The sequence below is a fragment of the Pyrus communis genome, chromosome 1 (assembly GCF_041283825.1).
Source record: "Pyrus communis isolate YQ-2024b chromosome 1, ASM4128382v1, whole genome shotgun sequence".
Lineage (NCBI taxonomy): Eukaryota > Viridiplantae > Streptophyta > Magnoliopsida > Rosales > Rosaceae > Pyrus > Pyrus communis.
In genome coordinates this window covers 6,297,316-6,438,091 of record NC_142565.1, presented here as the reverse complement: position 1 = coordinate 6,438,091, position 140,776 = coordinate 6,297,316, and the positions used below count along the sequence as shown (strand labels likewise).

At 37.5% G+C, this 140,776-nt stretch overlaps 15 protein-coding genes, 3 long non-coding RNA genes, 1 other non-coding gene and 3 pseudogenes across 24 annotated transcripts; 14 read left to right on the top strand and 8 right to left on the bottom strand.

Moving 5' to 3' along the window:
• The first annotated feature begins 14,984 nt into the window (after positions 1 to 14,984).
• On the top strand, positions 14,985 to 17,019 carry OBP3 (OBF-binding protein 3). The gene is made up of 2 exons (XM_068460602.2): positions 14,985 to 15,401; positions 15,577 to 17,019. The coding sequence occupies exons 1-2, from the start codon at positions 15,348 to 15,350 to the stop codon at positions 16,609 to 16,611; spliced, it is 1,089 nt and encodes a 362-aa protein (XP_068316703.2). The 5' UTR covers positions 14,985 to 15,347; the 3' UTR covers positions 16,612 to 17,019.
• A 6,114-nt stretch (positions 17,020 to 23,133) lies between these two features.
• On the top strand, positions 23,134 to 24,320 carry LOC137720020 (CASP-like protein 4D1). The gene is made up of 3 exons (XM_068459011.2): positions 23,134 to 23,340; positions 23,745 to 23,865; positions 24,079 to 24,320. The coding sequence occupies exons 1-3, from the start codon at positions 23,162 to 23,164 to the stop codon at positions 24,289 to 24,291; spliced, it is 513 nt and encodes a 170-aa protein (XP_068315112.2). The 5' UTR covers positions 23,134 to 23,161; the 3' UTR covers positions 24,292 to 24,320.
• Positions 24,321 to 26,840: 2,520 nt separating this feature from the next.
• LOC137719705 (heat shock cognate 70 kDa protein-like) lies at positions 26,841 to 28,108 on the top strand (annotated as a pseudogene).
• Positions 28,109 to 30,241: 2,133 nt separating this feature from the next.
• LOC137744116 (uncharacterized) lies at positions 30,242 to 32,488 on the bottom strand. Of its 2 annotated transcripts, XR_015963070.1 has the most exons (6): positions 32,246 to 32,488; positions 32,057 to 32,165; positions 31,887 to 31,955; positions 31,197 to 31,259; positions 30,447 to 30,516; positions 30,242 to 30,304 (listed from the first exon to the last, which is right to left on the bottom strand). It is a non-coding gene; the product is annotated as an uncharacterized LOC137744116 (long non-coding RNA). The 2 variants fall into 2 exon arrangements; XR_015963068.1 differs by lacking the exon at positions 30,242 to 30,304 and having other exon boundaries at positions 30,319 to 30,516; positions 32,246 to 32,487.
• Positions 32,489 to 36,254: 3,766 nt separating this feature from the next.
• On the bottom strand, positions 36,255 to 38,508 carry LOC137723767 (uncharacterized). Of its 2 annotated transcripts, XR_015963065.1 has the most exons (6): positions 38,266 to 38,508; positions 38,077 to 38,185; positions 37,907 to 37,975; positions 37,217 to 37,279; positions 36,467 to 36,536; positions 36,255 to 36,324 (listed from the first exon to the last, which is right to left on the bottom strand). It is a non-coding gene; the product is annotated as an uncharacterized LOC137723767 (long non-coding RNA). The 2 variants fall into 2 exon arrangements; XR_011066959.2 differs by lacking the exon at positions 36,255 to 36,324 and having other exon boundaries at positions 36,339 to 36,536; positions 38,266 to 38,506.
• Positions 38,509 to 41,011: 2,503 nt separating this feature from the next.
• On the top strand, positions 41,012 to 43,132 carry LOC137719703 (heat shock cognate 70 kDa protein-like). 2 transcript variants are annotated; one of them, XM_068458745.2, is made up of 2 exons: positions 41,012 to 41,365; positions 41,684 to 43,132. In XM_068458745.2, exon 2 carries the CDS (start codon positions 42,197 to 42,199, stop codon positions 43,049 to 43,051), a length of 855 nt encoding a protein of 284 aa, XP_068314846.2. In that variant the 5' UTR covers positions 41,012 to 41,365; positions 41,684 to 42,196; the 3' UTR covers positions 43,052 to 43,132. The 2 variants fall into 2 exon arrangements, with proteins under 2 accessions (XP_068314846.2, XP_088550986.1); XM_088694860.1 differs by having other exon boundaries at positions 41,046 to 41,365.
• Positions 43,133 to 50,241: 7,109 nt separating this feature from the next.
• Positions 50,242 to 52,513, top strand: LOC137719701 (heat shock cognate 70 kDa protein-like). The gene is made up of 2 exons (XM_068458743.2): positions 50,242 to 50,620; positions 50,939 to 52,513. Exons 1-2 carry the CDS (start codon positions 50,287 to 50,289, stop codon positions 52,312 to 52,314), a joined length of 1,710 nt encoding a protein of 569 aa, XP_068314844.2. The 5' UTR covers positions 50,242 to 50,286; the 3' UTR covers positions 52,315 to 52,513.
• Positions 52,514 to 57,812: 5,299 nt separating this feature from the next.
• LOC137720073 (heat shock cognate 70 kDa protein-like) lies at positions 57,813 to 60,504 on the top strand. The gene is made up of 2 exons (XM_068459082.2): positions 57,813 to 58,710; positions 59,018 to 60,504. The coding sequence occupies exons 1-2, from the start codon at positions 58,491 to 58,493 to the stop codon at positions 60,373 to 60,375; spliced, it is 1,578 nt and encodes a 525-aa protein (XP_068315183.2). The 5' UTR covers positions 57,813 to 58,490; the 3' UTR covers positions 60,376 to 60,504.
• A 1,497-nt stretch (positions 60,505 to 62,001) lies between these two features.
• LOC148699050 (uncharacterized) lies at positions 62,002 to 63,783 on the bottom strand. The gene is made up of 3 exons (XR_015963067.1): positions 63,438 to 63,783; positions 62,926 to 62,987; positions 62,002 to 62,206 (listed from the first exon to the last, which is right to left on the bottom strand). It is a non-coding gene; the product is annotated as an uncharacterized LOC148699050 (long non-coding RNA).
• A 2,257-nt stretch (positions 63,784 to 66,040) lies between these two features.
• On the bottom strand, positions 66,041 to 68,897 carry LOC137728452 (uncharacterized; annotated as a pseudogene).
• A 3,115-nt stretch (positions 68,898 to 72,012) lies between these two features.
• Positions 72,013 to 74,240, top strand: LOC148699049 (heat shock cognate 70 kDa protein-like). Its single transcript, XM_088694845.1, has 2 exons — positions 72,013 to 72,477; positions 72,740 to 74,240. The coding sequence occupies exons 1-2, from the start codon at positions 72,267 to 72,269 to the stop codon at positions 74,113 to 74,115; spliced, it is 1,587 nt and encodes a 528-aa protein (XP_088550971.1). The 5' UTR covers positions 72,013 to 72,266; the 3' UTR covers positions 74,116 to 74,240.
• A 2,591-nt stretch (positions 74,241 to 76,831) lies between these two features.
• Positions 76,832 to 78,761, top strand: LOC137720074 (heat shock 70 kDa protein 4-like; annotated as a pseudogene).
• Positions 78,762 to 79,569: 808 nt separating this feature from the next.
• Positions 79,570 to 81,689, top strand: LOC137720077 (heat shock cognate 70 kDa protein). The gene is made up of 2 exons (XM_068459086.2): positions 79,570 to 79,895; positions 80,197 to 81,689. The coding sequence occupies exons 1-2, from the start codon at positions 79,676 to 79,678 to the stop codon at positions 81,555 to 81,557; spliced, it is 1,581 nt and encodes a 526-aa protein (XP_068315187.2). The 5' UTR covers positions 79,570 to 79,675; the 3' UTR covers positions 81,558 to 81,689.
• Positions 81,690 to 86,751: 5,062 nt separating this feature from the next.
• LOC137721163 (heat shock cognate 70 kDa protein-like) lies at positions 86,752 to 89,103 on the top strand. Its single transcript, XM_088694838.1, has 2 exons — positions 86,752 to 87,185; positions 87,501 to 89,103. The coding sequence occupies exons 1-2, from the start codon at positions 86,975 to 86,977 to the stop codon at positions 88,877 to 88,879; spliced, it is 1,590 nt and encodes a 529-aa protein (XP_088550964.1). The 5' UTR covers positions 86,752 to 86,974; the 3' UTR covers positions 88,880 to 89,103.
• A 1,971-nt stretch (positions 89,104 to 91,074) lies between these two features.
• Positions 91,075 to 92,629, top strand: LOC137720423 (DNA/RNA-binding protein Kin17, conserved region). The gene has a single exon (XM_068459492.2). The coding sequence runs from the start codon at positions 91,218 to 91,220 to the stop codon at positions 92,400 to 92,402; it is 1,185 nt and encodes a 394-aa protein (XP_068315593.2). The 5' UTR covers positions 91,075 to 91,217; the 3' UTR covers positions 92,403 to 92,629.
• A 3,170-nt stretch (positions 92,630 to 95,799) lies between these two features.
• Positions 95,800 to 98,911, top strand: LOC137720169 (very-long-chain enoyl-CoA reductase). The gene is made up of 4 exons (XM_068459184.2): positions 95,800 to 96,204; positions 96,478 to 96,517; positions 97,424 to 98,178; positions 98,615 to 98,911. Exons 1-4 carry the CDS (start codon positions 96,136 to 96,138, stop codon positions 98,681 to 98,683), a joined length of 933 nt encoding a protein of 310 aa, XP_068315285.2. The 5' UTR covers positions 95,800 to 96,135; the 3' UTR covers positions 98,684 to 98,911.
• A 2,784-nt stretch (positions 98,912 to 101,695) lies between these two features.
• Positions 101,696 to 104,666, top strand: LOC137719983 (actin-1). Its single transcript, XM_068458970.2, has 5 exons — positions 101,696 to 101,915; positions 102,990 to 103,059; positions 103,198 to 103,591; positions 103,753 to 104,366; positions 104,459 to 104,666. Exons 2-5 carry the CDS (start codon positions 103,000 to 103,002, stop codon positions 104,522 to 104,524), a joined length of 1,134 nt encoding a protein of 377 aa, XP_068315071.1. The 5' UTR covers positions 101,696 to 101,915; positions 102,990 to 102,999; the 3' UTR covers positions 104,525 to 104,666.
• Positions 104,667 to 104,806: 140 nt separating this feature from the next.
• LOC137719699 (epsin-3-like) lies at positions 104,807 to 106,388 on the bottom strand. Its single transcript, XM_068458742.2, has 4 exons — positions 106,136 to 106,388; positions 105,870 to 105,992; positions 105,413 to 105,574; positions 104,807 to 105,311 (listed from the first exon to the last, which is right to left on the bottom strand). Exons 1-4 carry the CDS (start codon positions 106,240 to 106,242, stop codon positions 104,894 to 104,896), a joined length of 810 nt encoding a protein of 269 aa, XP_068314843.2. The 5' UTR covers positions 106,243 to 106,388; the 3' UTR covers positions 104,807 to 104,893.
• A 1,542-nt stretch (positions 106,389 to 107,930) lies between these two features.
• LOC137720812 (uncharacterized) lies at positions 107,931 to 111,497 on the bottom strand. 3 transcript variants are annotated; one of them, XM_068459920.2, is made up of 11 exons: positions 111,060 to 111,497; positions 110,910 to 110,958; positions 110,601 to 110,707; positions 110,404 to 110,449; positions 109,999 to 110,133; positions 109,786 to 109,875; positions 109,545 to 109,673; positions 109,366 to 109,449; positions 109,128 to 109,192; positions 108,898 to 108,967; positions 107,931 to 108,459 (listed from the first exon to the last, which is right to left on the bottom strand). In XM_068459920.2, the coding sequence occupies exons 1-10, from the start codon at positions 111,317 to 111,319 to the stop codon at positions 108,907 to 108,909; spliced, it is 1,026 nt and encodes a 341-aa protein (XP_068316021.2). In that variant the 5' UTR covers positions 111,320 to 111,497; the 3' UTR covers positions 107,931 to 108,459; positions 108,898 to 108,906. The 3 variants fall into 3 exon arrangements, with proteins under 3 accessions (XP_068316021.2, XP_068316022.2, XP_068316020.2); XM_068459921.2 differs by having other exon boundaries at positions 108,898 to 108,951; XM_068459919.2 differs by lacking the exon at positions 108,898 to 108,967.
• TRNAK-CUU (transfer RNA lysine (anticodon CUU)) lies at positions 111,349 to 111,421 on the top strand. Its single transcript has one exon. It is a non-coding gene; the product is annotated as a tRNA-Lys (tRNA).
• A 2,957-nt stretch (positions 111,498 to 114,454) lies between the features above and the next one.
• Positions 114,455 to 115,613, bottom strand: LOC137719391 (uncharacterized). The gene has a single exon (XM_068458432.2). The coding sequence runs from the start codon at positions 115,388 to 115,390 to the stop codon at positions 114,710 to 114,712; it is 681 nt and encodes a 226-aa protein (XP_068314533.1). The 5' UTR covers positions 115,391 to 115,613; the 3' UTR covers positions 114,455 to 114,709.
• A 5,400-nt stretch (positions 115,614 to 121,013) lies between these two features.
• Positions 121,014 to 123,306, bottom strand: LOC137719486 (glucan endo-1,3-beta-glucosidase-like). The gene is made up of 2 exons (XM_068458526.2): positions 122,140 to 123,306; positions 121,014 to 121,620 (listed from the first exon to the last, which is right to left on the bottom strand). Exons 1-2 carry the CDS (start codon positions 123,175 to 123,177, stop codon positions 121,219 to 121,221), a joined length of 1,440 nt encoding a protein of 479 aa, XP_068314627.2. The 5' UTR covers positions 123,178 to 123,306; the 3' UTR covers positions 121,014 to 121,218.
• Positions 123,307 to 140,776: the final 17,470 nt, after the last annotated feature.

Genomic DNA, 140,776 nt, shown 5'->3' with positions numbered 1-140,776 from the left:
AATTTAAATATTTCTATCATTTCGCTAAGAGGCATAGATCCTTGTATGTGATGGTCGTAAAATATTTGTCTCCCACATTAATTGATCATGCATTACTTGCACAATAAAACGATTGAGAGGGGAATGCACATACATTCCAAACAAAGACATCTCTCATTAAGGGGTTATTATGTTCATCATGATTCTTAAAACAAAAAGGCACTCAACGCCAAATGATTTTTTCCTTCCCATTTTGTTATAGTGGATGGAGGGAATTGAATCCCTGGCCAAGTTTGTTAATGACTAATAACATACCAAACCCGTTTCCTTTTCATCTTTACTCCCACTGTTATATGTTGAGATCAAGATCGTAGATTGTTGTTGTGTCATTGTTCAACTGTGTTGATAAGTCATGATTATGACATTGTTTTTTGTTATTCGTGTTGTTTCGTGTAGTTATCTTACGCACTAGAGAAATGCTAAAGAAACTCTTAAAATCACGACTTTTTATGAATCATCTATCATCTTACAATTTAAGGTCAATTCCCATGCAAAAAACATGAGATGAAAGAAAATTCGTAGAAAGTCTCACTTTTGAAAAAATCTTCTTAATATTTCTCTACACACTACATTACGTTTCAGCACATCCAACACCAACGAAAGTTTCTTATTGGACTTTAAAGCTAATGGGCCGTTTCAAGGTATGAGCCTATGAACAGAGCAGTTATCTGCTAGGCTTGTTGAAAAACCCCTAGTTCCTCAAGTAGCTCTTGTAAGACCAGATGGTGCCCCAAATTTGTGGCCCTAAAACTATGCAAATACATTCATTTGCACCACGCCACATTCACTTTTGACAAAGCAGAAATACTAAGAGAAACTCTTGTTTTCTAAATTTTTTTGAATGAAAAGATAAACCAAAATACAACCTTTAGGACACTTAAATAGTTTCACAAAACCCTAACAACAAAAAGAAATAAACAAGAAATAACTTAATATCCGAAAATAACAAAACAACTAGAAATGAATTAACATTTCTTTTGACCCTCCAAACATCCCCAAATGCCGGAAATCCATCACACATCATGACAATGTGATGAGTTTGAATCGTCTCATTGTTCTGTTTTTAAAAATGTATCGTTGGGCCAAATTGGACACCAAAAACTTAAAAAAAAAAACTCTTCACGCTGGATTACTGTTCATGTTGGGATTTGCTGCGTCTAATCTTACGTCAACTTTAATCAAAATTAGGAAGCCATGTAGATTGCAATGCAGAATATATTGGACCACTATCTTTAAGCCGAAAAAGCTAAGGCACGTTAGCAGATCAAGGTTGGGGTTTGTCTGCTTATTAATCTCAGATTTACTGGTGCTCAAATCCCTCTCATTCTGACAAAACCCATATTATATAATTTGTATAAAAATAAGGACATGATAAGCATAATTATTATACAAATTAAAATACGAAATTACAAAACCCCATGTAATTTTAATGGGTAAATGTGGGAGGAAGAGGTGACAGCAAGTGAACAAGTAATGGAGGCAAAAGCTGCAACGCTATAAGCTTTCCTTTGCATAACTGTTACAGTGAGTACCACCTGCTTTTTCTGCATGATATGATTTAAAGAAATATTCTGCAAAGATTGATTAGATAGGGGAACTAGATTCCTACACCACCACCAACCTTAAAATTGTACTAATTTCCTATTTCTGTCACATGCTCTCGTGCAAGAGATGGATGATAAATAAAAGTCAATGAGATCTGATCCATATATAATATAATTGGAATGTTGCATGCATAAAAGAAAAATACAAAACTAAAATAAACAGAATTTAAAAAAATAAAGCAGGTACTCTTGAACTTTTTTCTGCATATACAGTCTGGAATTTGCTGCGAATTTGAAGTGAGGCGCGGGCGATCGTTTTAACATAAGGGTTAAATTCAGGGTATTTGGAGACGCATTCAAATTGTCGTTGTCACAATCCATCAACAAGTTTCAGCAGTTAAAGCTTGATTTGTGACTGGTTTGGGGCTGTAAATTGTGGTTTAAGTAGTTAAAAATATTAACCTATGTATGCATTCAAACATCTACCAAAGTTTAGTTAAGCTTGAACGGTGACTAGCTAAGGCTAAAAATTGCAGTTTAGGTGCTTAAACTTATGCATTGAGTTTTTGTATTCGCTCAGCCTTTTTTTGGTTAACAGTGCAATTAAAATAGAAAACCTAATTTATGACTTGATGAATATGACAATTCCATATGTGGATGAATTTGTGACAGAGCTTAGACAATGAACGTAGGTTTGAAAGGCATATCTTTCAGGGGTCAATTTTTGTAGCCGTGTAAACAAAGGAAAAGAAGCTGTTATATCTTAAGTGTTCTTTCCATGTTACTCTAATCTGCGATACCCCATTTTCCACAACATTCTATTTAGACTAAAATTAAAGTAATTAGTACTTGGCATGCATGTCCCCTTTTAACCTTTAGCAAAAGTAACACTTTATATTGAGCTCCAATTAGCAAAGCCCTAATGACTAGCTAGAGACTAGGTTGTTAAGCCTGTGGGTGCAAGAAAAGGATGCTCATGTGCTCATACATATATACATATATATGTGTATAATACACTCTACATGTTTCAAACTTACAACATTCATCTCTCGCTCATCTTAGTACACTTGTTCTGATACTATGTTAAGTTCATGAGAATAACTTATTCTTACAACATTGGCTTACATTTCTCCAAACCATGTACCTTAGGGGAAAGGGTGCCCATATTGCAAAGGAACCAAGGTACCGCCATGTGGAACTATGGAGTGAGGGTTGTGCAAGAATCTAGCTAGCCTTGAAAGCCCTAGGTAAGAACAGTAATGAGAGTGAATGAGAACAATGATGAGTACTCTATAAACTTGTTGCCCTAAATATTATGACTGAAAAATTAAGAATATGTATAAGCGGAATGTCAAGATCGATCGCTAGTAATCACAGAGGTGGTGGGCACCTTCTGCCCTTCTTGCCCTAGCTAGCAGATAATATCATTAAAAAAAATGGAAATCCCAGAGAGAAAAGAGAGATAAAATGTGTCAACATCATGCTTTAATTTCACAAACAATAAGTTCGAGTCTGGCTAGGGTGAGGAACCAAATTATATTAATTAAAGTGCTTAACAATATTTTCATGTTCACATACAATATCTGACCACTACTGAAATTTATGGAGGTCCCAAAATCAGTAAGTTTAATTTCTTAAGATTGAATTGAAAATATGGGTTTGAGACTGATGAACATTGCTAAAAAGCTAAGAAAGCAAACTGCCCCATGCCCTGATCCTTTTCATAAGAGCACATGACTTGGGGTCCATTGTGCAGCCTGAGAACATAAGATGCTGCACCTTAATCATGTAATGCAGGAAAACCATGAATACATGTGTACATATGGATTTCCAGCATATAGTCAGTAGGCCTGTAGCTTGTATATATAAGACCCCAGCTAATTTTTGTAATTAAGGATGCAAATTAGTTCACTCATAATTCGTATCCCATCACACATAGATATCAATGGCTATAATGCTAGATGGTGAACCACGACATCTGAGATTAATACTAAGTTCATGTGTGACATTGACGGTTTTATGCGAGGAATTTGTTGAGAGTATGAAATTCATATCGGGGATATAGATCTTGTATGTGCTTATAAGTAATTGAGATATTCCTCATATTGCCAATTGATTTTATGGTGAAACCTCAACTTCTTTCATAATATTAGAGCAGATTGTTCCACGTGTGAAGCCCAATGAATACACGCGCTCCACGTAACCTGATTTGTGTTATTCGCATATTAGGCTTGAAAATTTGCCACACATGAGGGGGCTTGTTGAGAGTATGAATCCCACAACGGGAAAATGAGAGACCTTGCATGTGCTTATAAGTAATTGAGTTACTTTCCATATTGCCAATTGGCTTCATGTGAGATTAATACTAATTTCATGTGTGACATTGACGGTTTTATGTGTGGAATTGACGGTAAGGACTAAAGTGAGACTCGAGTATCTTGACCATTACTACAATAAGCTCTAACTAGGAATATGGTTTATTGACTATACTTTTCTTTTTCTTGGTATTATATAATTGAAATTTTGATTAACCGTATGCACTTATGCCTTATATATATGCAAAGAGATCCCTATTTTTTGAAAAAAAAAATGGAGATTACGTGTGGCCCCACTTCACATCGAACTTCAACGATTCAAATTATCTATTTTGTAAGTCTCGATTCATAGATCATCATTGCAAAAATTCAATCCAATCTGAAATTATTTGCCTATTTAATTATCAAAATAAAATTTCTTTGTTTTTTATACAATAAAGTATTCGTTAATTTCTTTGAACCTAATCAGATGTCTTAAATATTTTTTATTTGACTAATATTTTGTAAGGATGATCTATGAGGTGCAACTTGAAAAATAGAATGTTTGAATCATTAAAATTCGATATGGTATGGACCCCACAACTAATCTTCATTTTAATAAAAAAATAAGGATCCCTTTCCTCTTCAAGTTGATGTTGCAGTTGTTGTTTGGACCATATGAGCTATGTAGCTTCTTTGTCAATCAAAGAAACTGGGACAGCATTGTCTCATTTTCAGACTTATCATGATATACATGTATCCATAAATGTAACAATTAATTAATAAATCAATTTTTTTTTTCCCAAAAATGTGTGTGTGAGAGAGTGCTATTTTTTTTCTATATTTGAAGTTAACACATGGCCCAAGTCGATGTTTTTAAAATGAGAACACATACCCCAGCTAGCTAGTCCATCAACTTAACCACGTCTCTTGCATCTCAGCCGACATATATAAAATAGAAGAGAGATTTTATTATGGAATTTACACATATATGTTTAATAATTTTATTGCACTTAATTTTGATGTGGTAGCTAGGGTTGTGATTATTAATTATTAATTATTAATTTAATAATAAAATGGATTCGAAAAATCTTATTTCTGTTTGGAAGATGACGAGAACTTGGTGGTGGAGACAAATTTGGGACACCTTTAAGATTAGGGAAGAAAATTTTCATTAATTAGATGATTAATAGCTAATTGAGGGCATTAAAGTGAGCAAAACTATTTGATTAAATTGTAAAAGAAAAGTCTGATAACTATTATCTAAACTACATATTAATAGAATCATCTTTGTCAACCAAAATAGAGTGAAAAGACTATTTAGTCTTCTATCACACCAAAAAAATGATGGGCAAAATTGTAATTTCATAAATCCAAAATTTAATTTAAATTTTATGAAATCCTCATCTACAAGTGATGTTAAGATATATTTAATGTTAAAAAAAAAAAAAAAAAAATCTCCCATTTTTCTTTTTAAAAAAGTATTCTTACACACAAAGTGTGTAGGCAAATACTAGTAAAAAATTAATTGAGCCACTAGACCCACCCAATTAATGAAAAAACCCCGTAGTTCTAATTGATTTTAGTTGTGAATCGTTCTCCCATCATCTGGTTTACCTTTTTTTATTTTTATTTTTATTTTTATTAAAAAGTATTGCGTTTAAAGTGTTTTATCTTTTGGTGTAATTTTAAGTGTGATATATATAGTGAGAATATTACCGTTTGTGTAAACGCGTAATTAAGTGATAGGTAAATATTGTTAGAGTGCATCTGAATCCTTCATTTTTAATGGAAATCAAATTATCAAGTGTCTCTTTCTTTCCATAATTATGCACGTGTTCCATCTCATGATCACCATCAGTTCAGTCGCCATTGATACTGATGGGTTTAGCTGAGCGTATCAGCATTGCTAGCTAGCTAGCCAGGTGACTTGATTTATATATTTAAGAGTCCTGATTAATGATAATGTGTTTCTGTCACTCCAGCTGTTCCACGTTTCCTCGTCAATTCTCTTTTCCTTGTCCTCATATTTATGTTCTCGATTAAATCTTGGCCACCCCTTCCTGGTTCCTACTTGTATCGGTTGTGGATGAAATTATTAATTAGAGATGTGATTGTGTAAACTTAAAAGTAGAATCTTAATAGAATTTGGAGATCAAATCCTAATAGGTTTGTATTACTTGCAAGGAAAGAAAATCCATCATGAATAATATAATATAAATAAAGATACAATAACGTGTTAAGAGTATACAACTAATTCTATACACTAGAAAAGAAATGATATAAAATTGAATGAACAAAGAATGGATCCTACATCGGGAGGACTCGAAGATGCCGATGCGGAAGTGCCTTGACGCAGGGATTGTACACCTCGATTCTAAGTCCTGAAGAGGCGCAAAACAAACATGAGTGTACCAAGTTGATATGCATATATATATATATATAATATTGAAACATTTATCAACATACTAACCCTCAAAGTTGTATGAAAACTCAATAGCATAATATATAATAGGTTTTCCGAAAGCTCTAGCATGCCATAAAACCTTCATAAAACATATCTCATGTATAGTGTGCTAACTAGTGGTATCCTAGTCACCCGTGGTGTTCAATAATTATATCTCCCGGTCCGCAGCCAACAACTATGTCTCTCGGCCCGAAGCTAGAGATTATTACTCCCGGTCATTCGCCAACAACTATGTCTCTCGGCCCGAAGCCAGAGATTATTTCTCCCGGCCTGAAGCCAACAACTATGTCTCTCGCCCGTAGGCAGAACAGTGACCACTAGATAAGCACAAAACATTGAATATACTCTTTCCAAACATAGGTACATATATCTCAAAAACATCTTCATAGCATATAGTCATCCATCATATATACTATAACAAAGTATGTAAAAACATGTTCATAAATAGTATATAGTCATCCATCATATATACTACAAAGAACATAAGTTCGGTAAAATATGGTATTCCAAAATATTCGCAGTAAAGCATGATATAACATAAGTGTAAATCTAATTTACTCATAAAATGTTTCATAAAACGTAACCATTAAATTATGCTTTTCATGTATGCATTTCTACTATTAAACATGCATTTTAGAAGGGGTCTACTCACATATACTTTGCTGCCGAAGAACCACGCAAACTAGCGAAGATGAAAACACCATAAATAATTGCCCCTAATCACACAAAGGGTTCAATTAAGAAAACTCTACTAAAACGATTGAATTTGGGAAAACAGACGTAAAAAACGGATTCAAGACGTCGAATTACCCTAAGAAGGGTCTCAGGTAAATTTCGAAAAAGTCAACAAAAAGTCAACATGAGAATATTCCACCGGGTTGGGCTCGACAAACTGGGCTTAAGGGTTTGGGTATTTGGTAAACGGGCCTAAGGCCTGATGCACGACCCGAGGGCTTGGTTAAACTAGGGTTTTGGGTTTGCCAAATGGGCTTGTTCTATGGTCCAAAGGCCCGAGTTAGGGTTTTTGGATTAAATGGACACGAGTTTGGGCCTGGGTAAATAGGGTTTGGGTTTAAGTTAAAATGGCCGAGGGCCCTAGTTGATGCAACATAAGGGCCTAGGCTCAAAGGGACTTGGGCTTGTGGTTAAGTAGGTTGGGTTGGCCCAACTCAACTCATGGGTTGCAGGACCCACCAAAGGAGAAGGTTGGGTTTCGGCTGGAATTTCTTGAGCTTCGACAGAGCTCAAAACTCAACTAAAAATCAACATATAAAATACCAAAATGAAGCCCGTGAAGCAAGGAATCGAACCATACCTATCTCGCTGCCTGTCACCTCTGGATTGGCGGAAAAAAGGTAGGCAAGTCTCAGGTTCCCTCGCCGGAAATTGAGGAATTCTTCCCGAGTAGTTTTTTGTTATAAACGTCCCCAAAACACACTCATTCTCTTTAAAAACAATCCAAAACATTGAAAGAAGGAAGGTTCGAGAAGAATAGAGCCTCACCTAGTCGGCAAAGTAGGATCTTGCCGGGGTGTGGGTGTGCTTAACCCATTTAAGTGGTCTCTGTGCTTCATAGAGAGGGAGGGAGGTAGGAAAGCCCAACGACGGTGATAGATGATAATGTTCTTCGAAGGGAGATGAGTGTATGCGTGGGTGTATGATGCTCGAGGGAAGATGGAGGTTGCAACGAAGGAAAGAGAGCAAGAGAGAGAACTGGCAGTAAGTTGGGAGAGAAGAGAAGGATCCGAGAGTTTAAGGGATGCCACGTGGCAACCACAGACAAGATGGGAGGGAACCGGGGAACAAAAAGAGAAAATGGGTCCCACTTGGCTCACCCTTTAAGGCCCAAAAACAAAGCCAACAATAAAAAGATCCCACCCAAAGTGAAATTACAAAGTTCCCCTTTTTCGATTCATCAAAACCGGGACGGATTGTTATATACAAGGTCAAGATGGAGGACATAATTCTTATACGCCTGAGTCATCTTTCTGCCGTCCCCTATCCGTTTACCCACTTTTATAATTAGTTTCACAACACGTTATAGCACGACAAGTCTCTGCAAGAAGGAGAAGATCCTGAAGGAAACCCTTCGAAATCTTTTTCACCATCTTCATCAACATCCAAGTAATCCTAAACCTAATATATTTGATTTCAATTTAATTCATGCCATGGTTACTATTTATGATTATTGTTCTATGTGTATGCAAGTTATATTTTGATGAATATGTGATGGTACATCGAGAAAGAAAGAAAAAAACGAAAAGATTTTAAAATACTAAATCGCAGAAATTGTGCCTGGAGTTGCGCCTGCATTTCGAGTTGAGCCACACGAGCACTAAAGCGCTTCACTCCCTAGCCCAAATCCAGATGACATATCATTGACATGTATTCTTCTTTCCAACTTGGTCACTGCCTCATTGCCTTGTGTAGTCATGAGGATTGCGATCTTAGGCCACAACTGATGACTTTTGTCGTCGTTAATCATGATGATGTCTATCTCTTACACATGTAGTCGTTGAGGTTTTGATGGGGGATCACCCTGATGACGGAATCAAGAAGATTCCTCAAGAATCTTGTCGAAACCTCCGATCCAACTTCTATCCAACCACTAACCTCGTCTGTCATAGATGATGACAACATCGCGGATAGGTTTATAGACCCTAAAAAGGTAGACCATGGACTACTTTAGGGCTAGGTTTGGTTCGAAACGGTTCGGTTTTTTGCCAAAACCAAAATCGAACCAAAATTTCAATTTAGTTCAAATTTTTTTTTGGTTCGGTTTCGGTCCGGTTGGTTTTTTTATGCATTTTTTAATTATTTTTATTTTTTTATATTTGGAGCTTGAAGCACATGCTTCCCTACCTTGAGCATCCTCATTCCTTAATGAGAAATCAACCTGCAACATGCCTTAATCAACATGTTTGAACATTAACTGAGAAGTTAACTCATGCTTTTCAATTTTCATCTTTGCATTACACAATATTATACAAAAGCTTAATACTTACCAAATTAAAATCAACCAAAATGAAAAAAATCAACCAAAACAATTTCATAAACCAACAGTAGTAAACATGGTTGGAGCATTTGAGCTGAAACAAGAAAAACCCAACAGTAGAAAAACTAATTTAGAAACCAAAAATAGAAAACTCAACCTAATTTACCAAATTAAAATCAACCAATATGTAAAAAATCAATCTTTTAAAATTAAAAAAAATTAATAGTTAAAATAAGGAAGAGATCGAACTCGCTTTGCGCTAGTGCCAGGCCATTACAGGGCCAAGTTGAAGTCATTGAACTCCCTCCACCTTCCTCCTCTGCTTCCGATTCGAAAGGGGCGAGGGAAAATTATGGTTTGGAAGAAAGAATCCGTGAGGAGGACAAGAGAAGACTAAAGAGAGAGTGACTTGGAGAAATAGAGGAATATGACAGAGAGAGACTGAGGAAGCAGAGAGAGGAAGAAAGCAGCGGAGGGGAGAGAGAGTGTTTGAGAAAACATGAAAATTGAAATGGGAGTGAGTGACGACTAGGGTTTGTAAACTTAAGAAATTTTATAAAGCATTAAATATTAGAAACCTATAAATATTTTACTGATACAACAATAACAACACAAAGCCTATAGTCAAGTTGGCTTGATGCATTTATCACCAACATGGAGGAAAAGGGTTCAAACCCTCACTCACGCCAACATGTTTTTGAGAATTTATATATGATTTTTTTTTTCAGTTCGATTCGGTCCAGTTTGGTTTCCGGACTTCAAAAACATAAACTGAACCAGCCAGATTTGGTTCGGTTTTTTATTTTTTTTTATTTTTGGTTTTTTGAACCCACCCCTAGACTACTTGTTACCCTAGAAACCCCAAAACTTGTACCTGACCTGGAAACCGCGTCACTCGATATAATTGAGGTTGATGGTAAGGTCTAGAGCCTCTGACTCGACCCCAGAAACCCTAGACGATGCATAGAATGACCGACCTGGTTATTCCAGCAAAATAGAGGTTATCCCAAAGATTTGGCTGAAAGGTACCTACGATATAAATTTTTTTGTGGCAGAAGTTAACTGAATGACCACTGACAACTTCGGCTGTGATTTACAAAATGACTTACTGTGCTAGGGATATACCGATCAAATTGCTTGAATTCAGTATAGTCTTCCGAATCACACGCCTAACTTTCAACATAAGGGTACTGAACAAATCCCTCACCGTTTCGGCAATTTCCAAACTCGTCTTTAGGTATGTACCCTCTTTCTTTTGTTTTGGAATGATCTTAAAGTCCACTCATACCCGTGTTCCGATACCTGGGCAGTGGGCATGAGTCTCATACATACCTAACGATAAGTCTGAAAGACTCCCCACGTATAAGAGTTTGAAATTGTTTAGTTTATGTGCTTTCATATGCTATTGCAATGTTATATATGTTTATGTTACATATTTATATGTGTGTGTTCGTGTATGGTTGTTATAAATACATGTGCAGTGACCCTGAAGCTCATTCCAATCTCGAACCGAAAGTTTAGAGCATGCCATCAAAAAAACTGAAGGTTTTCCTAAAGAAGCACACCAACCATGTTGAGAACTTTTGTTCTCCATGATGTAAATTTGTTAAACCAAACTATGTCCCAGGAAATTATGGTTCTAGCTATGATGCTTGTGAATTTTATTCAAAGCAATAATTCACGTTTTGGTCATGTACAGAATGTCGAATGTCGCTAAGATTGATTTTGCTGCTTCGGAGGTATCTGGAATAAACTATCTCAAGGGAAATCAAGACGTGAAACTCCACCTCACTGCAAAAGGGTATTAGTGTGAAGTCTTAGGTTCAACTTTTGAAGGGCGAACTCAGACCACGTTATTATGGTTGACCAATTGTGTGGTGTAGACTATATCTCCCGCCTTTAAGTGTAAATGATAATGTTGTATGGTTTGAAAAAAACTACTTTTTAAGACTGCTTTATAATATTACAAAGCGACCCTCCTTCATCTTGTATGCTTCAAAACTTAAAGACCCTTAAATCGTAAGTTTAGCTGCCCAAAGAGAATCTAATTTTGTTCTTCTCATTTAAACATTAAAGGACAGAGCAAGTAGTCTCAATGGGGCAACTAGCCATACAAGGATTTATGTACCGTCACTGATGCATGTAATAAGACCAATCGCAAAATATCCACTAATGAGCATCTTCTACAAGATTGACCTACCTGGAAGAGTAGCAAAGTTGGCAGTTTTGTTAGACCTTATATATTTAATAAACAACTAAAAACACTAACTTGAAAGAATTCATAAATTATGCTTAATTGATAAAGCACTCGAAGTCAACATGGCATGTAGGAAAGATGAACCCTCTTTGACAGAACTATGCGAAATATGCTCAACCATGGACTTCTCCTTCAGTGGAAATCGTATTGGAATCCTGTGGAATGATATGTTAGTTGACCAAAGTCTTCTGCACACCCAACACTCCTTTATACTCGAACTAATGGGGCATTCATAAGAGTTTTTGTGTAATGTGAGCAGGGACCTTAGCCTTGTATTTATATGGACTTAACCCTAATGAATCTTCACATAATAATGTCATTAGGATTCCTTGCAGTCCAAGGATAATTGATACACCAAATCTCATTCTAAATAGGATAGAATCAGGAGCCTTAATTCCCCAAGGAAATTCGAAATATATTAACTTTACTTGAGGGGTACAAGCAATCCTTAAACTAACTGTGTAGACCTATTAACTGTTGGATTATGGTCCAATGTCTAACAAGTTCAGCTAGGCGAGTTTGTCATTCAATACGAACTCCAAACAACAGAAAAAGGTCAAACACTAGCCAGCTTCTTAGTAGATTTCCCTGTAAAATCAAATATTTGGGGTGACTATTCCATAGGTGACGAGTCTACCTCTATGTCCAGGCAAAAGGAACAAGGATCGTTTGTTACACGACTTATTGATTTAACCGGCTAGCCTTGTGAACGATTTCATTTGGTTGTTATCTCCTGCTCTTGAAGGATTGGATTCGGTGGAATATCTGGGTTTAAATTTTTTGTTGTTCTTGGCTGTTTCAATCTTTCTTTTTTGGTCGAGAGCAAACTACCTTTCATAACCTTACTTCCCCGGCTTTCCGGAAAGGATTTCATCTCTTCCTTAGCTTTCACATTAAACAACTAAACCTATTCCTAAAGTGGAAGTATTCGATCCATCTCCGAAAGATAATTTCTATTGTATTTTTATGCCATAATTTATTTTTAGCGCGAGATGATGTATATCTTGAGTTAATAGAGCCAACCAAAGCTTACTTAGTGTGTAAAGATACATCTTCGTATGATATCGGGCACCTGTAAAAGTGTCTGCACTCTCCTCATTCTACTAAGAAAGAGCTCCAATTCCTATTGGTTTTGTCAGAGGCAAGAAAGAAAGAAGCTAGGCTTCAATAAAAGACGAGATTGTTTAGTCGTATATATGTATATTAACATTCTTATAATGAACTGTCCATTAATTTTTTTGATACATATAAAAGACTAATAACACCATTTGATTGAACTTAAAAAAAAAAAAAAAAGTCGGTTATAGCATTTTATAGAGTTAAAAATACATCAACTAAATTAAATGGACAACACAATTTGCACAACAAATACACATATGATCCTCTTTATTTTGCAAACTAAATGATGCGTCACTAATAGAAATAAGCATGTTAATTGTTACTTAATTAATAATCCAATCATCAACAGCCACATAATTTGGTTTACACAATTTCGTTTAGAAATTTGATCTCCTTAACATTACCCTTAAGCAAAAGAAAAGAAAAAAATAAATTAAAATCACCATCAAGACATAAATATCACGCAAATCGTCAAGAATCTGCATTCATATCTAAAAATAGATCCGTACCTAATTAGGGCCAAATGTATACACGGTCACCAATAGTATTGGTTGGGTACATTCAACAAATTAGTGCCGATCGGACGGTCATAATCTAGTTCTCAAGATGAAGATTTGATACTCATTACATGATCAATAATATTTATTGGTTACGTGAAAATCAACCGGTGGGGACTCTAAAAATTATATGATGAGCTTGCTTTTCTAGCGACCCAGCCGATGGAGAAAAGAAAACTCTAGAGAATTAGACAACAAGGTGGGTATGGGACCCACTGATATCTGACGTGGCAAATTGGTAATATAAAGTAAGAATCCTCCGACCGTGAGCATCTGACGAAGACCAGACTATATCCACCCCACAAACGCGGCTAGCTAGGCCACCCCCATGGCACCAACCCTAGTCTTTGTTGATTTACTTAGGGATAGGGTAATGCTAACGAGGTTAAAATTTTAAATTAAATTTGTAAATTAAATGATGTGTCATCAATATAAAATAAATATGTTAATCAACAGATAAGTGATAATCTAATTAGCAACCTTCACAATACTTTTGTTAATGAGGAGGTGAAATTCAAAATGGAATTGTTTTTTCAGTTGAAAAAAATGTTTATTCGAAGAAATACATTTACAAGGGAAATATAATTATATTGTTAAAAATTTCCCGCAAAACTCTTTTCATTTTATAAAATTTATTTTTATTCTTGCAAACACCAGTGCATCAATTTCATTCATCAAATAATATGTCAGATTGCCATTTATTTAAATCTAAGTTCTAGTTTGTTTTTAATAAACCTGTGAAACAAGTTTGCCTCTAGTCTCAAAGTTACCTGGTTAATGATTAATCATACAGAAAATTTCAAAAGAGCCTTATTAGTACATTATTTTCATAAAATAGTTGGCACAACTCATATGAATTTAAAGCCATAAAATTACGTCAAATTAATTAGATTGATGAAGAATCTACAGCTAGAATAGTACTAATTTCTGATAAATAATTTTGAACAGAATTAAATATCCTAAAGGTTTCCACAAGCATATTGAATTTTGGCAAGTTTTGTACACTTCCCATCAATTTCACTTCAAGCTTTTGGTATATGAAACATTGTGAAGAGCAAGAAGGGAAGCATATATATTGAATTGAATCTATATTAATTAGTACTGTTTGTATTTATACACTCATTTTTACCTTTGACACATCATTGTTAAATTTTGCTATGGATCTTCTTTAAATATTCATTTGATCCAATGGCCAAAAATTAGAAAAATGTTAAAAAAAATAAGTATGTGGATGCCACTACCTGCAATAATACTTCAAACTCTTTTTCACACATTTGGCAAGACGCTGTTTCTATGCAGGCATAAGCTTTTCTTTTCTTTTTATTTATTTGTGGGATAGGCATAAGCTTGTAGCATCCCGTATATCTTGAAGAGTTTACTTTGGACGAGTAATTAGTAATACGATGCAAATTTCAAAACCCTAATTAATTATAATAATCATCCAATAAAAAAGGTTTATACAGAAGGATACATTGATTCTTTCTTTTATAATAATCTACGTAAAGGTACCCAGAGAAAAAATGATAATAATATAGTAGTATACTATACATTTCCATGCAAAAATAAAAACGCTGCAACTGCAAGGAACGGATAGGAGAAACAAAGGTACATTCGATGGTGATGCTTCCACCCAAGACACCCCAACAATCACCCACCTTTTCATTATTAATTCCATATCAATATTATATAACTGTGTACTCAATATTATATTCATATTATTAAAGTTCTACTAATTAGGGTTTCTCTCTCTCTGCATGGCCATTGGTCACTAATCTTTTTTGGTTAAGCAGCGTCAAAAAGAAGCTTAAAGACTAAGAAAAATGGTTCCTCACCTTCGAACCCTAAAAATTTAATAAAACAAAAAGCAAAAGAAGTAGTGGGCGGATCGATGGGATGAGAGGAAAAAAGAACAAAATAAATAAACACCCACCTCTTTATCTTTCCATCTCCAATTCTGATCTTTTTTTCCTCCCTTTCTCTCTGCAACAGCAACTATCTCTTGTGGATGTGATTCTCCAATAATATTACATCCTCTAAAAACGCACATCAAACTTTTACAAAGGAGAAAGCTAGCCATGGTTTTCTCATCCGTTCCCGTCTATCTGGATCCACCCAACTGGCAACAACAGGTAAGGGTTTAATTTCTTCAAACTTGTATTTTGTTCCTTCCATAGCTAGCTTCTTCACCAAAAAAGTTGATTTAAAGATAAATATATTCCTACCCTTTTTCAATCTATATCTCTTCTCTTGAATATACCAGTTATTGATTTATTTTAACTTTTTTTTTTCCTTATGATTTCATAGCAAACAAATCATCATCAACAAGGAGGTGGATGTGATCAGAATAATCCTCAGCTTCCGCAGCAGCCGTCTTCAGAACCTAGGTGTACTTCAAGAGATGGCAGCGGCAGTTTGGGCTCGATCAAACCTGGGTCCATGTCTGATCAAGCCCGGCTGGCCAAGATACCACAGCCAGAGACGGCACTGAAATGCCCTCGATGTGAATCCACAAACACAAAGTTTTGCTACTTCAACAATTACAGCCTTTCCCAGCCTCGCCACTTTTGCAAAACGTGCCGGCGCTACTGGACCAGAGGAGGAGCCTTGAGAAGCGTGCCGGTGGGAGGAGGCTGCCGGCGAAACAAAAGAAGCAAAGGGGGCAACAGCAGCAGGTCAAAATCACCAGGCGCAGCTGGTAATTCAAGCTCAAGTACGGTCAATTCTTCCAACAGCTGCAGCACTAGTGATAATATCATAGGCCGTTTGACACATCCACCACCACCACCACCACCACATCAATTGCCCTTTTTGCCCTCCTTACACCATCTTACTGATTATGGTTCCGGGGACATGATAGGGTTGAATAATTTTGGGGGTATTAATCAACCCGGTGATGTTGAATTCCAACACGATCAGTATGGTTCGGATCGGTTGAGTGCCAGACCAAATATTTTAGGCATGAATAATATGGGTATTTCTGAGCATTGGAGATCATCACTACTTCAGCAACAATTTCCTAATTTCTTGGCTAATTTGGAACCACCACCTAGTACTACTCATGGGATGTACCAATTTGACGGTGGAGATCATCAAAATGTTGGCCAGCTTCCGATATCTAAGCCTTTAGATCATTCGGTGGGTAACGGAGTTACTACTACTCAGATGGTTAATGTGAAAATGGAACACAGTCATCAAGCACTGAATTTGTCAAGGAATTTTTTGGGAAGTCTGGGAAATGATCACCAATACTGGGGTATTAGTACTGCTGGTACTGGTGGCAATGCTTGGACCGATCTTTCTGGTTTCACATCTTCTTCTTCTACGACCCATCTCTTGTGATATTTGATCATTGTCACTTGTGTTTCATTGAATTATTACAGGTTCAAGAGAGAAATGATCAAGTACTCTCGAAGGTAATAAAATTTCAACCAATCGATCGACCAATGCTGACTTCTCAAGGGTTTTGAAGGTTCAAGTCCAAAAGTATGTGTGAGATGAAATGGGAAGGTGGAACAATCTCATCATATTTTGTCAAAAGAAGCTTAATTAGATGAAATGGTAGGATTTTAGTTTGGAATCGTTTGTTGTTTTTTATTGCTTTAGTTTTTGGGAGAGTTTATGTAGCTTAGCTATATGCTTAATTATGTTTCATGGAGACTTGGAGTCGTTTTGTATCTGACATTTTGAAGGGCCTAATTGTTATCATTCTTCAACTGAATGCTATGTGTACCAAGTTTCCTTCACTAATTTTATAAGTTTTGTTCAATCTTTACTCTTACTCATTATTAATTAATTCCAGTGAAAAGGTTGGAAAGTTATATTAGAAGATTAGTTGTCAGCTCCAACACTCTCTGTATGAAACTAAGATTTAGTCTCAGAGTGATGTTACTGTCCAATACATGCTTGCCACATGTGCTCAAAAAGTATACTATCAATCTGATAGAAGATTGTCACGTGATGAATTGGTAACAAGAGTTAGACTATCATGTACTAGAGTTGAACGGAAGAAGCAATACTATCATTTCAATTCTAGGCAATATTGCAAGCAGACATTCTTGTGTCTTGTTATCATATTATCTCAATTGTTGGGTCATTGTTGTTTGATATTTCAGGACAGGAAAGAATGTTCACCATATCTCCCCACTATCAACTTGATCAAGTTTCTTTTATTCATAGCATTAACTGCATATATTTGGACAGCATACTTTTGGGGATCTTTACCTCTTGCTAGTTATTGCCCTAAAGCTAGTTCATGGCCTTGTTTTAAATTTTGACCAACATATATGTAGAGAGAGAGAAATAGAGAAGGAGAGAGAGAGAGAGAGAGAGAGAGAGAGAGAGAGAGAGAGAGAGAGAGAGAGAGAGAGAGAGAGAGAGAGAGAGAGAGAGAGAGAGAGAGAGATAGAAGGGTTTAGTGTAATCAGAAGATCGACGTACTTACTTGTATCTAGTGCGATGACTAAAATGATTATGCACAACGGCGGAGTTCGAACTGGCTTAAGAAAATTTTCACAAGGTGAGCCAAGAACTTTTGTTATTCAAACAAATTCAAACTTGTACATGTACAAGAAGCGATGAGAAAAAAGATGTGAGAAAAAGAGATAGTTTGTGAACTGTATTATATAATTAAACCAAAAGAATTCGAATCAGTGACTAAATATATGATGAACTACATTCGAAAATTAATAAAAATTACATGTAAAATTTTGTTTCCTACTGAAAGCTACCTGTGCTACAGCCCAGGGTAGCCCTTAATGTGGCTCCGCCTGTGATTATGCAATTATAAGAAATTGTCCAAAACGAGACGTACTATTTTGTTGGATGCGGTTACAAAGAAAATAAGAGAAACGCCAAATTCCCACTCAAAACCATGCATGTATAAAAGAGAGCAATGAGTCCTTGGAATTTTGTTGGAAAATGCTAACCTAAAGAGGCTCTAGGACCATACTATTATACTCATATCACTTAAAAGCATACGAAGGAACCAAAAAAGATGAAAAATTGGAGAGCCTCTTTAACACTTTGTATCAGTATCAGTTCGTCCCTTTACCAAAACAAAGTAAAACAAATAGTGATTACTATTTTTAAGAGAGTGCAATTAGCTGGGTTTGGGATTTACTTTTGCACTAACCAAGGTGAAGCAAATAAACTCCTAAAAAAAGCTACTCCATCTGTCTTTCTCACTAGAGTGCAACAGTCAAGATTGTATTTTTGGTCGGCAGGACAGTGATGTTTGAATTTTATTTGGAAAACTAACAGGTAACTTAATTTTCAAATTATTTTCAAGCTTTAGTTTAGAACTTGTCTTGTTCTAATTTCTCATTCAATTGGTTACTTGTTGTCCATTAATTGACAGTCATTAGGCTATACACTCATTCTAGATATTATTGATGGAAGTTGGGAGATTCAAACTAAAGACTTCGGGTGCAAGAAAAAAAACTCTTAAACAACCGATGAAAATTATATCCTAGGTCTCATGCATATTAGTTATTAGTTATTAATGGATAGGGTATACTGTAACAACTAACAAGCTAACAAGCTAGGAAAGGAGTATCCTCATTGTTTATAATCGATCGGAGTAAGAAGGAGACGAGAGCAGAAGAAGAAGAAAGAGAAAGGGAGAAAGACGGGTGCGTGGCTCGGAAATCCAAGCTATTACTATGTAAAAATGGTGATGGCCACATCACATGTGATACAGTGATAGGCGTGAAGATGTTCTCTCTGTTTCCATGGCAGCCTTCCCTTTTTTTACGCCCTTTTCCTCTCTCTCTCTCTCTCTTATACGGACCGACGCCTAGGCAGAAACTCAGACTCCAATCCATATATGCTTCCTAAAATTCTTGGATACAATACAAACCTTAAAATTCTTGGATACAATACAAACCTCACGTTCTCCCACATGTGCTCAATCATATATATGTGTTAGATTCCTGTTCAGTTCTAGATAGAATCTCAATAGTAAATATATTACACAATTTGCATGGATCGAACAAACATTATTCTTAGTCCTATAAAATAAGTATTAGTGTTAGATCATCCTTCAAGATGTTTCTTCTTTAAATTTCTGTTATATTATATGTTGAATTTGGTTCGTCAAGTACATCATACACGTATGCACGTTACTGCAGATTTTTTATATGGCATTTAATGTATGTCTATAATACATAACACACTTATTAGAAGTTATCAGTGACACTATTAGATATTCTTAGAGATGGGTCACTCACCTACTCCTATCCATATCAATATTGTCTCAACTTAATCACTTATTGCTAGATATTGAGTTTTATCACAAAAAATCTCGTTGTTATTAAGAGTGAAACCATACATTTATATTGCATTTTATTTTCTCAAACCTAATGTAAAACTTATATTCATACACATCTCTTGGTGGGGATGGTATCATCGTCTTTGGTAAAGAAAAAAAAAACAAAATCCAATCTTATAGCTGCTGTGGAGCCAAAAATAATCAAGAAAATTATGGAGCTGATATGTGGACTTTTGGGTGAAAAAGACAAAATTGCCCTCGAGGCAAACCATGATTCCTACGCGCATGCAACAAACGATAACAGCTCAATCAAGGAAGAGTCAAAGGTGATCAAAATGGTATTTATTCAAAACCCTCTCATCACTCCTCATCAAATCCTCACCCACAAGGTAACTCCCAATTATTCTATTTAAATTGGGATTGATTACCAAGTTAGTTGCAAGATATTATGTCACATAATATTTTGCAATTAACCTCATAAAACCACCATAAGTGGTCAGTCCCTATTCTCCAAATCGGGCTAGCCACACCCCTACATATAGTCCCATTTTTTCTCCAAAAGCTAAGTTCATTATCTCCCTAAAAATCCCTAAACACTTTCTCTAAAATTCTAACTCTGGCATCGAAGATTCTTAGGCCAAAGCCCCCCATTCATCGTGGGCGCGTGAGGCTTGTGGGCGCGTGAGACTCTTGGTCTTAATATTAGGTGTTATTATTTTAAAAGTACATTTTCGTCAAAGAAGAAGAAGGCAGAAACTTACATCCACAGCTACGCTTTGTAAAAAAATTCAGCTTTTGAAATCTTGATATAATGTAAATGACTCTAAAGTTTATTGCAAGTATTATTGGATTCATGATTGATAATAGAGAGAAATAAAGGATTTGGAAAACACGCAAATAACCTTGTTGATAAGGTAATCCTAAGAGAAGTTCGAGAGCAGTTTCTTTTGCCAATTATCATGAGTCAAGAGGAATGAACCAATGTGCAGGATGACACAGAGCACAATTATTTTGTTAGTAAATTGGTGATTGATTGATTGATGTCTTACTCCTTGCATTTTACTTTGATCATTACATCATCTATACAATAGAAATTTAATAAAATAAAAAAAAACTTTTAATGTAGTTTACCAATGCTCTTTGAAACCTTATTGATTTTTAATTTTTTATCGAAGAATTTGATATTAATGTATTTGCATGTCAATTATTATATTTTTAACTTAAAATTTAAAATTTCTAGTTGCCTATGTTAATGATTTTAAATAAATTCATTATTGTCGGATTGAAAAGATTAAAAGAGAAATTATACTCCTCAGCTCGTTAATAAAAATTCAAAATTGATAGAAAATCATGTTTTTCCATAAAAATAAATACATATATATAAACATATTTTATACATACATGCATGCATGCATACATACATACATACATACATATAAACGTGGGCACATACATCAATATTAATTAAAAATATTATTGTACATCAATATTAATTAAAATTATTAATTGTACCATAAAACATTTTGTAGATTCTTCATACTCAAAACATGGGTTTAGTCTTCTAAACCACACAACAAAAAATTAATAATCTAAGCTTAATAACATTAGTAAAGTTTTTCGAATGCACCTGATATGGATACATTCTCAAATCAATGAAAAAAAAATGTACACCTATAAGTTTAAAAGATGGATTATAAAAGAATTGAATGAATTTTACATAAAAAAATGGATACACTTTACACTTAAAAACAATTGGTATATGTTGGAACCAAATTCGAGCATACCAGCAGATGGAGGTAAAACTTGGTCGGAATTCTCCATGATCTATGGCAAGGGGAGAATGGGGTTGATTGGCGGGTCTGTTTGAATCCGGATAGGTTTGCCTACATATCTCCAGGAGAGAATTAAACCACTGGTGTAGTTATAAGAAAGAGTGGTGTGATGTGCAATACATTGTGAATCATTTGTGACGATTAGTCTATGACAGGGCGTAAAGGCGATGGGTTCTCTATGAACACGTGTCTATATATGCATAGACGGTGGCGTGTATGCATGATGAGTCTCTGTTAGGCGTAGAGAGAATAGGTGTGTAGTAGTCTTGTAGAGAAGATAATGAATCTCAAGGTAAATTACATCACACTGTTTAGGTTTAAGCTCAATGAATCTATTCTAACGTGATTTTCATACTTCTGTTTTTTCCTTCTACACTTTTTTTGTTTGTTTTTGTTTTCTTTAACTTATTCAATCCAATGATTAAGAAATTAAAATGAGATGAGTGCATAGAGAGACAAGAAATTACGAAATGACTTCACTGGTTATTGATATTATTACGTATAGCAAACAATAAACATTTTGTCCTATTGATATCATAGTTAGTAAATTCTGTATTATACACGCATGTACATATTTTTTAAAAATACTTTGGTTATCCTAGTTCGGTCAAAAACGGGTTGGATTTCAGTGTAAAGGCATTGGATATGAAGCTTGATGCTCTGGTTCGGGGAAGGAGGGGGAAGAGGGAGGATATTGAAGAGGACGGGGGAAGAGGGTGCCGGAAAGAGGGAGGGGGAGGACAAAATAATTTTTATTAATTTTTAATTTTTAAATATTTTATTGGCCCATATTGACACGTGACTCTTACTCATTGTTCACGGCTTATTGTTCACGTGGGTGTCACATCATCATTTAACAGAGGTTTTGACGGAAAATTTAACGAGTGTATAAAAGTGTTCCCAAATTATAACCTTAGATACCAAACTAGGACGAAAAAAACATTAATGTATAAAATATTGAAAACTAAAAAACTTTAGAGTAGTAAATTGAACCCTAAAAAATACGTCCATCGACAGTGCATTAAGTTTTTCTTAATTAGAGATTCTTTTGTAGGTGCCGTCCTTCCTCACTGTGGGTTAATGTTTTCTCCAACGGTTCGATTTGGTACGTGGAGCCCATTAGAAACCACGTGAGTCCACTTGATTGAGAATGAAAATAGCCGTTCTCCAAGTGTTGCATGCATGGATTTGAAAAGCTGTCGTGAGCCAAAAGACACTGGTAGTAGAAATTAATTACTTAAAACAACACTCCAACTTTTGGATTTTGCAACCTAATTAATTTCAATGTGTAGTTTATATATAATTTACACGACTCAGCTGAAACGTCACGCATGGATCATACCATAACCACCAATCAGTAGCTGCCACCATGTGATAATTTACCAGAAATACTGTAAATATTCAACAAGTTATGTTAAAATACTAGGCAGTCCACATCCACAACAGATGGCAAAACTTTGTTCGAGTCACCCCCACAAGAAGGTTAATTAAACTAATGACGCAGGAAGATTACAGTTCTATCTTTTCTGCTGTCATTTTACTTTTGTCCGACGCTAGCTACCATGAAACTCAGGTGAATCAATACGGTAATGCCGAAAAAAAAGAAACAAAACCAAATATTATTTTGATTTACTTTGACATTGACGAAATGAAAAGGACAATATGGGCATGCAGGCTTGAGTTGTTAAGTAGCTGACTATAAAAGGCCAGCACCGGTAGAGATTAACTAAGATACTAATTAAATTACTTTACTAATTATAGTTGTGCTTGCTTTAGTAGCAAATTAAAGATGGAATCACAAACACCAGCGCCAGCACTCCTTTCTGTCAGAGCTTCCCAGTTTGTCATTCTTGGGCTGAGGGTCCTCACCTCCATTTTTCTAGTTGTGTCACTCGCCATCCTCCTCTCCAATGTTTTGTCTGGAGATCGAGATCACAAAGTACACTTTTATGATTTCGTGCCATACCGGTATGCATGCATTTCTATTAATTAATTTAGTTCATAGTCCAATGTATGATACAAGTTGGTATATTTTAGGGCCAGTTTGAGAATGTTTTTGTAGGAAGCAATTCTGTTCATAGGCGTTTTCGTTGAAAGTGTTTTTTGAAGATAGTTGTTTTCCCATAAAACACTGGAAAATGCTTGCTATTGATAACCACTTTTAAATTTTTTTCTCCCAAATTGTCAAAACCGGTTTACGTTATCAGAAAGCCCTTTTAGCCCTTCTGAAAAGGACAGGGATTAGTAACTACTATTGAAAATCCCATTTTGAGTCTTTGACAACTTCTGTAAATTTCTCTCTCTTTATATTAGTATTTAGTTTTCAAACTAATCGTACTTTTTCTTCTCATTTGTTCTGTGATTAATTGCAGATACATGGCTGCAGCAATTGTTATTGGAATTGCATATTCACTCTTCCAAACAGCAGTTACAGTTATCCGCATGAGAAGAGAAAATCATAGGAGCATCTTACTGGACTTCTACGGTGACAAGGTACATATAACGGAAAACGCGCACGGAAATTCCAATTTAGTTGTATTGGCGCCCTTGACGATCAAATTTTTTATACTTTCGTATAAAAAGTATTAATTTGTTCAACCTTTTGAAATTGTTCTGTCCTTGTATATAAATCATTAATTGCTGCTACTAATAGTGAATGGAAGCTCTTTGAATGTGATAAAAAATAAATCAAACTAACTTGTGCAGGTTATATCAAATGTAGTAGCGACTGGAGCTGTTGCAGGATTTGTTATGACCGCACAAGTACAGAAAGACTGGAGCGAGTTAGTAGGTATTGACGCTTACGACAAATATATCAAAAGGTCACATGCAGCAGATGGACTTGTCTTGCTTGCCTTCGTCTGCACTTTCATGTTATCCATCCTCTCTTCCTATGCACTCCCGAAGAAGGTTTACTAGAATTAGATTTTGCAGCACCATCATCAACAGCTGTCCAATATTACAAACCGTATAATTTAATAATTTAATATATAATCAAAATTATAACATTATAATTAATTATAGTATGGTTATAAATTTGCTATTTTTAAGTCTTGCCTTTTATTTTATGTTCTCCCACTTGTATGTGTAAATCATGATCCAGCTAATTAATTAAAAGTGATGTTAGTTTCTCAAAGAGTTAGCTTTCATCACATGAAAAATTTGAAGGGATAGGTGGTTCGGGACAGGATCCCGAACCGAAAAGCACAAATTGATTCCCAAACTGACTTCTTTCAGAACAAGATTCTAAAAACCAAAACCGAGCCGAAATATCGGTATATTCCCGAAAAATTTTCGGTATTTCGGTACGTTTTGGGATCCCAAATCAAAGCAAAACAAAGATAGATCCCCAAATCCCCAATTTGTAAATCCCTAATTCGAGCCCTAATTCAAAAACAAGATACCCTTAGTCCTTAAGCTTCCTCCAAATCCCCAGTCTGCAGCAGTTGCACCACAAATTCCAACTCTTTAAGGGAATAGAATATGACTTACTTTTTAAATTGTTAGAACAATTGGGAACTGGAAGGCATGAGAGAACCTGCATAAAGCATTACCATGTGGCTGAAAGGAGAGTCGAGAGAGAGGTGAGTGAAAGGAGAGGAGAGAGGTGGTGAGTCGAGTGTTGGTGGCGGAACGACCAAGAGAAAGAGAGAGAGTGTGAGAGAAAAGATGCAACTGAGTGAAAACTGAAATCGAGAAGAGGGAGATGAAATATCATAAATGGAAATATGGTTAGCGGGTAAGGTTAATGAAAAATGTTAAGTGTGAGTAACTAATAGTTATTAAGTGTGAGTAACTAAATGTGAGGATTGGTAAGTTATATATATATCTTTATTTTGTGGTACTACTATATTTATTAATGGATAATACTAGAGATTTAAATTTGTAAACCAAATGATATGTTATCAGCATGAAATAAAAACATTAACCAACACTGTCATATAAGGGTAATGCTGAGGAAACCAAATGGTTTAAAAATTTGGTCTCCTTAACATTTTGTTTAAAATTTTGGCCCCCCTATTATTTGGTTTACAAAATATAATTTAAAAATTTAATCACTCTAACATTACCTTTTATTAATTTGTAAGTCACCAATTAACTTAATCCAAAAGACAAGGACCGAAGAACTTTGACATTCTTTTGTATTATTTCTAATTTTGAATTAATCTAAATGGATATTTTATTGGCACTTTAAAAAAAAAATTGTTGTGCACTCTCTGTGTTATACAAAAGGGAAGTGATTTTCGACTAATTCTATTTTCTCTGTGTGCACTTCTAAATAAATGAGAATTAAAAGACAAAAGAAAGAGAATACGAGTGCAGGAAAAAAAAAAAAAAAAAAAAAAAAAAAAAAAAAAACAAGAGCCTAAAAATCACTACCCTTATATAAACACAAAGAAGAAAAAAAAAAGTTGAAAGTCTTGGGTCCGCTAATATGGTAGATGAGTAGCAGCTCCTAATTCTTTATGCTATATTGGGGAACAAATTAAACCCATGATTTCTTTTAAAACAGAAACGATTGCAATGCAGACACAGGGGCCTAATCAATCTGTCTTGTTTCTAAAAATTAAAAGTGTATTTCATCTATGGCCAAGAAATCGGAACAAACTTTGGTTCCAAAGGCCAGGACCCGGCACGCAGGCACAGAGACCTTGATGGTGCTGAGGGAGCAACGATGGGAACATTAATGCTTTCCTCCAAAACTGCCCGGATTATTACTCTTGTATTCAGGGTCCTGACCCTTGTCATACTGGTTACGTCCTTCGTGCTCCTAGCCACCATTACTCAGGAAGTATACAAGCTCAACATTCACAGAGAGGTTCAGGGAACTTGGACGATGCGCTGTTATCATGTAGTTCCTTATCGGTATGTTTGGAGTACTCTTTTATTCAATCACCTTTATCTTTCATGATGAGCAACTTATAATATCATGCATACATTATTCTTAACGGGAAGCCATTTTTGCACATTATTCTTCACATTCTGCACACCTCTCTTAATTCTGAACGTTGATTCTCTTTAAATTTGTTCAATTTAATAGCTAAAAAAAATGAAGAAGTATGCGGAGATCATATCCCTTCTTAATTTCATAGACAAAACTAATCAGTTTTAATTTATTAATTGCAGACACGCGGGTGCAACGGTTGTAATTGCAGACAAAACTAGAGGCCAATTATAATAAGCTCAGTAGGTTAGATGGAAGCGACGTAGCATTTTATTAGATGTTTATGCTGCACACGCATAACTTCTTAGTCCTGCAGCTCGTGCTCTACTCCGTCTTGTTCAAATACTGGGGAGGAAAGTATAGACAATTACATTTTTTTCAATATAGAATGTGTAACCTATCTCATCGTTTTTCGGTAGCATACAGTATTTGATATGATGACGAGTTTATGCTGCCCTAACATAGGACCTATGATATGTGTTTTCTAATTCCGCATCAATTTTCAGATACAAAATATTTAATAGAACGGATATATAGTGATCCTTCTGTTCAGAATTATATGAAGCTGTGGCCATTCAAGGTCACTGAAGGTCCTGCTGAGAAGCTCATGTTTGTGGTTACACATGAAGGTCAACAAGAAACAGTTTCTTCCTGAAGAAATATCATCCATGGTTATGGGAAAGATGCGGGAGATTGCTGAGGTCTCGACTCAAATGTGAAGAATGCTGTGATCAAAGTTTCTGCTTACTTCACTGACTCGCAGCGTCAGGCTACAAAAGATGCTGATACCACGGTTGGCCTAAATGTCATCCGATCATCAAAGAACCAACTGTTTGGACATGACAAGAAGGCCGGCTGGTATAGCAAGAGAAACGTCATGATATTTGATTGGGGTGGTGGTACTTTAGATATGTCTCTACTTCCTATAGGGAATGGGGTGTTTGAAGTGAAGGCCACCGCTGAAGACACTCACCCTTGGAGGTGAAGACATTGATAATATAATGGTGATTTACTCTGTTGAGGAGTTTACGAGGAAACATGGTTTGGCATCAGTGGAAACTCGAGAGCACTTGAGAGGTTAAAAAATTCTTGTGAGAAGGCAAAGAGGAGACTCATTTACGTCTTTTGTAGAAGATGAAATTGATTGTTTGTATCAAGCTACGGATTTCTATATAAATATCACCCGTGCCAAATTTTAACGACTGAACATGGATATCTTGAAGAGTACAGATCCTGTGGAGAAGTGTTTGAGGGATGCTAAAATGGACATAACCAGTGTCCATGACGTTGTTGTTTCTGGTGGCTCTTCTAGAATTCCCAAATGCAGCAGCTTTTACAGGAGGTTTTCAAGGGAAAGGAGCTTTGCAAGGGCATCAATCCAGATGAAGCGGTGGCCTATGGTGCCGGTGTTCTTGCCGCTGTCTTGTGTGGGAATGGAACTGGGAAGCTTCAAGACTTCACTCTATTGGATGCCACCCCTTTAACATTTGGGGTGGAGACTTTAGGAAAACATGTCATGGGAGTTGTTATTCCAAGAAGCACGAGAGTTCCCATGGAGAAGAAGACGACTTTAGTTACTATCTGTGATAACCAACGTACCATCACCTTCCCCATTTATGAGGGCGAGAGCAAAACAACTTTGATAATAACTACTTGGATGAATTTAAACTCCATGACATTCCTCCAGCCCCCAAGGATGTTCCTAAACTTGACGTTTGCTTTGAAATTGATGCAAATGGTGTCCTGGCTGTTTCTGCTTTGGACACGCCCACTGGCCAAAAAAGAAACTAAGGGATTACAATCAATAGTGACAGAAGAACTTTTGAAGGAATTGAGAAGCTGAGGTAAGAAATGATAACTTGTGTTATACTAGGGCGGAAGTATCAGATAGTTTCTAACCAATTTGAAAGTTACTAATGCCAGGTGAGCCGAAGCCTCCATCATCCGCAGGTTGTATTGCTTTGAGCTGAATCAAAATTGGGGGAAGGAGGCCGTTGATAGGAAAATGTTTGCTAGCTGGTCGTGCTTTATGACATTGATATGATATGCTGGTTATTTTGACAGAGATAAAATTGTTCTTTCTGTCCTGTTTGCTCCAACTCATGAAAATGCTCGTTCCTTTATAAGATCTGCATTACTCTTTTTTAATATGTTGTAATTCAAACTCCATGTTGTAATTCTTCTGAGCCATGGCAATGCCCTTGGCCAGTGTGCAGAGGAACCCCTTGGCGTGGCTCAAATCTAAGGTGACATTGACGGCTGAGTGTAAGGGATTGATTGGAGGAACGGCTTTGTGGAGGATGAACATGATTCAGAGAGAGAGCGAGAGAGAGATGCATAGTTTTCGGTAATGACACTTGTGCACAATTAGAAAAGGTGTAATACACTTTAGCCACTGTGCTAGAGTGACTGAAAGGTGTATAGTGACAGAATTCGGAATAGTTACAAGTTACAACACCATTTCCTTGTTACATTTCCTTATCGGTCTTTTTTTTCAAATCTTCCATCAATACTCTTCAGATGCGAAAAAGTTAATTAGTACGAGTTTCAGGGATGAATGTGTTCAAAATGATATGAAGCATTGGCAATTCAAGGTCTCCTTCTGATAAGCCAATAGCTGTTGTCAACCACAACGGTGTAGAGAAACAATTTGTTGCTGAAGAAAATTTATCTACGGTTCTTGTAAAAATGCAGGATATTGCTGAGGCCTACCTTGGTTCAACTTTGAAAAACTCAGTTATAACAGCGACAGGCTACAAAAAAGGCAGGTGCCTCTGCTGGCCTAAATGTAATGCGTAATCATCAATGAGCCGACTGCTGCAGCGATTGCTTATGGACTTGGCAAGAAGTCTGGCTGGTATATATAGGAAAAGAAATGTGATGATATTTGAATTGGGTTGTGGTACTTTGGCCGTTTCACTACTAACCATAGCGTATAGCTTTTGTGAAGTAAAGGTCACTGCTGGAGATATACTCATCTCCGATGTGAAGGCTTTGATAAGAAAATAGTGAATAATTGTGCTGAACAAACAAAAGGAAACATAAAGTCGACATTCGTGGAAAATGCATGTGAGAAGGCAAAGAGGAGGCTTTGATATATGCTGGAGACTGACATTGACATTGTTGGAGGGGAAGGAGCTGTGCAAGGGCATTTATCCAGATGAAGCTGTGGCATATGGTTCAGCTGTTCAAGCCACCATCTTGAGTGAGAATAATGAAAATGGGAAGCTTCAAGACTTGGCACTCTTGGATGTCATCCCTCTATTACTTGGGGTGGAGACAACTCAGACAAGGTGGGAAAGCGGTTCTGACGACAAACATTTCATGCTAGTTGTAACGCTACTTTGTTTACTTTGGTTGACAACCAAGCTGTGGCCAGATTTTCAATTTATGAGGGCGAGAGTTCATCAACCTTAATAACTTTTTGGGTGGATTTCGCATCCATGACATTCCTCCTGCTCCTGCCAGAGCTGCTAAATTCAAACTTTGCTTTGATATTGATGAAAATGGTATCCTGAGTGTCTCTGCGGAGGACATGTCCACCGGCCAAAAGAAGGTGATTACATTCAACTGTGACAGAAGAAACGTTCATTTGACTGCTGTAAGAAACGTTCATTTCTAATTTCTTCGGACTGAAATATCTTGTACTAATCTGGGTTTGTTATATTTTTATGTTTTGCTCAAGTCCTGATACCCTCACCCGAATCATGGGTTGCACAGATATGATGAATAGACATTGGATTACAGGGGAAGCGTATTTTCTATGGTCGAGCTTCTCACTCATGCTCTGGTGATCTCATCCAATCTCTCTGTTATTCCGTTATGATAGAGTCGTTGGAACAATAACAGAAAGTATAAGAATAATAAAATAATGAGTAAATTGTAGCAATGATGACACGCCTCGACCCTGATATTCCCCAAATACCAAGGTAGGCACGTGCTGGCCGACACCCGAGGGTGACGAAAGCCATTTATTGAGTGCAAATGCTGAAAACAAGGGATAAATAAGGTTTATAAATATAAAAGAATAATGAATATGCAAATAAGGACCGTGTTCAGAGCACACCTCTAATCTAGAACACTAAAGAAAATAATATAAAATTGAATGAAACCAAGGAGTGGGTCCTACACCGAGAGGACTCGAAGATGCCGATGCGGAAGTGCCTGGACGTCGGGATTGTATGCCTCGATTCTAAGTCCTGAAGGGGGCGCAAAACAAACATGAGTGGACCAATTTGATATATATAATAAAACAGTTATCAACATACTAACCCCCAGGTTTTATGAAACACATATATAATGATAAACATAGGTTTTCCGAAACCTAGCATGTCGTGCAATGTCTCAAATCATCGTTCGCATAAAACAATAATCACTAGTGAATGTCCAATATAACACTTCAGGCCCCATGCCGGCTCCCCGTCTCTGAGCACACAGTCAGAGGAAAATGCACTTCAGGCCCCTTGCCGGCTCCCCGTCTCTGAGCAGACAGTCAGAGGAAAACACACTCCAGGCCCTATGCCAACACCAAACCGTCGCCCGGGACGGACCGGATCTATCCCTACGTCCCGTAGCGGAAAGGACCACTAGATAAGTATAAAACCAGTGAACATACATATATTGAAAATCAACTTCATAGTATAAAGTCATCCATCATCTATACTATAAAGAAGTGTTCTAAACATGTTCTAAATATCATATCGTCATCCATCAGATATTCTATAAGAACATGGGTTATAGGAAAAATAGTAATAATTCAAACTAGCCTCAGTAAGCATGTTATCTCGTAAAACGTTCATAAAACATAATCATCAAATCATGCTTTTCATGTATGCATTTATACTATCAAAACATGCATTTTTAGAAGGGGTCCACTCACAGTACTTCGCCGTCGAAAAGCCACGCCATCTAGCGAAGAAGGAAATGCCACAGATAATCGCCCCTAAGCACATAAATGGTACATTTAGTCAAACTCTACTCAGACGACTGAATTTGGAAAAACGGACATCGGAAACGAGTTTAGAACGTCGAAATTAGCCTAGGAGAGTTCCCGCACGAAAACTCAAAAAGTCAACGGTCAAAGTCAACGTTGACCGTTAACCGATCAAAGTCAAAGTCAACGATGACCGCTGACCGGGTCAACGGGTCACGGGTCACGGCTTTAGGGTTTTGGGCTAGGGTTTTGGGTTAGGTGTTAGGTGTTAGGTGGGTTGGGTTTTAGGTTAGAAACCATACGGCCCAAAGGCCTAAATAAAAGGGTAATGGGTTTGGGCTGCAACCAAGGCCCTAAGGCCTTTTGGGTTTTTAAAATGAAACAAAAATAAAAACAAAAACAGAAAGGGTTAGGGTTTTAGGCCAAATACCAAAACAGGCCTAAGGCCCGTGGGGGAAGGAAACGGCCTGAAGGCCTGGGTGGTTTTTTGGGCTGGGTTTCCCGCCGGAGAAGAAGGCCGGAATTCGGCCGGAAATTAGACAAACTTCGAACGTCCATAACTTTGTTAATACTCAACGAAATCAAGTGATTCAAAAATGAAAATCGTAGCTCTCGAAGAGACGAAGAGAATGGTACCTCACACGACGTCTAACTCGCCGTGGTTTGGCTGGAAAACACCTCGAAAGTCACTGAGGTCGCCGGAAACTGGGTAAGATTCAAATGAGTATAACTTCTTCAATACTCAATGAAATTGGGTGAAACAAAAAGGAAAGTTCTAGTACTCAGCGAGACGAAGAGATTGATACCTCGCACGCCGGCAAACTCGCCGTGGTTTGGCCGGAAATTGCCTCGAAAGGGGCGGTGCTCGCCGGAAAATTGGGTGTGCACTCACCCGTGCCAAAAACACTCCAAAACCTTGGAAATCAAGAACCCAAACTCAATTACCACCTCTAGGCAAAGTCTAACATAAGAAAAGAAGAAGAAAAAGGGCTTACCCAACCGGAAAACAACCAAAACTCGCCGAAGGTGTTCGTGTCCTCCCGGCGCCGCGAGCAAGGGAAAGAAAGAGAGAGAGAGAGAAGCAGTTCAACGGCGATGATGGTGATGATTTCCTCGAGTAGGTGTAGCTGTGGGTGTGTGTGTGTGTGTGTGTGTGTGTTGTCACGGGGAAGAAGAAGAGAGGAATGAGAGAGTTTTCGAAAAGAAAGGAAAAAGGTGCAGACAACAAAAGAAAAGAAGGAAAAGAAGAAGAAAGAAAAAGAAGAAAGAAGAAAAAAGGGACACGGCAGGGGGAATAAAACAGGGGGTGGGCCCCTTGGGCTCACCAATTAAGGTTTAAAAACAAATTTAAAAATGAAGGTATCCCCCAAACTTAGTGAAAATACAAAAATACCCATTTTCTTACGTAAATCCCGGGACGGGTTTTTACAATCTACCCCCCTTAAAAGAATTTCGTCCCGAAATTTAAAATCACAACTTAAACCAAAATGCTCGAAAATAGGAAGAAGAATATATGTATAAAGAGAATTCAAGTCAGAGTGGGTGCATCAAAGAGAATATGCCACACTGTCGCGAGCGGGTTGCCAAATCCTCTATCATGCCTCCAAGCTCTTACTTTCTTCCCCATCAGTGTAAAAGTAGAAACATACTTTAATATGATATAAAGTTAAAAACATATATAGACTTAAGTTCAAAAATAAGTACGCAAAATACTATAGCGTCAAAATAGTCAAAATAGATATGTACTAACATATAGGTCGAAAACTCGCGCTTAACTTAAAACTGAAAACGTAAATACTTCCCCCAAAACATTTGTAACGTCGAAAACAAATAATTAAAGAAAAGGAAGTTAAAATACTTATACTAAAAATCAAAACTGAAACTCAAAGCTGAAAAAAAAAGAGTGGGTCTCGCCTAAGCATACGAACGTCACGTACTCCGAGAAAAGATGCGTCTCTAGGTCAAGTCCTAACAATAGCAAATCCGTACCAACTGCTGAAGACGAATCTTCCTGCCCACTTGCTCAACGAATCCAACGAATAAGTTTTCAATACCACAGTCGGCCGCCCGTGATATCGATCACACATTTGTTGTCTCGATAAGCAAGCAATAATATGTTGAGGGTGCACAATTTCACGCGTCGTAAATTCCATCTTTCGAATACCAGTTCACAATACTCCTCAGCTAACCAGTATTGCCAGTAGAAAACTCTCGTACCATGTCACAAAAATGGTGTACTCAAATCGAACAAGATAGAAAGTGTCGTCATAAAACTCTATCCAGTATCAAGCATCTTATCCTCCTCAATTCTTCCAAACGTGACCAACTACTCCAGTGTTTTGCCAACAAATAACCCATTTGAAAACTGTACCTTGGGATTCAAGGGAAGTGGGTATCATGTTAATAGTAGACTCCAAAGCTCGAGCCAAGCAAGCAGAAACGAAAAGTCGTATTCCTCAACAAGCAGTATCTCTTGGAAATCATTGTAGTGCTCAAACCACCTTTCCAATTTTGCTTAGTTGCAGATTTCTAGTAAAACAAGGTTAAAGTTGATAAAAAGAATGACTCTCAAGTGATCAACCTAAAAACAAAAGAGAGTACACACCTTTCAAGAGAAGTGTAAAGATTTTCCGATTCTCACCTCGACCGCGCTAGGGTGCCAACCCAGAGTGCACTAAACAGATCTGCTAGAAGTGTTTCAATCGCCACGTACTCACAACAAAAGAGTCTTGGAGTGAGATAGTGAAAAGATGAGTTGAGACGGCACATAACATTGGAAAAGAACCGATGTGATGCCTATGAATTATAGTAAGATGATTATACAATCCGCTGACCTCCTGTACTCAAACCTTCATCCAACTCTTACTAAAAGATCGCACAAACATCACGCTCACGTGCTCACAAACCGAAGGATCTTAGTGCCAAGTAATGGAAAGCTGCGTTGAGGCGAACACATCACTTCATCGAAAAGGTCTACCAAGGTACGATATGATGGTTATGAATTGTAGTAAGATAATGAGTGGTGACCATTCAATTCAGCGTGAAGATAATGATGCAATCTGCTGCTCACCTGCACCACAATCTTCACCAACCTCCTACCACAAGATGACTCCAACCTCACACCCACGTGGAACTCTTTCTGGTAAGTAGGGTAAGCTTGTGAAAAGATTATGCTCCCAACCTTTCTGTCTGAAAAGATAAGAATTGGGCGCATACTTCCGCCGAATTAATCGATCGTGAATTCTTCACTGATTGAGCGAGAAACCATGTAGAGCAGGCTAAAAGAGCACTCAAGAATTTGAGGATCACAACAAGTTTATTAAAACTAAAGTACAAGATATCTGGATGAGTGAGAAATCATGCCAAGAACAAACAAGCGAAGGAAGGTAAAGATGCAGAAATAGAAATCACTGTTTATGATTATTTGGTTAATCAACACGGTAAGGTTGACTGGTTCCTTAGCCCAAAAGGAAATAGGTATAAGCTCAAGAATAGTCAAGAACTGTTAATAAAATTAGACGAGGCCAAAGACATTTCGAAATTCACAATACTTTGTGAAAGCTGTTTCAAAGTTCAAAAATTAAACATAAAACCTCTGAACCAACAGAATGACGAAGAAGAAAGATACAAAGCAGTCTGCATAAGCATGCAGTGACACGATTGGCTAACTTAAAGTGATGCCCTTGAGCAAACCAAAGTTCAACGAGTCCAGAGAAGTTCAAAGTAAAGCTCGATCTTCGTACAATGATGAATATGGTAGTCTCATGCCATTACACTGAAAAGTTACAAGGCTGAACAGTTAGTGGATAAGAGCACTGGTCAGTTGGTTTACAAGCAAAAGGCTAAGTTCACCTCCACCGAAAGTATGTGGACAAGGTGCTAGGACTTACCGTCTAGTGCCAAATCCAGGTGAAGTTCAAGAAGTTTGTTTATCCAAACAAGTATGGATCTTCATCAACCAAAACCAACTACAACAACAAAAAGAATTGCAACTCCTTTTGGAAAATTGGTGGGAATAGCGTCTGTTACCGAAGAGTCACTTAAGAAATTATCTAATTTAAATGAAGTCAAAGCCCGAAGAATTTGGTGTAGAGCTAACGATCAAAGGTTAAGGAACTTGACTTCGCCGTTGAGGTAAGCAAGGAGGTTACTGATAGAACAATCATCGAAGATTCATTCTACCGATTCACACGAGTTTCTTTAGTGGTAATGAGTCTGAGAACATTGATTTGCTCCCGCCAACTACCACTTACTAATCGTCGTCACCACTAGCACTATCTTGCTTTCTCAAACACACTTCGAATATTTCAAGTAGTTACCACTGCAATATGACTCTGCCCGCCATTCCTAGGGAACGCATGTCGCAGAGTGATGTCATCGTTTCAGGGATCTAGTTGATCTCAACCAGCTCGTACCATCAAGATTTTTCCGCTTCTCGAGATTTCGATGTAGAGCCGACTCTGCCCGCAATTCCTAGGGAACGCATGTCGCAGAGTGGCATCGCCATTTCGTATCTACAGCTGATCTCGACCAGACTCCCTTAAACTAAGATTTCTAGAATACGTCGCTTCCAACTAACACTCACTGTGCCCGCCATTCCCTGAGAATGCACGTCGTAGAGTACAAAACCGCTTCATATCTTCCAAATTCAACTCACTTAGGGTTTTTCCATTTCCCAACGCTCCTAGGTAAATCCAATTATGTCCGAAATTCCCAGGGAATGCACGATGTAGAGTATCGATCCGATGTCGAAAGTCATCCAACAATCCACTTCATCACTATTAAGGCACAATCTCGACACGAATTCCTGTATTTCAACCAGAAGGTGAAAATTCAAACAAAGAAAGGTTTGCACAACTTCGCCGAATGACACCAAATCCGGAAGTCATGACATCCAAATGATGTCATGACAGACACACTACTACAATAACAGAAAGTCCTAAGTATGCTCTGAACAAAACCACGATCTGATACCAATCTGACACGCCTCGACCCTGATATTCCCCAAATACCAAGGTAGGCACGTGCTGGCCGACACCCGAGGGTGACGAAAGCCATTTATTGAGTGCAAATGCTGAAAACAAGGGATAAATAAGGTTTATAAATATAAAAGAATAATGAATATGCAAATAAGGACCGTGTTCAGAGCACACCTCTAATCTAGAACACTAAAGAAAATAATATAAAATTGAATGAAACCAAGGAGTGGGTCCTACACCGAGAGGACTCGAAGATGCCGATGCGGAAGTGCCTGGACGTCGGGATTGTATGCCTCGATTCTAAGTCCTGAAGGGGGCGCGAAACAAACATGAGTGGACCAATTTGATATATATAATAAAACAGTTATCAACATACTAACCCCCAGGTTTTATGAAACACATATATAATGATAAACATAGGTTTTCCGAAACCTAGCATGTCGTGCAATGTCTCAAATCATCGTTCGCATAAAACAATAATCACTAGTGAATGTCCAATATAACACTTCAGGCCCCATGCCGGCTCCCCGTCTCTGAGCACACAGTCAGAGGAAAATGCACTTCAGGCCCCTTGCCGGCTCCCCGTCTCTGAGCAGACAGTCAGAGGAAAACACACTCCAGGCCCTATGCCAACACCAAACCGTCGCCCGGGACGGACCGGATCTATCCCTACGTCCCGTAGCGGAAAGGACCACTAGATAAGTATAAAACCAGTGAACATACATATATTGAAAATCAACTTCATAGTATAAAGTCATCCATCATCTATACTATAAAGAAGTGTTCTAAACATGTTCTAAATATCATATCGTCATCCATCAGATATTCTATAAGAACATGGGTTATAGGAAAAATAGTAATAATTCAAACTAGCCTCAGTAAGCATGTTATCTCGTAAAACGTTCATAAAACATAATCATCAAATCATGCTTTTCATGTATGCATTTATACTATCAAAACATGCATTTTTAGAAGGGGTCCACTCACAGTACTTCGCCGTCGAAAAGCCACGCCATCTAGCGAAGAAGGAAATGCCACAGATAATCGCCCCTAAGCACATAAATGGTACATTTAGTCAAACTCTACTCAGACGACTGAATTTGGAAAAACGGACATCGGAAACGAGTTTAGAACGTCGAAATTAGCCTAGGAGAGTTCCCGCACGAAAACTCAAAAAGTCAACGGTCAAAGTCAACGTTGACCGTTAACCGATCAAAGTCAAAGTCAACGATGACCGCTGACCGGGTCAACGGGTCACGGGTCACGGCTTTAGGGTTTTGGGCTAGGGTTTTGGGTTAGGTGTTAGGTGTTAGGTGGGTTGGGTTTTAGGTTAGAAACCATACGGCCCAAAGGCCTAAATAAAAGGGTAATGGGTTTGGGCTGCAACCAAGGCCCTAAGGCCTTTTGGGTTTTTAAAATGAAACAAAAATAAAAACAAAAACAGAAAGGGTTAGGGTTTTAGGCCAAATACCAAAACAGGCCTAAGGCCCGTGGGGGAAGGAAACGGCCTGAAGGCCTGGGTGGTTTTTTGGGCTGGGTTTCCCGCCGGAGAAGAAGGCCGGAATTCGGCCGGAAATTAGACAAACTTCGAACGTCCATAACTTTGTTAATACTCAACGAAATCAAGTGATTCAAAAATGAAAATCGTAGCTCTCGAAGAGACGAAGAGAATGGTACCTCACACGACGTCTAACTCGCCGTGGTTTGGCTGGAAAACACCTCGAAAGTCACTGAGGTCGCCGGAAACTGGGTAAGATTCAAATGAGTATAACTTCTTCAATACTCAATGAAATTGGGTGAAACAAAAAGGAAAGTTCTAGTACTCAGCGAGACGAAGAGATTGATACCTCGCACGCCGGCAAACTCGCCGTGGTTTGGCCGGAAATTGCCTCGAAAGGGGCGGTGCTCGCCGGAAAATTGGGTGTGCACTCACCCGTGCCAAAAACACTCCAAAACCTTGGAAATCAAGAACCCAAACTCAATTACCACCTCTAGGCAAAGTCTAACATAAGAAAAGAAGAAGAAAAAGGGCTTACCCAACCGGAAAACAACCAAAACTCGCCGAAGGTGTTCGTGTCCTCCCGGCGCCGCGAGCAAGGGAAAGAAAGAGAGAGAGAGAGAAGCAGTTCAACGGCGATGATGGTGATGATTTCCTCGAGTAGGTGTAGCTGTGGGTGTGTGTGTGTGTGTGTGTGTGTGTTGTCACGGGGAAGAAGAAGAGAGGAATGAGAGAGTTTTCGAAAAGAAAGGAAAAAGGTGCAGACAACAAAAGAAAAGAAGGAAAAGAAGAAGAAAGAAAAAGAAGAAAGAAGAAAAAAGGGACAGGCAGGGGGAATAAAACAGGGGGTGGGCCCCTTGGGCTCACCAATTAAGGTTTAAAAACAAATTTAAAAAGGAAGGTATCCCCCAAACTTAGTGAAAATACAAAAATACCCATTTTCTTACGTAAATCCTGGGACGGGTTTTTACAAATGATCACTCAACTTTAATCAACTTGGAGCAATGATCCCTCAATTAAAAATCTATTACTATTAATCCTTCAACTCATCAAAATGTGTAGCTATAGTCATTTTCGTCAACTTCATCAAAATTTTGTCAAAATGAGTTATGTTGGAAGAACCATTGCTACAATTGGGATCCCTCAAATCATCAAAACGTGAAGTTATGGTCATTTTCGTTAACTTCGTCATAATTTTGTCAAAATGAGTTATGTTGAAAGGACCATTGCTACAATTGGGTTAAAGTTGAGAGATCATTGCTCCAATTGAGTTAAGGTTGAAAGACTATTCTCCAGTTGGATTAAAGTTGAGGGGGTAATGGATTTTTGGTTGACGGATTATAGTTGCATGTTTTGATGAGTTGAGAGACCAATGGTAATGGATTTTTAATTGAGGGACCATTACTCCAATTCAGTTAAAATTAAGAGACAATTTCTACAATTTACTCTAAAATAATTCTAATAATGATAATCATAAAGAAATCACAATGCTAATTGTCTACAAGATTAATGTAAACAACTAAAGAGAAAGTAAGAATGACTACAAACTTGAAGATTGAGGCTTGTACAAATACAATTTCCTAAAGACAAAATTTCGCTCGTGCTTGTAGTTCGGTAGACGTCCAGCCCCTAGAATTCAATAATCTATAGTACGAAGTTGAAGCACTGCAATTTTCGGACTCTCAAGGCACGACTGGAATTTTACAAAGAAAGAATGAGAAAAACAGAATCGGGAAGCTCCTTCTCTTGATGCATATCTCACTGCTATACCGACTTGGGTTTATATAAAACCTAAGACACTGGTTGACGAAGAGATCAAAACATACATCTATTAGACGACACCATTTTCCAAGGAAATGCACTGATCTGTGTAGAGTAACCTTTTCAATTTGAAAAGGTCCATACACAATGTACTGCCACCTTGTATAAGATGGCACCAATTGGAAATTGCAACTTCATGCTATAGTGTTTAACATATGAACTAGTAAATATATATGTGATTGGGCATAAAACCACAGTTGTTCTATCACTTCTCAGCTGGTAGGTGATAATGTTCCTCTGCACGCTCCGATAAAGCTTATTTTTCTGTCTACCAATTTAACAAAGCTGCTTTAAAAAGTCATCGAATCAGAAGAATTCTCGGAAGAGTACGTAGCTACTGAGATCTGTGCTAGGTTTCTATGTGCAACACTGCAAGTCCACTTCGACTTTCTGTATGTGTAACTAATTTGCCGTTTTGTTTTCTGTTCATAGTTCAGTAAACAAGTAAGTGTTAAACTCAGTATACTAGCTATCATTTGTCGCAGTTTTGTAGAACTAAATAAAGTTGTAAAGTTTTCTCATATAAAAAAGAAGGTAAAGTTGGAAATATAGTAAAGATAAAGTGACGTAACACGAAGTTGAATAATTACAAGTGTAATTCTTTGAAGAATCAAAACCCTGGAATCCACCAGATTTGAGAGATATCCTAAAGGTTGTGTTTGATTAATTGATTGAAAGATGCTTACAATGGAAGTAGCCAATGGCTTAAATAATCTAATTACAGCTCCTAGGACAACTCAAGGTCTTAGATAATTAAAAAAAAGTCAAATGACCATAATTAGACGACAAACGAAAAGTCCAATTTTTATTACAAAACTTATAACTCAAATTTGAACTATGACGTTCTTTTCTTTCCAAAAAGGTATCATGCGCCCAAATTGGAGCTCAGATGACAAAACTGCAAATTCCTGCTATGTCTCTTTGTCTTCCGTCGATCCATTTTTTCTTCAATCCACTCGACCATTTGTTCTACATCATAAAGTTATAAGGTAGTAAAGAAGGTAAAGGTAGTAAGAGTAATGCTACACTTATATATTTGTACCATCTTTCTAATAGAGGAAAGGGTCACCTATCTATTAGAGAGATGATAAATGTGGTATGAATAAGAGTCATTATATATGCGGAGACACTTGAAAAATAAAATGTCTCTCCACATATATGATGATATGTGGTGTACACCCTGTATTTCGGGCACACTGAAATATTTCCCATTAATTTGGCATAAACAGCCAACAGAAAATAAAATTTGGGGACATATTGGATTCCAAGGTTTTTTGCACAACAAGTTAGACAAGCAAAACATAAATGATTGTTCGTTCCCAAGCAGAACATAAATGAAGAAGATTACTTAATGAAGAAGATTACAACTTACTATTCATTGCTTCTTTATATTTGGAACTTAATGAACAAAAAGTGTCCAAAAGAAAAAGGATAATGAACAAAAAGTGTCCAAAAGAAAAAGGATAACCTCTCAGACCGCTCTATGTTCCCCATAGTATCTTCTACTTTCAAGCATATATATTATCTTGATCTTCTTTCTCTGCTTCCATTCATTTCTCTTCTTAGTACTATTCTTCTTCCAGTTTCTCAACTTAGAATGGCGGGAAAAGACGAAGCTGCAGGTCATGCAATCGGGATCGACCTGGGGACAACCTACTCGTGTGTGGCGGTGTGGCGGTATGATCATGTAGAAATCATAGTGAACGATCAGGGTAACAGGACCACTCCATCTTATGTTGCTTTCACCAATACTGAGCGATTGATAGGTGATGGTGCATTCAACCAGGTCATAAAAAACCCAACCAACACCATCTTCGGTATGTTCATCTCTTCCTGTATGTATCCATCTACATATATACCATTTTCCCATTAATTTATTTTTCAAATTAGTTTTTCTTTTTCTCTGAATATTTATAACAGTATTTGAAGTTATAAAATGTGGGGTGTTGATGATAAGTTATAATTTAGATAATGATTTTGATGATAATTAAAAAGGTGTAGTACATTTACGGTAGAGTGAAAGAATTTGGGATGGTTACAACACCGTTTGTTTAACAATATGCTTTTATTTCAATCATATGACCTATTTCTTTGTTAGTTTTGGTTGTGTTTCTAATTCTGTCCTCAATTTGCAGACGCGAAAAGGATAATCGGTAGGAGGTTCACAGATGAATGTGTTCAAAACGATATAAAGCATTGGCCTTTTAAGGTCATTGGAGGTCCTTCTGACAAGCCAACGATTGTCGTCGCATACAAGGGTGTAGAGAAACAATTTGCTGCTGAAGAAATCTCATCTATGATTCTTGTGAAAATGCGGGAGATTGCTGAGGCTTACCTTGGTTCAACTGTGAAAAATTCAGTTATCACTGTCCCTGCTTACTTTACCGACTCACAGCGACAGGCTACGAAAGAGGCAGGTGCTAGTGCTGGCCTAAATGTGATGCGCATCATGAATGAGCCAACTGCTGCAGCCATTGCTTATGGGCTTGACTGGAAGGCCGGTTGGTATAGCAAGAGAAATGTGATGATATTTGATTTGGGGGGGGGGAACCTTGGATGTTTCGCTACTTACCATAGCTGACAGTGTCTTTGAAGTGAAGGCCACCGCTGGAGATACTCATCTTGGAGGTGAAGATTTCGATAACAGAATGGTCAACCACTGTGCTGAGCAATTCAAGAGGAAGCATAACGTGGACGTTGGTGGAAACTTCAAGGCTCTTAGGAGGTTAAAAAATGCATGTGAGAAGGCAAAGAGGAGGCTTTCATTTATGTCTGAGACGGACATTGACATTGATTGTTTGCATCACGGTGTTGATTTTTGTTTAACTATTACCCGTGCTAAATTTGAGCAACTCAACATGGATTTCTTCGACAAGTGCATAGAGCCTGTGAAGAAGTGCCTGGAAGATGCTAAAATGGACATAAGCAGCGTACATGATGTTGTTCTTGCGGGTGGCTCTTCTAGAATTCCCAAGGTGCAGCAGCTTTTGCAGGAGGTTTTCAAGGGAAAGGAGCTTTGCAAGGGCATTAATCCGGATGAGGCGGTGGCCTACGGTGCCGCTGTTCAAGCTACTGTCTTGAGTGGTGACAATCTAACTGGAAAGCTTCGGGAGTTCGCACTAGTGGATGTCACCCCTCTCTCACTTGGGGTGGAGGCTCGTGAAGAATATATCATGTCGGTTGTGATTCCAAGAAACACTAGAATACCGGTCAAAATAACAGTCAAAGATTTTACTACGCTCTATGACAACGTACGTAATGTTAAATTTTCCATTTATGAGGGTGAGAATAGAATGGCAAGAGATAATAACTATTTGGGAGGATTTGTACTCAATGACATTCCTCCAGCTCCCAGGGGTGTTCCGAAGTTCCAAGTTTGCTTTGATATTGATGAAAATGGCATCCTGCACGTCTCCGCTGAGGACATGTCCACCGGCCAAAAGAAGGAGCTCACATTCAATTGTGACAGAAGAACTTATGAAGGAATTGAGACATTGATTTAAAGTCAGTTGACTGATGCAAGAATCATTAATTTCTCGCATGCTATAGACTGAAATATATTGTAATATCTTTTATTAACCAAATTTCCTCTCTCACTGAGTTTGCCATATTATTATGTTTGCTTGAGTCCTAATCTTGACTTCAATCCAAAGTTTTTTTTTATTGTCTTTCAAAAAGACGTTCTTTACTTGAATATTTATGGTCCACACAGACATGAATGGCACATTGGTTTCCGGGGGAAACATGATTTCTTAGCAATCGTGTTTTTACTATACATGACACACCCCGACCCCGATATTCCCTGAATACCAGGATAGGCACGTGCTGGCCGACACCCGCGGGTGACGAAAGCCATTTATTGATTGTAAATACTGAAAACAAAGGATAAATAAGGCTTATAAATATAAAAGAATAATGAATATGCAAATAAGGACCGTGTTCAGAGCACACCACTATTCTAGAACACTAAAAGAAAATAATATAAAATTGAATGAAACCAAGGAGTGGTTCCTACACCAAGAGGACTCGAAGATGCCGATGCGGAAGTGCCTGGACGTCGGGATTGTATACTTCGATTCTAAGTCCTGAAGGGGGCGCAAAACAAACATGAGCGGACCAAGTTGATATATATATATAAATATATATAATAAAACAGTTATCAATGTACTAACCCCCAGGTTTTATGAAAACACAAATATAATGATAAACATAGGTTTTCCGAAACCTAGCATGTCGTGCAATATCTCAAATCATAACTTGTATATATAATAATCACTAGTGACAACCCGATACAACTCTTCAGGCCCCATGCCGGCTCCCCGTCTTTGAGCAGACAGTCAGAGGAAAATACACTTCAGGCCTCATGCCGGCTCTCCGTCTTTGAGCAGACAGTCAGAGGAAAACACACTTCAGGCCCTATGCCAACACCAACCCGTCACCCGGGACGGACCGGATCTATCCCTACGTTCCGTAGCGGAAAACACCACTAGGTAAGTACAAAATCAGTTAACATACATATATTGAAAATCAACTTCATAGTATAAAGTCATGCATCATCTATACTATAAAGAGGTGTTCTAAACATGTTCTAAATATCATATTGTCATCCATCAGATATTCTATAAGAACATGGGTTATAGGAAAAATAGTAATAATTCAAACGAGCCTCAGTAAGCATGTTATCTCGTAAAACGTTTCATAAAACATAATCATCAAATCATGCCTTTCATGTATGCATTTCTACTATCAAAACATGCATTTTTAGAAGGGATCCACTCATAGTACTTCACCGTCGAAAAGCCACGCCATCTAGCGAAGAAGGAAACGTCACAGATAAACGCACCTAAGCACATAAATGGTACATTTAGTCAAACTCTACTCAAACGATTGAATTTGGGGAAACGGACATCGGAAACGAGTTCAGAACGTCGAAATTAGCCTAGAAGGGGTCCTGCACGAAAACCCAAAAAGTCAACGGTCAAAGTCAGCGTTGACCGTTGACCGGTCAAAGTCAAAGTCAACGCTGACCGTTGACCGGGTCCGGGTTCGGGTCTGGGCCAAACGGGTCTGAGCTTGGATCCGGGTTAGGTTAAAGGGTTTGGACTTGGGTTGGATCCAGGTTTGGCCCTAAGGGTTTGGGTCTAATGGGTTTAGGGTTAATGGGCCGAAGGCCCTAAAGGAAACGGCCCAAAAGCCTTTAAATTAACAAAACCAAAATAAATAAAAAAAAAAAGAAAAAGAAAAGGGAAAGGGAAAAGAACCGGGAACAAAACAGGGGGTGGGCCCCTTGGGCTCACCAATTAAGACTCAAAAACAATTTAAAAAAAAAAGAAGTATCCCCCAAACTTAGTGAAAGTATAAAAATACCCATTTTCTTACGTAAATCTCGGGACGGGTTGCTACAATACATGGCAGTTGATATAGTAAAGACGCGATTACAAAACATAATTAACAGAATATTTACTTCATACGTGTACTTATGTGCAAGTAGGGATAAAAACATTTAAAAATACTTATAAGAGCACAAGGTTATCGTAGTATACCAGCTCAAGCAATGTCGTTTTTCTCAGGGATTGAATGAATAATTTGTATTTAAACTAATCCTTAGCTAATTATTTGAAACAAAATTTCAAAAAAGTTCATTTTGGAATCTAAAATAACAAAAACGAATTTTAAATAATTCAACAAAGTAGGGTAAGCAAAAGAAAACGGTTTTGGAAAACAATTTAAACACTAAGGTTTTGCCGTTACCACTAACAATCCTATACAACTTTACCAATTACTTATAAATTTCCACATACATGGTTTGAAGGTTAGGTTTTCCTAATGCATATTTTCCTTGTGATGTTAAAGTGAAAACGTATATCTAACATGCAACATGTCTTTGATATTCAAATCAAATATAAACATGCAAGACTCATTAAGCTTTGTGAAAACCTTTTGAAAAACCATACAACCCTTAAGAGCGTGATGTCTGCCTTAAGTGAACTTACAATTACTAATCACAAGAAGCCCTCCTCAATTTCGGGAACTTTAACGAAAAGCTTTTGGTACTGTTCACTTTAACAAAAAACCACATTTTCACACTAAAAAGTCAATCATGGTACTATTCACTTTACCCTTTATTTTGTCTTTATTGTTAAAACTCAAAGTTTTCAAACTTTTTTTATTAGTTTTCCTCTCAATTTTAGGGTGATGTTTCAATAGAAATTGCATCAAATTACTTGTCTAAATACCCTAATAGTCGTGAATCACTAAGACAATTAGATAATTTAATCGCGATAATTAATAATTGAAAACAAACATGCATCCATTTAAACTAAAATATAATATAATTATAAAAGTGAAAATGATTAACAAAACCAAAGAAAAAGAAAGATACTAGCTGGGCTTGAAAGTGAAGCTGTTGCACGGCTGGACCAGGAGCAAATGTGGCCTAAATTTGAGCCTGAGATGACTGTGGGCCATGTTGTGGCTTATTCTAGCAAAAGATGAAACAACCCATTTGATTACCAAGGCCGAATCCAAAACGTCCCAGCCAGCTTGTTTAAGCTTAATTGGATGCTCATTTATCTATTTAGAATTCAATAATGTTATTCTTACTATCTTATTATACCACATTTAGTATACCACATGATGTTGGAAGTTTAAGTGTCAATTCAGGTGGAATTTTTGTTTATTTTATTTTTGCTAAAACCCTACCCGTTCAACTTCTCTGTTAGATACGTTTCACAAGTGTATTTTTCTTTCTAATTATAGAAAATTTGGAGTGTCAAATGAGATTTTTGGAGTGCTAATAATAATTTCCTAAAATTATGGTATATTTAGATGGTAAGAATAGCATTACTCATTTAGAATTACCCTAGCGCCGTGCTCCCATTTCTCATTTCTCTCTCTAGCTGCTTCAAAGAGCTTCTCTCTCTAGATTCTTCTTAAGAAAACTAACGAAAAGTCCTCAAAACTTTAGGTTTAATCAAAATGATAAAATAAAAGTGTAAATGAATAGTACCAAAAATGAATCTTTAGACTAAAAATGTTGTTAATGTTAAAAATAAATAATACCTCCCATTCTTCTTTTCTCATCCTCGAGCCCAGAGCCATTTCTCTCTCAAAAACCAAACCCATACCTTAGAGCCGCACTATACCCCCAAACTTAGGGGTGTATTCAATTGGGAATTTGAGAGATTTTTATAGAGTTTAACTGATTTGTAGAGATTTCATGTAAAATTTTGATTCAATTCCTTCGAAATCTCATGGGAATATGTGAGATTTGTAGATACTTAAAATACACTACAAAATCTCTCTAATTCCCTCTAATTCCCTCTAATTCCTCAAAGAGAGAGCGAGAGAGAGATGCATGGTTTTCGGTAATGACACTTGTGCACAATTAGAAAAGGTGTAATACACTTGAGCCACTGTGCTAGAGTGACTGAAAGGTGTATAGTGACAGAATTCGGAATAGTTACAAGTTACAACACCATTTCCTTGTTACATTTCCTTATCGGTCTTTTTTTTTTCAAATCTTGCATCAATATTCTTCAGATGCGAAAAAGTTAATTAGTACGAGTTTCAGGGATGAATGTGTTCAAAATGATATGAAGCATTGGCAATTCAAGGTCTCCTTCTGATAAGCCAATAGCCGTTGTCAACCACAACGGTGTAGAGAAACAATTTCTTGCTGAAGAAAATTTATCTACGGTTCTTGTAAAAATGCAGGATATTGCTGAGGCCTACCTTGGTTCAACTGTGAAAAACTCAGTTATAACAGCGACAGGCTACAAAAAAGGCAGGTGCCTCTGCTGGCCTAAATGTAATGCGTAATCATCAGTGAGCCGACTGCTGCAGCGATTGCTTATGGACTTGGCAAGAAGTCTGGCTGGTATATATAGGAAAAGAAATGTGATGATATTTGAATTGGGTTGTGGTACATTGGCCGTTTCACTACTAACCATAGCGTATAGCTTTTGTGAAGTAAAGGTCACTGCTGGAGAAATACTCATCTCCGATGTGAAGGCTTTGATAAGAAAATAGTGAATAATTGTGCTGAACAAACAAAAGGAAACATAAAGTCGACATTCGTGGAAAATGCATGTGAGAAGGCAAAGAGGAGGCTTTGATATATGCTTGTGACTGACATTGACATTGTTGGAGGGGAAGGAGCTGTGCAACGGCATTTATCCAGATGAAGCTGTGGCATATGGTTCAGCTGTTCAAGCTGCCATGTTGAGCGAGAAAAATGAAAATGGGAAGCTTCAAGACTTCGCACTCTTGGATGTCATCCCTCTATTACTTGGGGTGGAGACAACTCAGACAAGGTGGGAAAGTGGTTCTGACGATAAACATTTCATGCTAGTTGTGATCCCAAGAAACACCAGAGTTCCGATAAAAGAGAACGTTACTTTGTTTACTTCGGTTGACAACCAAGCTGTGGCCAGATTTTCAATTTATGAGAGGCGAGAGTTCATCAACCTTAAATAATAACTTTTTGGGTGGATTTCACATCCATGACATTCCTCCTGCTCCTGCCAGAGCTGCTAAATTCAAACTTTGCTTTGATATTGATGAAAATGGTGTCCCTGAGTGTCTCTGCGGAGGACATGTCCACCGACCAAAAGAAGGTGATTACTTTCAACCGTGACAGAAGAACTTGTGAGGGAATTGAGACATTGATATAAATGTCGGTTGACTGCTGTAAGAAACGTTCATTTCTAATTTCCCCAGCATGCTTCAGACTGAATAGACATTGGATTACAGGGGAAGCGTATTTTCTTTGGTCGAGCTTAGCACTTATGCTCTGGTGATCTCATCCAACCTCTCTGTTATTCCGTTATGATAGAGCCGTTGGAACAATAACAGAAAGTATGAGAATAATAAAATAATTTTAATGATGATAATCATGATGAAATCACAATGCTAATTGTGTACAAGATTAATGTAAACAACTAGAGAGAAAGTAAGAATGACTATAAACTTGGAGATTGAGGCTTGCACAAATGCAATGTCTTAAAGACAAAATTTTGCCCGTGCTTGTAGTTCAGTAGGCTTCCAGCTCCTAGAATTCAAGAATCTATAATACGAGTCGAAGCACTGCAATTTTCGGACTCTCAAGACACGACTGGAATTTGACAAAGAAAGAATGAGAAAAACAGAATCGGGAAACTCCTTCTCTTGATGCATATCTCACTGCTATACTGACTTGGGTTAAGAATTTTTCATTCTAACAAGAGCTTCTCATCCATCCTCCTGATTTCAACTTGGGAATTGCAACTTCATGCTATGTTGTTTGTGTAACATATGAACTAGTAAATATACATGTGACTGGGCATAAAAACACAGTTGTTCTATCATTTCTCAACTGGTAGGTTATAATGTTCCTCTGCACGCTCCGGTAAAGCTTATTTTTCTGTCTACCAATTTTCCAAAGCTGCTTTAAACAGTCATCGAATAAGAAGAATTCTCGGAGGAGTACGTAGCTACTGAGATCTGTGCTAGGTTTCTATGTGCAACACTGCAAGTCCACTTCCACTTTCTGTATGTGTAACTAATTTGCCGTTTTGTTTTCTGTTCATAGTTCAGCACACAAATAAATGTTAAACTCTGTATACTAGCTCTATTTGTCGCAGTTTTGTAGAACTATATAAAGTTTTCTCATATAAAAAAGAAGGTAAAGTTATAAGGTAGTAAAGGTAGTAAAGGAGGTAAAGTTGGAAATGTAGTAAATTGAAGAATTACGAGTGTACTTGTAATTCTTTGAAGAATCAATAGGCTGGAATCCATCAGATTTGAGGGAAATCCTGAAGGTTGTGTTTGATTAGTTGATTTAAAGATGATTACAATGGAAGCAGCTAATGGCTTAAATAATCTAATTACCACTCCTAGGACAACTCAAGGAATTAGGTAATTAAACGAAAGTCAAACGACCTTAATTGACGACAAATGAAAAGTCCAATTTTTATTACAGAACTTAAAACGTAATTTTGAACTACGACGTTCTTTTCTTTCCAAAAAGGTATCATGCACCCAAATTGGAGCTCATATGCCAACATTGCAAATTCCCGCTACGTCTCTTTGTCTTCCATCGGTCCATTTTCTCTTCAATCCACTCGATCATTTGTTCTACATCATAAAGCTATAAGGTAGTAAAGAAAGAAAGAAGGTAAAGGTAGTAAGAGTAATGCTACACTTACATATTTGTGCCATCTTCCTAATAGAGGAAGGGATCACCTATCTATTAGAGAGATGATACAAATGTGGTATGAAAAATATGATAAAAGTAACATCATTTACATAGTAAAGGTAGTAAAGTTGGAAAGGCATTGCACGCCAAAAGGTTTCAAAATTTGTGCTTTGGTTGATATACTTTAACTTTTTAATGTGCTTGTAATACGGGGTGGTACACCACATGTCATTATTTATGTGGAAACACTAAAAATAAAATGTCTTTCCACATATATGATGATATGTGGTGTATCACCCTGTATTTCGGGCACACTAAAAGTTAATTTGGCATAAACAGCCAACAGAAAATAAAATTTGGGGACATATTGGATTCCAAGGTTTTTTGCACAAGAAGTTAGACAAGCAAAACATAAATGATTGTTCGTTCCCAAGCAGAGCATAAATGAAGAAGATTACTTAATGAAGAAGATTACAACTTACTATTCATTGCTTCTCTATATTTGGAACTTAATGAACAAAAAGTGTCCAAAAGAAAAAGGATAACCTCTCAGACCGCTCTATGTTCCCCATAGTATCTTCTACTTTCAAGCATATATATTATCTTGATCTTCTTTCTCTGCTTCCATTCATTTCTCTTCTTAGAACTATTCTTCTTCCTGTTTCTCAATTTAGAATGGCGGGAAAAGACGAAGCTGCAGGTCATGCAATTGGGATCGACCTGGGGACAACCTACTCGTGTGTGGCGGTGTGGCGGTATGATCATGTAGAAATCATAGTGAACGATCAGGGCAACAGGACCACTCCATCTTATGTTGCTTTCACCAATACTGAGCGATTGATAGGTGATGGTGCATTCAACCAGGTCATAAAAAACCCAACCAACACCATCTTCGGTATGTTCATCTCTTCCTGTATGTATCCATCTACATATATACCATTTTCCCATTAATTTATTTTTCAAATTAGTTTTTCTTTTTCTCTGAATATTTATAACAGTATTTGAAGTTATAAAATGTGGGGTGTTGATGATAAGTTATAATTTAGATAATGATTTTGATGATAATTAAAAAGGTGTAGTACATTTACGGTAGAGTGAAAGAATTTGGGATGGTTACAACACCGTTTGTTTAACAATATGCTTTTATTTCAATCATATGACCTATTTCTTTGTTAGTTTTGGTTGTGTTTCTAATTCTGTCCTCAATTTGCAGACGCGAAAAGGATAATCGGTAGGAGGTTCACAGATGAATGTGTTCAAAACGATATAAAGCATTGGCCTTTTAAGGTCATTGGAGGTCCTTCTGACAAGCCAATGATTGTCGTCGCATACAAGGGTGTAGAGAAACAATTTGCTGCTGAAGAAATCTCATCTATGATTCTTGTGAAAATGCGGGAGATTGCTGAGGCTTACCTTGGTTCAACTGTGAAAAATTCAGTTATCACTGTCCCTGCTTACTTTACCGATTCACAGCGACAGGCTACGAAAGAGGCAGGTGCTAGTGCTGGCCTAAATGTGATGCGCATCATCAATGAACCGACTGCTGCAGCCATTGCTTATGGGCTTGACTGGAAAGCCGGTTGGTATAGCAAGAGAAATGTGATGATATTTGATTTGGGCGGGGGAACCTTGGATGTTTCGCTACTTACCATAGCTGACAGTGTCTTTGAAGTGAAGGCCACCGCTGGAGACACTCATCTTGGAGGTGAAGATTTCGATAACAGAATGGTCAACCACTGTGCTGAGCAATTCAAGAGGAAGTATAACGTGGACGTTGGTGGAAACTTCAAGGCTCTTAGGAGGTTAAAAAATGCATGTGAGAAGGCAAAGAGGAGGCTTTCATTTATGTCCGAGACTGACATTGACATTGACTGTTTGCATCAGGGTGTTGATTTTTGTTTAACTATTACCCGTGCTAAATTTGAGCAACTCAACATGGATTTCTTCAGCAAGTGCATGGAGCCTGTGAAGAAGTGTCTGGAAGATGCTAACATGGACATAAGCAGCGTCCATGATGTTGTTCTTGCTGGTGGCTCTTCTAGAATTCCCAAGGTGCAGCAGCTTTTGCAGGAGGTTTTCAAGGGAAAGGAGCTTTGCAAGGGCATCAATCCGGATGAGGCAGTGGCCTATGGTGCCGCTGTTCAAGCTACTGTCTTGAGTGGTGGCAATCTAACTGGAAAGCTTGGGGACTTCGCACTGGTGGATGTTACCCCTCTCTCACTTGGGGTGGAGGCTTGTGAAGAACTTCAAGAACATATCATGTCAGTTGTGATTCCAAGAAACACTAGAATACCGGTCAAAATAATCAAAAAAGGTTTTACTACTTACCATGACAACCAACGGAATGTTAGGGTTGCCGTTTATGAGGGTGAGAGTAGAAAGGCAAGAGATAATAACTATTTGGGAGAATTTGAACTCAATGACATTCCTCCAGCTCCCAGGCATGTTCCTAAATTTGATGTTTGCTTTGAGATTGATGAAAATGGCATCCTGCATGTCTCTGCTGAGGATACGTCCACCGGCCAAAAGAAGGGTCTCAGATTCAACTGTGACAGAAGAACTTGTCAAGGAATCGAGGCAGTGATTTAAAAGTCAGTTGACTGATGTAAGAAACATTAATTTCTCGCATGCTATAGACCGAAATATCTTGTATTAAGTCCTAATCTTGACTTTTCATTCTGAGAGTTTTTATTACTCTGTCTTTAATTAGGACTGGTCTTTACTTGAATTATGGCTAAATCAGACATGAATAGAACATTGGATTCCAGGGGAAACATAATTTCTTTGACGATGTTCTCTATTTACTCCATACGCGCACTCACATTGATCTCTGTTAATGCGTTATTTCTCATCATCATTCATCCTCCTGACTCTTACATATAAAACTGGATGAACCTTTAACAAACAATGAACCAATAAATCTCGACACTGATTGCATTCCGCCGGGGGATATCCAACTGCTAAAAATAAACATTTTAAAGCCTACCTGCATTCCGATCGGTTGTTCTTCTTTGAGTTTTCACGCTGAGAATGTCAAGAAGAAGAAGAATTCTCCCAATCTTCCAAAGCTGCCTTACGAAGTCATCTAAGCTGAAGAATTCTCGGACGAGTACTTTATTTAGCTACCGAGATCTGTGCTAGGTTTCTATGTGCAAGTCCATTTCCACTCTCAATACGTGCAACTAATTTGCCGTTTTGTTTCCTGTTCATAGCTCAGTACACAGATAAATGCTGAGTTTAATTTAAATATAAAGTTGTAAAGTTATCCCAGAAAAAATATAACAAAGAAGGAAAAGTTAAAAGGTAGTAAAGGTCAAGTTAAAAAGTAATAAACGTGAATTAATTGTAACGGTTTAAATATGATATAAAAAATTTGTATTATTTATAAATGTTTGTTAATTATAAATTCAAAATTAGGATATAAAAAATAATAATAATAAATTTTAAAAAACGTATAAGAAAAGATTAAAATTTCCCCTTTTTTACCTTTTGTTGACCGGTATCGCCATTCTCTTTTTTACCTTTGCGAAGCCACAATTTCTATCCCAATATGCAGCTTGAACAACCTGCACACACCCGGGCCTCGCAGAAAGTGGTGGGCAACGTCAACTTATCAATCGAAGGGACCTCCGATGTCTGTAACGGCGCGGCGAGACGGACAGGGGTTCAGGCGGTCGAAAGAGAATCGTACGGAATGGGTGGAGGGGGCGACGTTGAGGCGCCCGAGGAGGAGCGAAGGCGGAATCCGGCCGGTTACGCCGTTGATGGCGAAGTCTGAAGATTGAAGGTGTGAATCGATATCGAATAGGTCGCCTGCAAAAAAAATTCTGTGTTTTTTTTCTTTCCATTTTTTTTTTCCTTGGGGGAGAGGAGTAGAGCGGAGAACTACTCGTGTGAGGGAGTGGGTTGTGGTTTTGGTGGTGAAGGGAGGGGGGACGGCCGGAGGGCTGAAGGAGGGTGATGATGAATCGAACTGGAGAACTCATTGCCGCCCCTTTTATTCTGGGTTTTTTCTCTTTCAAAATTTTATTTTCTTCTCGGGAGAGAGTAGGAGAGTAGATAACCACCCGTGTGGGGGAGTGGGTTGTGGTTTTGGTGGTGAAGGGAGGGGGGGACAGACGGAGGGCCGAAGGAGGTAGGGGATGAATTGCAGAAATTGCTCAACAAAGCAGATGAAGTTCTACGATTTTTTTTGTTTTTATTTTTTTTAAGTTCTAAAATAAAAATATTTTTAATTACTTAAATGGATTTTTTCAACTTTTTGTTTTGTGGGTTTTATAACTGTTATATCAACATTTAATAGAAAAATTAATGGAAAAGTTGACGAAAGTTTGACATTGCAAATTAATTGTAAGTTAATGTATGGCATTGTAATAATTAAAAAAAATGAGATATGTGATTGTGATGCGATCCATAATTGAGATAATTTTTTGTAATTCATCTTATTTCTAATTTTGAATGAATCTAAACCAAAATTTTGTTGGCACTCTATAAAAAAAAAAAAATTATCGTGTATGCGGAAGGAAAGTGATTTTTGACTAGTTTTATTTTCTTCATGGGCACTCCTAAATCAAATGAGAATCAAGAGACAAAAGTATAAGAATATGAGTGCAGGAAAAAACAAAAAAAAAAAAAAAAAAAAAAAAAATCAAAACAAGAGCCTAAAAATCACTACCCTTATATAAACACCAAAAAAAAGAGTTGAAAGTCATGGGTCCGCTAATATGGTACATGAGTAGCAGCTCCTAATTCTTTATGCTATTTTGGGGAACAAATTAAACTCATGATTTCTCTTAAAACAGAAACGATGGCAATGCAGACACAGGGTCCTAATCAATCTGTCTTGTTTCTAAAAATTAAAAGTGTATTTCATCTATGGACAAGAAATCGGAACAAACTTTGGTTCCAAAGGCCAGGACCCGGCACGCAGACACAGAGACCTTGATGGTGCTGAGGAAGCAAAGATGGGAACATTAATGCTTCCTCCAAAACTGCCCGGATTATTACTATTGTATTGAGGGTCCTGATCCTTGTCATACTGGTTACGTCTTTCGTGCTCCTTGCCACCATTACTCAGGAAGTAAACAAGCTCAGGCTACAAAAAAGGCAGGTGCCTCTGCTGGCCTAAATGTAATGCGTAATCATCAGTGAGCCGACTGCTGCAGCGATTGCTTATGGACTTGGCAAGAAGTCTGGCTGGTATATATAGGAAAAGAAATGTGATGATATTTGAATTGGGTTGTGGTACTTTGGCCGTTTCACTACTAACCATAGCGTATAGCGTTTGTGAAGTAAAGGTCACTGCTGGAGATATACTCATCTCCGATGTGAAGGCTTTGATAAGAAAATAGTGAATAATTGTGCTGAACAAACAAAAGGAAACATAAAGTCGACATTCATGGAAAATGCATGTGGGAAGGCAAAGAGGAGGCTTTGATATATGCTTGAGACTGACATTGACATTGTTGGAGGGGAAGGAGCTGTGCAAGGGCATTTATCCAGATTAAGCTGTGGCATATGGTTCAGCTGTTCAAGCTGCCATGTTGAGTGAGAAAAATGAAAATGGGAAGCTTCAAGACTTGGCACTCTTGGATGTCATCCCTCTATTACTTGGGGTGGAGACAACTCAGACAAGGTGGGAAAGTGGTTCTGACGATAAACATTTCATGCTAGTTGTGATCCCAAGAAACACCAGAGTTCCGATAAAAGAGAACGTTACTTTGTTTACTTCGGTTGACAACCAAGCTGTGGCCAGATTTTCAATTTATGAGGGCGAGAGTTCATCAACCTTAAATAATTACTTTTTTGGGTGGATTTCACATCCATGACATTCCTCCTGCTCCTGCCAGAGCTGCCAAATTCAAACTTTGCTTTGATAGATGAAAATGGTGTCCCTGAGTGTCTCTGCGGAGGACATGTCCACCGGCCAAAAGAAGGTGATTACATTCAACTGTGACAGAATAACTTGTGTAAGAAAAGTTCCTTTCTAATTTTTTGTATGGTCGAGCTTCTTACTCATGCTCTGGTGATCTCATCCAACCTCTCTGTTACTCCGTTATGACAGAGCCGTTGGAACAATAACAGAAAGTATGAGAATAATAAAATAATTCTAATGATGATAATCATAAAGAAATCACAATGCTAATTGCGTACAAGATTAATGTAAACAACTAGAGAGAGTAAGAATGACTACAAACTTGGAGATTGAGGCTTGCACAAATGTGATGCCCTAAAGACAAAATTTTGCTCTTGTGCTTGTAGTTTGGTAGGCGTCCGTCTCCTAGGATTCAAGAATCTATAATACGAAGTCGAAGCACTGCAATTTTCAGACTCTCAAGACATGATTGGAATTTGGCAAAGAAAGAATGAGAAAAACAGAATCCGGAAACTCCTCTTGATGCATATCTCACAGCTATACCGACTTGGGTTTATATAAAACCTAAGACGCTGATTGACGAAGAGATGAAAACATACATCTATTAGACGACACCATTTACTAAGGAAATGCACTGATCTGTGTAGAGTAATTTTTTCAATTTGAAAAGGTCCGTACACAATGTATTGCCACTTTGTATAAGATGGCACCAATTGGATAACATATCCATTTGATACAAACGGTTAAGAATTTTTCATTCTAACAAGAGCTTCTCATCCATCCTCCTGATTTCAACTTTGAAATTGCAACTTCATGCTATGCTGTTTGTGTAACAAATGAACTAGTAAATATATATGTGACTGGGCATAAAACCAGAGTTGTTCTACCATTTCTCAGCTGGCAGGTGATAATGTTCCTCTGCTGGCTTCGATAAAGCTTATTTTTCTGTCTACCAATTTTCCAAAGCTGCTTTAAAAAGTCATCGAATCAGAAGAATTCTCGGAGGAGTACGTAGCTACTGAGGGCTGTGCTAGGTTTCTATGTGCAACAGTGCAAGTCCACTTCCGCTTTCTGTATGTGTAACTAATTTGCCGTTTTGTTTTCTGTTCATAGTTCAGTACACAAATAAATGTTAAACTCTGGATACTAGCTATCATTTGTCGCAGTTTTGTAGAACTAAATAAAGTTGTAAAGTTTTCTCATATGAAAAGAAGGTAAAGTTATAAGGTAGCAAAGGTAGTAAAGAAGGTAAAGTTGTAAATGTAGTAAAGACAAAGTGACGTAACACGAAGTTGAAGAAATACAAGTGTAATTCTTTGAAGAATCAATAGTCTGGAATCCACCAAATTGAAGAGAAATATTAAGGGCCTGTTTGGTATTCTACTTGAATCTAACTTTTTTAACTCAAAAACAATTTTCAAGTTTTAGGTCTTAAAAACTTGTTTGGTATAACTATTTAAAAAAACTGAATTCAAGACTAACTTAAAAATATAATCTATTATCTAAAAACATAAAAAATGAGTTTTTAGAATTTTTAAATTTAAACTTACTCCTTTCTTTTCACTCCCTCCTCCTCTCATTCCAAATCTATCTGTCTCGTTTCTTTTTTTCTCCTCTTTTTTTTTTTTCACCTTTTTTGTCTCTCTTCCAATCTGCTATTTTCATTCTCTCAGTTCTTTCTCCCACTCTTCTTTCTCTTTATCTCATCTGATCCTCTCTCTTCTTTCCCTTTCCTTCAATCATCTCTTACTTTCTTTCCTCCTCTCTCATCTTTCTCCCTCTCATAATACTCCCTCTTTTTAGATTTCTTTTATCTAGTTTAAGTCGTAAGATTTTTAATGTGCTTGTATTACGGGGGTGGTACACCACGTCATTATATATGTGGAGACATTTGAAAAATAATATGTCTCTCCACATATATGATGACATGTAGTGTATCACCCTGCATTTCGGATACATTGAAATGTTTCCCATTAATTTGGCATAAACAGCCAACAGAAAATAAAATTTGGGAACATATTGGATTCCAAGGTTTTTTGCACAAGAAGTTAGACAAGCATAACATAAATGATCGTTCGTTCCCAAGCATAACATAAATGAAGAAGATTACTTAATGAAGAAGATTACAAGATTACTTAATGAAGAAGGTTACAACTTACTATACATGGCTTCTTTATATTTGGAACTTAATGAACCAAAAGTGTCCAAAGAAAAAGAATAACCTCTCAGGCCGCTCTATGTTCCCCATAATATCTTCTACCTTCAAGCACATAGATTATCTTGATCTTCTTACTCTGCTGCCTAAGAGAAGGGGGTGGACTAAGCCGCACAATGAGCTAACAATAATGTGGTTCAAATTCACTTTTGATGAGAATCAAACCCAAAACCTCTCACGCCAAATTTGCATTAAGCACTTCAAATTCAAATTTTGTGCTTTGGCATTGATGAACCTTAATTTGGCATAAAACGAACTAAATATAAATTGTTGCTCCCTGCACAACTATTTAGACAGAAAAAAGATAAATGATTCCACATTTCCCAAGTATAAATTAATTCCCCAGCCAAATTCATCTCCCTATTACTCTCTCTGCGACAGTTTTTCTTCTGCTTTATACTTACTGTACATTGCTTCTTTAAATTTGGAACTTAATAAAGAAGATTACTTCATGAAGAAGATTACAACTTACTGTACATTGCTTCTTAATTTAAATTTGGAAATTAATGAACCCAAAGTGTACCCAAAAGAAAGAGAATAAAGAATCAAAAGTGTCCTATGTTCCCCATAATATCTTCTATTTTCAAGCACATAATATTCTCTTTTATCTTCTTTCTCTGCTACCATTCAATTCTCTTCTTTAGTACCATTCTTCTTCCAGTTTCTTAGCTTAGAATGGCGGGAAAAGACAAAGCTGAAGGTCATGCAATCGGGATCGACCTGGGGACAACCTACTCGTGTGTGGCCGTGTGGCAGTATGACCATGTAGAAATCATAGTGAACGATCAGGGTTACAGGACAACTCCATCTCACGTTGCCTTCACTGATGCCGAAATACTGGTTGGTGATGCTGCATTTAACCAACTCATCAGAAACCCTTCCAACTCCATCTTTGGTAAGGTTCTTCCCACTCGTACTTTCCAAATTGATAATCAGCTTTTCTAAAATCGATAATTACACATATTGTGTTATTTTAATAAAAGAGGCTGCAAGATTTGTCTTAATTTTGTTATGGTGATCTTAATGGGAGGCTTAAGATTGATGCTTAAGAAGTCATAGTCGAACTACAATGATAGTATTAATGTTTGCACCAGTTTTCTGATTCAAATTATTGTTATTCTATACAATTTTTTTTCACAATTTTTTATTATTATTTTAATTTGTTAGATTAATTGTTTTCTAATTGTGGCACCAATTTTTAGATGCAAAGCGGTTAATTGGTAGAAGATTTAGTGACGCATGTGTTCAAGATGATATTAAGTTGTGGCCTTTCAAGGTCATTGAAGGTCCTCATGATAAGCCTACGATTGTGGTCACTCACAAGGGCCAAGAGAAGCAGTTTTCTGCTGAAGAAATCTCATCCATGCTTTTGGGAAAGATGCGAGAGATTGCTGAGGCCTTCCTCGGCTCAACTCTTAAGAATGCGGTCATCACAGTCCCTGCTTACTTCAGTGACTCACAGCGTCAGGCTACAAAAAATGCAGCTATCAGTGCCGGCCTAAAGGTGTCGCGTATCATCAATGAACCAACTGCTGCAGCGATTGCTTATGGCCTTGACAAGAAGGCTGGCTGGTACAGCAAGAGAAATGTTATGATGTTTGATTTCGGTGGCGGTACTTTAGATGTGTCACTAGTTACCATTAGTTGCGGCGTGTTTGATGTGAAAGCCACTGCTGGGGATACTCACCTTGGAGGTGAAGACCTAGATAACAGAATGGTGAAGTACTGTGTCGAGCAATTCAAGAGGAAGGATAATTTAGACGTGACTGGAAACTCCAAAGCACTAAGGAGGTTAAAAAATAGTTGTGAGAAAGCAAAGAGGAGACTTTCATTTACGTCTTCAACAGACATTGAAATTGACTGTTTGCATGAAGGTAGTGATTTTTATACAACTATTACTCGGGCAAAATTTGAAGAACTCAATAGGGATTTCTTTATCAAGTGTATGGAACCGGTGAACAAGTGTTTGGAGGATGCTAAAATGGACGTAAGCAGCATCCACGATGTTGTTCTTGTTGGTGGCTCTTCGAGAATTCCTAAGGTGCAAGAACTCTTACAAAATGTCTTCAAGGGTAAGGAGCTTTGCAAAGGCATTAATCCGGATGAGGCAGTGGCTTACGGTGCTGCTGCTCAGGCTGCAGTCCTGAATGGGAAGGGAAATGAAAAGATTCAAGACCTCACTTTGTTGGATGTCACGCCGCTATCACTCGGGGTGGAGACTGGGCGTGAACGGGACATGACTGTTGTGATACCAAGAAACACTAAAATGCCCGTCAAGAGGAATTATACTGTTACCACTCGGCATGACAACCAAGCAGTTGTTAGATTTGCGGTTTATGAGGGCGAGAGTACAACAACAGTGAATAATTACTTTCTGGGTGATTTTAGGCTCAAAGACATTCCTCCAGCTCCGAGGGGCGTTCCTAAATTCAATATTGTCTTTGATATTGATTCCAATGGGATTCTGAACGTATCAGCTGAAGACGTGTTGACCGGCCAGAAGAAGGGGATAACTCTCACCAATGACATAACTTGTAAGGGAATTGAAAGAATAATTTAAGAATCTTATGTCATGCTACAGACTGAAACAGAAATTGTTTTACTTATGTGTGCCTACTGTGTAATTTATATTGATAAAATGGTTCTAATGTTTCAACCATTATGTTAATTTTGAATTCGTGCTTTCACACGTTTACCCTTTATTTATATACCTATAACAATTAGGGTTTTAATCTTCCAAAATAAAAAATTAATAATTTGGGTTTTTGAAACAATGACCTAATCCTTCATCTAACAAACAATGCACAAAACCAGTACAATTATTTACCAAGATTCTAAAAGACGTTAGGCGCTTGTCGGGCGGTAGGCTGGGGCCTATTGCTAGGTAGCTAGGTGGGGTCTAGGCAGGCGCCTAGACAGACTAGGCGGATTTAAGTAAATCCATTATATTTCGTGTAAATAAGTGTCAATTTATACTTAAAATATATATAATTTCATCATAAACTACAAAATAGAATGACATATATTATGAAGTTTTAATTTCATCATAAACTACAAAATAAAATGACATATATTATGAAGTATTGGAACATAATAAAAACAAGGGAACAAGCATATAACATGTGCTCATTTTAAGAGTAATGCCAGGGAGACTAAATTTATATACTAAAATTGCAAATTAAATGATGTGTTATCAATAAGAAATGAGCATGTTTATCAACGTTTAAGTAATAATCCAATCATCAACTTCCATGTCATTTAGTTTGTTGATGCACAAAATCGGCGAGGACTTTGGTACAACAGAAAGTGTGAAGTTTATGACCTTCGCTAGGTTGCTCTGGTCATCAGTGTGGATAAGTATGTAAATGAATAGAGACAGGGAAGCAAATAACACAAGATGTACGTGGTTCACCCAGATTGGCTACGTCTACGGAGTTGAGGAGTTCTCATTAGTTGTGAAGGGTTTAGACAAATACATAGGTTCAAGCTCTCTTTTAGTGAGTTCTAGTGAATAGTTTAGTACAAATGACATTAGAGATTATTGTGGGAGAATGATCCATTTTTATAGAAGAGAGTTTCTAGCTTTGTTCTGACATTGACACGTGTCGTGTTGTGATTGGTCTCTGATATCGACACGTGTTGCGCTATGATTGGCCTCTGATACCGACATGTGTCGTGTTGTGATTGGCCTCCTGGTTGGAGGAAAAGTCTTGTGGGTCCTTGACGGTATGTTGTTGACCGGTGCTTAGTAGTTTCGGGATTGGTTAAGTATGGTACAAATAATGCTCCCCTAAGTTCCCGAGTGAGGGAAGCTCCTCGGTTGGGGACTTGCAAGATCCAAGCCATTGAGTAATCACGAAACTTCCAAGTACTGAAGTATGGTGTCACCTTCACTTGCCTTCTCTGTCTTGTAAGTAGATGTGGCATCTTCTTTTGGAAGTACTTTTACTTTATCTAGGAGTGGTATCTTTGGTTGGCGTTGACGCACAAGGTAATGTATCATTTTCATTTGAAGCTTACTTGTAGTTTCGGGTTTGGTCAAGTGCGATACAAACCATATAGTAGAAGTCCCCCAAGTCTCTATGACACGCCCCGACCCCGATATTCCCCGAATACCAGGATAGGCACGTGCTGGCCGACACCCGAGGGTGAAGAAAGCCATTTATTGAGTGCAAATGCTGAAAACAAGGGATAAATAAGGTTTATAAATATAAAAGAATAATGAATGTGCAAATAAGGACCGTGTTCAGAGCACACCTCTAATCTAGAACACTAAAAGAAAATAATATAAAATTGAATGAAACAAAGGAGTGGGTCCTACACCGAGAGAACTCGAAGATGCCGATGCGGAAGTGCCTGGACGTCGGGATTGTATGCCTCGATTCTAAGTCCTGAAGGGGGCGCAAAACAAACATGAGTGGACCAAGTTAATATATATATATATATATATATATATATATATATATATATATATAATAAAACAGTTATCAACATACTAACCCCCAGGTTTTATGAAAACACAAATATAATGATAAACATAGGTTTTCCGAAACCTAGCATGTCGTGCAATGTCTCAAATCATCATTCTCATAAACAATAATAATCACTAGTGAATGTCCAATATAACACTTCAGGCCCCATGCCGGCTCCCCGTCTCTGAGCACACAGTCAGAGGAAAATGCACTTCAGGCCCCTTGCCGGCTCCCCGTCTCTGAGCAGACAGTCAGAGGAAAACACACTTCAGGCCCTATGCCAACACCAAACCGTCGCCCGGGACGGACCGGATCTATCCCTACGTCCCGTAGCGGAAAGGACCACTAGGTAAGTACAAAACCAGTGAACATACATATATTGAAAATCAACTTCATAGTATAAAGTCATCCATCATCTATACTATAAAGAAGGGTTCTAAACATGTTCTAAATATCATATCGTCATCCATCAGATATTCTATAAGAACATGGGTTATAGGAAAAATAGTAATAATTCAAACTAGCCTCAGTAAGCATGTTATCTCAAAACGTTTCATAAAACATAATCATAAAGTCATGCTTTTCTGTGTATGCAATTCTACCATTAAAACATGCATTTTTAGAAGGGGTCCACTCACAGTACTTCGCCGTCGAAAAGCCATGCCACTAGCAAAGACGGAAACGCCACAATTAAACGCCCCTAAGCACATAAAGGGTACATTTGGTCAAACTCTACTCAAACGATTGAATTTGGGAAAACGGACATCGGAAACGGGTTCAGAACGTCGAAATTAGCCTAGGAGGGGTCCCGCACGAAAACCCAAAAAGTCAACGGGTCAGGGTTACGGGTCAACGGGTCACGGGTCATGGCTTTAGGGTTTTGGGTTAGGTGGGTTGGGTTTTAGGTTAGAAACCATACGGCCCAAAGGCCTAAATAAAAGGGTAATGGGTTTGGGCTTGCAACCAGGGTTTTGGGCTTGGCAGGAAAGGCCCAAAGGCCTTGGGTTTGGAGTTCGCCGGATTTCCAAGGAGGGAGAAGGCCGGACTTCGGCCGGAGATTTCCCAAGCTCCGTTGGAGCTCAAACCTCAACCAAAACATGTCATTCAATATACCAAATTGAAGCCCCGAAGGTAAGGAATCGAAATATACCCTTGGTTCCCGTCATCGTGGCCGGAGTTTGCCGGAAAACAGCCTGAAAGCCACGGGTGTCCGCCGGAAACTGGGTAAGATTCAAATGAGAATAACTTCTTCGATACTCAATGAAATTGGGTGAAACAAAAAGGAAAGTTGTAGTACTCAGCGAGACGAAGAGATTGATACCTTTCACGCCGGCCAAATCGCCGTGATTTGGCCGGAAAACACCTCGAAAGTCACTGAGGTCGCCGGAAACTGGGTAAGATTCAAATGAGTATAACTTCTTCAATACTCAATGAAATTGGGTGAAACAAAAAGGAAAGTTGTAGTACTCAGCGAGAAGAAGAGATTGATACCTTCCATGCCGGCCAACTAGCCGTGGTTTGGCCGGAAATTGCCTCGAAAGCGGCGGTGATCGCCGGAAAACTGGGAAAAGTCTCCGAGGTGGTTTCTTCATGGTTTGACGTCCAAAACACAACCACGGGGTTAGAAAAGAGCTATAGGTGTGGGCATGGGGGTGTGTGTGTGTGTGTGTGGGTGTTCTTGTCGGAGGAAGGAGCACCGAGAGGGGAAGGGAAAGAGAGAGCATGGAGGAAGAAAGAGAGAAGAGAGAAGAGAAGACTTTTCAGAAAAAAATAAAAAATAAAAAGAAAAGGGAAAGAACCAGGGAACAAAAACAGGGGGTGGGCCCCTTGGGCTCACCAATTAAGGCTCAAAAACAATTTTAAAATGGAAAGTATCCCCCAAACTTAGTGAAAATACAAAAATACCAATTTTCTTACGTAAATCCCAGGACGGGTTGTTACACTCTAAGCGAGAAGATCTGTCGAATGAGGTGACAGACAAGGTAAGCAATCAAGGTTCCAAGCAATCAGTCTCAGATCAGTAGGTTGATCTTGGGTTCCGGCTGATTGTACTCATTCTCCCTGTCTCTCATTCAGCAATAAGGATAAAGCGAAGAAACATGGAGAAGAGATGATATGAGGTACTCTTGTTTTTGGAGAAGATGGACGAATCGGCACTTGCTTTGTTGTACTTGACTTTCCACAGGTGTATTCTTGAACTGGGCTGGAGGGTTTTCTGGTTTCCTCCAAATGAGCGAGTCGACTCCAGAATTTAAGGGTCAAAACAAGTCCATCAGACTTGGAGTATGTTCGATCCTGATGATATGGGATACTTTTGTTGTTTGACAAAGTAGTAGATGTAGTATGGCGAAGCTTTGTTCTTCGACAACGGTGCTAGCAAAAGGCTGTTGAGGCTTCTCGATCTCTTCAATTAGAGCAATGATGCCGAGCTTGGATTTGACTTAGACTTTTCCGTCTGGATTGTGCAGTTCCACAAGAAAGGCGTCGTGCTGTAATGATCTGTTCTAGCTCGCCGTTGAACCTTCTGCTTCAATCTTTTGTATAGCAGAAATGGTGCACAACCTTTGCATTTAAATGGTCCTTCAGAGCACCATTTCTCAGTGACTCATCCATGCTTGGCAGCTTTAGTGTAAAGAGCCAATATCGTACCAACTGTTCTGAGGTATTTGCCGAAGGAATTCATGACCTTGACAACAGTTGAGGATGAGTACTCAAGAGTAATGCTAGGCAAACGACCATGCAAAGGTTTTGGGCAATCAATTCTAGATCGGAAGTTTGATTTCAGGTTCTGACTGATTGCATTTTTTCTCCTTGTTCTGCAGGTAAGAGCAAAGGCAAAGGAAAAGATAGTGAAAAAGCATGATATGGGATACTCTTGCTTTCAACCCTGATGATATAAGATGTTCTTGCTCTGATGTGGCTGGTTGGCATGGCTGCCACCTTGCCAGTAAGGCTCTGGATGTCTTTTGAGGTTACTGGTTCTTTCATGTCCATGATTGCTTTGATCTTCTCGGGGTTAGCTTCAATGCCTCGTTGGCTAATCATGAAGCCCAAGAATTTTCCAGAGCCCACACCGAAAGTGCATTTGTTGGGGTTCAACCTCATTCGATACTTCTTCAGGATGGAGAAGGTTTCAGACAAGTTGGCAATGTGTTGGTCAGCATGTTTGATTTTGACTAACATATCATCAACATAAACTTCCATGCTTTTCCTAATCTGTTCAGCGAACATTGAATTGACTAATCTTTGATAAGTCGCCCCTGCATTCTTTAGGCTGAATGGCATGACTTTATAGCAATATAGTCCTCTATTAGTGGTGAAGGTCATGTGTTCTTGGTCCGAAGGGTTCATGAGGATTTGATTGTACCCTGAGTAAGCATCCATGAAGCTTAAGAGTTCACACCCTACTGTAGAGTCTATAAGTCTATCAATGAGAGGAAGGGGAAAGCTATCATTCGGGCATCCTTTATTTAAGTCGGTGCAGTCGACACACATTCTCCACAAGATCTTTTGAAGCAAGAGACTTTCCTTGGTCGGATGTTTCTTAACAAGGACCACATTTGCTACCCACGTTGGATAATTGACTTCACGGATGAAGCCTATGCTTTTAAGTTTTTCAACTTCTGCCTTCATTGCTTCATATCGTTCAGCATCATAAGATCTTCGCTTCTGTCTCATCGGCTTGGTCTTGGGATCAATACTCAAGCGATGACAGATGATATCGGGAGAAATGCCTGGCATGTCTTCGTATGACTAGGCGAAGACTTCAGTGTTCTCTTGCAAAAAAAAGATCAATGCCAACCGAATGGGTGGTGACAAAGTGGTGCCAATCTTCATTATGCGATCTGGATAATCTTTTGAGATAGAGACCTTCTCCAACTCTTCAGCAGGTTGTGCTTGCTGGGTGAAAGAGTCATCTCGAGGATCGTCAGGTTGATTATTACCACCGTGAATATTCAAGTTGGCTTTGTTCGAGCTGGTCTTGATAACTTGGTCATGTATAGAAAATGTTTCTTTGGGTACATGTAAGTGTTTTTGCTTGACTGAAGTGTTGTAACATGACCGTGCACTAAGTTGATCTCCTCTGATGTAACCATTGCCATAGTGGGTTGGAAATTTCATCAACAACATATGTGTGGATACCATGGCATTGAGATCATTAATGCATGTGCGCCCAAAGATGACATTGTATGTCGTTGGACAGTCAACCACCAAGAAGTTAGTGGTGATAGTGGTTGTGTACGGGCATGTACCGATGGTGAAGGGTAAATGTATGCTCCCTAAAGGTTGCACGACATCACCAGATAAGCTTATCAGAGGAGAAACCGAGTGATCGAGCAAGTGTTCAGCTACATTAAGTGTTTTGAAAGCTTCAGCAAACATGATATTGACCGACGCCCCCGTGTCTACCAGGATTCGTCGTACATCAAAGTTGGCTATGTGAGCCTCCACAATCAGTGGGTCGTTGTGAGGATAGATGATACCTCTTTCTTCATCAGGGTAGAAACATATTGGATCCCAGTTAGGCTTTTGATACTTGCCTCCCCTGATGTCTTCCACATGAAACACTTGGTGGCCAGGCTTCAACGTTCGTTCATTGTTTTTCATGGCCCTGTTGGAAGATTTAGATATGGGTGTGCCACCGCTTATGGAATATATCACATTCACTTGGCATTGATTGCGGTTATCCCTTGGAGGGTAAAGAAGGAACTGGTCAATTTTTACTTCACGTGCCTGAGCTTCAATATGATCACGGAGGGTGATACATTTCTCGCCGTCATGGCCATTATACTCGTGGCAACCATAAAACATGCCTGTGTTCTTCGTGCACTTGAAATCTGGCTCCCTTGGCCTTGGCTTTGGTATCAAGTGAGCTATATTGGGGTAAATGGTCGTGCATGTGACGTTCAAAGGTGTGTATGTCTTATACCTCGGGGTAGGACCATTCTTGACACATGTTTGGCCCACTGCATTGACTGCCTGGGGACGGGTATTATCGTGGTGATGCCTTTGGTTATCGCGATAATGCCCTTTACTCTTTTTATTAAAATGAGACTGGTGAGGATGGAAGTCTTTCCTCTTGCCCTGAGAATGATACGCCTGTTGACTTGGCGAGGTATTAGGTAGGGTAGGGGGAAGCGTCGCTACTGTTTGGAAGGTTAAGGTCTTCTCATTCGGTTGGATTTGGTTTCCACTCCCCATTTGCTGATAAGGGATGGCTGTAGGGAGTTTCCCTTGATATGTCCTTGCCTCGACGGAGGCATGGTTATAAGCCTGTGCCATTACCTCAGAGTAAGTCTTCCAAGTGTTAGGATCATGTACTTGAAGAAACAGTCACGTAGGCCTGCCGTGAAGGCTTTAAGGGCGGTCTTGTCATCTGCCTCAGCGCAGCGAGAATACTCATGGCTGAAACGGCCGGTATACTTTCGTAATGACTCATCCGGCTTCTAGCAAATAGTGTACAAGTCATCTGCGGAATGCAAGTGATCTGTCTGGAAGATGTGTTGAGAAACAAATAGTTTCCTCAGTTCCTCAAATGAGTCTATTGTCTCAGGTGGAAGACGGCAATACCAATTCAGAGCTCCGCCAGAGAGGGTAGAGGGGAATAGAAGACATCGTTCTTCGTCAGTGTGCATCCGGTATGCCATGATGGACTCAAAGAGGTTAAGGTGTTCAATTGGGTCCTCCCTTCCAGTGTAGAGTTGTAAGCCAAGCTTCTGCTTTGTCTTTGCTTAGAGGGGGGTGTCGATGATCCTCCTTGTAAGAGGGCCATGCCTAGGTTGGTTCCAATCAGGTATTTCGGCCTGATGTTCGGCCTTCAACTTGTTTACTTCCTCAAGGAGTTGTAGGACAAGGGGGTCCTGAGTGGAGTTAAGTACTGCTGGATTCTTCTTCCGTAAGTCTCCATCTCCTCTTGGAAGTAGGAAAGCTTGATCAAGGGCATGGAATTTTTCTTTAGACTCACTGTACTGACTTTCAGGGTGAGCCTGTTGAAACGCCCCCGAGTCCCCCGTACCTTTATATTCCTCTAGGACATGTCGCTCATTCCCTAGATTGGCAATTGGCTTGGGGCATGGGAGAGGACCGAACCTTTCAGAAACCCTTGGATCATTGACCTTCGAGTTTATGTGGATGGGGTTCTCTCGACGTTGCCTCAAGAAGTCCCGACAGTCGCGATAAACGGCTTTTGATCCTTCTACTCCTTCTGCAAGAAGGTGTCTTCCTTTACTTCTCCTGCTTCGGGTCGAAACAGCTGGGTCGAGAGAGGTCTTATGTTGATCAACACCTTGATGAGTAACTCGCTCCCCATTAGGGATATCCATGTTGAAGGCAGGTGATCCCCCGTGTTGGGGGGCACCCAGGTGGTGGTTGACTTCTCTGGGGGTGATGAGTTCGTGTGTTTGAGTATGCTTAGCTTCATAGAGCATTCCGAAGAGCTTCTCATACTGCTCCTGGAGGATCTCATTCTTTATCGCCATCTTGTTGTTCTGAGCTTCTAGCTCATCGACTTTAGCCTGAAGAGCAAACCTCTTTCGTTCCTTCTTTCGTTGCTTTGCACTAAGTGCGAGGGGGTGTCGTTCTGTGTGTTGTGGCTCCTTTCACTCCCCATGTTAGAGAGGGGTGCCTAGTCGAAAGAAAGTGTGCGAATGGTGGAAATCAGCTTGACAAAGCTGGAGAGAGTAGGAATAAGTGCGACTTCTCACAGACGGCGCCAAATGTTGATGCACAAAATCGGTGATGACTTTGCTACAACAGAAAGTGTGAAGTTTATGACCTTCGATAGGTCGCTCTGGTCATCAGTGTGGATAAGTATGTAAATGAATAGAGATAGGGAAGCAAATAACACAAGATGTACATGGTTTACCCAGATTGGCTACGTCCACGGAGTAGAGGAGTTCTCATTAGTTGTGAAGGGTTTACATAAATACATAGGTTCAAGCTCTCTTTTAGTGAGTTCTAGTGAATAGTTTAGTATAAAAGACATTAGGGATTATTGTGGGAAAATGATCCCCTTTTATAGAAAAGAGTTTCTAGCTTTGTTCTGACATTGACACGTGTCGTGTTGTGATTGGCCTCTGATATCGACACGTGTTGCGCTGTGATTGGCCTCTGATACCGACATGTGTCGTGTTGTGATTGGCCACTTGGTTGGAGGAAAAGTCTTGTGGGTCCTTGACGGTATGCTATTGACCGGTGCTTAGTAGTTTCAGGATTGGTCAAGTATGGTACAAACATAGTTTACAAAACTTAGTCTCCCTAGTATTACTCTTTAAGTATTCAACAAATCTCTTACAATTTATTTATAATAAAAAATGCAAAATGAAAGTTATCTATTTTCTGTCTAAGTAAGTTGCAACCTAGGCGGGTGCCTAGGAGGGTTTGGGCGGGCTAGGCTGGTGCCTAGGCGGTCTAGGCGGCATTTCTTAATTTTCAAACACCTAGGCATTAATCAGGGCAGTGACCAACCGCCTAGCACCTAGGTGGCACTAGGTGAGGATTTTTAGAACAATGTTATTTACACACTCTAATAGAGATGCATCCTATTGGGGATGGAACTAGGATCTAAAAACGGGAGGGCCGAAAGAATGAATCTATAAGTAAAACATACAAATTTCAACAAATATATAAACCCTTGGAAAAGTTGTGGGAGTCCATGGCCACTGCAAGCTCAACATTAGGAGAATTTTTTTATTATGACAAGGAATATGGGTGGTATACCACGTATGTAACATCCCACATAGCCCAAGGGAGTGGATCCTGTAAGCCTTATATGTATATTCCCATCTCTACCTAGCACGATGCCTTTTGAGAACTTACTGGCTTTGGGTTCCATGGGAACTCCGAAGTTAAGCGCGTAGCGCGTGAGGGCACTCCCATAATGGGTGATCCACTGGGAAGTTTTCATGTGAGTTCCCAGAAACAAAACCGTGAGGGCATAGTCGGGGCCCAAAAAGGACAACATCGTGCTACGGTGATTGAGCGAGCCCGAGATGTGACAATTTGGTATCAGAGCCTAACCCTGACCACGTGTGTGCCGACGAGGACGTCAGGCCCCTAAGGGGGGTGGATTGTAACATCCCACATCACCCAGGGGAGTGGATCCTATAAGCCTTATATGTATATTCCCATCTTTACCTAGCATGAAGCATTTTGGGAGCTCACTGGTTTTGGGTTCCATGGGAACTCCGAAGTTAAGCGAGTAGCGCGCGAGAGTAATACCAGAATGGGTGACCCACTAGGAAGTTCTCGTGTGAGTTCCTAGAAACAAAATCGTAAGGGCGTAATCGAGGCCCAAAACGGAAAAAATCGTGTTATGGTAGTGGAGCGGGCCCGGGATGTGGTGGACTCGGGGTCGGGATGTGACAACGTATTTTTATATAAGTGATGAGAAATTTTATATTTTAAGTTATTAACTTTTTAACACACATATCCCACCATTTGTATAGTGGCATGTGGTGTACCACCCCATGTATCAGTCATATTGAAAAATCTCTCCAAAATCAATCCACCCTACATCCTATCAATATATGTCAAATTCACTTGTATATATGAATGTATGTTGACAAGTGTATCGATTTTATGCATTCAAAGACAACAACAAATTAACATTTTACCAAAATTTATACAACCAACATGTTTTGGGACCTAGATGACGCCAATATGAGATTCATATTCCTATCTCCACTCGGTTTGTCAAGGGACAAGTTAGTCCTTTCCTGCAGTGTGGCATTAGGACCATGCTGGACTTCAATTTGATATTATAAGGCCCTTACATGTTTTTTCCTTTTTAAAACTTCCTTTTATCACTTGCACCTTGATCAAAACTTATTTGCTCTTCATTGTAAGTGGTGGATTGCCTAGTGGATATGGCTCTTTTTCAACTCACTACTTTTTAGATGCAAGCTATCTACTTCCGAAGATATTTTCTGATATAGCTTAGAGTAATGGTATTGCTTGTAATAAATAAATTAAAAAAAAAAAAAAAAAAAAAGCCTATTTGTTCTTCATTATCTTTTCCCTTTCATTTAGTGCCATGAAATTCCGAAGACATGTATATTTGGTTTGTGGTGAAATATGTACAACTAATAATTTTGTATATAAAAATTCGTTTTCTTAGTGTGGGAAGGGAGAATTGAACTTGAATATTGGGTGCATGAGTAAAAGCTCTTACATGCCCCTTGCAAGTATTATTTATTTATTTTAACTCTGTTGATGCTGCAATTTTATTGAATTTTAGAAAGTGAGACGGCCAGTTGCTTAATTTGATTTGGGTTGTGTAATTAAAGGAGTTGCAATTGATAAGATTAACCGTAGAAATTTGTTCTTATTGCTTTCTCGTTTCGCGCTTTGGCATGGATGAACCTAACAAACAATTAACCAAAACTATAGGTTGTTCTTTGAGTTTTAGCGCTGAGAATGCTGAGAATGTCAGGAGAAGAAGAGAATTCTCCCAATTTTCCAAATCTGCCTTAAAAAGTAATCGAAACAGAAGAATCTCGGAGGAGTACTCTACTTAGCTAGTGAGATATGTGCTAGCTTTCTATGTGCAAGTCCTGTTCCACTTTCAATATGTGCAACTAAGTTGTAAAGTTTTCTCAGAAAAAAAAAAATAAAAAAGTAGGTAAAGGTATAAAGTAGTCCTTATCATTTATGCTTTTTTTTTTTTTTTTTTTTTTTTTTGAGTAATCGTTATCTTTTGTGCTTTGATTGTTGCATAATTTGGCATAGAACAGGCAACAGAAAATAAATTTTGGAGACTTATTGCATTCCAACGTTTTCTGCACAAAACTTTAGAAAAGCAAAAGATAAGTGATTCTTCGTTCCTAAGTTAGATCTAACTTATGAAAGACACCACTCTGAACTCTTTCTCTTCCCCACTAAACTAGCCAGACTCACTCTCCCCAGTCCCTCCCTATTACTTTCACTGAAAACATTTTTCTTCTCTGCTCTTCTTCTTTATCGTGTTCCCGTGCAGAGAATGGCAGGAAATGAAGGCCACGCAATCGGGATTGATCTGGGGACAACGTACTCGTGTGTCGCAGTATGGGAGCACGACCGTGTGGAAATCATAGTGAATGATCAGGGTAACAGGACCACTCCATCTTGTGTTGCCTTCACTGAGACTGAGCGATTGGTTGGTGATTCGGCCATCAACCAAATCATCAAGAACCCCACCAACTCCATTTTTGGTTAGCTCCTCGTTTATCTGCTGTTAATTTAACAGTATTTAATTTCGGAGTTAGTTCATGGAAAATGCTTATATCTTATATACGGTCATGCTAACAGAATTTATTTTTTTAACACAACAAAAAGCAGTAAGTATGAACATTATGAAGTTGAATTATAACTATCGCTGCAGTGTATTTTGTCGTTAAGATGAGTTATTCATTAATTATTCGAATAACTCATCTAGGAATGATTTTTTTTTTTTAATTAATCATTTATTTGCAGATGCAAAGAGGTTAATTGGTAGGAGATTCAGTGATGCCACTGTTCAAAGTGATTTGAAGCTCTGGCCATTTAAAGTCACTGAAGGTCCTGGCGGCAAGCCCTTGATTGTGGTTACCCACGAGGGACAAGAGAAACATTTTGCTGCCGAAGAAATTTCAGCCATGGTTCTATCGAAAATGCGGGAGATTGCTGAGGCCTACCTCAACTCCACTGTGAAGAATGCAGTTGTCACTGTCCCTGCTTACTTCAATGATTCACAGCGTCAGGCTACAAAAAATGCTGGCAACACTGCAGGCCTAAATGTGATGCGTATCATCAACGAACCAACTGCTGCGGCAATTGCTTATGGCATTGACAGGAAGGCTGGTTGGTATTGCAAGAGAAATGTGATGATATTTGATTTAGGTGGTGGTACTTTAGATGTTTCACTACTTACCATAGGTGATGGTGTGTTTGAAGTGAAGGCCACGGCTGGAGACACTCACCTTGGAGGAGAAGACTTCGATAACAAAATGGTGGACTTTTGTGTTGAGCAATTCAAGAAGAAGCATAATTTGGACGTGAGTAGAAACTCTAAAGCACTAAGGAGGTTAAGAGACGCATGTGAGAAAGCAAAGAGGAGGCTTTCATTTACTTCAGCCACTGACATTGAAATCGACAGTTTGTCTGAGAGTACTGATTTCTATACAACTCTTACCCGTGCAAAATTTGAGCAACTGAATATGGATTTCTTTAACAAGTGCCTGGAGCCAGTCGAGAAGTGTTTGAAGGATTCCAATATGGAAGTAAGCAGTGTCCATGACGTTGTTCTTGCCGGTGGATCTTCTAGAATTCCCAAAGTGCAGCAACTATTGCAGGATGTGTTCAACGGGAAGCAGTTGTGCAAGAGTATCAATCCAGATGAGGCAATTGCGTATGGTGCCGCTGTTCAAGCTGCAGTCTTGAGTGGGAATGGAAATGAGAAGCTTCAAGACTTCACTCTCTTGGATGTCATGCCTCTGTCACTTGGGGTTGAGACAGAGGAAGACTATTGTGAGACATTCATGAATGTTGTGATTCCAAGAAACAGCAGGATTCCCATCAAGAGGAACACAACTATAGTTACTCGCTATGACAATCAAGTGACGATCAAGTTCCCCATTTATGAGGGTGAGAACACAAACACCAAAAATAATAATTTTCTGGGTCAGTTTGTGCTCGAGGGTATTCCTCCAGCTCCAAGGGGCGCTGCGAAATTCGATGTTTGGTTCAGTATTGATGCCAACGGTATTCTAAGTGTCTCTGCTGAGGATATGTCTACAGGCCAGAGGAAAGGGATTACAATCATGAGTTACAAAGACATAAGGAACTTTGAAGGAATTGAGGCAGTGAACTAATTAAGAAGCCTAGTCCTAGAACTGAATTAAGACATATATTATAAAATCAGCTTTACGTTTTAATTTTTGGAGGAGTTGTTTATCTTTATTGGAATATAAATGTTGCACAAAGCTTCAGTAGAAAACATGGAGTTGGTACTCAGGAGAAACATACATGAACTAGTGAACTTTGGGCCCATTTGATATCTTTATGCGAATCTTTGGGCCCTTTTGATATCTTTACGGAAACTTGTTCACATTCTACATAAGAAAACATGCAATGCAAACGATTACATAACATAAAGGATCATCTCCGGATCCTCTTTATGGGGATCCAAAGATCAATAAATTATGTCCGTTTATCATACATCGTGTGGTTAAAAATCATTTTAAATTTACAATTTAAAATTAAATATAAATAGTACCTAACGAAAACTGACTGCACGATGTGCAATAAACATGCATGATTGATTGATCCCCTGGATCCCCACAAAGAGGATCCAGAGGGGATCCTTTTCCACATAAATACAGCTGCAAATAGTGTTATGAATTTTCACCATTTCACTGACCAAATTGGAGTTGTTCTCCCATGGGCGGACTATTGGATGGACCGAGGCTACATCATGTCTTGTCGAGAATAAATCATACATTGATGGGAAGATGGACCTTGCATATGCTTGTAAAAAGTTTGGTTACTTTTCATATTACCAAGTGGTTTTATGGTAGAACCCAACTTTTTCACGTCTCACGCCTGAAGGCTCACTTCCACTTCCCGAGCAAATGTCCCACCAACAAACTCTAATGTTCTCCACCACCAAACCACCCCTTTCGGAACACCATTTGACCAAAAGAAAGGGATTACAATCAACAGTGACAGAAGAACTTTAGGATTGACAAGATGAGGTAAGAAATGATAATTTGCAGCATACATTATTGTGGATGCAAATTTTCGCCATCTTTTTCTTAGACGAAAATGCATCTACAAAATGATAATACCTAAGATTAAGGCCAAAAGCTTCACGTACCCACGATGAATAGGGGGGGTTTTGGCCGAAGAATCTCCGATACCAAAGTTAGAATTTAAAAGAAAATGTGTTTGAGAATTTTTGGGAGAGAATGAACCAAGGATTTTAGTGGAGATATGTGGCTATATATAGGGGTGTGGCCGGCCCTATTTGGAGAAATAGGGACCGGCCACTTATGGTGGTAATTGGAATGTAATTGACAATTAATCAATTAATTTGCTAATTAATTCCAATTTGAAAAGAATAATTAGGAGTTAACTTGTGGGGAGAATTTGATGAGGATTGATGATACGATTTTGAATAAATACCATTTTGATTACCTTTGACCTTGATTAAGGCGTTATTGTTCGTTGCCTGCGCGTGGAAATTTGAGTATGCCTTACGGGTAATTTTGTCCTTCTCATCCAAAATCCACATGTCACCCTCATAATTTTCTTGATTATTTTTAGCTCTACAATTATGAAATCAATTTGATACTCTACATGTTTAGCAGCGAGTTCGGATGGTTTTGTTTAGGCCAGGTGAGCCGGAGCCTCCAACGCGCTAACCCTGGTTGTGTTGCTTTGGGCTTATCGAAAAATTAGGGGAAGCAAACAGTTTATAGGCACTCCGTTTGCTTGCTTGTCATGCATCATAACATCATTTTGATATGCTGGTTGTTTTTGTTCTGAAAGAAATCATGTGTTGAGTTCTGTGATCTTGCTACAGCTCAGTGCGCGAGACGGGTTTAATGAAAAATTTGACATAGATAAACAACTGATGCGTTATGTTTGCTCGGTTTCATGAAATTTCTTGAGTCATTACAAGATTATGATTCTTTTTCTTCTTTAGTACGTTGGAAGTCAGACTCCATGATGTTTGTTGCAAGACAACAGAAATGGGTATGTTACTGTTCTGTAGAATCGATGATACTACTGTGAGAAGATTTAGCAACTGCTGATAATCTAATCCAAATCTCTGTAAAACAAAATGTCAATTTTATAAATTATGTGTCATATGACTTTATTTTGTATCTACTTTTGAAAATTAAGTTTGTTCAGGCATCCAATCTGCTGTATGTGTGCATATGAACATAATTCGTTTAGCTCGATCAAGCTCATTGTAAAAGCTCAAACAAATCGACGAAATAGATTAACTTTTCCGTTTGGCAATTGAATGAAGAAGATTACTTAACGAAATCCAAATCACTTTTTTTTTTAATTATCTAGTCTTATTAGATTTGGAACTTAATGAAAAAGGTTACAACTTACTGTTGCTTCTTTAATTTTGGTACCAAAAGTGTCCAAAAGAAAAATACTAGTATTCCAAAAAGTGTCCAAAAGAAAAAGAATAACCTTTCATACCGCTTTATGTTTTCCATAAGAGTAATGTTATTCATACCATGTTTTAATATCATATTTCTATACTACCTTAGGTGACATCTGATGTGAACAATCACATCATTTGAAAAATTTGCAAAACCCAATAAAGAAATAAAAAAGACTCCTCATATACCATAATCATCATTTAATTAACTAGTTTTTCTTAATTATTAGTTTATTAAATAATGAACTAAATTTAAAATCTAATTAATTCAAATGATGTGGTTGTCCACATCAAATACCATCTAAGGTAGTATAAAAATATGGTACAAAAACATGTTATGAATAACATTACTAATATTTTCTACTTCAAGCACACATATTCTCTTCATCTTCTTACTCTGCTACCATTCAGTTCTCTTCTTAGTACTATTCTTCTTCCAGTTTCTCAGCTTAGAATGGCGGGAAAAGACGAAGCTGCAGATCATGCAATCGGGAACGACCTGGGGACAATCTACTCGTGTGTGGCGGTCTGGCAGTAGGATCATGTGGAAATCATAGTGAACGATCAGGGCAACAGGACCACACCATCTTTTGTTGCTTTCACAAATACTGAGCGATTGATAGGCGATGGTGCATTCAACCAGGTCATCAAAAACCCAACCAACACCATCTTCGGTATGTTCATCTCTTCCTGAATGTATCCATCTACGTATATACCATTTTCCCATTAATTTATTTCTCAAATTAGTTTTTCTTTTTCTTTGAATATTTATAACAGTATTTGAAGTTATAAAATGTGGGGTGTTGATGATAAGTTATAATTTAGATTATGATTTTGATGATAATTAAAAAGGTGTAGTACATTTACAGTAGAGTGAAAAGAATTTGCATTGGCCTTTTAAGGTCATTGGAGGTCCTTCTGACAAGCCAATGATTGTCGTCACATACAAGGGTGTAGAGACACAATTTTCTGCTGAAGAAATCTCATCTATGATTCTTGTGAAAATGCGGGAGATTGTTGAGGCCTACCTTGGTTCAGCTGAGAAAAATTCAGTTATCACAGTCCCTGCTTACTCTAACGACTCACAGCGACAGGCTACGAAAAAGGCAGGTGCTACTGCTGGCCTAAACGTGATGCGCATCATCAATGAGCCGACTGCTGCAGCCATTGCCTATGCGCTTGACAAGAAGGCCGGTTGGTATAGCAAGAGAAATGTGATGATATTTGATTTGGGCGGGGGAACCTTGGATGTCTCGCTACTTACCATAGCTGACAGTGTCTTTGAAGTGAAGGCTACCGCTGGGGACACTCATCTTGGAGGTGAAGATTTCGATAACAGAATGGTCAACCCCTGGGCTGAACAATTCAAGAGGAAGTATAACGTGGACGTTGGTGGAAACTTAAAGGCTCTTAGGTGGTTAAAAAATGTATGTGAGAAGGCAAAGAGGAGGCTTTCATTTATGTCCGAGACTGACATTGACATTGACTGTTTGCATCAGGGTGTTGATTTTTGTTTAACTATTACCCGTGCTAAATTTGAGCAACTCAACATGGATTTCTTCAGCAAGTGCATGGAGCCTGTGAAGAAGTGTCTGGAAGATGCTACCATGGACATAAGCAGTGTCCATGATGTTGTTCTTGCTGGTGGCTCTTCTAGAATTCCCAAGGTGCAGCCGCTTTTGCAGGAGGTTTTCAAGGGAAAGGAGCTTTGCAAGGGCATCAATCCGGCTGAGGCAGTGGCCTATGGTGCCGCTGTTCAAGCTACTGTCTTGAGTGGTGGGAATCTAACTGGAAAGCTTGGAGACTTTGCACTAGTGGATGTCACCCCTCTCTCACTTGGGGTGCAGGCTCGTCAAGAAAATATCATGGCAGTTGTGATTCCAAGAAACACTAGAACAACGGTCAAAATAATCGAAAGCTGTACTACTTGCTATGACAACCAACGGAATGCAGGGTGAGAGTAGAATGGTAAGAGATAATAATTATTTGGGAGAATTTACACTCAATGACATTCCTCCAGCTCCCAGGGGTGTTCCTAAATTTGATGTTTGCTTTGATATTGATGAAAATGGCATCCTGCATGTCTCTGCTGAGGACATGTCCACCGGCCAAAAGAAGGGTCTCACATTCAACTGTGACAGAAGAACTTGTGAAGGAATTGAGACATTGATTTAAAAGTCAGTTGATTGATGTAGGAAACATTATTTTCTCGCATGCTATAGACCAAAATATCTTGTATTAACCATATTTCCTATCTCACTGGGTTTGCTTAAGTCCTAATATTGACTTCAATCTATGCTTTTATTGGTCTTTTAATAAGACTGGTCTTTACTTGAATTATGGCTCACGCAGACATGAATAGCACATTGGATTCAAGGGGAAACACAATTTATTTGAGGATGTTCCCTACTTAAAAACTTTGCTTTATCATTGTATGGTTTGTATGTGGCAGTTGGGTAGTAAAGACGATTGCAAAACATTATTATTAACAGAATATTAACTCCGTATGCTCACTCATGCTGAGCATCTCTGTTAATGCGTTATTTCTTATGATCATGCATCCTCCTGGTTCTTACTTATAAATCTGTTCTTTGTGTAACATACACACTAGTAAATACAAATGATCATGCTTATACGTGTCTATGGTATGTGACTGAGTCTTCTGCAGACTTTGATTCAAGCTCACTCTCTGGCCCAATGGCTCCTGGAAGAAGTCATCGAGGGAGAAGATTTTTTTGGAGGAGTGACTACCAAGATGTGTGCCAAATTTCAATGTGCTATTCCATTTCCAAAAGTAGAATCCCACCTATCTAACTAGCCATCTTTCAGTCCGTACGGATGTCAATATGTGCATCTAATTTGCATTTTTTTTCTTTCTGTTTAATAGTATTGGTGTCCTTTGTATGTTGGGCATTTTCTTTTCTTTTTTTCTTGTACCGCTGGACTAACCAAGGTCACCCTCCCTATTACTCTCTCTGCAACAGTTTTTCTCCTTTATGCTTGCTGTACATTAATTGTTTTTTTAATTGGAACTTAATGAAGAAGATTACTTAATGAACCAAAAGTGTCCAAAAGAAAAAGAATAATGAACCAAAAAGTGTCCAAAAGAAAAAGAATAACGAACCAAAAGTTTCCTATGTTCCCCATAATACTTCCTACTTTCAAGCACAAATATTCTTTTGATCTTCTTTCTCTGCTACAATTCAATTCTCCTCTTTAGTACTATTCTTCTTCCAGTTTCTCAGCTTTGAATGGCGGGAAAAGACACAGCTGCAGGTCATGCAATCGGGATCGACCTGGGGACAACCTACTCGTGTGTGGCCGTGTGGCAGTATGATCATGTAGAAATTATAGTGAACGATCAGGGTTACAGGACAACTCCATCTCACGTTGCCTTCACTGATGCCGAAATACTGGTTGGTGATGCTGCATTTAACCAGCTCATCAGAAACACTTCCAACTCCATCTTTGGTAAGGTTCTTCCCACTTCTTTTACAAATTGGAAACCAGCTTTTCTCAATCGTTAATGACACAAATTGCATTGTTCTAATAAAAGAGGCTAAAAGGTTTGTCTTAATTTTGTTATGGTGATCTTAATGGGAAGCTTAAGATTGATGCTTGAGAAGTCATAGTCGGACTACAGTGATAGTATTAATGTTGCAACAGTTTTCTGATTCGAATTATTGTTATTCTATACAACTTTGTTCACAAAGTTCTTTTTAATTATTCTACTTTGTTAGATTTGTTTTCTAATTGTGGCACCAATTTTTAGATGCAAAGCGATTAATTGGTAGAAGATTTAGTGACGCATGTGTTCAGGATGATATTAAGTTGTGGTCTTTCAAGGTCATTGAAGGTCCTCATGATAAGCCTACGATTGTGGTCACTCACAAGGGCCAAGAGAGGCAGTTTGCTGCTGAAGAAATCTCATCAATGGTTTTGGGAAAGATGCGAGAGATTGCTGAGGCCTTCCTTGGCTCAACTGTTAAGAGTGCGGTCGTCACAGTCCCTGCTTACTTCAGTGACTCACAGCGTCAGGCTACAAAAAATGCAGCTATCAGTGCCGGCCTAAAGATGCTGCGTGTCATCAATGAACCAACTGCTGCAGCCATTGCTTATGGCCTTGACAAGAAGGCTGGCTGGTACAGCAAGAGAAATGTTATGATGTTTGATTTCGGTGGCGGTACTTTAGATGTGTCGCTAGTTACCATTAGTTGCGGCGTGTTTGATGTGAAAGCCACTGCTGGGGATACTCACCTTGGAGGTGAAGACCTAGATAACAAAATGGTGAATTACTGCGTGGAGCAATTCCAGAGGAAGGATAACTTAGACGTGACTGGAAACTCCAAAGCACTTAGGAGGTTAAAAAATAGTTGTGAGAAAGCAAAGAGGAGACTTTCATTTACGTCTTCAACCGACATTGAAATTGACTGTTTGCATGAGGGTAATGATTTTTATACAACTATAACTCGGGCCAAATTTGAAGAACTCAATAGGGATTTCTTTATCAAGTGTATGGAGCCGGTGAACAAGTGTTTGGAGGATTCTAAATTGGACGTCAGCAGCATCCACGATGTTGTTCTTGTTGGTGGCTCTTCGAGAATTCCTAAGGTACAAGAACTCTTAAGAAATGTCTTCAAGGGTAAGGAGCTGTGCAAAGGCATTAATCCGGATGAGGCAGTGGCTTACGGTGCTGCTGTTCAGGCTGCAGTCCTGATCAATGGGAAGGGAAATGAAAAGCTTCAAGACCTCACTTTGTTGGATGTCACACCGCTATCACTCGGGGTGGAGACTGGGTGTGAACGGGACATGACTGTTGTGATACCAAGAAACACTAAAATGCCTGTCAAGAGGAATTATACTGTTACCACTCGGCATGACAACCAAGCAGTTGTTAGATTTGCGGTTTATGAGGGCGAGAGTACAACAACAGTGAATAATTACTTTCTGGGTGATTTTAGGCTCAAAGACATTCCACCAGGTCCGAGGGGTGTTCCTAAGTTCAATATTGTCTTTGATATTGATTCCAATGGGATTCTGAACGTATCAGCTGAAGACATGTTGACTGGCCAGAAGAAGGGGATAACTCTCACCAATGACACAACTTGTGAGGGAATTGAAAGAATAATGTAAGAATCTTATGTCATGCTACAGACTGAAACAGAATTTGTTTTACTTATGTGTGCCTACTGTGTAATTTGTATTGATAAAATGGTTCTAATGTTTCAACTATTATGTTAATTTTGAATTAGTGCTTTCACACGTGTACCCTTTATTTATATACCTATAACAATTAGGGTTTTAATCTTCCAAAATAAAAAATGGGAAAATTAGAATGCCTTACATCTTTTCTATAGTTGTTAGATTAAACACTCATCCCTCTTAAAGATTAATTGATTAAGGTGTTTTGATCAATTGTCACCTCAATAATTTTCTATTTATTTAATTTTCATGTCATTAATTTAAATGCATTTACATAGAGGCATAAGGTAGCTTAGCAAATAATTGCCTATAATATAGGAATTTAATTTCGTCAATCCCCTTCCACACATTAAATGACATTTTTTTAATAAAATAAAATAAAAATTTAATTAACTAATTCCTCATTACCTTATTATCAGTATTTAAAAAAAAAAGTAAAATTCTCTTCCTATTAAAAATGTCTCAATAAAAAGTCTTCAATACAAATATTTTCACATATAGATATATAAAAAAATATACTTAAAACTTATGGTACATTTGAGAACAAAAGTATCGACTTTTGGTACGTTGAGATTTCAAATGTACCGAGAAACCAAATGTACCAAAATTTCAAATGTACCATAAAACCAAATGTACCCATTGTTATGTAATCTTTTTGGTAGGTTTGGATTTTAAATGTACAGAGAAACCAAATGTACCAAAATTTCAAATGTACCATAACACCAAATGTGCCCATTGTCAAGTAACCATTTTGGTACGTTTAGATTCCAAATGTACCGAAAGAACAAATAAACAAAAAATCACAAATGTACCACAAAACCAAATGTCTCTATCAGATAACCCTTTTGGTAGATTTACATTCCAACCGAGAAATACAAAAAATCAAATCCATTATAAAACTAAATGTGTCCATATTATAGGTAACTAGACGTAGCTATATAATCAAACAAATCTTTATTATGTGTTGGGTCTTCTAAATAATAAAATCTCACCATTTTTTTTATAAATATTCTACTATATTCAAAAAAAAAAAAAAAAAGTAAAATTCTAACAAACAATAAAAAAAATGCACAGAGATGGATAATAAATGCATAAATATAGGGATAAGAGGAAAAGAAAGAAAGAAATGTCTAGGAAAAGTCGTGAAAAACTAAAATTCTAAACAAAATTGAACTTATGTGAAAAATTGAAATTAATAATCAAAATTTTAGGAAAATGTTTGATCAAATTTTCAAAAAGAGTATGTTTAGTCTAAAAAATTAAAAAATAAGGCGCTTATATCAAAACGTCCCATAAAAAATTAATGTTAGGGTTTTTGAAACAATGACCTAATCCTTCATCTAACAAACGATGCACAAAACCAGTACAATTATTTACACTCTAATAGAGATGCATCCTATAAGGGATGGAACCAGGATCAAAAAACGGGAGGGCCGAAAGCATGAATCTTATAAGTAAAACATACAAATTTCAAGAAATATGTAAACTTTTTGAAAGGTGGTGGGGCGCCATGGCCACTGCAGGCTCAACATCAGTCCACCCTACATCCTATCAATATATTGTTGTGCTTTGACCGGTCAGTGTGAAACCAAATTCAAATTGTCTCACCAAAATACAAACCCACAGTTGAACAATTTAAACACAAGAAATAAAGACATCGAGACAATTACGAGGTTCGGCAAAATCCTGCTTACGTCCCTGGAGAGATATTGCTCTTCACTATGAGAATAACTAGTACAAGATACACTTGAGTTCAATCGACATATATAACCCAAACCCCAATCCCTTATACACTCACAGAATTTTCCCAAAAACCTTACTCTACCCCAAGAGTTTCTCACTTTCACTCTCTATTTTCTCTCCTTTGTGTACTCCTCCTGTTGCACACACAATGCATAACTATTTCCTTCACTTATAGTCATGCACCAACAATTATGCCAACAACCAAGACCAAGAAAATCTTAAGTTCACATGGTATATTCAACACCTATTCTATACCTAGCCTATAGAGTACCACTTTTTCTCCATTTGCCATTTAATGCATAGAAAATAAAACATGCTCAATTGCATGCAAGCAAACACAAAGTCAAGACTTGCTTGCTTCCAACTTTTCTTGTGGCAGTCACCATGTCTTCTCTTGAAACAAGACTTCCATGCCACAGCCGAAAGGCCAAACATAAAGTCACAAATGACTGCTGCCATTTCCTTGTAGCATTCAGAAAGTTACACTATCAAAATTGTTGCCAACTCATAATTATATGAGCCAAACACAACATATATTTCAGATTCACTTGTATATATGAGTGTGTGTTGACAAGTGTATCGATTTTATATATTCAAAGACAACAAAAAATTAACATTTTACCAAAATTTATACAACCAACATGTCTTGGGACCTAGATGAAGCCAATATGTGATTCACATTCCTATCTCCACTCGGTTTGTCAAGGGACAAGTTAGTCCTTTCCTGTAGTGTGGCATTAGGACCAGTGCTCTAAAAATCGGCCTAGGTGGCACCTAGGCTCTCGGCGGTGGAGTCCCGATCCGATTTGGGCTAAATCGTTCAAGTAAGGCAGGAAGGATTTAGGCAGCTGCCTAGGCGTCTCTAGGCACTCAAGGTGGTGCTAGGCGGCAGTCGATGTAACTGATTCTCTCTGCAAATCTCCCCTCACATCCGCACGATCCACCACCCATAACCCAAATCTTCAAACCTACGCTCTTGCACCTAACATCAATCGATGAACCCAAGTAGACTGAGAATATACAGGGATGAACAATACACATAATCCGTCTGTTGGGTTTTACTGCAGATAAAGAAGGGGATCTGTTGAAGAGAAGAGGTTGGGTTTTGTTGCAGAGAGAGAAGGGGTTATGTTGAAGAGAAGAGATAGAGATAAAGGAAAGAGAGAGAGAGAGAGAAAGAAGAAAGAGAGATAGAGAGAGAGAGAGAGAGAGAGAGAGTTGAAAGAAAAACTGAAAAGGGGAGGAAAAGAAGGACCTGGCTTCTCTGCCTCCCAGTTCCCATACACTCCTATCCCCTCCTATTTTGTGCGGTCACGGTTAAACTACGTCAACATTTTATATTATTTTTTTTTATAGAGATAATAATACAAAAAGCAATAGTGATATAAAATGTTGACGGGGCTTAACCGTGACCGCACAAATAGGAGGGAATAGGAGTGTATGGGAACTGGGAGGGCAAATAAGCTTGAAAGGCAGCAATGCAGCCTAGAGCCTTTAAATGGGCAATGGAAAAGTTGTCGGTTTAATTGAAAAAATGGGCATTGGAGAAGCTGTCGGTTTAATTGAAAAAATGGGCATTGGAGAAACCGAGAAAGGCAGTGGAAAAACTGTCGGTTTAATTGAAAAAATGGGCTTTTCTTTCAAGTTCGGTCCATTTTGTGGCCCACTATTTTGTTCAAAGAAAAAACAAACTAGGGCCACTATTCTTTGTATAAAATTAAAAAAAAAAGTCCTAAAATTATACACATATACTCATATTTTATAATATATAGTGTAAATTTATGTAAATCCACCTAGGCCCCGCCTAGGCGCTAGGCACTAGCCTGCCGCCCGACTAGTGCCTAGTGTTTTTTAGAACATTGATTAGGACCATGCTGGACGTCAATTTGATATTATAAGCCCCTAACATTTTTTTTTTCCTTTTTAAAACTTCCTTTTATTTGCTCTTCATTGTAAGTGGTGGATTGCCTAGTGGATATGACTCCTTTTCAACTCACTACTTTCTAGATGCAAGCTATCAAATTCCGAAGACATTTCTGATATAGTTTAGAGTAATAGCATCGCTTGTAATAAATAAATAAATAAATTGAAAAAAAAAAACCTATTTGTTCTTCATCATTATCTTTTCCCTTTCATTTAGTGTCATGAAATTCCGAAGACACATATATGGTTTGTGGTGAAATATGTACAACTAATAATTTTGTATATAAAATTCATTTTCTTAGTGTGGGAAGGGAGAATTGAACTTACATATTGCGTGCATGAGTAAAAGCTCTAAACCATACATGCCCCTTGCAAGTATTATTATTTTTTTTTAACTCTGTTGATGCTGCAATTTTATCGAATTTTAGAATGTGAGACGGCCGGTAGCTTAATTTGAGTGAAGTTGTGTAATTAAAGGAGTTGCAATTGATAAGTTTAACCGTAGAAATTTGTTCTTTTTATTTTCTCGGTTTCACGCTTTGGCATGGATGAACCTTTATCAAACAATTAACCAAAACTATCAGTTGTTCTTCTTTGAGTTTTAGCGCTGAGAATGCTGAGAATGTCAGGAGAAGAAGAAGAATTCTCCCAATTTTCCAAATCTGCCTTAAAAGGTCATCGAAATAGAAGAATTCTCGGAGGAGTACATTACTTAGCTACTGAGATATGTGCTAGCTTTCTATCTGCAAGTCCAGTTCCACTTTCAATATGTGCAACTAAGTTGTAAAGTTCTCTCAAGATAAATAATAATAATAATAATAATAATAAAAAAAAAAAAAAAAAAAGAGTAATGTTATTCATACCATATTTCTATACCACCTTAGGTGACATCTGATGTGGACAACCACATCATTTGAAAATTTTGCAAAACCCAAGGAAAGGAAAGAGAATGACTCCTCGTATATCATAACCATTATTTAATTAACTAGTTTTTTTAATTATTAATTTATTGAATAATGAACTAAATTAAAAAATATGATTAATTCAAATGATGTGGCTGTCCACATCAAATGTCACCTAAAGTGGTATGAAAATGTGATACAAAAACATGGTATGAATAATATTACTCAAATAAAAAAGAAGGTAAAGTTAAAATGTTGTAAAGGTAGGATTTGGATCCTCTCCTAAGCCCAAGGAGAGGATCCTCCTGACCAAGGACTGTGGGCCGTTAGATTTTTATCCAACGGCTACAAACAGAGATCATTTTAAAATTATAATAATTATAACCGTTAGATGAAAATCCAACAGTTCACAATTCTTGATCAGGAGTATCCACTCCTTGGACTCAAGAGAGGATCCAAATCCGTAAAGGTAAAGGTATAAAGCAGTCCTTATCATTTATGCTTTTTTGTTTTTTTGGTAATCGTTATCATTTGTGCTTTAGAAAATAAATTTTAGAGACTTATTGCATTCCAACGTTTTTTGCACAAAACTTTAGAAAAGCAAAAGATAAATGATTCTTCGTTCCCAAGTTAGATCTAACTTATGAAAGTCACCACTCTGAACTCTTTCTCTTCCCCACTAAACTAGCCAGACTCACTCTCCCCACTTCCTCCCTATTACTCTCACTGAAAACATTTTTCTTCTCTGCTCTTCTTCTTTATCGTGTTCCCGTGCAGAGAATGGCAGGAAAAGAAGGCCACGCAATCGGGATTGATCTGGGGACAACGTACTCGTGTGTCGCAGTGTGGGAGCACGACCGTGTGGAAATCATAGTGAATGATCAGGGTAACAGGACCACTCCATCTTGTGTTGCTTTCACTGAGACTGAGCGATTTGTTGGTGATTCAGCCATCAACCAAATCATCAGAAACCCCACCAACTCCATTTTTGGTTAGCTCCTCGTTTATCTGCTATGAATTTTATCTGGTATTAATTGAACAGTATTTAATTTCGGAGTTAGTTGATGGAAAATGCTTATATGCTAAGGCTAATAGAATTTATTTTTTTAACACAACAAAAAGCAGTGAGTATGAACATTATGAAGTTGAATTATAACTATCGCTGCAGTGTATTTTGTCGTTAAGATGAGTTATTCATTAAATATTTGAATAACTCATCTTAGTGACCACATAGAAATTGTTCTTTCTTTCTAGGAATGTTTTTTTTTTTTTTTTTTTTTTTTTTAAATTAATCATTTATTTGCAGATGCAAAGAGGTTAATTGGTAGGAGATTCAGTGATGCCACTGTTCAAAGTGATTTGAAGCTCTGGCCATTTAAAGTCACTGAAGGTCCTGGCGGCAAGCCCTTGATTGTGGTTACCCACGAGGGACAAGAGAAACAGTTTGCCGCTGAAGAAATTTCGGCCATGGTTCTATCGAAAATGCGGGAGATTGCTGAGGCCTACCTCAACTCCACTGTGAAGAATGCAGTTATCACTGTCCCTGCTTACTTCAATGATTCACAGCGTCAGGCTACAAAAAATGCTGGCAACACTGCAGGCCTAAATGTGATGCGTATCATCAACGAACCAACTGCTGCAGCAATTGCTTATGGCATTGACAGGAAGGCTGGTTGGTATTGCAAGAGAAATGTGATGATATTTGATTTAGGTGGTGGTACTTTAGATGTTTCACTACTTACCATAGGTGATGGTGTGTTTGAAGTGAAGGCCACGGCTGGAGACACTCACCTTGGAGGAGAAGACTTCGATAACAAAATGGTGGACTTTTGTGTTGAGCAATTCAAGAAGAAGCATAATGTGGACGTGAGTGGAAACTCTAAAGCACTAAGGAGGTTAAGAGACGCATGTGAGAAAGCAAAGAGGAGGCTTTCATTTACTTCAGCCACTGACATTGAAATCGACTGTTTGTATGAGGGTACTGATTTCTATACTACTATTACCCGTGCAAAATTTGAGCAACTGAATGTGGATTTCTTTAACAAGTGTCTGGAGCCAGTCGAGAAGTGTTTGAAGGATGCCAATATGGAAGTGAGCAATGTCCATGATGTTGTTCTTGCCGGTGGATCTTCTAGAATTCCCAAGGTGCAGCAACTATTGCAGGATGTGTTCAAGGGGAAGCAGTTGTGCAAGAGTATCAATCCGGATGAAGCAATTGCGTATGGTGCTGCTGTTCAAGCAGCAGTCTTGAGTGGGAATGGAAATGGGAAGCTTCAGGACTTCACTCTTTTGGATGTCACCCCTTTATCACTTGGATTTGAGTGTCTTGAACGTGGTTGTTCGGAGTTATTCATGAACATTGTGATTCCAAGAAATTCTAGAATTCCAGTCATGAAGAAAACAAGTGTAACTACCGCTTATGACAATCAAGTTACGGTGGGCTTTCTTGTTTATGAGGGTGAAAGCAGCATAGCTAAAAACAATAACTTTTTGGCTGCATTTACCCTTGATGGTATTCCGCCAGCACCGAAAGATGTTCCTTCATTTGAAGTTAGTTTCAATATTGATGCCAATGGTATCCTGAATGTCTCCGCGGAAGACAAGTCCACCGGCCAAAAGAAAGGGATTACAATCAAGAGTGACAGTGACATTAGGAATTTTGAAGGAATTGAGAAAGTGAACTAAAGACCTATTTGGTAGGCTGGATCAGATTGGAACATTAGTATTGGTATCAACTATCAATTAGAATGAGGCGTTGTTAGAGTTTTCATTTGGCATTCCGATGTTAAATCTTGATTATGATGAATTTTGCTGAAGTTTTAATAGACTTTCATAAATTATATGTGAATTTTGTGTAAATTTCTTCAAAATCTCATAGGGATCAATTCGGAGAGGTATGATTTGTCAAATCTTGATTGAAGACACCCTATTAAACTTTGTGGGCTCTATTAAAATTTAGATCGAATACATCCGAATTTCACTTTTATAAAACTTTATAAATTCTAATTAAATATAGAATAAATTAGGTTCCATTCCCAACCACTAGGCTAAAATAAGTCATGCGAGAAAAATATATCTATGGCTAGATTCCTCTCAAGATTTAAGCTGGCTTAAATTATTCTGGACCCACCAAACTATCGTATTTCAAACATTTTAATTTTTTTATTTATAATCTAACGGCTATAATTAAATGTGAGTAAATCTAATGGTAAAACAAATATTTGACAGCCCAAAATTAAATCTAATGTCTAAAATAATTTAAGAAAATTATTAAACCAGAAGTAACCTAAAACTTTATAAATACCTATGTATTTGTATGATTTTTAATTACTGATCAGAATTTAAATATTTTTAGATTAAAATGTTCATAAAAAAAATTAGGATAATCGACCTAAATTTTATTTTCAAAAAATTTACCCAAAAAAAAATTGGCTAAAATTATTATTTTATAACCTCGAGCTAAAATTTTAAGGATTGGAGAAGAAAATCAGTTTCTGGATTATGGCTTAAAATATTCTGCCTTAAATTTTTAAGCTTTATCCCCAAGGATTGAAGATGGTCTAAGGGTGATCCTAAAATCGAAATTTTCTTTGATATATGTCGATGATAATGACATCCTCAATGACTCTGTTGAAGATGTTTCCACCGACCTGAAGAAGAAGGTTAGAATTGACAATAACAGAAGAACTAATTACGAAGGAATTGAGAATATGGTGTAACTTCTTGCAACCCAAAGGGTAATGGTTATGCTTATGCTTGACTAAATGTAACTTCTTTTTTTAAAAGATATCAATGAGTTCTAACAAGTGTCTTCTTTCGTAGGTTTGGCTTGGCAAGTTCTAGATTTGAGTAAAGAAAAATGAGAATTTTGGGTTGATAAGACACTAGGAGGGGGGGAGGAACAGGAGATGAGGAGGAGAATCTGGAAACTAAAGATAAATAGGCAATTAAAGACTGATAATAATGGATTTAGGGTCAAGTACATTTTGCATCATTACGTTTGGGGTCACTTTCAAAATCGATCATAGGGCTCCCAGTTTTCACATTGCAACTCAACATTTTGATATTCAACAAATTTCACATTTTTTTGTGATTTTCACTCTTCTTTTTATATTTAGACTCTAATTGAATAAATCAATGTAGAATCACGAAATATAAGCTAATAAAATGTGAATAGGATTGTGAAAATCACTATCAATATTTTTTTAAACAATCATTACTTATCAAAAAAAAAAAAAAAAAAAAAAGCAAGAGTGTGAAAATCACAATCTATCTTGAATATAACCTTAATTTATTCTCTTTTGTACGATAATAGTTATTGGAATAAGTTTCGTATTATTACGTCAACAGTTAATAGTTCACTAAACACAAGTGGCCCTTTAACATAGTAGTAAAAATGAATTGAGCTCTTATATGATGGCGTGGGTTCGAACCTTGTTAGTGACTAATCTAACAAAATTCATCATTTGACAAAAAAAAATAAATAAAGTAACAGTTCACTAAACATAAACCTAATAATGTGCAAATTGATCACATTATTTTCTTTGTTAAAAAAAAAAAATTGAAACCTAGGTGCTTAATAGCCACCAATTTTCCTATTATTTTCTTTGTTAAAAATAAAAACAAATAAAGGATTATTATTTTTTTTTTTTAATACGGAAAAGGATTTATGGCTCATTTGTGTGTACTTTAAAAATATATAAAAACACTTTTGGTCAAATTAATTTGGAGTTTCAAAAATACTGTAAGTATATTTTGAAAGAAGCAGTTTAAGATTTGTGTGGATTCTGCAAAAAAACACATATCTAATGTTTTTTTCAAAAATTACGGTCCATTTAAATTTTTATTAAAAACTAATATAAAAAACATTTCCACCAAAATCATTTTAAAACTCTTTCGATATGGAAAAGGGGAGCGTCGCGAACTCGAGTGTTTGCTCCGGTTCCTAGGGTTTTATATTCCCAAATTCCCCAAATCACAATCCCAATTCAAATCCCATCCAATTCTCTGCCCTAAAATCCTCATGGGAAAGAACGATTTCCTTACACCGAAGGCAATCGCCAATCGAATCAAGGCCAAGGGACTCCAGAAGCTCCGATGGTACTGCCAGATGTGCCAGAAGCAATGCAGAGACGAGAACGGATTCAAGTGCCACTGCATGAGCGAGAGCCACCAGCGCCAGATGCAGATCTTCGGCGAGAACTCCAATCGCATCGTCGACGGTTACACCGAGGAGTTCGAGCGGAGTTTTCTTGATTTGATGAAGCGGAGCCACCGGTTCAGCCGTATCGCCGCCACCGTCGTGTACAACGAGTACATCAACGACCGCCATCACGTGCATATGAATTCCACCGAGTGGGCGACGCTGACTGAGTTCGTGAAGCATTTGGGGAGGACTGGGAAGTGTAAGGTTGACGAGACGCCGAAGGGTTGGTTCATTACGTATATTGATCGGGATTCCGAGACGCTTTTTAAGGAGAGGTTGAAGAACAAGCGTCTTCGGGCGGATATGGCGGATGAGGAGAAGCAGGAGAGGGAGATTAAGAAGCAGATTGAGAGGGTTTGTCAGTCTATGCCGGTGGGTAATGGGTCTGATCAGGGTTCGGAGGCTGAGGCCAATCAGGAAGTGAAATTGGAGCCTGGGGTTAAGATTGGATTTGCGCTTGGGTCCTCGAAACTGGGACCTAAAGAGAAAGGGGGGAGTGCGAAATTGGTGTTCGATGAGGTGGAGGATGAGACGAATGAGAGAAAGGTTAAGAAGGCGAAAGATGGAAGTGGCAGTGACGCCAGAAGCTTGGCTTTGGAGGAGTTGATGAGGGAGGAGGAGAAGAAGAAGGAGAGGATTAATAGGAAGGATTATTGGTTATGTGAGGGAATCGTTGTTAAAGTGATGAGTAAAGCCTTGGCTGACAAGGGTTACTATAAGGGAAAAGGGGTTGTGAGGAAAGTGATTGATAAGTATGTTGGGGAGATTGAAATGCTTGAAAGCAAGCATGTCTTGAGAGTTGACCAGGCTGAGCTTGAAACCGTGATTCCGAATCTTGGGTGCCTTGTGAAGATAGTCAATGGGGCTTACAGAGGATCAAATGCAAAGTTGTTGGCGGTCGACACAGATAACTTTTGCGCTAAGGTGCAGATAGAGAAGGGTGTGTATGACGGTAGAGTGCTTAAAGCCGTTGAGTATGAGGATATTTGTAAACTTGCGTAGTGAATTTGGTAGAATACTTGTCTATGATGACCATCTGCATTTCAGATACGCTACCCTGTTTTGAAAGTCTATTCTGATATTACTTATCTCTGGTTGTATGTTCAAGAAATTATCTGTGTTCATGTTGAGTACTAGAGAAGCATGACTTGAGAGTTTTATGATTGTTTTTGCAATGTTTATCACTAACAGTTCTGGTTTATTTAAGTTTGTCGACAATCTGTTGCCAATTGTCAATTCTTGTGGTTATATACATAAATAGTATAATTAATCTGGATATTTACACTGCATATAGCAATCAAATATGCAATTTTTACAGTACTTAGAAGAAAACAAGGAAAAGTGGGAATTTTAATCACGCTTTGCCTAATTAGATGCTGTTTGTGTTTTTGTATTCTTTTATTGTCCGTGATGATGTTGCCCAATTTTTAATGCTCTTACTCTCGACCAATCCATCTTACCAAAACATTGCAGAGTTTCCTTGTGACCTGTTTTCTTACTGTTTAATATCAAGAGTTGGACATGTAGGTGTGGCTGAGCTCTCACTTTTGCACTTAAGCATAAAGTACTAAGCAACTTTAGCCTCCTCAGATTTTGCTGCCATTTATGAGGTTTTCATGTCGTCTTAGTATTCATTACTGGGAGTCTGGGATAACAAATTGTACTTATGTGCTCTGTTTGTTAGTTATGGTGGTGATTTTGACCCTACTTCAATGATTTATAGTGTAACTTCCAATTTGGTAGTATGAGACTTCCTTTGACTGGCCACTACCTGCCTGCGTTCTAGTTTGGTTGGTTATGGAATTGAGCCTTCGTTCTGCAACTAGTTTTGGTTGGTTATGGAATAGTGTCTTCAACTAGTTGATGTCTGAAAATTAGGTATTTTGTGACGGAAAAGTTGAAAATTAGACACTTTTCACTGACTCAGGAAATGTGTTTTGTGCCACCTTGAAGTCTTCATTACAATTGCTGCCACACATGACTGATTGCACAATTCTCACCTTACCAGTTCTTTTCAACTGGAGTTCGTTTTGTTATTCGTTCAAGATGGTATGGAAAAAAGAAAAACTAACGAAATGTTCAAAAAAAAACTTTAGTTTTAATGAAAAATGACAAATAAAGATGTAGTTAATAGTATCAGGGAAAAGTAAAAATATGGTTTTTCGTTAAAACTCTCATGGAAAAATTGTACTCGTATATTCATTCTGCCTATGATGCACGTCCTGATTCTTTTTGGCACTTATCTAGAGTCCAGAAACTGTGGGTGTTTTTCTGCTTGTGGAAACCCATGGTTCTCTCTGCGCCAGTGGTACATGGTTCGTTCTTTCTGTACGATTTCGGTGCACTGTTAAGACTCTTCTTTCTAATACATCTTTTCTGCGTATAGACGAGCCGAGGATTGACACTCAGAGTAACTCTATTGTTGTAAAGGCCCCTAGGACAAGTCACTATTGAATAGTCTTCAATGAACAGTAACTGTCTTTTACATCTCAATCCTTACACTGAATAGCTCTGGGGTAATAAAATATTAGTATTTTTATTTTATAAAATAATACAAAATAATTTTATTTGTAATTTCGGATATGATTTTTAATCGGTCTCGTTGTACCACGTGTCATTAAATAAGAAATTACAACTCAAAGTCTTTGAGAAAATATAAGATTATGATGTAAGTTGGAAGATAATGATAACATATTTATTGAAAAATTAAATCTTTTTATTTTTTTGTTTCATTTTTTCGGATTTTTTTATTGATTTTTTACTTTTTTTATATTTATTTTATTTTATTTATTTTTATTAATTTTATATTGTGGCTGACGTTAGCCATTCATCACTTGGACCTCAAGTTCTCGGGCTCTAGATTCGTGCCTGGGCTATCCACCGGGCCTTCCCCAAGCCCCATTGCCCGCATGGGCTAGAGCTGATTGTTGGGGCTATTGCCTCATTTATGTTGCTTGTCCATTAGGCCGAATACACCGGTGGACTTGCTCTCAGAGAAGGAGAACAGACCGCTTATAAATATGGTGAAAGGAGTCGACTGATATTGTGATTAAATTGACCAGGTGTTTGTTTGTGTACTAGGGTTGAGAGAAATAGCCGGATTCACAGTGGAAAGATGCACACAAAGGGTGGAAAGTTGGAAACAATGAGATATTAAGCTGCAGGTCTGATGGATTTATTGTGTGAATTATGGTATGCTGTTTAGTTTTGATCAGTAGATAGAAACTCCAATGGAACCTTGGAACTGATCAATGATATATGAGTCGATAAGGTCACATTGGATGGGCAAACTGGTAAGGAGTTCTCGAGTGTGGCAGCCGTATAGAGCAGCAAACTCGAAATTCTGTGACAACCGTGGGGTTGGGTGGGACCAAATATTGGATTCAAGAATTTTCATTGTTAAGTGACAGGAACCTCATAGCAGATCCGCATAGGTGACTAGGGTCTCTTATTACATTGATAAGAGTAATGCTATGTAGACTACTTTTTTGAATCACATTGCAAGTTATGTTGTGTCAGTGTGCCACCAATAAGAAATAAGCATGTTAATCAATATTTGAATAATAATTTAATCTTTAATAATCACGTCATATGGTTTAAAGTGACGCTACATGAAATATGAAAGGATAATGGCTCTGCACCTTCCTAGTGGCTTCTCTTACCATGCCATTAATGGTAGGTATGTTAGTAGCTTAACTAATGTCTTAGCCATTTAGTGTTAGTTAAAAGCAATAAATCTATAGATTTTAGTTAGGGCATTGAATACCTGCAACAACGGCTTAACTAATTTGATTAATTTGGTATTAGTATTGACTTACGTGGGCCAAATTATTAGTTAATAATCATCATTCGACCATATATATTGAAGTTTTTCTTTACACAAATAAGCTCCTCAACATTTCATTTCATAATCGAGAACACTTTTAAATCTTCGTTTTGAATAAGAAAGCATTCATTGGACCCAACAATTGATAGATGATGAGTACATAGATTTTTTAAGTTCTCTCATTAACATTAATAGTTGTGAGGATAGTTACTAACCATGGTTGGGTCATTCATGACATATCTTGTGTTTAACATGTAACGACTAAAAAATAAAAGGGTCTGCACATTAAAATTTGTAATTTCATGCTTAAATAACATTCATGTAGTTGTACATACATGTGTCATTTCAAGACTTAACAATCAAGTATCATTCTGATTCATGACTTCTCTCATTCTAAATAAGTAAACATACTTCGATAATGAGAATCGAACGTCATAAGCGTAGTAGTTTAGCACATTCAGATATTGATGACAAACACTAAAACAACATGGGTCAAGATTGGATAGGTTATTAAAAACATGGCCCACCATAGAAAATCCCTTCCAAACTTATTCACATGGATTAGTCACTAGTGTACATGTTCGTAGGAGTTTGGGGTTAAGTGTTGTTCATCAACCTTGATAGTTAGCTATCCTAATTTCCTACCCCAACCACACGCCATTAATATCATACCATCCATCCGATATCCCCCAAACTAACTCTTAACACCCAGACAACATTTCACGTCGTTATTAAGGAGGAAGAGAGCCCATTTCCGGATCTCACTCTCACCCTCATTTCTCTCTCTTTCCGGATTGATTCGCACTCTCTGCAATTCGAATGGAAATTGCGTGATTTTTCTGAAAGAATTAAAGGGGTTTGTTGCTTGATCGATTTGCTGAATTGGGTCGCTCTCACTTGCTGTCGACGATGAAGGTGACCGTAGTTTCGCGGAGTGGCCGAGAAGTTGTCAAGGGCGGCCTTGAGCTCACTGATTCTGTATGCTTCTCTTTTATCTTATAGCTTTGTTGTTCATCGACGTATCTGTTGCATTTCTGAGAAAACAAAGCATTAATTTTTTAATTTTATGCTGGACGGGGTTTTTGGAAAAATGAAATACTTGATTGCACTGGATGGGAAATTTCGAATTTGGGTTCCGTTCAGTTTAGTTAAAGATTCAAGTTTTGGATGAGATTTTCAAATTTTGGTTAGGTTCAGTTTAGTTATTTGTTAGCTTTTCTGAGTTTGATTGTGTCTCTGTTTGTGTTGCAGGCCATTGTAGCTGATCTGCAGGATGCAATCTATAAGCGAAGTAAGTGTTCTGGATATGCTTCTTCTTGCTATTGGACTTGTATAGCTAAATAAGTAGTCTTTTGAGAATTGAGATTGATTTTTCGGGTTGATTATCGTCTTCTAATTAAACGATAAGATTGATTGAGGGCTGTATTTATAGCTTACAATTTGTGACTTTAAAGCTTGCTGCTCTGCATCACGTTTGCTTTAGTTTAGAAATTGAGTTTTGCATATGCATCTTTTGCCGGTTGTATTATTTTTGTAGATGCAATCATGTAGTATTGTATTTTCATGAGATTAGTAAGTATTGCTCTTGTTTTGCAAATATTACATTATTAAAGAACAAACTATATGGTAACATCCTTTAATCCATATGAGCTATAACTTATAGATGCTAATGTAAGAATTTAAAGTATGAAAGTTAGGGGAAATTTTGAAGAACCTTGTTGGATGCCAATAAGATAGCTGATTCACCTCAATTTCCCCCGTCAAACGCCTGAAATAGAGAATGTACTAAACAAGAGTAATTGGTTATGCTGTTATTTGAATACCGAAAATGTCTGATGTACTTTGAGATTAATATCATTGGAATTTGAAAGAAAATGAAGATTAAATTAGGAAACTTTAGTGTATAGTGCACATTCTTTAGTTTAGAAATACAACTACTTAAACCCATAGGATCTTTTGGATTTGTTAGCAAGATTGGAACTTCGGTACCTGGCCTGAATTATTTGGTGTTTACATCTGTTATTTTTGTAGGTATGTTTATAGGTTGGTTTATGTCATTGTTGATGCTCCGTCATAATTAATTCCTTATGTGCCTTGTTCCGTTACAAACTTCAAAAAGAAATTTGTGTTTCTATAAGCGGCTCTTGTTATTGTAAGATATTTCTTTCTTAAATGATTTTATGTCTTGTGTGAACAGCCAAAAAGTTTTATCCTGCAAGACAGCGGCTTACTCTCCCTGTCCAACCAGGATCAAAAGAGAGGCCTGTTGTCCTTAGCTACAAGAAAAGTCTCCAAGATTACATCAGTGGGAACTCAGATAACTTAACTGTGGTGTTCAAGGACCTGGGGCCACAAGTGTCCTACAGAACACTCTTCTTCTTTGAGTATTTGGGCCCTTTGATCCTTTATCCCATCTTTTACTACTTCCCTGTCTACAACTACTTGGGCTTCAAAGGAGACCGTGTCATCCAGCCGGTCCAGACATATGCTCTATACTACTGGTGCTTCCACTACTTCAAACGTATTATGGAAACATTTTTCGTACATCGCTTCAGCCATGCAACCTCACCACTCTCCAATGTATTCCGGAATTGTGCTTACTATTGGAGCTTTGGCGCTTTCATAGCTTATTACCTGAATCACCCGCTTTACACCCCTGTTAGTGACCTCCAAATGAAGATTGGGTTTGGTTTTGGGATAATATGTCAAATCTCAAACTTGTATTGTCATATCCTGTTGAGGAACCTGCGAAGCCCAGATGGAAATGGAGGATATCAAATCCCACGGGGTTTTCTGTTCAATATTGTGACGTGTGCAAATTACACAACAGAGATCTATCAATGGTTGGGCTTCAATATAGCAACGCAGACAGTCGCTGGTTATATCTTTCTCATAGTTGCCGCTTCCATCATGACCAATTGGGCTCTTACAAAGCACCGACGTCTTAAGAAGGTAATCTTCTAGACTATTGCAATCTACAAATCAAATACTTTATTCGCTACACCGATAACTGCTTGTGTTTGTTGCTTAAAAGTTCAATCTCCTTGTTAGAGAACAACTCTATGCATGCATATAGATATGTTACAGTTTCATGTATAGATTGAGTATCACTGCATGGCTGGGTTAGTTTGCGTGCATGATTAGTAAATGCTTAGTAAACTGAACTTTGATTTCACGATTGTTGGTTCTTATTATGTTTGATGACTTTTGTAATTTGATTTCATCAATATTAGCTTTCTCGACAACATACATTTTCCTGCTGCTATTAGTCTGTTTGATAGAACTGGGGAAAAACCATATTTTATGGATAACGTATTAACATATGTATGTTTTATTCAAGCATCGGAATGCATTTAACATTATTTGTTATAACACCTTGCCATCACAGATATTTGATGGGAAAGACGGAAGACCCAAGTATCCACGCCGATGGGTGATCCTACCTCCATTCCTGTAGAAGCGATTGGCTCCTGGATTCCATTCCACGCATGCCGGCTTGAGGGAGTTAAAATCTCATATTTACCCCATGATTTATCGTAGCATTCCGTTTAGATACTGTTCATTTGAACTACTTAGGATTCGCTTGTTGATCTATAAAAGATAGGTCATCTTGTTCTTCTTGTTTGAACTGCGTTGTAATTTGCACTTGTTGACTATGAAATTTCTCCTTTTTCCCCCCCTTAAATTCTTGGTATTTTCTAATTGAAATCAATAATTTCATTAGAGCTTTACAGGATGCAATGCTATATGGATGTTGGCTGATGATGGAATAGTGTTATATTTTAGTAATCATAAACATGAACAATTAGCATATGTGGGTTAGGTCCAGTTGAGTGACGATTCTCGCCGGATCCTCAAATCACATCTGTTCATCGTACATCGTGCAGTTAAAAATCAAATTTTTTTATTTAAAATTGAATATAAACAGTACCTGACAAAAACCGGTCGCACAATGTATGATGAACGGATGTAATTAGAAGATCTCCGTGATCCTCTCTCAATCCAGTTGATCAAAGCACGAATCTTTTTCTCTTTAATATATGCTAAAGTAGCTTAGAATCTCGTCTTGGTCCACACTATCAGAACACATTCAAGAAGAACATGGCTTAGCTGGTGACAGTGAGGATTTGTATTATGCCAACGACATTTGTGTGACTTTTAAGTGGATCCTCATAGACATCTAAAAATGTTGTTCATTGCCACACCTTGTACTCAATAATGTTTTTTTAATGTTGTGTTTGCAAGCAAACCCAATCGAGATGAAAAGCGTGAAGAGCATGAATGCATCGAGGGTGATGATGTGTTACTTGTGCATTCCAAGAATTTGAATCATTTTTGTACGTATTTGTTAATTTTTCTTACCACTACAATAAAATATCATATTCATGTTCTTCAAAATATTATTTTTCGTGCAAAATCTATTATAATTCGTATTTAAACACTTATAATCAACGATTTAAAACCTAAATTTGAAGATACTTGAATCTTTTTTTTTTTGGTTAATTTTTCTTTTACCTGAATCTAAACCACATATTAACACTATTTAACAAAACAAAATTTTGCTATTCTTTGTTTAAACCTCACCTACAAGTAATTTTAACATCTCTAATTTTAAAAATATACACTTAATATAAATTTGGGAACTTTAACGAAAAAATCATGCTACTATTCACTTTAACAAAAAACCATATTTTTTTTACACTAAAAAGTCAATCATGGTATTATTCACATTACCCTTTATTTTGTCTTTATCATTAAAACTCAAAGTTTTCAAGCCTTTTTCATTAGTTTTTCTTATAAATTTTAACATCTCCATATTGTTCACTTATTTTTTTACTTTTCGGCTTAAATATTATACTAAATATACACTTATTGCTCAATAAATCGTAAATCCACTTCTAAATGCATTATAAAGATTTACTTAATGCTCACGGAAAATATTTTGAGAAAATAAAAAATTTGCATTTTTTTTTACAAAAAACATGGATTTGACACTCACGGTTTTCAATCGGTTTTGCAAATTCGTACATAAATCACCGTTCAATTTATTTATTTTCACCTTTTCCTCACTGTTAAGTTTTGGAAGTTAAGGTGAGTTTTTTCGTTGAGATTCTCTAGTGTCAAACCCCATTTGACAATGTTCTGGGACTCACTACCATGTCTTTTAATTATATTTCTAGTTTTCGCTCAAATATTCTACTAAATATACATTTGTTGCTCTATAAAGTATAAAACTGCTTCCAAATTGCTTAAAAAGTTTAACGTGAGGCTCAAGAAAAATATTTTGTGAAATAAAAAATTTGTATTGTTGTCAAAAAACATGGGTGTTAGGCGAGCTCAGCGCACGCAAAACGAGGTAAACTCAGCTCACGTAGAACGAGGCGAGTTATGGCACGCAAAACAAGGTGGGCTTCTTCACAGAAAACGGGGTGGGATTTTAACATGCAAAACGAGGCAGAATAGGTCGCAGAAATCAAGAACAGTGCTGCGCATGGAAAACAATGTTAGCTCCGTGCACACCAAAACAACACGGGCTCTATGGACGCAAAAAAAGGGGCAGGCTTCTGGCACACAAAATGATGCGGACACCTCACATACAAAACAAGACAAACCAAGGCATACAAGACGAGATGGGTTCCGCACACGTAGAATGAGGCGAAGTTCCGGGTACTTAGAAAACGAGTCTAGCTCCACACATGGAAAAGTTTATTTTGAAGAGTGATTCAAATTCTTGGTAGTTGTGACTTTCTACCACCCCAAAAAATTTGAATCATTTTTGTACAATTTTTTTTAAGTACATCGATATTTTTACACTAAGGGGAGGGGGAGTCCAACTATGCTACATAATGGATCGAATTTGCCATCCACGAAATTCGTACCTAAGACCCCTCACTTCCAAGTGAAGAGAAATACCACCAGATCATAATACTGAGTGGTCATTTTTGTACATTTTGTTAATTGTTCTTTTATTTCTCTTACCATTACAACAAACTATTATATTCATGTTCTTCAAAATATTCTTTTCCGGGCAAAATCTATTATAATTTGTATGTATACACTTGTAATCAATGATTTAAAACTTAATTTAAGGATATTTAAACTTATACTTAAATGAATGCTTGAAATGACTTAGTATTGAGAAAAACGACATTCATGAAATTACGTAGCTCATGAAATAGGCTCTTTTGCTCATATACTTTGTGTTGATAGTTATATGTGTTGAGGTGAGGCTTATACTTAGAATGAAAATCTAGAGCTAACGAGTCAGACATTTAAGTCAAAACATTAAGAAGTTGTCACGTCGACGCAAGTAACGATCAAATTAACCATAATGCGGGAGAATGAAACCGAGGAAGGGGCCCACTCTCTCTATTGAATTCACGTAGCGTAAGCACCATTCTAGCTCCATGTCAAATGGCAAATAGGTGGTGGAAAGGATGAAAATAGGAATTCAAGGGGCAAAAGGGTCAAACCAAATGAGAAAAATGACTGGAGCAGAAAGCGAGGGAGCCCAACACAACCCATTGGACGCGGTCTGAAGTCTTCAACATTTCCATCAAAATCCAACGGCCCAGATTTGAAGTCGGCCTCCCTTCTTATTGTCACTCCACCCTCCTCCTCCTCCTCGCCCACTCTCAAACGCCACTCTGTCTCTCTGTCTCTCTCTCTCGTCGCATTTGCAGAAAAAGGTCAATTTTCCCACCCCTCTTTGTTTATTGCTCTGATTCCTGCTGCTTTAGATCTCTAATTTTTCTTTTGTTTCCTTTTTGTATGATTGTTTTTTGCTTGCATGTGTGTAATTTTTGATGATTTCATTGCTGCATTGTTTGTTCTGGGAGTTTTTGATTTTGGGGTTTGATTGTTGTGGCGTTTGATCGCGTTTCAGATTTGAAAGATTGTTTTTTTTTTTCCGATTTTCCATATGCTGAATGGTGACTTGGGATTTGCCCATTTGCCTTTCGTGACCAACTGATGCGTTATGTTTCATTGAATCATGTCTCACTATGTATATATATACATATATATAATTAGATAGAATCATTGCATAACATCATACGAAAATGGTTAGCAGCAAACGTAAAGTATATGAAAATTTCGGAAACAATGAGCACATAATTACATAATGTGAAATATCATGAATGAACACAAAAAGGCTAACTAGCAGCTGCATTGTTATCCTTTGTATCTTCTTTGATTGTTAATTCGATGGGTGGTTCGAGAGCTCATATAATCTGGTCTTTCTAAGTTTTTCTCCCTGCTCCAAACTTATTGCTGCTTGTTTTGTTTTGCATTGAGAGTTGGTGGTACATATTTCACCTTTGGCCATTGATCCTATTCGGTCTGGATCTTTTTGTTATTGTTTTAGATAAGATTGTTCATTTACTAGTCATGGATACGTACTGACTCCGCTGGGGCATCTTACATAATGCAAACATTCTTTTGAAAAATCATACTTCTGTTTCTGCTGCTGTTTTCTGGCCGGCATTATGTTAAATCATTATGGTGTTTGTGTGTCCTGCTTGTAATCTTGACTCCTTAAATGTCTTTCCATTACTGTTAAGCAATATTTGATTTTATTTCGATGAAACCCTTCTTTAAGTTTGTTTATGTAATAGACTTGTGGTATCTTATGCATGAGCATTTGGGACTTTTTTTTTTTTGCATGGCGTACTGTGTTGTCTGTTCCTTTTCTTTTCATATGAGGCAATTGTAGGCCAAAAAGGGGAGGAAACTGATGTAACTGATTGTGGTATACCTAGCAGGTAGAAGAAGATGGCAGAAGCTGAGGACATTCAACCACTCGTGTGTGATAATGGAACGGGAATGGTCAAGGTATTAAAATATGTTTATATTGGTTTGGCAAGATGCCATTTTAAAATTGATGTGCAGATGGTTTGGATGGGTGTGCCTTTTCTTATCTTTCTTTTCTGGACATTGTATCCTAAAGCTTGTTTTCATGTTACTGTTTAGGCTGGATTTGCTGGAGATGATGCTCCACGAGCTGTGTTCCCTAGCATTGTAGGGCGCCCTCGTCACACTGGTGTCATGGTTGGCATGGGCCAGAAAGATGCTTATGTTGGTGATGAGGCTCAGTCCAAGCGTGGTATATTAACTTTGAAATACCCTATTGAGCATGGTATTGTGAGCAACTGGGATGACATGGAGAAGATTTGGCATCACACCTTCTATAATGAGCTTCGTGTTGCCCCAGAAGAGCACCCGGTCCTTCTAACTGAGGCCCCTCTGAATCCCAAGGCCAATCGTGAGAAGATGACCCAAATAATGTTTGAGACCTTTAACACTCCGGCTATGTATGTGGCAATTCAAGCTGTTCTTTCCCTGTATGCAAGCGGTCGTACAACTGGTAAGCACATTGATTAGTCTTTCCTACTGCGGGTGTTAATTTGAAATTGTGTCCAATTACCGAAGAATGGCATGCATGATTGTTTTGAAATAACTTTTTAATTCAACCCAAATCATTTTATTCTCGTCTCTGCTGATGGGTGTGCTGATTTTACTGTGAAGGTATTGTGCTCGACTCTGGTGATGGTGTAAGCCATACAGTCCCCATTTACGAGGGGTATGCCCTCCCCCATGCCATCCTTCGTCTTGACCTTGCTGGTCGTGACCTCACTGATAGCTTGATGAAAATTCTTACGGAGCGTGGATATTCGTTCACTACCACAGCAGAGCGTGAAATTGTGAGGGACATGAAGGAAAAACTCTCTTACATTGCCCTTGACTATGAGCAGGAGATGGAGACTTCCAAAACCAGCTCTTCAGTTGAGAAGAGCTATGAGTTACCAGATGGGCAGGTCATTACCATTGGTGCAGAGCGGTTCCGATGCCCAGAAGTCCTTTTCCAACCATCAATGATCGGGATGGAAGCAGCAGGCATTCACGAAACCACGTACAACTCCATCATGAAGTGTGATGTTGATATCAGGAAAGACCTGTATGGCAACATTGTACTCTCTGGTGGTTCAACCATGTTCCCAGGCATTGCTGATAGAATGAGCAAGGAAATCACTGCCCTAGCCCCAAGCAGTATGAAGATCAAGGTGGTGGCACCACCCGAGAGGAAATACAGTGTCTGGATAGGAGGCTCCATCTTGGCTTCCCTTAGTACCTTCCAGCAGGTTTGTATTCATTTCTGCACTTTTACATCTTGTTCCAATTTGATCTTGGATGATTACTAATTCGAGCTTTCCGCTTGTTTTCTTGATTGCAGATGTGGATTGCAAAAGCAGAGTACGATGAGTCTGGGCCGTCTATTGTCCATAGGAAATGCTTCTAAATTATAGACAATAGAATCATGGAGAGAATTGTGTCCAACTTTATTATCATTCTATGCTATTCACTTGCTGGTGTTATGACTTTGAGAAGCTTAGGAGTCAGATTTTGAAATGGGTCAATTCTTTCGCTATTATTTGTTTTTATCGCTTTTCTTCGGTTTATTTCTATTCTGGGTTCATAATTCTGCGATTCCTCTTGCCGGTTCGTTGGTTAATATCTTGCAATGATTTTATCTGTTCAAAGTACTCGTGTTTCTGATGATACCACTAGGTTATTGGCCGGATTTACAATCACTGAACATGTATGTATATTCAAACCGTGTGTCGAAAACTTATACAACCAGGTTATGTTATACGCAGCACCGGGGATTTCAAGATTCATTTACAGTAGAAAGAAGGGACTCTGCCGTCTGATGCTCATCCTGGCAAAATGGGTGATTCCCTATGTCAAGGTTCATATCAGGTTTTGAGATGTCGCCGTGATCATCATTCTGCTGCGGTTTCTCCATCTCTTCTTTCATTACAAACTTCTTGTTCGAGCTGAAGACTTGGCTTTCGCGACTTTGATGATCGTTGTAGTGAGAATTACTTCTCTCATATGTTTTAAGAGACGAGCCCTTCAAGCTTGAATCTATGAAAGAAGAACGCTGCAGGCTTAGGCTCCCGAACCCTTCGATTCCACGTGTTAGATTCCGAGCTCTGGCCCTCTCTTCCCTGAAAAACACCTCATCTTCGACAAGTTTTAGTACTCTCTTCGATAACTTCCTGAGGCTCAACCCCCAGTTAAACCTGGATGCAACCGAAAGCACGAACTCAATTAACGATGAATGCGGCTAATAACGAAGGGTTAAGGCAGTAAACATGTTAAATAGTAGGTTATTTATTCTTACCCTTTCTCATCAATATATTGAAACCGTTCCATCTCCTTGATCAGATCTTTATCGTCCTCAAACTCTCCAGCAATTCTCAATGGTCCATGGCATAAAAGGTGTTCCAATAGAATTAGAGCCTTGTAAGAACCTCGCCAATTCTTTCTATTGAAGTTCAACAGCCTGACGTTTGGTAGCAAAAGAAGGGAAGGAACTTGTTAGCTTAATTTAAACCTTGCACTCGAGTTCGATTCCTCCTTTCGTATCAAAAACGAAAAAACTACTCATTAACCATGTTGAAAATCCCCTGTCAGTGAAATTGTCAAAACAAATTACAATATATAATAAATTGTTCTATTTCTAAATACACCGAGGTCTTTTAGGTTAAAACCTCACATCTGTTGAGCTAGTAGGCAGTTAAATTAAGAACAATATCGACGTTGGATAATTAGCACGGCTCTTCAAAATTTTGACAAACCTCTTATGTAGAATGTCCACAATCCTGCAGTAATCATCAACTTCAAAGGCAGCCCTTGATATTACTCCAATGCTACGAGTGTCTGGTGGCCATGGATTTTCATTTGTGGCTTCTTCTGTCATTCTGTGAACGCCTCCCACAAGAACACGAACACCAACTCTCATTAAAATTACAAGTCCCACAACGAAGATTATGAATAATTAAATAGGAAATGAAAATCTAATTTAATCATTTAGTAAACATGATTACATGAAACATAAACGTACAGTTCTGCAGGCGTTGCATCAGTCAGCGCCAAACGAGCGGTTTTCATCTTCTCTTTCAAGAAGGAAGATGCTTGTTTCTTCAGTTCATAGAACAAGGGACTGCTCATCGTTTCTGTTTTTCACGTCGGAAGTCGGAATGATCGACGTGCATGCTTTGGAATGTTTCTGAGGTGATACAGTGTTTGTATATATGGATTGGATTCTGAGCATTGTGTACCTACGTAAGAACTGCAACTACTCCATTTACCACAACAAACCCTAACTGCTCCCTGAAAGTTGTTTTTTGCATATGTAATGAGAAGAATTAGGATAATTTAATTAATTAATAATGCTTTAAGACCAAAATAAAACATTTGAACTTTCAATTTCGTTGGTGAGGAGTGCATTAGAAACTCGTTTAGGTCGACCTCATGCAATACCAAAATGTAGGCCAAGACTCCCATAAATAGGACAATAATACTTGCATTATCATTTGGGGCATGAGCTGATTCCTCCACTTTCAAATAACATAATTTTACCATAAAATTTTCATAATTCAACTTCTTAATTTTCATTCAAAGATGGTCCTTGCAAAAAAAATTTCAAATCTGAGATCGTTTAGTTATCCAAATATATCAATAAATCGAAACGGCTCATTGTTAATAGTTACTTGATACATATACTGTTGATTCATTTGATACATTTGGATGACTAAACTATCTCGGATTCGGATGAGCTTTTAAAGAGATGATCTTCAAACGAAGATTAAGAAATTGAACTGTTCCGCTTACAAAATTTATATAGTGAAGAACGTTATTTGCAAGTGAGGGAATGAGCTTATCCCAAATGATAGAAAGTATTATCCCATAATACTTAGCTTTGACGCCAAAAGTATTCTTTTGTTTTTGGCCTCTGGTTTTGGACCTGGTCGAAGATAGTAGGTAATTGTAAACATTTGCTCCTGTACGTGTAATCCATCGGGAGCTTCTAATCACACTCAACATTTGCTCCTGCGACCGACTTAGTGTGATGATCAATTGATCACCGATGCTGGATGAATATCTCATCCAACGATCCGGACCAATTCCCAAAAGGACTTGGATTACAATTTACTAGCTCCCACTACTCCATGATACAGTGGGCATCTTTAGCTCATGGAACGATCCCTCCACTTCTGTCAGTGGCATGGCATAACTTATGGCCAAAGACACCAGGGAGTCACAGTGCTCGACCTCCAATCAAGCCAGCTTGAAGGTACACAATCTCCCCGCATTGGAACCTTGAGTTTCCTCAGGATATTAATCCTCCAAAACAATAGCTTTACCCACACCATTCCTCAAGAAAGTGGGCGTTTGTTCCGCCTGCAAGAACTACGCTTTTAAAACTCAAGTTCATCGCACCAATTTAGAAAAATTATTTATTGATCACAATAATTTGGAGGACTGCTATCTGAATCAATCAGCAGCCTCTCAACAAAGCTCAGGCGAATGACATTTAAAGGGAATCGGATACGCGGAAGCGTTCCCGTAGAGATCTGAAATCTCATCGACTTGGATGCATTAGGCTTTGAGGCAAACCTATTGAATAGGTAAACAATATAAGCTGCAACACCTGGTGAAGCAGGTACTTTTTGTATTTTTCTTCGTTGAAAGGCTTACGGCCCGCCTTACGGAGACATGAAATGCCTCTACACAAGAGTCCGAATTGATGGATTTGGTGGAATGGATCCAGAGAGGATCCCTTTCCCTGAAAGAGTGCAATAAAACCAACATGGCTAAGCCAGATTATGTTTCAGAAAGTTTTGCAGTCATGACGATTCATAGTCGTAAAAGTAATATATTGTCAACATATAATCCATTGGTTCTTAAATGTACAAGTTTATAACTTTCAAGTGCTGATTAAGAAGGGGACACTATTCTGATGTCGAACCTGTGAAATCTATCGCTAGAAGGAACTAAAGAGTAGTGCCCCAAATGAATTTTCATACTAAAATCCCGTTGTTAGATCACGGCTTTGCCAAAACAGGCTTTGAAGTAAAAACCCTCTATACTTGCTCTCTGCAAAGGCTTTGGAAGGAAAACGAACCACCCGCCTTGTAGTAGTCTAATAAGGAGTATTTGCTTTCCGCTGGCTTTTGATATGTATAACTCGTGTATAATCAGCTGCGAATTTTCCACATGCCGGTTCTATATCCAACAGACATAAGCACAAGCTCCCAAAGCATATTTGGAATGCTCAACAGGTTCACCTTCGATCCAGGAATTTCAGACCAGTTTACAGATATCTCAAGCATTGGAATTTTGAACCATTTGCACAAGTACACTACCTCAACATCAAAGCACCACCTGCAGAAAATCCACAACCAATCAGTAAGAGAGTCTCCAATATCATATAAACACAGAAAATCAGAATATAATAGTCATCCTACAAGCCACTTTGCTAACATAGAACATATCAAAACATCGAACTGATGCATCGATCAGGTTTCATGACTGCCCACCATTACAAAATCCACATGGCGCAAATTCTGCATGCAATTCCTAAAACATGTTACCAAATCCTCTAGAAGGTATTCACCATTCATTCACGCACAATAGGCCAAAATTAAACGAACCTAATCTGGCATACCCGCACGGAAAAGCTCCAAACCTCCTTAGATACAATAAATTGTATATCTGCTACCCTATGAATGCATTTATTATTCTCATCCTGAATACTTCACTATCTTCTAAGCTTTAGTTTTCCTTTTTTAAAAAGATAGAGAAACTATATCGAATGGCCACCTGGAAATCTCAAAGTTCTGAAATATGTCTACTCACAGCCTTCAACTTCCAAACCTGTAAACAGCATAAGCTACAAGGCACTCAATGAATGATAAGTTGGAGCAGTAAAATAATGCTTGTATGTTAATTAGGAAGCAACAGAAGTGAGCATAAACCATTTCAAATTTCCATCTAAAGTGCAGTTCCCAGTTCAAACAGAATGCCATATATACAATCCAATGTGGATTTACCTGTTCAAACGGATGTTAGTGAAAATCTTCCTTGCAGCAGCCCTAGTGAACATCTTAAACCCACACTGTCATGCACAAAGGATACCATGTCAGAATAGCAGTGCCTTATTTAAAATCTAGTAGGCTATCTATGACAAAAGGCAAAAACTAGTAACCATGTGGCGCTGTTCTCAAACTAGAAGAAGAAATAATACAAGAAAAGAGAAACATATATGTAAAACAGAAGAAAAAGTCAGACCTGTGTATCCCGAATTCCAGGACCAGCAGCCAAAAGAACCACAAGATGAAAACCCTTCATTAAAAAATTGCGATACCACTTCCTCTGAAACATTAAGTTAACTGGCTCAGTTACAATATTTTAAGCAACATAAGAATTAAAATTAAATATAGCTGCAAGCTGCAAAAGCAAAACTCAACTGTAGCCAGGGCTTTCCCCTCAAGATGAGCACGAGAACCAAATGCAGCAATGGGGATATCAGATATTCTAAAACTTGAATTACCCGCAGATGAGTCCCTAAACTTATCCTGTTTAGCAACTGCATGAATCTGGAATGAAAAACACAAGGTAGTATGTAGTAGCTTTGTTAGAATTTTTTCACCAACAACTGGAAGCAAATGTCAGATGGTAAAAAGATATCTAGGATGCTCTGGTACAAACCTGTTTTTCAAGTTTTTCTACGTCATTAACCTTGGTTGCTCCATCAGCATCCAGCATTAGAAGTAGCTCACCACGTGAATGTAGCATTCCCTAAACAATGCTTTCACATACGTAAAAAGCTTCAATCAGTTATTGTCACGTGCAAAGGAAAAAATATGGGCTGTTTAATAACATCAGATATGGTTACAAGGGACTGGTTCAGATTACACTCACTTTTCTGATAGCTTCACCTTTTCCATGATTCCTACCAAGAAGGATAATCCTCATATTGTCCACGGTATATTTCTTTATAAATTCAAATGCCACTCTTTTTGTACCATCAACACTTCCATCATCAACAATCACCACCTGCCCAGAAGAACATTTGTTAAGTAAAGCAAAGGCGATGGACAACGAACCAGGCACGTAACTGATTAAGTGTTTAATAATCAGCAACTACTAATACCTAAGCCTTTAGTTAACAATAGTTCACAATTGAAGGTTCGGATATCTAGGTACTTGCTGGGGGTAAAATTATATAAGTGCATCTTATCATTACGCTATCAGCTAGGGTGCTAGATAAACAGCAGTAAAAAACGAATTCAGTTGATCTAGCTAATGAGAGAACCAAGAGAGTACCTCATAAGTAAAAGACTTATCCTTCGCAGCACGCTGTTGAAGATAACTACAAAGTAATATTTAGATATCATTACAATATAATACGATTGATATATCACCAAATTAGAACGGCACAGATCAAGGAAGCAAGGAAAAAACCGAATCAATAATACATTTTGCAGGGGAAGTGAGATGCAATTAGCTAAGCTTCAACTTACTTCATGGTTTCATCAAGTGCTCCGGGAAGCCTAAGCTCCTCATTGAATGCAGGGACAATCAAAGATAAATACTTCTCTGCTGGATCAAATATAGAAGGGCAAGGAACCTAACACAAACGCCCCCAGAAGATTCAGCAACACATCAAACGACCATTTTATAATTGAAATCGAAAAGGGTTGACTTGCATAACCTCTGGGAGCAAAACCCTAATCCCAAAATTTTGCATCATCATCTAACCCACCCCAATTCAAGCGACAAGAATGAACCCTGAACCATGAACCAATTGGATTACTGCAACCTAAATGTACCTGTTTCAACGAATTGGGGTCCTCGAAGATCGCGGGAGCTCCAACATGCCTAACAAATTATAAATTAAATACATCAAATTTAAGTCAAAGAACTAATCTTTTCCAGGGATTAAAGAGGGAGAGAATTGAAGAGTATATAGAAGAACGTACGCGTTGTTGTTTTTTCTGCGATAAGCTTCGAAGAAGACGGCAGAAGCTAAACCTGTGGCGACGACGAGAATGAGGGCGAGCAGGAGCTCCACCATTGTCCATACAATTACAAACTCCATTGTTGTTGTTGGTTTGATTTTTGCAGGTCCAAAAGTGGAGACGGTGGCTGCACTGCTCCTTTCCTTCCGAGTTAATAACGAAGTCCTGCACCTGCAGACTCTCGGCCAATTTTTCGTTTGACGAATGAAACTTAAACTCATATATGCTTAAAGGGATTTAAGCTTAACGAGCCCGTCTAGCTCAGTTGGTAGAGCGCAAGGCTCTTAACCTTGTGGTCGTGGGTTCGAGCCCCACGGTGGGCGTTCTATTTTTTATGTTTCGTTTTTATTGAAATTCTTATTAATTCCATTTGATCGTCGTATCAACAAATAGTATTTATATGCTTAATCTAAAAGTACACATACATTTTTGTCCAATCATGTTCAACGAGATCACCTATCTTCTCTCTTTTTCAGCCATCATGCTAGAAATGATCTAACTCGCATATGTTCTTCCAAAATATTTTTTTTTTTCCCTTCCAAATACTTTTTAACTTCATGTGATTTTGTGACGTTATAAGGTCTAGGTCGTCAACTCACATATATTTTTATCTTTAGATGGTCTAAATGTTGCATTTTTACTGTAACCTACTCGTTGCTTTTGCTCTTTAAGTGATTCCTGAGTAGTCATGACTTTTAGATGCCTGTGAACTATCTTTACAAACTAATCAAGGACTTGCTTTGGCCTTTATATATATGAGCTGGTTTGAGTGCTTTGTTGACTTTTAGAAGCTTGTGAACTAACCCAACAAAATGAGGTCCACCACTCCAAAATGAAGGAGGCAATTGGTTTGTTGGCAATAGCCGTCGGACTGCCCAGGCATGAATTGCCGGATTAGACTGCCAGGCAAGAATTGCCGGGCCTTGAGCTCATTGCCAGTGGTTGACGTCGACGATGACATCACGCAGCAGAGGCGTTCCCCCGCGCCGTGCACCACTAAGCCAAACATATCGTTTTTCCTGGCCCATCAGTTGTTGGATTTCTAATGGTTAGTTGATTTGGACAGTTGGATTTCCAATAGTTAAAAGATTTGTAACTTTTTCTGTAGCTGCCACGTGAAAAAATCTGTGGCATTAAACAACAATAATTTTGAAAATTAACGGCCATGATTAATTCAATGGTAAAAAATCTAAAAAAATCAATTTAAATACTCTATAAATACCTAACCATCTTTTTCATTTCTCACATACTTACACCACAACACAACTCAATATTTAATTTTCAACAATCTTACAAAATTCAACATGCCAACAAACTTACAAAGTTCAATACACGTGGCGCGACGTGGATTGTTGAAAATCTCATAAAAAATCTAAGGCGATAATGACACGTGGAGGATAGGGCTAAGAAAACATAAAAAATATAATATATATATACATATGTATGTGAATAAAAATCATCATTGCCATTTTCCTTTCTCTTTCCAAATGGGTGAACTTGCACAAAGTCAATTACTATTTAGAGTGAATAGTAAGGGCAATTCACTGCCCTTCCCTTGCTCTTGTCCTTGCCCCTAAAATGGGTGGACTTGCTCTAATGTTCCCACAAAAATTAGCACACAAACAGGTAACGAATTACCATTTCTTCTGGTTTTCTTCACATTTCTTTGTTTGTACATGACAGAAAACAAACAGGTAATTACCACTTCTTCTGGTTTTCTTCACAGGTTATCTGTTGTAACTTGTACATGACACAAAACAATTCAGGCTAATTTAGGTCTACCAGTATGAAAACCCCACACGCTTGTCAAGTTTAGATGTTAAAACCACAACAAATAAAGGACCGGCAATAATTTTACCAACCTTTTATAAGTTGGTATTGTTTATTTAATTATTATTATTATTATTATAAACAAAATCATATGGGGAGGGTGGAATTGAAGATATGACATCGACGCTTATGCAACAGAGATAACATTATGATAGTGTTTCAAGTTAAGAAAGTTAAAATACATGACTGACTTACAATGTCATCCCAATGACATCGTCAATATAGATAAGCTTTTTTTTCGATTGCAAAATATGTTTACGTTCTTAACTAAGCTACAAATTCTTTAGGATACAAATTTTTCTGTGGATAATGGAGTATATTTCATGTGACACCATATGACATCATATGCCCTAATTATGAGTCCAACACAAAGGTGGTGTAGCATACTTATTACCCCCACGCATATATGTACATGCAGTCGTATACATAAAGCAGCTCAGTCCAGTCAATTAGTTGGCAACAATGGAGGGGACATAGATGGCCATGATTCCTTCGAAAATAAAGGTCGTTGAGAAAATGGACCTTTTCTCAAGGACTGGTCATGATTAAAGCCACAGGAATTAGAAATTGATTGATTTTAGGCTAAAAAAGAAGCGAGAGGAGAGAAGTTGGCCCTTCAAGTCTTCAACCTTCAAATTCAAACCTTACCCCATTTTAATTGTTTTTTCCATCATGCCAAACGGACCTTTTACTAACCATCCTCATCACTCATCACATCAGTAACATCACATTCACATCAATGATCATTCATGCACCATGTCATGAAACTTATTAATTACTAAATTATTGGTTTTTATTTATTTAAAGGAACCATTTAAGTATAACCTCTCAAGAAATTTTAGCAGTAAATAATAATATAAAAACAGAACTTTTGTTCTAGACCAATGGGCAGGATGTGTGGCTTTGTAGTTTTAGAGAAATTTTTTATTGTGATCGGAATAAGGATGATGTACTAAAAGTTTTTATATAAATAGTGAAAAATTGTATTTTTTAAGTTATTAATTTTTTACCATACATATCTCACCATTTGTATAATAACGCATGATGTACTATCCTGTATTGTGATCATATTGAAAAATCTCTTTTAACTTCAAGGTTTAGTTCACGGGGTTAAAATCTGGGAACAATTTACTAAATAGCTGTGTCAGGATTTAGAATCAGCCATATTTATATAACTAGGGTACTGATGATCGTGCAAACTCTTCAACTAATCCTCCCATAATTTGAGTAAAACTTACCTGCAACAGGTTTCGTTCCCTCACTGAATCTCTTGTTACATTCTCACACCACGTGATGAGAGATGAAAGGAAATGAAATGCGTTGCATGCGAGTTTTTCAGCTTTTTCTCATGTAATTGGAGCTAAATTATGAAATAATAGGACTAAGCACAAAGATGGAACTCATGAACCCACTTGAATTTTAAAATTTTTAATATCAACGAAAAACTGTTGTAAAATCTGTCACTTACCTCTGCTGAATTCAGAATTCTGCGGCAGCATGTGCCATATACTGTGAACACAGATATATGAACATATAGGGAAGCTCAATTCACTGTATATAACAGAATTCCAAATTATTCATACTAAAATACACAATTTGCTTCCAACAAAATTAAACAAAAACAAATCAATATCTTCCACAAATAAACCAATTTTCCCCATCATAATAACAAAACCCAAAAAAAAAAAAAAAAAGGGTCAACAACCCAATTAAGCAAATTAAACCCCTTGTAGAAGATAATAATGTTCATGAAAAAAAAAGTTAAAAATATGAAATATTTCCTAGTGAGCCATGGCCACGGGATGAGCATTTGCATAGCTAATGGATCTCTGGTTAGGCATGGCAAGCATAGCAGTGTGATCCAAGAAATCTTGAAGCGCCACTACAGACTGCAAAATTGTTCTGAGATCATCAGCACTTGAGAAACCCAAGTTTCCAACTTGCCTAACTGCATACACATAAAAGGTAATGCACCCTTTTCTAAATTTAAATCGAGCCATCTCACAACCACTCAGCCCTCTGATGAGCCGCTTGTTCACTTCCCCAAGTGGGATTTCCAGCGGCCAAAGGCGATCCACGGCGGCCTTCATGCCCTCTGTTTCGAAAACGAAGAGAACCACCTTGGACGTCTTGGTGCCGAGGCCTAATGTGAGGGTGTGCCAGGCGTGGTGCGCCAAGATTGTGAAGTTTGTGGGGAGAAAAGCTGTGGTGGAAGGAAACGGAAGCTTATTGTTGCTGGGTTTGCTGGGTGGGAAAGAAAGGAGTTGGAAAAGCTCCAGTGGCCTTGCTCGCCGGATTGTGAAGGATTTGACGACGAACTGGCCTCCAAACCGCAGGCCCTTGACATCAGAGCTTGGCTTGAATGAGAAATCTGAGGCTGTTTTTGTGTTTTGGTCATTTGGGTGTTGATGTTTTTGCTTCTTGTTCTTGTTGTTACTGATCTTCTTCTCTTTCTCTCCCATGGTTTGTTTGTAGAGGAGGAATATTTTGGGTCTTTGGTGGTTGATGCTTGGTGGGTTTTTGTTAGTGTATGATAACTAAACCAATCCAGAGTTTTGGATGGTATACTGTGTTGGAGTTTTTGTGTTTCTTTTTAGTTTTGCTAATCCAATATTATACATAAATGTTATTAGTTTATTTTATTTCAATCAATGGAAAGAATAACGAAATGGGTGATGATGTTGCCACTTCATCTTTTCTCCTATCTGTATCCATGATCCTTTACATTGAGACTCTAAAAATTTCTCGTCCAACTAAGTTTCCACATAATAAATAATTGTTAAATACATGTTTGTCACGTGTTTAAAAAATGTATTGCTCACCTAACGAATAATTTTCACATAGTGAGTTTATGACACAAGAGAATATCCCTTTTATTAAACGAGATTCTTAGGTGACACAGGATAATCAAAATTTGTTTATCACTAGTTGTATACAACTATGTGTTTATTTCTCTCGTTACTTAAACTTCATTTTTTGTCCTATTTGTGTCTTTGATTTTTTACGTGGAGACCCCTTCTAGGGGAGAGGTTCTTGGGTGATGTGGAATAATTATTATTCAAAGTAAATTTGTCATATCACTCAGTTGTATACAACTATGTCTTCTTTTCTCATTACTAAACTATAAAAATTTGTCATATGATGGTTAGGCTTACTTTACATTTTTCTCTAATCATGTACCTGATGAGAGAAATGAAGATACATGTATTTAAAACTTGTGATACAACACAACTTCTCCGAAAAAAGCTTATCCCTTGCTTTCTATATATGTTTGATGATGCCATAAGACATTGTACATGCTTTCTGTAAACGTAAGATGGATAATTTATGTGCACATTCTTTACGGTATTATGTTCATGCAGAGTTGAAATAGGTCAGGTTGGTCCTTGAATTAGATAGGAATTGGCTCACCAAAATAGATGGCATGGGTTTTGGTAAGACACCAAACTGATCTACTTAGATTCAGTTGACTCTCTCTGAACCAAAAGGCTGTTAATCTTGGTCTCCTTTTACCAGAATTCAGAATCATGACATCTGCAACTAAATAGAAGATTTTGGGTTTGTAAATGATGATTAACCTCTCTATGTTTCACATATGAGCTAAGTGAGAGTAGGACCACGTTTTTGAGACCCCCTCCAATCATAATTGCACCCATTTGCTCAAATTCATGTATCATCAATCCCTAATTTCCTGCTAATGCATATGAGATTCACATACATAAATTAACAGTTTTTTTTATTAGGATGTCCATTTTTTAATTAAAGAACAAATTATTAATATCGTGCTGGTAAGGCATCAATAAAGAATGTATCAAAGTGTTATTGATATAAAATTAGTTCTTTAACAAAACAAAGAACGACTGTCTTGCATAGATACTTTCTATACAAATTAGTTCACAATACGACAATCTTAAAAACTTCTGTTAGCATGAGAGGAAGGACTCATACTCAATGGAGAATACTAACCTTAAGTAGTAGAGAGATAAGATATGGTTGCCTCATGCGACTCATCTGATTACAACCCAAAAGTCTTCCGATTAAATTAAAGTGGTTTCCTAGCGACCAAAGTCACCGTTGCCTTCAATCAATTCATGGGAAAGATATGCTAGACTAGAGGTTGTGAGAGTACCAACCAACTAAAGGCAACAACTCTTACAAGATATTCCAACAGGCAGTAAGGGGCCCTAGCATATTTTTTTTTTGGGGAAACTTAATATGAGTCCAATTTTATGAGCCATTATTAGTTATAGTTCAAGTTTATTTAATTTTTAGGTTAGGTCCAGTGATTCATTGTCCACATAAGCTTATTTGTATTCTCTTGCCAAATTTACCCTTAAATTGACCAATTAAGTAATTACTGTTTTTTTAAGTTTGTGATTAATGTTAATCGTATCCTTAATTATAGGATTAGGGATATAAATCTCCTTTTTTGTCTTCTCCTTCCCCAAATCGTTCATTTCTCTTTTCTTGTTTCTCCCTCACAATATCTTTCTCTTCCTCTGTTATTTTTCCCAGTAGTCTTCTACCATAATATTATTCTTTTGCTCCTCCTTTCATAAGGATGATCAATATACATTTGATTGGTTTCTTTTTAAAAAAAAAAAAAATTGTATTAGTCAATCTTGTGTTTTGGGTTCTTCGTCTCATATATATATATATATATATATATATATATATATATATATATATATATTTTAACTTTGAAGTTCTATCGAATTAGCATTTTCTCTAGTGTTTCCTCCCTCAATATCATTTTTCTTCACGATTTTTTTTTGGTTTTTATCTACCTATATCACTTGTCCTTTATTTATTTATTTATCTTTTTATATTATATTGTGCCTGTATCATGAATTGTATTTATCTACCTATATATTACATATTTTGTTGATAATCTATATAAGATTAATTGTGTTTATCTACCTATATTTCACAAATTAACTGTGTTATCTACCTATACAATAGGTATTGTTCATAGTCTATCTGTATCATAGATTATTTTGTATTATCTATCTATACAATAGGTTTTTGTTCATAGGCTACCTCTATCATAGATTCTACCTACATCACAAATTTTTTATCTACCTCTAGCAATGTTTCTTTTAATTTTTGATAAACTTATAAGATTTGTAATAATGTCTTTTTAATTAAAAAACGGGTAAATAAAGGTATTTGAAGATTCAAATTTTAAAAATTCAAATTTAAAGAATTAAAAAAAAAAATTCCAGGGGCAAAATAGGTGTAATAGAAAATGAAATAAAATTGGACCCAATTCAAAAACAGCTGAATTTTTTGGACCTGAATCAAAGTGCCCCTTTTTTTTTTAAGGGTTTGTCATTTGAAGCACGACAAAGAGTACAAAACGTGTATAAATATTTACAAAAAAAAAACAAAAAAAAAAAAAAGAAATCAAAAGTTAAATGGGAGTCTATCTGTCAATGGTGCATCAACTTTTTAAACAAAGAAAAAGATAAAAAGATAAAGAGCATATAAGAATGAACGTTGAGGTAATGATTTTCACTCTCGGTTTTTTTTACCAGTGAATATATTGAGATTTTATGGGTTAAAGTTGATCCTTCGATTCATGTATACAAAGTATATATGCGACTCACATTAATTATCACTCTATTAATATAATTTCAATGATAGCTCATTTACTCTCACATCTAAAGGTGCAAGTTGAATTTGATTCTAATACTAATCGAAAATTTCTATTTCGAGCCCCAACATTTCCTATTCAGAAAATTTTTGAAGAATTAAATGACAATTGGAATGTACTTATCCTATTCGAAGCATGCTCTATTGTCATATCATGTTTATTGTATATTTAGTTATACTTTATTTGTCACATTCCGATCCGGGCCCCACCACATCCCGGGTTCGACTCCACCGTAGCACGATATTGTCCGCTTTGGGCCCCGACCACGCTCTCACGGTTTTGTTTTTGGGAACTCACACGAGAACTTCCTAGTGGATCACCCATCATAGGATTGCTCTCGTACGAACTCACTTAACTTAGGAGTTCCTACGGAACGCGAAGCCAGTGAGCTCCCAAAAGGCCTCGTGCTAGGTAGAGATGAGAATATACATATAAGGCTGGGCGATGTGAGAAGTTACAATTCATCCCCCTTAGGGGCCCGACATCCTCGTCGGCACACTTCCGGGCAGGGATTGGTTTTAATACCAAATTATCACATCTCGACCCGGGCTCCCACCACATCCTGGGCTCTACTCTACCGTAGCACGATATTGTTCGCTTTGAGCCCCGACCACGCCCTCACGGTTTTATTTTTGGGAACTCACACGAGAACTTCCCAATGGGTCACCTATTCTGGGATTGCTCTTGTGCGAACTCGCTTAACTTCAGAGTTCCTACGGAACGCAAAACCAGTGAGCTCCCAAAAAGCCTCGTGCTAAGTAGAGATGAGAATATACATATAAGACTTACAGGATCCACTTTCCTGAGCGATGTGGGATGTTACATTATTACGTATTTTATATATTTAATTATATTAATATACATAAAATGAAGAATATAATTAAACATATTATTTTATTTTGCCTAATATAATTATGTCATACACCCACATAACAGCCTACAAATATCAAAAAATCACATAAAAAATATTGAATGGTTCATAGATACATAAACATATGAAAATTTTCAAAGTGTTGCAAAATGTGGTAGATCTGAATTATGTTCCCAAAATTCAGAGATAAAACCGATTCGAAATTTCTGATAAATTCTGATACTCCAAAATTTTGAAACTGGAACTAATACTTGATTTCGAAACTTTTTTGGATTGGCATTGGAATGCTTGTTTCCGATCTGATACATCAAAAACCACCCCTACTCACAACGATATGAAAACTCAAATTCTTGTTCTCTCTCGAAATGAAATATAAGAAAGATTATTATGACTGGATAAAAATGTGTAAGGAATATAACAAAATAGGAATACTACATCCAAATTTTCGTTGCGTGCACATAAAATACCCGTGATGAAATTATTTTGCATGATTATTTATATTCTTTTTTTTCCAAATTAATGTATGTGAAGAAACAATACATGTTATACCATAAGATTGTGTACTGGAGATCCTCATAGTTTTATTTTATTTGGTAAATCAATTGCAAGAGTACTACACCAGCTATGAGCGTATATATATCCTGTGGAAGAGAAATGATGAGAGGCATGCAGTTAACAATCGTAACAAAGTCATCTCAGATTAATTGAGACTTACAAAAGAAGCATTTTATGTCTTCACTCGCTTAAAGGACAAGAAACCAACCAATAATAGTAACAATCAATCCAGAAAACAACTGGCCACTTACATATAAACTGTTCATTAATGTAGCGCCGATGTAGCCTGAAAATTCATGTATGCAACTTTTTATCTGACTTTATGTTAGGTTAGATTTCCATCCTTCGATGTCAGTCTTTCTACGTCGGCAACATGGAGAAGAAATTTGAAAGCAATAATTCAGTTAAAGGTAATTAATGAGTTTGTATGATTCATATAAACACACTATACAGAGACAAAACTATAGTCTGCAGGTTGGATGTCGTTATCAGGGGGCCCTTAGGTTTGTAAGCTATATGTTATCTTTACTCATATTAACTATCATTTTCTGCATGATAATTCAAATTTAAAACTCTCTTCCCGAAACCCTACTTCATATCATTCCCAAAATAACTGATATTATATTTTCTTTTTGTTGCTTTTGGTCCCAATGTTGTCACAGCCCAAAGACAAATCTAGTAGCAATAGTCTAGGCCTGGCTTCACCAGCCCTATTCTTAAGAATACGATTTGAGGACTGGATTTGGCACAGCCCAAAATGCGTTTTGTTGCTTTACTTGAGTTTGAAGTTGTCAAGGTTTGAGGCAGATTTGTAAGAAGTAACCCTTGATTGCTTTATGTTCATTGTTTTCTAATATAAAGTACGGAAAGAGGGAGATGAGCTATTTGGTGATCCCTTCTCGGTGTAGGGTTGGTCACGCTTTAGTAATGGCTAGATAATGTATGTAGTTTTGTCTACGAAAAATGACTTTATGCGGCCTCATTCCTCGGCGATAACTGGTTGTAGCTGACAATATGAATATGTTGCATCTATTATCTTTGTAACAGATTTGTGTTGATGGCTTTTGTGGTAATCGTTTAGGGGTTTCTTCAAGTTGTTAGTTCAAACATATTCTTTCCTAATCAATTTCTTGGCCATTGAAACAATGCCCCAAATTGGAAAAAATCATATCTTCCGTTGCTCAAATCATCTCCTCAAGCTCAGCCGCTCAAGCGTTGTATTTACAAGAGCCGCGGCTTGGGTCAGTGGTGATGATTTGTCCGGACCCAGAGAAATCACAGTTAAAGTCATGAAGGCCGTTAGCCTGGTAGTAAGTATTCATGAGGTAAGACGCACGGGGCCTAACGTTGTTATCGAAGCAAGCGCCGCCAGGCTGAACGGACTTGCAGTCAACGCCGGTGCCGCAGACGTAGTCAATGTTTGATTGCAATACTTGGTCCGTGGCTCCTGGTTTTGCCACGCACCACTTCTTGCCGCTGTTGTTGCCTCCTGCTGCCGGTGTTGCTGGTTTTGCTGGTTTGGCAGGCTTTCCCTGTTTCCCGCTTTTTGGTGCAGCTGGTGTAGAAGGTTGTGTTGGAATTTTCATTGTTGGTTCAGGAGTTGCACCACCCTAAATCATACAACAATTTAGTATGCATAATACATTATTATGGTAATAATAATATTGTCAATGTAGACATGAATTAAGCCACATTATTAAGAAAATATGTAGTTCTATTATACTCAAGTTCAAACTTCTATTCGAATGTCGATTTGTTAAAGCATGAGTGCAGGTTGACTATTCAATTTGGTTAATTTGTACCCAATTAAAGAACATGAAGTAACTAAAATTTTACGTTTACTATTCAGTTGACAACGTTTCATTTGTTTCTTATCTTGATTCATTAAATTACAAATTTACATAAAAAATCAAACCAAAAACTGAAGTCATCGGTTCACTTTACACATTATTTAGTCATAGCAATTCAATTCAATAAATTGGATGAATTTGCAATTATTATTTTTGTGAACTGTATTATTTTTCATCTTCATTAGTGAGGCGCAGAAATATTCCATGTCACATTACTTAATAAGGTAACAAAAGTGAAAGGGAAAATCACAAGACGATTAATCAAGAACCATTACCAACCTGTTGATTGCGCATAACCCCAGCATTGTAAACCGGAGTCATGTCCGGTTTGAACAGCCCCCAGTTCTTCTCTGCGGCGGGACCGGGTTTCTGGTTCTCATTGAACAAAGCAAAGATGTAAGTCTCGAATTTCCGGTTCGGCATCAATGGCGTACCCTTCCCAGACTCAACATGCTTGATCAAGTTCCCGTTGTAGTCCACAGCGTTCTGAACCGAGCAAACCGGGAACTCGCAAGCCGAAGGCCAACCGGTCTCGGCTGCAATCAAGTTCACGTCACTGAACCCGATTGCCTTGGCAGCTGAGTAAACCGCGTCCAGCAACCCATCGAACATGTTAGTGTAAAACTTGCCGGTGAATTTATCGTGCACTCCCTCGTTTGGTCCGAAAAGAGCGTAGTTCTCCCTTTCGGGTGACCACCCGAAGTACGGATACGGATTGACCATGAAAGGCGATTTGGTTTGGCTACAGAACCGGAGCATTTGGGTCAGAATTGGAATCACTTCCGGTCTGAACCTGCCCATGCTGGGGGGTTCGGAGGCCAACATGATTCCGAGCGAGTGAGGGGTGGAGACTTTGACGTCTTTAATCCCCTCGAGGACCAAAGCGTTGTTCAAAGTCTTCATGGCAGGGACGAGGCTCGACTTGAGAGCATCGTCCCCCCAGTGAAGGACCTCGTTTCCCATGCCAATGTACTTGATTTTGCTTGCAGGGTAAAACGGCTTGACGTGATCAATGATCCAAAGGCGAGCAGTGCGGAGCTTGGTGAGGCTTGGGATCTCGCTGTTGGGGACGGTGATAGTCAAGGAGATGTTGGAGTTGGCGAAGGCCTTGATGATGTCGGGGTTGGCGTCGAAGATTTTGACGGCGTCGATGTTGGTTTGTGTTTTGAGGAAGTTGGCGACTTGGGCCGGGGGCGGGAGGTTGTCGGCGAGAGTACCGTAGTTTACGCCGATGGAGTAGGCAGTGGCGGCGAGCTGAACGAGGAGGAGAAGGGAGAGGAGAAGCTTGGTGGTAGCCATGGTTGTTTTTCTTTTCATTTTTGTGGTGGTGTTTTGGGAGAAGTTAGATTTTCTCCTTTTCCTTTGTGGGATTGGGGAGTCGGCGGTCAAGTATTTATAGTGGGGAAGGGGAAAGAAACCGAGGCTAGGAAATAAGAAGATAATGGACAATGGGATTGTGACCTGTAGTTCGTCAAATATCAATTTCATTTGTGATTTCTATTCACTGCTAAATCCTGTTGAATTTTCTTGATGTATGCTTAATTATGAGGTTGAACTTGATCTCTTTATTACACATCAAAACCTTAAAATAACTACCTTAAGACGAATAGATTATCTATATGGACATGTTATCACGTGGAAATAACAAAACACTGTTGCTAGTTTAATCAGAAGTGTGTGTCCATATTTCAACGTGTTCATTGAGAACTTTATCTCTTTATTCCACACGTTTAAAATTAAAACATAGTGAACAAAGCATCTTCAAAATTCGATGTTCCAAAATATCCAAAGTGTGAACCGAACCAAACTTTTTGGAATTAATGTTAAGGAGACTAAACTTATAAATAAAATTTTGTAAACTAAATAACATAAAAGTTGATGATTGGATTATTAGTAAACGTTGATAAACGTACTCATTTTCTATTGGTAACAAATTATTTGGCTTGCAAATTTGGTCTACAAATTTAATATCTATAACATTCCTCAACCTTTTGACCTAATTTTCCTGAGTAGCCACCGTGTCCACAAAAATAATTGTCTAAATGATACAAAAATAATTGTTTAAAAGCTAAGGAAACTAAATTTTTTGAACTAAATTTACAAACTAAATGATATGTCATTAATAAAAAGTAAACGCATTAATGAACACTTAAATAATAATCCAATTATCAACTCCTATGTCATTTAATTTACAAAATTTAATTTAAAATTTTAGTCTCTCTATCTTTACCCTTACGCACACTGATTTTGTTGTCTTTTTTGTTTTCTTCTTTTTTTTCCTGGAAGGCAATAAACTGACATGTTCGAGTATCTTTGCGCGGTTTGTAACTTATGTAAAAAACGAGAGGCTGAGGATTAATGTCCAAGAACACACAGGTCGGCACGCATTTAGCACACCAAGAATGCAAAGCACCTACTCTTATTATTTTTCTGCAAGGCAAATTAGGGTTTAATAATTTTCTAGCCCGAATTGCGATGACTCTGGTTGTCTATATGGTTTTTGGTTTTAATTCAATGCTAGCTTTGAGAAATAAGAGCAATATAGTTTTATTGAACGAAAAGAAATAGGATGTTCAAGGAAATTTAAGTCAAAAAAGAAATAAACTGTGATTAACACCAAGTTTAAGCAGTTGCATGCACATATATTTTAATTGGTCGAGTTCATTCTTCTTAAAGAATATGCCAAATGGTTGACATGCAAACTATTCAACTTGTTTTCACTTAGATTGTGACTATGGTGAATTTGGTGTGTTTGACACCACATAAATCACATGTACACAAATTATGTCAGAAAGGAGTTTATACCTTGTACATATACTTGAATGATAAGGCATTTGCCTCTTTTAAAAATGGAACAACGAGATTGTTAGTGCAAAACGTCTAGCTTGGTGTTTTCTTTGTTTTCTGGAAGGCGCTGGATCACATATAGGTTGATTGGTTGTCTGTATTTTCTGTTTTGTCTAGCTCTATGATATATATTTCACACAGCATATCGTTTAAAGATGTAGTTTTTGGTTTTTGATAGTCACATTTGAATTTTGTAATATCTTATGTATTGAGGCTAAAAAATGTCACATGCAAACTCAATTAAATTTCAAGGCCCGATTGTGATACAAGTTCCAAGTCAAGCCTAAATGCATGCAAATGTGTGGAACCTAGAAAGGAAAATATTTGCAACCATGTCACGCTGTGATAAATAAACCAGACGTTTGTATAAGTTACGGCATGCCCATACAAATCCATGCATATTCATCATGACAAGCTCTATCACACTAACTACATACTATTCACGCTAAAATGAGCTCAAGTGACACGTTGGGGCTTGCCTAGTGAATTGTGGTGTGGATGATTACAAAAATTTATCGGGCCTACAAGGAGTCAAGATTATGGAAGACTTTGGGATGCTTGAGAGCCCAAAGATCCAGGCTCACAATCTTTGAAGTTCACATATGTGAGTTTGAGAGAGACTAGACCTAGTTTTTCCTTTTCCCTAGTAAGCCAACCAAGTCAGGAAAAAAAAAAAAAAAAAAAAAAAAAACCAAACTCAAGGTCTTAAGTTCACGTGAAAGCCCAACAGAGCCCGCATATAATGAAGAGTGATGTAGACTTTTGCATCCTAGCTCAGGCAAAAGAATGATGAATGAAAGCCATGAGACACGTTACTAGAATTAACTCATGTGGAAGCCATTACACAAAATATGTATATTTATGAATAGTAATGTCACATTTCAAAACGCGTCTCACATCTGTTTGAGTTAATTTGTAAAGATTCCTTTTGATATCGTGCAATTAATATAAAGATAAGAATGTACAATTGTTAAATGGGTTTGAAGGACAGAAGGCAAACAAGGCATATCACACTTAAAGGCGCACACAGTTTTGTGCACATAGTTTTGCACACAGAGTTTTACGCCCACCGTATTTTCAAAATTGATGTTCAAGATCCTTCCACTTCATCTATAAAAATAACCCAAGACAAGTGTATTTCGTATGTGTTTACAAACAAGATAGACTATATTGATTTTTAATTTCTTTAGGTTTTTATTTACATCAAGAACATGATGCAAGGTTTTGAGACATCTGATGACCATGGTGAAGGGGAATGTGATGAGGGCTTTGGAGAATTTGACTTGTACGCATTTTTTAATGATCGAATCAATGATTTACCAGATGTACATATCACCATCATCATAGGCTGCTAAGGACTTCAAGTCTTCACCCAGGAAAAAGAGTGAGAAAAAAAAAAAAAAAGAAGCTTGAAGTCACGGGCCGGAAATGGCATACAACGTTGCTCAAGCTCAAGTTGAATATCAATTTGAAAACAACTGCTTGTCGCCAATGTCATTGGCGACAGCACAAATTTTTGAAGCTAAGGAGACTCTGAGGGCAAGGAGGCGTGGGGCAAAGCCCTTTACGTCGACCCTCCATGACAACACCAATGCTAAATACAGCTGGCTACTTTCCGGCTGGATCATAGAGGAAAGGGTCATGATGCTAACTGGTCGGCTCTACAGGGTAAGCCTCCACATTATCCCCTTATGCGATCTACTATGATCAGTCCGGAAAACCATGGACCAAGAAGCATGAAGTGATAGATAATCGGAGCAGAATGGATATCACCTTGATTGAGGATTGATCAATCCTCAATCAACATTAGTTAGTTGTTTGTCTGTAATGGCCTTCTTAATAATTAGGTCAAGATTAGTTGTTGTTAGTGTGTTAACTGGACTTTTGTCCCCTTTGTAACAAAAAAAAAAAAAAAAAAAAAAAAAAAAGAAAGAAAGAAAGATGAGCCAAATGCTGTTAGCATAATCAAATTCGCTTTACCTCATTTCTGTATATGTATTTCAGGTGATGGTTTTCTTCACTTTCCTTCATTCCTTTGTTCTCTACACCCTACACAGTCGCATCATTTTTTTTCCTTGGATATGCATGTGTGTACGCATAAAAGAAACAGAAACTCATTGAAAGAGAGCGTTTTGAACGCAGTGAAGATCATTTCGCCTGCAGTTTTAGTTAGACCACCATCAAACAAATCACTGGGGATGGAGAAATATGTTTCAGGATGCGTAGATGCGTCATGAAACATAGGGATTCTAAAGTCTTTTTGAGATTCTAAAAGCACTTGCTTTCGACTCTTCTTCTCTTGTGAGTATTTTACGGTTACTGTCATTGTCCTCGGTTTGGATTCTTTGTGAAAAACCAGCGAGCATGGACAAGCTTCTGGCATTATTCGAAAAATATTCAATAAAAAAGAGGGTTAATTATGTGAGAAGCTAATAAGGATGTCTAAAAATCATTTCTATAAAAAAAAATGAGTGACACGGAGAAAGTTGGGTTTTTTTTTCTAAAGATGTTTTATTTATTTATTTACGGATCTTATGCTAATAATAAATTTCGTCAATTTTTTTCTTTCTTATTTTCTTATTTTTTTCGTACATTGAATCTCTTCACAAAAGATGTGTGTCATATTCATCTCCATTAATTCGTATAGATTTCTTTCAATGTCAAGTAATTAATGTAAATATAATAACGACTCATTGTCAAACAAGTGAGAAAAAACAAAACCAGATATGCGTGTAAGAGTAATGTTAGGGAAACTAAATTTGTAGACTAAATTAGCAAACCAAATGAGGTGTCATCAATAGTAAATGAGCACGTTTATCAATGATTAAGTAATAATCTAATCACCAACTTACATGTCATTTAGTTTACAAAATTTAGTCTACAAACTTAGTCTCCCTAGCATTACTCCGCGTGTAATATCCATTTCAATTAATTCATATAGATTCCTTTCAACGTTAAGTAATTAATGTAAAGATAACAATGAGTCATTGTCAAACATGTGCGAAAAAACAAAACCAGATACGTTGTGTCAAAACTTGATATCACATCGACAAAAAGACAACGCATACAAATTTATAGAGTTGCTATCTAAGTTCCTCTTTTGCAGGACTTGTGAGTACCCCTTTTATATGAGCCATCAAATTAATCTAACGGTAGCAAAACTAATAAGATTATATAATCCTCTTATACCTAAACGAAATGAAACTCCAAAAAAACAGGGTTCACGACTTCAGATTTCGTAGGTTGGAGGAGAATAGGCCGCGATTTCAGATTTTGCAGGATCCTTAGACTTGGAAGAGCAGCCATGTCTTCTTTTCCCTCGTCTTCCCTCCCCTCTCCTCTTCTTTCTTGTTTCTGTCATTTCTGGCATTCATTCTTCCCTAATCCTTCTTCCTTAATTAATCTCAAATCTTTCACATCCATCGATCGATCTCGCATTGCATTGCATCTAGAATTCTGTTATGGATTACAATTAAACAGAAAATAAAAGGAGGAAAAGAAAAAACCTTCACAATTTGGATCTGCCTCGATCAAGGAAAGGGGGGTGGTGGTGGATTTACCAAATTATGTAGCCTGACTATCATTGTTGTACAAATTAAGGCTAGTTATGGTACTCTTCGTTGCTTATTTGACTCGATAACTCTATCGTTTCGATTTCGAATATTGGTTCTATAATTTCTGCGAAATCTGACAACAAAACCTTTTTTTTTTGTGTTTCATTTTTTTTTTTGCAACGTTTTTTGTGTTTCATTTTGTTTAGGTGTAACAGCATAATATAACCTCTTCAGTTTTGCTACCGTTGGATTAATCTAATGGTTTATATAAAAGAGGTCCTCACAAATCCTTTAAAAGAGGACCTTAGGAGAGCAGCCCTGCACAAATTTATGCCTACAATATTTTCAAACTGCCAATCTAGATTTTTCCTTTTTCATATAGTTACCTTGAAGAGCATGCCGATTCACACCATTCGCCTTTTTTCTTCATCATATAAATTCACAGATATTATGTGATATTCTCTTGACAAAGTTTAGCTTACTCTCTTATGGGAGTCACCAAATAACAAATAATGGTAGTTAAGAAGTTCATTTGAATTTTAAAATCATTATTTGTCTCCAATATCACTGGCGCTGCACGCGAAGTGGAATCAAAGTATGCTGAGGGCAAGGAGGGGTGAGGCAAAGCCCTTTACATCCATTTTCCACGAAGTAAATATAGTTGGCTGCTTCCCGGATGGATGGCAGAGGAAAGACAAATGGTGTGAACCTTAGTCTCTAAAAGGCTACTGTATGCCTCTATCTTACCTTGTAGAGCCTTTCGGTTCTCATTGCTGTACCTAGGGATGGGCAAATACCCATTAGTTATGGGTAATCACAGTTATCCGCTTATTTAAATTTGACGGTTACGGTTACGGGTACCCGTTTAGATAAATAAATGGTTATGGGTATAACCATTTACTCGTAAAATTTAAATGGGCGGTTATAGGTATTACTTGCGGTTATAAATGGGTGCCCATTTAACCGTTTATTTTAGTATATGTAAAACTAAAACAAAAAAAAAAAAAAATTAAATTAAAAAAAAAAGTTTCTAACTAGGTTTAGTATTCCGAGATATAATTGGTTATAAAGGGCCGTATAATATATATATATTTATGCCTCACTTGAGAGAAAAATATAGTTGATAGAACGGGCTAATGTTTAATATACATGATTGAATGTGCTAAAACATTAGAGTGTTCGATAGTTTTGTTTTGGAGTCTTTTGGAGCTTTGACGGATTCAAGATAATGATTACCTTGAGCATTTGGAAACATGTTATTATCAGATGATGCGTACCTATATATATTATCAGAGTTGTTAGAAATTGAAGTGAAATGGGAGCCATGTATTATTTTGTTTATTTTCTTCACTAGCATCAGATAAGAGAAATGAACGTAGAGAGGGACAAATGAGAAAAACATTTCATCTTTTTGTACTACCCATACGATACAAGCATACGTCTCTTTTAATGCATATAAAAGGCTTACACACCAAAACAATAAAAACCAAACTTCTACTATTTAAGCAATATAATTTTGACTTCTATTCTTCCACTTTCCACCCTTAGCCATATGTGGTTGTTTTCTTTATGTGGGCATTCACATCAATTTCAAGGGTCCGAATTAGATGATTGGGTGGATTTGGTGGAAGAGATTCGGAAATGATCCCTTTCCCAATTTTATGGCCTAACAATTACATTAGTCCAATTTTTAGTTATTTTTTTATTTAGGTCCATTAATAGGACTCCATGTGTTAGGACTTTTTGTTGTTAGGTTGATACTTTGCATTGTGATTACTATTTTACTCTACTATAGCTATTCAATGGAAAAAGAAAAAAAAATAGAAAATGATACGATCGGTACTTTGCTAGCTATACTTCTTCAGAGTAATCGCTAAAATGGTAGCGATTTTTGTTGAAAAAAGTCGCTATCTTCATACCGATCCCGCCCTTTTCAATTTTTTTTTTCAGTTTGTTATTTTTTTATTTTATTTTGTTAACGTTTCTTTTATTTCTCTTACCATAACAACAAACTATCATATTCGTGTCTTTCAAAATATATTTTTTCCATGCAAAATATATTATAATTCATTTTTAAACACTTGTAAATTGTAATCAATGATTTAAAACCCAAATTTAAGATAGTTTTCTATTTTCTCACTTTAAGAATCAATAAAAATAGTTTTAGGACCTAATAATCGGTAGTATCACATCCAAAGGTTTTGCAATATTTTCTTTTAACTCCAGTGCAAAATTTTTCTTAAAGCTAAAAATTTCAAAAAAAAATTTCACAAAAAACTGTGTGCTGTAAGCCATAGTTAGAATCATTCTATTCGCACCACATATTTCCTAAAACTAATTTAGGACATTTCCAAAGTTTCGGACACCTATAAATCTCTTGGGGGGGCCTCGCTATTAGTTATATTATTATTATTTTTTTTTTTCAACTTAGGTACCCTATTAGTCGGCATAAACCGAGATTTCAGCTGATCTTTTGCAATCTAAACTACCTATCATATAAGTACTTTTACAGTCTAAACTACATGTCATATAAGTACTTGTACAAGCTAAACTACCTATCATATTATAATATTAGTCGGCATAAACTTAGATTTCAACTAATCTTTTATAATATTAGTCGGCACAAAATTAGATTTCAACTGATCTTTTATAATCCAAACTACCTATTATATAAGTACTTTTACAGTTTGAACTACCTGCCATGTAAGTACTTGTACAAGCTAAACTACCTATCATGGTGGAATAAGTAATTTTACATGATTCTAACAGTAAGATGTAGTCTTCCATCTTGGTAATGTTAAAAGCCCCCGAAGCTAACACAATCAATGTCAAAAGCCTCTTGAGCAATTACTTACATAAGACAATCAATGTATAATGCTCGCGAATCATGTAACAAATACCAGCAAAAATGAAGCTTACTGTTGTAAACGACTCAACGAAAACATGTAAAATTACTTGTAGTTCTCATAGCTTCATGCGAATTCAAATTCAAATTTGGATACTAATATGCAGGAATCGCGAGGAAAATTTAAAACAGGAGTCGGATAGAGTTTTTGATGAAACGACAAGATTTGATGAGTAACTTTTTTTCTTTTAATACAACGATATATTTTACACTAAAAAAGATGAGAGTTTTTTTTTTTTATGAAATGAGGAGATTTGATGTGTAATTTAAAGTTCCATGTTAATTATGGAAGGGTCATGATAAAACATTCAACGACAGTCGGTGCAATTTTGTTTTCAAATTATGGACACTTTAATTGCTCTACTTATTAAACCCCACCTATGACTGTGCAATTCATTAGACCCATATCAAAACATGCGGATCAGGATCCTTTCCTGAGCAAAGGGTGAGGATCCTCCTGACCAAGCCCATCGGGCCGTTGAAATTTTATCCAACGGCTACAAACAGAGGGCCCTTCTAAAAGTTATAATAATTGTAGCCGTTGGATAAAATGTCAACAGCCCCGATGGGCTTGGTTAGGAGGATCCTCATTAGGGATGGGCAAATACCCATTGGTTATGGGTAACCATGGTAATCCGTCCATTTAAATTTGACGGTTATGGTTATGGGTAACCGTTTAGATAAATAAATGGTTATGGGTATAACCGTTTACCCGTGAAATTTAAATAAACGGTTATGAGTATTACCTGTGGTTATAAATAGGTACCCATTTAACCGTTTATTTTAATATATGTAAAACTAAAAAAAAAAATAGTTTCTAACTAGGTTTAGTATCCCGAGATATATTTGGTTATAAAGGCCATCTAATATATATATATATATATATATGCCTCACTTGAGATAAAAATGTAGTTGATAGAACGGGCTAATGTTTAATATATGTGATTGAATGTGCTAAAGCATTAGTGTTCGACAATTTTGTTTTGGAGTCTTTTGGAGCTTTGACCAATTCAAGATAATGATTACCTTGAGCATTTAGAAACGTGTTATTATTAGATGATGCGTATATATATATATATATAGTTGGCCTCGAGTTTTCAAAAAATATTTGACCCCAAAATTAGAAATCGATTAAATGGCTTGGAACGATGAACATATGTTTCTAAATAAAAATCCAAGTATTTATCAAATTAGCCTTTTAGCAAACTGATGCGTACTTACACATATATATATGTATGTATACAAGAATATTAATTAATCTACAACCATACATGATTATTGTAATAGATTGACCGTCAAATAATTGGGAGACATAACATATATTCATGAATAATATTGCCGTTAATATAAAAATACATGTTAAATGTACTTATAACGGTATTTAATAGTTAGGAAAAAGAAGATTATGACAAATTTCTTTTTAATTTTCAAGTTGTTAAAAAAATAGGTAGACGGGTAAAATAAAAAAGTAAACGGGTACGCGGTTATGGGAAAATGGGTATGCGGTTATGGGTATGGTTAACCGTTTACAAACGATTATGGGTATGGGTATACCTGTTTATGTAAATACCTAACGGGTAAACGGTTATGTGGGTAAAAACTTAAATGGTTATGGGTAAATAATCGCAGTTACCGGCCCACCATGACCGTTGCCCATCCCTAGCTGTACCCTCCTCTAAAATCCAGCTAGAAAGTAGCCAGCTGCATTTATGAATGATGTGGTCATAGATGATCGATGTAATTAAAGGGCTTTGCCCTGCGCCTCCTCGTCCTCCAACATACGTTTGGTTCAACTTTTTGTGCCGTCGCCAATGACATTGGCGATAAACAGTTCTCATATCCAAAATGAACTTCTTCACCACCATTATTTGCCACTTGGTGACTTGAAGTTCTTCTTTTTCTCTTTTTAATGTTTTCTGGTTGAAGACTTCAAGTTTAGTAAGAACTTATGGTCTCTCAGACGAATCATAATAGGTCTTCCATCACAAATTCAATAGTAGATCAAATATTTTGAATTTTCTTTATATATTTTTCTTAGGAGCTATGGAAGAGTTCATGACCACGAAGCTGATTTGGTTTGAGAAATGACCGAAACCCATCTCGCTTGTTGAGGCTGAAATCCACGGAACCATTCAGGAAATGATGGCCTCATCGGGGTTGTGGTGGACTTGCGTCGCGGGTTCTTAATTTTGTATGTCTACAACTTTTCTTTATGGCAGATTCGAAAAGGGCCAATAACAAATATTGTAAATTTATATTTAGTCTTATTATCTGTTTGGGGCCAAAAACAAATATTGTACATTTATATTTAATCTTATTATCTGTTTGAACGTTTAGTGTTTGTTGCTCAGAAAAGTGCAAAAGCTTGGTGTGTTATTGCTGAGACGGGGTTAAAAAGGAAGGCCATTGACGGTGGAATCACTGAAATCAGATTTTGCTCAGACGGGAGGCCGTTTAGTTATTTTATTTTATTTTTTTAAATGAGCTATTGAGCACGAAATTCAAGTTTTGTGATTCAATAATAGCTGCACGGAAGAGAGCTATTTGTGCTCTTATATTGGGCAGGAACTCACAAAATTGTGCTTTATAAGCAATGGGCACAATGTTCATGATCTTGGTTTTATCATCCCTTTGTATTTTTATTTACTTTTCTTTCTCCGTGCCATCTTTTCCTCTCCCCATTAAAACTCTCACTTTAATCACTCTCACACTCTACCATTTCAACTTCAACCACTTTAATCACGCCGCCACCACCACCAACTGATTAACCTCGTCCCTACATGTCTTCCGGACCCTGAGACGAGGACAGAAAGCGCGGTTTGGAACTTAACCCGAGGGCTCATGACCTCTGTTCGAACTCGGAGGTTTTCCGGCGAAATTCCTCCATACACAGCCAAGGTAAGTCTCGGGATCACCTTGTTTCTCTTCCTTTTAATGTTCTGGTGCAATTCCTGAGTCTGCATGCATGATTGGTAGAGTTTTGGTGCAGTTCCAACTCGGGAAGCCCTAGTTTTTCCGGCTAAACCAGCGACCTTCTAGGCTGTTTCCCGGCCAACTATGGCCACGACTGGGAACCAAAATGGTATATTTTGAATCCTTGTCTTCCCAGCTTCATTTCGACTGCTAGAATGTTGTGTTTGGTTGAGAATTTACCCAAAACGAACACATTTAGAATCTGGGCATTTCCTTTGTTTTTTTTTTTTTTTTTTTTTGTTTGTCTAATTTTTTAACAATTTTTTTTGTATTTGTTCCCGCAGGAAACTCAACGTCCCCTCAATTAAGAGTTCTTGTTTTTTTGTTTGAAATTCTTTGTATATTTATGCACATAAATTCATAAGTTTTAGCTATACTTTGGGAGTAGAGGGTTGATGAAACTCTGCTTGTGGAAATGATGAGTTAGTTGTGGAGTAACGAAGATGGGATGAACAAAGCTTTCTGAGGATGATGCAGTTGTGCAGTAATGATTTTTTTGGAGTGTTTTTAAAATTAGGGATAAAACATGTACAAGTGTTTGTTTTCAGCTTGTAAGGTGTTTCGTTTTTTTATTTTTATTTTTTTTTATATTTAATCGATAGGGCACAATTACAAAATTTGTGGTAAAATCGATGGGAAAGCTGTCTGACAGCCTTGTCAGAACAAAAGCACCAAATAACCATTGATTGTGCTCAAACTCTTTGAGCACTAAACGTCATATCGTGCCTTTTGGTCAAAGGGCACGCTCACAGAGGGCACATATGTAATTTTGGTTGTTGTACCGTTGCTATTGTGAAATGACACATATATTGGTGCCCTTAGGTCTCAATAGGCACACTTAACCTTTTGTGTGGATTGGTCATTTTTCTTGTAGTGTTTTTACAAATATATACATTATGTTTAACATCACTCTTAATCAAGGCCATTGGATGTTATAAGATTTAAAGGGTACACTGGAGTGTAAAAATGTTTGTCAAGATCTTTGTCCAGCCGCCAAACATGTTAATTTGTATATACTTCGAAATCTCATACGTCAAAAATGACAACAACAAAAAAGCATTCATATATTAAGTAATGGGACGAAATCATTTTACGGTTAGAAATGAAAAATCTCGATTCAACGATCGTTTAGCTCTAATTTTGATGATTTTTTTACAATTCTCAAGTCTAGAAGAATACAAAAACTTAATTACGTTCTACTTAATGAAAGTATAAAATAAATTCTAAGTGGTTTGAAATGTAAAATGAATATAAGAAAAATAGTACTGGAAAATAAGTTAGTATGAACTCAACATAATAGCATGTTGATTTTTTGGACCCAGCTCTAAATGTCATTTTTTTAAATTAACAGCTAAAAACATTAGAAAGAGAATCCTTTTCGAACCTATCAGTATTGGTTCTATTGAAACTCATTCCTAAGAACTTGTTGGTTGGAATGCATGATTGTTCCTATCAATTAAATGTTGAAGCAATGCAATCTTGAGTGACTTTGCCAACGCGTACGTATTGCAAATCACTTGTAACTACTTTGTTCTTTTTTTAATATGTGGGATAATTTACCATATGCACTGCTATTAGTCTGATTTAAGTAAAACAAGGTGTCGACATACAACCAGACTCGTATCCAATTTTTTATTTATTATAGAATAAAATCTACGTACGTATACTTTTTCCTTTTTCTTTTTAGGGATTTTAGAAAGAAAAAAAAAGTATTAATCTTTGGCTTATTACCTTATTGGTAACTAATTATATGCGTAAGGTGTGTTTGGTGTGAAAGGATAAAGGTGAAAAATTAGGTGGACTGCTAACTGTTAAGTCTGTTATGCATAGTCAACACTTCTTAAATATTAATTGGGAAATTTTATTTGAACACATCTAACCTCTTTCTACACTTAACTTATTCTCTACACCCATATTATTTTTAATTAAAGAATTAATCTCTTTTAACCCAAATTTATTACCTAAAGTACCCTACCAAACCCAATTAAAAAGTATATTTATCTTTACACCCATTTTAAAATAAAATCTCAAAGAAACTCGAAAATAAAAAATCTTCTGAGTCATTTGTCTCCCCTCCCACCTTGAGCTCTTTTAAAACAGATCTTTTTGTTTTTCAAATTTTTCTCTGCATTTTTTTTCTGCATCTTATTTGATTTTTGATAAAGTTTCAAATTTCTACTTGTCACATCTCGACTCCGCCATAGCACGATATTGTCTGCTTTGGGCCATGCCTTCACGGATTTGTTCTTAGGCAAGAGAACCTCACTACCCAAAACATGTCATGCTAAGAAGAGAGGGGCATGTACATATAAGGTCAGGGACCAACCCTTGCCCCACCGATGTGGGATACTACAATCCACCCCCCTTAGGGAGACCGACGTCCTCGTCGCACATTTGAACGGACAATGAGTCTGGCTCTGATACCAAATTGACACATCTCGACTCCACCGTAGCACGATATTGTCCATTTTGGGCCACGCCCTCACGGATTTGTTCTTGGGCAAGAGAACCTCACTACTCAAAACGCGTCATGCTAGGAAAAAAGGGGCATGTACATATAAGGTCAGGGACCAACCCTCACCCCGCCAATACGAGATACTACACTACTGGAGCTATGTACAATAATATGGCATTTTTCATGGCTGTTGTTTTTTATTTATTTGTGTTTCGGTGTTTGTATGTGTCTGTTTTTTGCTGCAATTATTTAATTTTATTTGATGAAAGAAATTCATCTAACCTGCACTCACTAACATGCACTACCCCAAGCAATTTCTTAGAAGGAAAACAAACGTCATCAGAACTGCAACAAATTTGTAATATGAAGTTGAAGTGAAGGGTTTCGTATAGGAGGACAGGCTAGCACGAAAACAACTTTCACTTTCTGATATGCCAAAGCCAAACAAATTACTAATACTTCTACTTTCCATAGAAAGGGCCTTATATATCAATACTTTCATTACAACTGTTATAGAACGTTGACGAAAAAAAATTGAAACCCAAATACTCATCTTTCTATAGTTTAAGAAAAATTGAAATCAGACGAACAAAAATTTTCATAAATCGAGTCATATTTTAGTTGGAGAATTCAAAACTTCAAAATCACCATCCATTGATAAAAAAATAAATAAAAATATGTTTTGTCCCTAAAAGCTATTAGGATTTTAGTAAGAATGAACACAGGATAACCAATGAGTGATGATAAGATTTAATTATAGTGTGTGGGTTTATTGATAAATTTTAATTTTATTATTAATTTCATTTTGTACTTGATGGTAATTATGCAATAGGGTAAAAAGAATAATGTACATTTAAAATTTAAGTTGGGTGTAGAAAGAGGTTACATGATTTTAAATAAAATTTCCCATATTAATTACATATGTACATTCAAAATCTAATATGGATTTTGTTTACTCGAAGAACTTATTATCTTTTAATGTATTTGGATTCGCAATTATCTCCACTTTTGGTATGCCATTTAGATATGAAAATCTAAGTTATATCTCCACTTTTGGTATGCTTTAAATATGAAAATCTAAATTATATCTCCACCTTTGGTATGCTTTAAACATGAAACCCCAAATTATATCTCCAGTTTTGGTATGCTTTAGATATGAAAATCTAAATTATACATTTTGCACGAGTGCCCATTACTTCTTAAATTTTTAAGAATTTGCCCTTACTTTTTTCTAAGTTTTATAATAAACCCGTATTAATCCTAGCCCCAAAAAAACAAAAACCCCTATCTTGGTTAAAATGCCTTTTCATATATTTCTTCATAATTTCCTATGTTGAACCTATACTCTTGAGCAACCGAGGTTTCTTAGGTACTTTATCAAACCAATATGAGATTTAATATATATCAACTAAAAACTATTCTGAAATTTTGACTTTTAAGGATCGATCTTACATTATAAATAATATATGATAGAAAGAGCGCTTGGTAGCTAATATCGCGTTTCTACTGTCAACTTATCTTTTAAATTCTTCACAAACCGTACAAGCTGTTAGCCGCCAAAATCCAGTGTTTCCGTAATAAAAACAAAGCTAGAAGCTTCGAATTCTTACACATGCACGTTCTTATATCGCGCCGACAATATGCATGCACACTTCGTTAAACGTACACTAATGTACTTTATATACTTACGTACGTAATACACGTAAGCCAATATAAGAAATTTGAATCTACTTTTTGGTTATCCCCTGCCACTAAGTTCAAGCTAAAATACACTAATGCTTAATTAACTAACAACTAAGAACATGCAAAGACCACAGTGATAAAAAAAATTGATAGTAAATGTTAATTTGTTTTGCAATTTTTTTCTGACATAATATAGTTTGCACATGTGTTTGTGGTAAATATTTTTTCTAGCCACGACTAATGGGATATTTAGCAAATAAATCGTGTTACAATACATTACCGGGGGCAGAAACGAAAATAAATTTTTTATAAGTTATGATATGGCAAAGTTCCCCGCACACAGTTTTACTTAGAGTGTGTGTATATATGGGTTTGAGCTGAGGTACAAAAGCACCATAAGCTCTGATAAGTTCAAGTCTTCACCCAGGAAAAAGAGTGAAAAACAAAAAAAATAAAAAAAAGGCTTGAAGTCACGGGCCAGAAATGGCATACAACGTTGCTCAAGCTCAAGTTGAATATCAATTTGAAAACAACTGCTTGTCGCCAATGTCATTGGCGACAGCACAAATTGTAGAAGCTAAGGTACCTCTGAGGGCGAGGAGGCGTGGGGCAAAGCCCTTTACATCGACCCTCTATGACAACACGCATGCTAAATACAGCTGGCTACTTCCCAGCTGGATTATAGAAGAAAGGGTCATGATGCTAACCGGTCGGCTTTACAGGGTAAGCCTCCACATTATCCCCTCATGCGATCTGGTATCTGTGTCATGATATTTTTTTTCTTAATGTTGATGTTTTGACTGTTTTCGAAATTTCAAAGGATTATGATGGAAATATTTTGAAATTGAAAAATTTTGAAGGGAGTTTTTGAAATTGAGGTTTGTGAAAGGAACTTGCTTTTGTTTCTGGGTAAAATTATTACTAGTAATTACGATGAATTTGTTTTTATGATTTTTCTTATGAGCTAGGAAGAAGTTTATGTATGATGAATATTGTGGATTGCTAATAACAATTCATTTTCTTTTTTCTTCAAAAATTGTATGAAAGGAGGATAAAATCATTTCTTACAATCATACCTTAGAGTTGGTCATGTAATCATGAAGAATTCTTTCTCATAGTCACATTTTTACGTGTTGGTCACGTAATCAATTAAGAAGCGTTGTATATATATGGTGGGGTAAAATTTATTGGATAACTATATATTTATATTATTTCTGTCACATCCCGGCCCGGGGCGGATCACTTCCCGAGCCTGCTCCACCACCGTAGCACGATATTGTCCGCTTTGGGCCCCGACCATGCCCTCACGGTTTTGTTTTTGGGAACTCACACGAGAACTTCCCGATGGATCACCCATCCTGGGAGTGCTCTCGTGCGCTACTCGCTTAACTTCGGAGTTCCCATGGAACCCGAAGCCAGTGAGCTCCCAAAAGGCCTCGTGCAAGGTAGGGATGAGAATATACATTTAAGGATCACTCCCATGGGTGATGTGGGATGTTACAATCCACCCCCCTTAGAGGCCCAACGTCCTCGTCGGCGCACATGAAACCAGGGTTAGGCTTTGATACCAATTGTCACATCCCTGCTCGGGGCGGACCCCTTCCCGGGCCAGCTCCACCACCGTAGCACGGTATTGTCCGCTTTAGGCCCCGACCACGCACTCACGGTTTTGTTTCTGGGAACTCACACGAGAACTTCCCAATAGGTCATCCATCCTGGGAGTGCTCTCGTGCGCTACTCGCTTAACTTCGGAGTTCCCATGGAACCCGAAGCCAGTGAGCTCCCAAAAGGCCTCGTGCTAGGTAGGGATGAGAATATACATATAAGGATCACTCCCCTGGGCGATGTGGGATGTCACAACCCACCCCCCTTAGGGGCCCAACGTCCTCGTCGGCACACTCGCGACCAAGGTTAGGCTTTGATACCAAATTGTCACATCCCGGCCCAGGAGGACCACTTCCCGGGCCCGTTCCACCATTGTAGCACGATATTGTTCGCTGGGAACTCACACAAGAACTTCCCGATAGGTCACCCATCCTGGGAATGCTCTCGTGCACTACTCGCTTAACTTCGGAGTTCCCATGGAACCCGAAGTCAGTGAGCTCCTCGTGCTAGATAGGGATGGGAATATACATATAAAGATCACTTCCTTGGGCGATGTGGGATGTCACAATCCACCCCCCTTAGGGGCCTGACGTCCTCGTCGGCACACTCGCGACCAGGGGTAGGCTCTGATACCAAATTGTCACATCCCGGCCCAGGGGGACCACTTCCCGGGCCCGCTCCACCACTGTAGCACGATATTGTCCGTTTTGGGCCCCGACCACGCCCTCACGGTTTTGTTTCTGGGAACTCACACGAGAACTTCCCGATGGGTCACCCATCATGGAAGTGCTCTTGTGCGCTACTCGCTTAACTTCGGAGTTCCCATAGAATCCGAAGCCAGTGAGCTCCCAAAAGGCCTCGTGCAAGGTAGAGATGGGAATATACATATAAATA

Bases quoted from the DNA above. Each gene is read 5' to 3' on its own strand.
- OBP3 (XM_068460602.2), top strand. From the start codon at position 15,348: ATGGTTTTCTCATCCGTTCCCGTCTATCTGGATCCACCCAACTGGCAA. The intron at 15,402-15,576 runs GTAAGGGTTTAA...ATGATTTCATAG, and splicing joins CACCCAACTGGCAACAACAG to CAAACAAATCATCATCAACA.
- LOC137720020 (XM_068459011.2), top strand. From the start codon at position 23,162: ATGGAATCACAAACACCAGCGCCAGCACTCCTTTCTGTCAGAGCTTCC. The intron at 23,341-23,744 runs GTATGCATGCAT...GATTAATTGCAG, and splicing joins TATGATTTCGTGCCATACCG to ATACATGGCTGCAGCAATTG. The intron at 23,866-24,078 runs GTACATATAACG...TAACTTGTGCAG, and splicing joins TGGACTTCTACGGTGACAAG to GTTATATCAAATGTAGTAGC.
- LOC137719703 (XM_068458745.2), top strand. From the start codon at position 42,197: ATGGTCAACCACTGTGCTGAGCAATTCAAGAGGAAGCATAACGTGGAC.
- LOC137719701 (XM_068458743.2), top strand. From the start codon at position 50,287: ATGTTCCCCATAGTATCTTCTACTTTCAAGCATATATATTATCTTGAT. The intron at 50,621-50,938 runs GTATGTTCATCT...CTCAATTTGCAG, and splicing joins CCCAACCAACACCATCTTCG to ACGCGAAAAGGATAATCGGT.
- LOC137720073 (XM_068459082.2), top strand. From the start codon at position 58,491: ATGGCGGGAAAAGACAAAGCTGAAGGTCATGCAATCGGGATCGACCTG. The intron at 58,711-59,017 runs GTAAGGTTCTTC...ACCAATTTTTAG, and splicing joins CCCTTCCAACTCCATCTTTG to ATGCAAAGCGGTTAATTGGT.
- LOC148699049 (XM_088694845.1), top strand. From the start codon at position 72,267: ATGGCAGGAAATGAAGGCCACGCAATCGGGATTGATCTGGGGACAACG. The intron at 72,478-72,739 runs GTTAGCTCCTCG...ATTTATTTGCAG, and splicing joins CCCCACCAACTCCATTTTTG to ATGCAAAGAGGTTAATTGGT.
- LOC137720077 (XM_068459086.2), top strand. From the start codon at position 79,676: ATGGCGGGAAAAGACACAGCTGCAGGTCATGCAATCGGGATCGACCTG. The intron at 79,896-80,196 runs GTAAGGTTCTTC...ACCAATTTTTAG, and splicing joins CACTTCCAACTCCATCTTTG to ATGCAAAGCGATTAATTGGT.
- LOC137721163 (XM_088694838.1), top strand. From the start codon at position 86,975: ATGGCAGGAAAAGAAGGCCACGCAATCGGGATTGATCTGGGGACAACG. The intron at 87,186-87,500 runs GTTAGCTCCTCG...ATTTATTTGCAG, and splicing joins CCCCACCAACTCCATTTTTG to ATGCAAAGAGGTTAATTGGT.
- LOC137720423 (XM_068459492.2), top strand. From the start codon at position 91,218: ATGGGAAAGAACGATTTCCTTACACCGAAGGCAATCGCCAATCGAATC.
- LOC137720169 (XM_068459184.2), top strand. From the start codon at position 96,136: ATGAAGGTGACCGTAGTTTCGCGGAGTGGCCGAGAAGTTGTCAAGGGC. The intron at 96,205-96,477 runs GTATGCTTCTCT...TTTGTGTTGCAG, and splicing joins GCCTTGAGCTCACTGATTCT to GCCATTGTAGCTGATCTGCA. The intron at 98,179-98,614 runs GTAATCTTCTAG...TTGCCATCACAG, and splicing joins AGCACCGACGTCTTAAGAAG to ATATTTGATGGGAAAGACGG.
- LOC137719983 (XM_068458970.2), top strand. From the start codon at position 103,000: ATGGCAGAAGCTGAGGACATTCAACCACTCGTGTGTGATAATGGAACG. The intron at 103,592-103,752 runs GTAAGCACATTG...TTTACTGTGAAG, and splicing joins TGCAAGCGGTCGTACAACTG to GTATTGTGCTCGACTCTGGT. The intron at 104,367-104,458 runs GTTTGTATTCAT...TCTTGATTGCAG, and splicing joins CCCTTAGTACCTTCCAGCAG to ATGTGGATTGCAAAAGCAGA.
- LOC137719699 (XM_068458742.2), bottom strand. From the start codon at position 106,242: ATGAGCAGTCCCTTGTTCTATGAACTGAAGAAACAAGCATCTTCCTTC. The intron at 105,993-106,135 runs GTACGTTTATGT...AGGCGTTCACAG, and splicing joins GATGCAACGCCTGCAGAACT to AATGACAGAAGAAGCCACAA. The intron at 105,312-105,412 runs GTAAGAATAAAT...GGTTGCATCCAG, and splicing joins CAATATATTGATGAGAAAGG to GTTTAACTGGGGGTTGAGCC.
- LOC137720812 (XM_068459919.2), bottom strand. From the start codon at position 111,319: ATGAGTTTAAGTTTCATTCGTCAAACGAAAAATTGGCCGAGAGTCTGC. The intron at 109,674-109,785 runs GTTTGTACCAGA...TTTTCATTCCAG, and splicing joins TAGAAAAACTTGAAAAACAG to ATTCATGCAGTTGCTAAACA. The intron at 109,450-109,544 runs GTTGAGTTTTGC...TTAATGTTTCAG, and splicing joins AGGGGAAAGCCCTGGCTACA to AGGAAGTGGTATCGCAATTT.
- LOC137719391 (XM_068458432.2), bottom strand. From the start codon at position 115,390: ATGGGAGAGAAAGAGAAGAAGATCAGTAACAACAAGAACAAGAAGCAA.
- LOC137719486 (XM_068458526.2), bottom strand. From the start codon at position 123,177: ATGAAAAGAAAAACAACCATGGCTACCACCAAGCTTCTCCTCTCCCTT. The intron at 121,621-122,139 runs GTTGGTAATGGT...TGTATGATTTAG, and splicing joins GGGTTATGCGCAATCAACAG to GGTGGTGCAACTCCTGAACC.